The 137,676-nt window shown below is 46.6% G+C and overlaps 14 protein-coding genes across 16 annotated transcripts; 2 read left to right on the forward strand and 12 right to left on the reverse strand.

The window, feature by feature from the left end:
- Nucleotides 1-25,336: 25,336 nt before the first annotated feature.
- On the forward strand, nt 25,337-27,450 carry LOC137305521 (ferritin heavy chain-like). The gene is made up of 4 exons (XM_067974383.1): nt 25,337-25,564; nt 26,087-26,233; nt 26,354-26,479; nt 26,971-27,450. The coding sequence occupies exons 1-4, from the start codon at nt 25,463-25,465 to the stop codon at nt 27,124-27,126; spliced, it is 531 nt and encodes a 176-aa protein (XP_067830484.1). The 5' UTR covers nt 25,337-25,462; the 3' UTR covers nt 27,127-27,450.
- Nucleotides 27,451-30,868: 3,418 nt separating this feature from the next.
- On the reverse strand, nt 30,869-36,267 carry LOC137305544 (ferritin heavy chain-like). Its single transcript, XM_067974405.1, has 4 exons — nt 35,810-36,267; nt 33,110-33,256; nt 32,868-32,993; nt 30,869-31,369 (listed from the first exon to the last, which is right to left on the reverse strand). The coding sequence occupies exons 1-4, from the start codon at nt 36,065-36,067 to the stop codon at nt 31,214-31,216; spliced, it is 687 nt and encodes a 228-aa protein (XP_067830506.1). The 5' UTR covers nt 36,068-36,267; the 3' UTR covers nt 30,869-31,213.
- LOC137305547 (ferritin heavy chain-like) lies at nt 36,147-44,323 on the forward strand. Its single transcript, XM_067974408.1, has 4 exons — nt 36,147-36,552; nt 41,337-41,483; nt 42,106-42,231; nt 42,854-44,323. Exons 1-4 carry the CDS (start codon nt 36,427-36,429, stop codon nt 43,004-43,006), a joined length of 552 nt encoding a protein of 183 aa, XP_067830509.1. The 5' UTR covers nt 36,147-36,426; the 3' UTR covers nt 43,007-44,323.
- A 4,473-nt stretch (nt 44,324-48,796) lies between these two features.
- On the reverse strand, nt 48,797-51,831 carry LOC137305571 (ferritin heavy chain A-like). Its single transcript, XM_067974429.1, has 4 exons — nt 51,620-51,831; nt 50,833-50,979; nt 50,018-50,143; nt 48,797-49,542 (listed from the first exon to the last, which is right to left on the reverse strand). The coding sequence occupies exons 1-4, from the start codon at nt 51,719-51,721 to the stop codon at nt 49,387-49,389; spliced, it is 531 nt and encodes a 176-aa protein (XP_067830530.1). The 5' UTR covers nt 51,722-51,831; the 3' UTR covers nt 48,797-49,386.
- A 2,965-nt stretch (nt 51,832-54,796) lies between these two features.
- On the reverse strand, nt 54,797-58,246 carry LOC137305578 (ferritin heavy chain, oocyte isoform-like). The gene is made up of 4 exons (XM_067974435.1): nt 58,085-58,246; nt 56,700-56,846; nt 55,894-56,019; nt 54,797-55,526 (listed from the first exon to the last, which is right to left on the reverse strand). The coding sequence occupies exons 1-4, from the start codon at nt 58,184-58,186 to the stop codon at nt 55,377-55,379; spliced, it is 525 nt and encodes a 174-aa protein (XP_067830536.1). The 5' UTR covers nt 58,187-58,246; the 3' UTR covers nt 54,797-55,376.
- A 2,475-nt stretch (nt 58,247-60,721) lies between these two features.
- Nucleotides 60,722-63,799, reverse strand: LOC137305561 (ferritin heavy chain, oocyte isoform-like). Its single transcript, XM_067974419.1, has 4 exons — nt 63,637-63,799; nt 62,633-62,779; nt 61,759-61,884; nt 60,722-61,313 (listed from the first exon to the last, which is right to left on the reverse strand). The coding sequence occupies exons 1-4, from the start codon at nt 63,736-63,738 to the stop codon at nt 61,158-61,160; spliced, it is 531 nt and encodes a 176-aa protein (XP_067830520.1). The 5' UTR covers nt 63,739-63,799; the 3' UTR covers nt 60,722-61,157.
- Nucleotides 63,800-66,624: 2,825 nt separating this feature from the next.
- On the reverse strand, nt 66,625-71,205 carry LOC137305583 (ferritin heavy chain, oocyte isoform-like). 2 transcript variants are annotated; one of them, XM_067974441.1, is made up of 4 exons: nt 71,130-71,205; nt 68,523-68,669; nt 67,671-67,796; nt 66,625-66,892 (listed from the first exon to the last, which is right to left on the reverse strand). In XM_067974441.1, exons 1-4 carry the CDS (start codon nt 71,172-71,174, stop codon nt 66,746-66,748), a joined length of 465 nt encoding a protein of 154 aa, XP_067830542.1. In that variant the 5' UTR covers nt 71,175-71,205; the 3' UTR covers nt 66,625-66,745. The 2 variants fall into 2 exon arrangements, with proteins under 2 accessions (XP_067830542.1, XP_067830541.1); XM_067974440.1 differs by lacking the exon at nt 71,130-71,205 and adding an exon at nt 69,708-69,850.
- Nucleotides 71,206-72,914: 1,709 nt separating this feature from the next.
- LOC137305580 (ferritin heavy chain-like) lies at nt 72,915-76,386 on the reverse strand. The gene is made up of 4 exons (XM_067974437.1): nt 76,223-76,386; nt 75,244-75,390; nt 73,934-74,059; nt 72,915-73,171 (listed from the first exon to the last, which is right to left on the reverse strand). Exons 1-4 carry the CDS (start codon nt 76,322-76,324, stop codon nt 73,025-73,027), a joined length of 522 nt encoding a protein of 173 aa, XP_067830538.1. The 5' UTR covers nt 76,325-76,386; the 3' UTR covers nt 72,915-73,024.
- A 1,983-nt stretch (nt 76,387-78,369) lies between these two features.
- On the reverse strand, nt 78,370-81,625 carry LOC137305582 (ferritin heavy chain, oocyte isoform-like). Its single transcript, XM_067974439.1, has 4 exons — nt 81,445-81,625; nt 80,422-80,568; nt 78,995-79,120; nt 78,370-78,626 (listed from the first exon to the last, which is right to left on the reverse strand). Exons 1-4 carry the CDS (start codon nt 81,544-81,546, stop codon nt 78,480-78,482), a joined length of 522 nt encoding a protein of 173 aa, XP_067830540.1. The 5' UTR covers nt 81,547-81,625; the 3' UTR covers nt 78,370-78,479.
- Nucleotides 81,626-83,919: 2,294 nt separating this feature from the next.
- On the reverse strand, nt 83,920-90,358 carry LOC137305581 (ferritin heavy chain, oocyte isoform-like). The gene is made up of 4 exons (XM_067974438.1): nt 90,183-90,358; nt 85,710-85,856; nt 84,525-84,650; nt 83,920-84,191 (listed from the first exon to the last, which is right to left on the reverse strand). The coding sequence occupies exons 1-4, from the start codon at nt 90,282-90,284 to the stop codon at nt 84,045-84,047; spliced, it is 522 nt and encodes a 173-aa protein (XP_067830539.1). The 5' UTR covers nt 90,285-90,358; the 3' UTR covers nt 83,920-84,044.
- Nucleotides 90,359-99,800: 9,442 nt separating this feature from the next.
- LOC137305525 (ferritin heavy chain, oocyte isoform-like) lies at nt 99,801-106,239 on the reverse strand. Its single transcript, XM_067974387.1, has 4 exons — nt 106,064-106,239; nt 101,591-101,737; nt 100,406-100,531; nt 99,801-100,072 (listed from the first exon to the last, which is right to left on the reverse strand). Exons 1-4 carry the CDS (start codon nt 106,163-106,165, stop codon nt 99,926-99,928), a joined length of 522 nt encoding a protein of 173 aa, XP_067830488.1. The 5' UTR covers nt 106,166-106,239; the 3' UTR covers nt 99,801-99,925.
- Nucleotides 106,240-115,192: 8,953 nt separating this feature from the next.
- Nucleotides 115,193-120,589, reverse strand: LOC137305524 (ferritin heavy chain B-like). Of its 2 annotated transcripts, none has more exons than XM_067974386.1 (4): nt 120,522-120,589; nt 117,088-117,234; nt 115,872-115,997; nt 115,193-115,465 (listed from the first exon to the last, which is right to left on the reverse strand). In XM_067974386.1, exons 1-4 carry the CDS (start codon nt 120,555-120,557, stop codon nt 115,319-115,321), a joined length of 456 nt encoding a protein of 151 aa, XP_067830487.1. In that variant the 5' UTR covers nt 120,558-120,589; the 3' UTR covers nt 115,193-115,318. The 2 variants fall into 2 exon arrangements, with proteins under 2 accessions (XP_067830487.1, XP_067830486.1); XM_067974385.1 differs by lacking the exon at nt 120,522-120,589 and adding an exon at nt 118,738-118,902.
- Nucleotides 120,590-122,270: 1,681 nt separating this feature from the next.
- On the reverse strand, nt 122,271-124,594 carry LOC137305522 (ferritin heavy chain, oocyte isoform-like). Its single transcript, XM_067974384.1, has 4 exons — nt 124,441-124,594; nt 123,677-123,823; nt 122,984-123,109; nt 122,271-122,584 (listed from the first exon to the last, which is right to left on the reverse strand). Exons 1-4 carry the CDS (start codon nt 124,543-124,545, stop codon nt 122,429-122,431), a joined length of 534 nt encoding a protein of 177 aa, XP_067830485.1. The 5' UTR covers nt 124,546-124,594; the 3' UTR covers nt 122,271-122,428.
- A 3,927-nt stretch (nt 124,595-128,521) lies between these two features.
- LOC137305551 (ferritin heavy chain B-like) lies at nt 128,522-132,756 on the reverse strand. The gene is made up of 4 exons (XM_067974410.1): nt 132,601-132,756; nt 131,697-131,843; nt 130,767-130,892; nt 128,522-128,845 (listed from the first exon to the last, which is right to left on the reverse strand). The coding sequence occupies exons 1-4, from the start codon at nt 132,706-132,708 to the stop codon at nt 128,690-128,692; spliced, it is 537 nt and encodes a 178-aa protein (XP_067830511.1). The 5' UTR covers nt 132,709-132,756; the 3' UTR covers nt 128,522-128,689.
- Nucleotides 132,757-137,676: the final 4,920 nt, after the last annotated feature.

The raw sequence follows: 137,676 nt of genomic DNA on the forward strand, positions 1-137,676 counted from the left end.
CATAGAGAGCAAACACCCAGGATCGAATGGAGATTGGTCACTGTAAGTAGACAGAGAGCAAACACCCAGGATCAAATGGAGATTGGTCATTGTAAGTAGACAGAGAGCAAACACCCAGGATCGAATGGAGATTGGTCATTGTAAGTAGACAGAGAGCAAACACCCAGGATCGAATGGAGATTGGTCACTGTAAGTGGACAGAGACCGTTGGCTCTTGCTGGGGTACAGTTCCACCAGAACTGACAGTCCACTGGTACCTTTGCCCAGCGGTCATTCTTCATGAGTGAGCCTAGATAGCGAGAGCCAATAGGTGAATCAACCACAGAAGCATCACTGTTGTGTCCAATCCTGTTCTCACCCGAGGTCCCCACACTCTCCCGCAGCTGGTCAGTGATTAGAGCCAGGAGCCCTGGTTGAGTTTTCTACCCCTCCCTACCCTAGGGGTGCTGAGGCAGACTGTAGCACCTCAACTGGCACCTAAGGTTGAGACCAGTTATGACAGCACAGATCAGGAATCAGACCCTAGGGACCCACCGGCCTGTGTGGCTCAATATTACAGCAGGTTGCACATTTACCCACTATGTCGTGAACACATTGGATAGGTTATCATCAAAAGGAGAGATTTGGAGAAAGAGGGACTAATTGGATAGTTCTTTCAAAGAGCTAACCAATTAGGAAACCTGCCGTCCTTACCCAGTCTGGGAGTATATGTGACTCCAGTCCCACCCCAACGTGGTGGACACTTAACTGTCCTCCGAAAGCGGCTTAGCAAGCCATTCAGATGTATCGGACCCCAAGGTTAAATGAGAAGACCCACCACCACCTTCTCAGGGTACCCAGCCTGTCCTAACTTCCAATGGACAATGTCCAAAGAGAAACACTTCTGTGTTTGCCGAAAACTTTTCGATTAGTGGAGAGCAACAGAAATAATGCGTTAGTAACTCACCAGCCACGGAAACAAGTACTGAACACAGAACTCCGACTACGAACGGAACAAAAACATGGCACCCTCACTGACCCCCTCAGGATCCCCCTGAGAGCTCCCCAGGGACTGGGGACTTGTTGTAAAACCAATATTGTGCAGCATTGTGCGACAATGGCTTGTGACTTCACCATCCCCTCCGAGTCACACACCATCCCGACTTGGAAATATATCGGCCGTTCCTTCATCGTCGCTGGGTCAAAATCCTGGAACTCCCTTCCTAACAGCACTGTGGGAGAACCGTCACCACACGGACTGCGGCGGTTCAAGAAGGCGGCTCACCACCGCCTTCTCGAGGGCAATTAGGGATGGGCAATAAATGCCGGCCTCGCCAGCGACGCCCACATCCCATGAACGAATAAAAAAAAAAATCCGATTGATAGTCGTCTGAGGTTACGAGAGAGAGTCTGCCATTCCGGCACCTGACATGGTCCTAAGTGGATGATAAAGGGAGGGGGTGGGAGTCTGTGGTTTTGCTGAACTTAAATATATATGTATAATAATTCGTAAGGCTGCTCAAAACACTAAGTAATCTTTCTGGAACATTGTTATCAGAGAGCAGTTGGTGAACAATGAGAACAGGGAATGAAGCTGGGCAGGTGGAAGGAGTATCAGTGGGAGAGTAAGTATTTTGGTGGCAGTGATCATAATTCAGTTAGATTTAGTATAGTTATGGAAAAGGACAAAGATAGAACAGGAGTAAAAGTTCTAAATTGGGAAAGGCCAATTTTACTAAGCTGAGAAGTGATTTAGCAAAAATGGACTGGAAACAGCTACTAGAAGGTAAATCAGTGTCAGAGTAGTGGGAGTCACTAAAGGGGGAGATTCAAGGGGTTCAGAGTAAACATGTTCCCACAAAGAAAAAGGGTGGGACTGCCAAATCTAGAGCCCCCGGGTGACATGGAGCATACAGGGTAAGATAAGGCAAAAAAGGGAAGCTTATGTCAGACACCAAGAGCTCAATACTGCAGAAAGCCTAGAGGAGTCTAGAAAGTGTAGGGGTGAAATTAAAAAGTAAATTAGGAAAGCAAAGAGAGGGCATGAAAAAATACTGGCAAGTAAAATTAAAGAAAATCCAAAAATGTTTTATAAATACATAAAGAAAGAGTAGGGCCTATTAGAGACCAAAAAGGTAACCTGTGGAGGTGGAAAATATGGGTATGGTTCTTAATGAATACTTTGTGTCTGTTTTCACATAAGAGAGGGACGATGCAGAGATTGTAGTTAAGGAGGAGGAGTGTGAAATAGTGGATGGGATAAACATAGTGAGAGAGGAAGTATTAAGGGGTTGAGCATCTTTGAACGTAGATAAATCGCCAGGTTCGGCTGAAACGTATCCCAGGCTGTTAAGAGAAGTGAGGGAGGAAATAGCAGAGGCTCTGACCATCATTTTCCAATCCTCCCTGGCTACAGGCATAGTGCCGGAGGATTGGAGGACTGCTAACATTGTACCGTTGTTTAAAAAGGGAGAAAGAGCTAGACCGAGTAATTATAGGCCAGTCAGTCTAACCTCGGTAATGGGCAGATTATTGGAATCAATTCTGACGGACAGCATAAACCGTCATTTAGAAAGGCACGGGTTAATCAAGGACAGTCAGCATGGATTTGTTAAGGAAAGGTCGTGTCTGACTAACGTAATTGAATTTTTTGAGGAGGTAACAAGGAGGGTCGATGAGGGTAGCGCGTTTGATGTAGTCTACATGGATTTTTAGCAAGGCTTTTGACAAGGTCCCACATGGTAGACTGGTCAAAAAAGTAAAAGCCCATTGGATCCAAGGGAAAGTGGCAAGTTGGATCCAGAATTGGCTCAGTGGCAGGAAGCAAAGGGTGATGGTCGACGGGTGTTTTTGCAACTGGAAGGATGTTTCCAATGGGGTCCCACAAGGCTCAGTACTGGGTCCCTTGCTTTTTGTAGTATATATTAATCATTTGGACTCGAATGTGGGGGGCTTGATCAAGAAGTTTGCAGATGATACAAAAATTGGCCGTGTGGTTGATAGTGAGGAGGAAAGCTGTGGACTGCAGGAAGATATCAATGGACTGGTCAGGTGGGCAGAAAAGTGGCAAATGGAATTCAATCCAGAGAAGTGTGAGGTAATGCATTTGGGGAGGGCAAACAAGGCAAGGGAATACACAATAATTGGGAGAATACTGAGAGATGTAGAGGAACAAAGGGACCTTGGAGTGCATGTCCACAGATCCCTGAAGGTAGCAGGTGGTTAAAAAGGCATATGGGATACTTTCCTTTATTAACAGAAGCATAGAATATACGAGCAGGGAGGTTATGCTAGAACTGTATAAAACATTGGTTAGGCTGTACTGCGTACAGTTCTGGTCACCACATTACAGGAAAGATGTGATTGTGCTAGAGAGGGTACAGAGGAGATTTACGAGGATGTTGCCAGGGCTGAAGAATTTTAGCGATGAGAAAAGATTGGATAGGCTGGGGTTGTTTCCTTTGGAACAAAGGAGGCTGAGGGGAGATTTAATTGAGGTATATAAAATTATGACGGGACTAGATAGAGTGGATAGGGAGGACCTGTTTCCCTTAGCAGAGGGGTCAGTGACCAGGGGGCATAGATTTAAAGTAATTGGTAGAAGGATTAGATGGGAACTGAGGAGAAATTTTTTCATCCAGAGGGTGGTGGTGGTCTGGAACTCACTGCCTGAAAGGGTGGTAGAGGCAGAAACTCTCAACTCATTTTAAAAAGTACTTGGATGTGCACTTGAAGTGCCGTAACCTACAGGGCTACGGACCAAGTGCTGGAAAGTGGGATTAAGCTGGATAGCTTTTTGTTGGCCGGCACGGACATGATGGGCTGAATGGCCTCCTTCTGTGCCGTAACTTTCTATGATTCTATGATTCTATGAGTTAGCAAGTGCCGTGTTAGAGGGGAGAGAGTGAGACCTGGATTCACAGATAGCGCATGGTGGCAGGGTGTGACTGTATCTCGTTCTCCACATTGTTTTTTTGTGTGGAGGCAGTTGCAAAAGTTACACAAAGATAGAGAGAATTTGTGGTTGTAAAACGCTTAGGGCACAATACAGAGGGAGTTTTACTGTCTATTTAACCCGTGCTGTACCTGCCCTGGGAGTGTTTGATGGGACAGTGTAGAGGGAGCTTTACTCTGTATCTAACCCTGTACCTGCCCTGGGAGTGTTTGATGGGACAGTGTAGAGGGAGCTTTACTCTGTATCTAACCCTGTACCTGCCCTGGGAGTGTTTGATGGGACAGTGTAGAGGGAGCTTTACTCTGTATCTAACCCGTGCTGTACCTGCCCTGGGAGTGTTTGATGGGACAGTGTAGAGGGAGCTTTACTCTGTATCTAACCCGTGCTGTACCTGCCCTGGGAGTGTTTGATGTCAAAGGTGAAAAAAAATCTTTTACTTTCAAAACTAGAAGCACAATTCCCTCCCCAAGGTTTACTTTTAAATTATTAAGAAGACCAGCCCACAGGTCTCTGTCTCCAGCTCGTGAGAATCTTTTCCCGAACAAGCTCAGTGTTACCCTGCTTTGCTGCAATAACCCAGTCCTACCACAGGAGGTCCGTAGTTGTCACTCAGTCCCTCAGGGTTGGAATTTGAAACAGGTTGAGGAATTAATTGAAATTGTACATTTAGCAACGTGGTTTTAATTCTGGCGATGTGGGCGTTGATGCCAAGGCCGGCATTTATTGCCCATCCCTAGCTGCCCCTTGAGAAGGTGGTGGTGGGCCTTCTTCTTGAACTTCCGTGTGGTGAAGGTTCTCCCACAGTGTCGTCAGGCCGAGAGATCCAGGATTTTGTCCTAGCAGCCATGAGGGAACAACAACCACAACTTGCATTTATATAGCGCCTTTAATGTAGTAAAACGTCCCAAGGCGCTTCACAGGAGCGTTAATCGAACAAAACCTGACACCGAGTCACATAAGGAGATATTAGGACAGGTGACCAAAAGCTTGGTCAAAGAGGTAGGTTTTAAGGAGCGTCTTAAAGGGGGAGAGAGAGGCGGAGAGGTTTAGGGAGGGAATTCCAGAGCTTAGGGCCGAGGCAGCTGAAGGCACGGCCGCCAATGGTGGAGCGAAATATGTCCAAGTCGGGATGGTGTGTGTCTCGGATGTTCCTACAATACAGCTGCTCATCCTTCCCAGTGGCGGGGGGAGTGGGGGGGGGGAGATGTGCTGTTGTGGAGGCTGGGGGTTGAGGGGAAAAGTGCTGTCGAGGAGGCTGGGGGTTGAGGGGAAAAGTGCTGTCGAGGAGGCTGGGGGTTGAGGGGGGAGCTGCTGTCGAGGGGGCTGGGGGTTGAGGGGAGAAGTGCTGTCGAGGGGGCTGGGGTTGAGATGAGAGGTGCTGTCGAAGGGGCTGGGGGTTGAGGGGAGAGCTGCTGTCGAGGGGGCTGGGGGTTGAGGGGAGAGCTGCTGTCGAGGGGGCTGGGGTTGAGATGAGAGGTGCTGTCGAGGGGGCTGGGGGTTGAGGGGAGAGCTGCTGTCGAGGGGGCTGGGGTTGAGATGAGAGGTGCTGTCGAGGGGGCTGGGGGTTGAGGGGAGAGGTGCTGTCGAGGGGGCTGGGGGTTGAGGGGAGAGGTGTTGTCGAGGGAGCTGGGGGTTGAGGGGGGAGGTGCTGTCGAGGGGGCTGGGGTTGAGATGAGAGGTGCTGTCGAGGGGGCTGGGGGTTGAGGGGAGAGGTGCTGTCGAGGAGGTTGGGGGTTGAGGGGAGAGGTGCTGTCGAAGGGGCTGGGGGTTGAGGGGAGAGGTGTTGTCGAGGGGGCTGGGGGTTGAGGGGAGAGGTGCTGTCGAGGGGGCTGGGGGTTGAGGGGAGAGGTGTTGTCGAGGGGGCTGGGGGTTGAGGGGAGAGGTGCTGTCGAGGGGGCTGGGGGTTGAGGGGAGAGGTGTTGTCGAGGGAGCTGGGGGTTGAGGGGGGAGGTGCTGTCGAGGGGGCTGGGGGTTGAGGGGAGAGCTGCTGTCGAGGGGGCTGGGGGTTGAGGGGAGAGCTGCTGTCGAGGGGGCTGGGGTTGAGATGAGAGGTGCTGTCGAGGGGGCTGGGGGTTGAGGGGAGAGGTGCTGTCGAGGGGGCTGGGGGTTGAGGGGAGAGGTGTTGTCGAGGGAGCTGGGGGTTGAGGGGGGAGGTGCTGTCGAGGGGGCTGGGGTTGAGATGAGAGGTGCTGTCGAGGGGGCTGGGGGTTGAGGGGAGAGGTGCTGTCGAGGAGGTTGGGGGTTGAGGGGAGAGGTGCTGTCGAAGGGGCTGGGGGTTGAGGGGAGAGGTGTTGTCGAGGGGGCTGGGGGTTGAGGGGAGAGGTGCTGTCGAGGGGGCTGGGGGTTGAGGGGAGAGGTGTTGTCGAGGGGGCTGGGGGTTGAGGGGAGAGGTGCTGTCGAGGGGGCTGGGGGTTGAGGGGAGAGGTGTTGTCGAGGGAGCTGGGGGTTGAGGGGGGAGGTGCTGTCGAGGGGGCTGGGGTTGAGATGAGAGGTGCTGTCGAGGGGGCTGGGGGTTGAGGGGAGAGCTGCTGTCGAGGGGGCTGGGGGTTGAGGGGGGAGGTGCTGTCGAGGGAGCTGGGGGTTGAGGGGGGAGGTGCTGTCGAAGGGGGCTGGGGGTTGAGGAGAGAGGTGCTGTCGAGGAGGTTGGGGGTTGAGGGGAGAGGTGTTGTCGAGGGGGCTGGGGGTTGAGGGGAGAGCTGCTGTCGAGGGGGCTGGGGGTTGAGGGGAGAGGTGCTGTCGAGGGGGCTGGGGGTTGAGGGGAGAGCTGCTGTCGAGGGGGCTGGGGGTTGAGGGGAGAGGTGCTGTCGAGGGGGCTGGGGGTTGAGATGAGAGGTGCTGTCGAGGGGGCTGGGGGTTGAGGGGAGAGGTGCTGTCGAGGGGGCTGGGGGTTGAGGGGAGAGGTGCTGTCGAGGGGGCTGGGGGTTGAGGGGAGAGGTGTTGTCGAGGGGGCTGGGGGTTGAGGGGAGAGCTGCTGTCGAGGGGGCTGGGGGTTGAGGGGAGAGGTGCTGTCGAGGGGGCTGGGGGTTGAGATGAGAGGTGCTGTCGAGGGGGCTGGGGGTTGAGGGGAGAGGTGCTGTCGAGGGGGCTGGGGGTTGAGGGGAGAGGTGCTGTCGAGGGGGCTGGGGGTTGAGGGGAGAGGTGCTGTCGAGGGGGCTGGGGGTTGAGGGGAGAGGTGTTGTCGAGGGGGCTGGGGGTTGAGGGGAGAGCTGCTGTCGAGGGGGCTGGGGGTTGAGGGGAGAGGTGCTGTCGAGGGGGCTGGGGGTTGAGATGAGAGGTGCTGTCGAGGGGGCTGGGGGTTGAGGGGAGAGGTGCTGTCGAGGGGGCTGGGGGTTGAGGGGGGAGGTGCTGTCGAGGGGGCTGGGGGTTGAGGGGAGAGGTGTTGTCGAGGGGGCTGGGGGTTGAGGGGGGAGGTGCTGTCGAGGGGGCTGGGGTTGAGATGAGAGGTGCTGTCGAGGAGGTTGGGGGTTGAGGGGAGAGGTGTTGTCGAGGGGGCTGGGGGTTGAGGGGGGAGGTGCTGTCGAGGGGGCTGGGGGTTGAGGGGAGAGCTGCTGTCGAGGGGGCTGGGGTTGAGGAGAGAGGTGCTGTCGAGGGGGCTGGGGGTTGAGGGGAGAGGTGTTGTCGAGGGGGCTGGGGGTTGAGGGGAGAGGTGCTGTCGAGGGGGCTGGGGGTTGAGGGGAGAGCTGCTGTCGAGGGGGCTGGGGTTGAGGAGAGAGGTGCTGTCGAGGGGGCTGGGGGTTGAGGGGGGAGGTGCTGTCGAGGGGGCTGGGGGTTGAGGGGAGAGCTGCTGTCGAGGAGGTTGGGGGTTGAGGGGAGAGGTGTTGTCGAGGGGGCTGGGGGTTGAGGGGGGAGGTGCTGTCGAGGGGGCTGGGGGTTGAGGGGAGAGGTGTTGTCGAGGAGGTTGGGGGCTGGGCTGTCATGAGGACATGACGGTGTGATTTTTTTTTGGATTTAGTTACTCCGTGTCTGGTCGTTTTGGGGGGGGGGGAGGGGGAGGGGGAGGGGGAGGGGGAGCCTTCATTACAGAGTTGACATAACGCTGATCCTGACACACAGCGTCACATTTCGGGAAATGTTGAAGGAAGAAGTGAAACTGCCCTTTCCTGGCATCAGAATGACTAATCTGCATCTCGTCATCTTTTTGGATAAAATGTGGACACGTGTGCATCGAGCTGAAACGTTATTAATTGCACTGTTCACACTTGCCCTCACCCCCAGCCCAATTCCACAGATCCAATGGACCCAAATGTCCTCATGCTCCAGGAAAGAACGGTTCCGACTGATCCCAATCTGGCACCAGTGATTCACCTCCGCAGCCCATCGATGACACTTGGAAACTGCACTAATTCTCTACACAAGTCTTCACTGGTTGGAAAACTCCAGGTCCCGAACTTCAAATTCTTCAAGGCCAACTGAGGTTCCCATTCTTCAAACTCCCACCCCGGCCTCCTCCACACCCGCAGCTGCCTTCCTGTGATGAAGATTACAAGCACTGTGCAGGGGTTATAAAAAGACCAGCCCCTTTACACCGACCCCTATACACCGACCCCAATACACCGAGCCCAATACACTGGCCCCTATACACTGACCCCTGTACACCAGCCCCAATACACCGACCCCTTTACACCGACCCCAATACACCAGCCCCAATACACCGACCCCTATACACCGACCCCAATACACCGACCCCTATACACCGACCCCAATACACCGACCCCTATACACCGACCCCAATACACCGACCCCTATACACCGACCCCAATACACCGACCCCTGTACACCGACCCCAATACACTGGCCCCTATACACCGACCCCTATACACCGACCCCAATACACCGACCCCTATACACCGACCCCAATACACCGACCCCAATACACCGAGCCCAATACACCAGCCCCAATACACCGACCCCTATACACCGACCCCAATACACCGACCCCTATACACCGACCCCAATACACTGACCCCTGTACACCAGCCCCAATACACCGACCCCTATACACCGACCCCAATACACTGGCCCCTATACACTGACCCCTGTACACCAGCCACAATACACCGACCCCTTTACACCGACCCCAATACACTGGCCCCTATACACTGACCCCTGTACACCAGCCCCAATACACCGACCCCTTTACACCGACCCCAATACACTGGCCCCTATACACTGACCCCTGTACACCAGCCCCAATACACCGACCCCTTTACACCGACCCCAATACACCAGCCCCAATACACCGACCTCTATACACCGACCCCAATACACCGACCCCTATACACCGACCCCAATACACTGGCCCCTATACACCGACCCCAATACACTGGCCCCTTTACACCGACCCCTATACACCGACCCCAATACACTGGCCCCTATACACTGATCCCTGTACACCGACCCCAATACACCGACCCCTATACACCGACCCCAATACACCGACCCCTATACACCGACCCCAATACACTGGCCCCTATACACTGACCCCTGTACACCAGCCCCAATACACCGACCCCTATACACCAGCCCCAATACACTGACCCCTATACACCAACCCCAATACACTGGCCCCTTTACACCGACCCCTATACACCAGCCCCAATACACCAACCCCTATACACCGACCCCTATACACCGACCCCAATACACCGACCCCTATACACCGACCCCTATACACCAGCCCCTATACACCGACCCCTATACACTGGCGCCAATACACCAACCCCTATACACCGGCCCCTATACACTGGCCCCAATACACCGACCCCTATACACCGACCCCAATACACTGGCCCCTATACACTGACCCCTGTACACCAGCCCCAATACACCGACCCCTATACACCAGCCCCAATACACCGACCCCTATACACCGACCCCAATACACTGGCCCCTATACACTGATCCCTGTACACCGACCCCTATACACCGACCCCAATACACCGACCCCTATACACTGACCCCAATCACCAGCCCCTATACACCGACCCCTATACACTGACCCCAATACACCGACCCCAATACACCGACCCCTATACACAGACCCCTGTACACCTACCCCAATACGCCGGCCCCTATACACCGACCCCTATACACTGACCCCAATACACCGACCCCAATACACCGACCCCTATACACAGACCCCTGTACACCTACCCCAATACGCCGGCCTCTATACACCGACCCCTGTACACCAACACCAATACACCGGCCCCTATACACCGGCCCCTATACACTGGCCCCAATACACCGACCCCGATGCACTGACCCCAATACACCGGCCCCTATATACCGACCCCTATACACCGACCCCGATGCACTGACCCCTATGCACTGACCCCAATACACCGACCCCTATACACCGGCCCCAATAAACTGGGCCTTTACACCAGCCTCAATATACCTGTCCCTATACACCGGTCCGAATACACCGGCCCCTGTACACGAGCCCCAATACACCAGCCACAATACATGGACCCCTATATGCCGGCCCCTATACACCGGCCCCAATACACGGCCCCTATACATGGGCCCCTACATACCAGCCCCAATAGTCCAGCCCCTATAAACCGGCCCCCATACACCACCCCTAAACACCAGCCCCAATACATTAGTCCCTGAACCATGGTTATACCAGCCCCTGTACACTGAACCACGGTTACACCAGCCCCTGTACACTGAACCACGGTTACACCAGCCCCTGTACACTGAACCATGGTTATACCAGCCCCTGTACACTGAACCACGGTTACACCAGCCCCTGTACACTGAACCACGGTTACACCAGCCCATGTACACTGAACCACGGTTAACCAGCCCATGTACACTGAACCACGGTTAACCAGCCCATGTACACTGTACCATGGTTACACCAGCCCATGTACACTGAACCACGGTTAACCAGCCCATGTACACTGAACCACGGTTAACCAGCCCATGTACACTGAACCACGGTTAATCAGCCCCTATACACTGTACCATGGTTACACCAGCCCCTATACACTGTACCATGGTTACACCAGCCCCTGTACACTGTACCATGGTTACACCAGCCCATGTACACTGAACCACGGTTAACCAGCCCCTATACACTGAACCACGGTTACACCAGCCCATGTACACTGAACCACGGTTAACCAGCCCCTATACACTGTACCATGGTTACACCAGCCCCTATACACTGTACCATGGTTACACCAGCCCATGTACACTGAACCACGGTTAACCAGCCCATGTACACTGAACCACGGTTAACCAGCCCATGTACACTGAACCACGGTTAACCAGCCCATGTACACTGAACCACGGTTAACCAGCCCATGTACACTGAACCACGGTTACACCAGCCCATGTACACTGAACCACGGTTAACCAGCCCATGTACACTGAACCACGGTTAACCAGCCCATGTACACTGAACCACGGTTAACCAGCCTTGTTTACATGTGGTCATTGTTTTGAAATTCCTGGCACTGGTGCCCACATGAAGTCAGAAACCCAGTGACTGACATCAATAAACAGTCTGTCGCTAATCAGTGTTCTGTCTTCACTGTTTAAACAGAAGGCGCCACTTTGTATTGACAAAGATTTCTGAACAGCCTCCACATTGACCAGCCCCAGATGTCTGTTCAGATGCTGACAGATGACCAATAAACAGATCAACAAACCGCGTCCTGGAGTTTGAATCACCCAAATAAGCAACGTGAGCCCACCCCGGCAATGGACCAATGGGTAAAGACACCACTCAGTAAAATACTTTACCATATGGACCAGCAAATCCCGACATCAATCCCCGGTCTGTGCTCAGCCTGGGCAGCTCTTGGCCTCAGTGCCCCTGGGCCAGCGAGAGGGGAAAACCAGTAGGACCTCCCATTCCCGATCACTGTCCCGCTGGAAAGTCTTGGGGGGTTTTCCTCACACCATCTGTTGTCGACTAATCGATAGCGATTCATTGTCATGATTAGTCAACAACTCGATTATCGTTGTATCATGCGGATGGTAGAAGGTGAACTGGATGGATCGTGGCCTTTTATCATCCAGCAATTCCTACGTTCCTATGGGTGCGGAGATCGGGTGAGGACAAGAATTGGGCTCGGCCGTGATTCCACCCATGATATATCTGGCCGCCACTCACTATCTGGGCTGGCGCGTGTGGAATGGGGTATTGGAGGGGGCCGTCGGTGCTGGTGGGGCCACACTCCGGGGAAAGTCGGGCCCGCTGTGAAGGAAATTTAGAAATTAAAATAAATCACTCTGTTGATTTATCAGCCTATTGTCCGCAGGATTCGCTCGTTAGGTAAATTACAGTCGTCGTTATTTTGTGGATAACCCACCCCCTGGTGGATGATGGAGAGTGGGTCAATATTTGGTCTTGCTCACCTGGTACATCAATACCCCGAGTACAGGGCTGAAGGCAACTAACACAAACTGGATTTGGGGCTTTGCTCAATGATTCTGCTCGCCCTGTGGGAAGTTTGGCTCATTAGGAATGTCAGAGTTACGGGAGAAGGGGAGTGGGGGGCATCAATTTTAATATAACCCACCCGTATGGAAACTGACGAGAACGGGGGTAATGCTGGTTTTACAAACTGCCCGATTTTAGTCTCCGTTGAAGTCAGTGGAGGGTAATATTGGAGAGGGGGGGGGTGAGGAGGGGGGTATAACCGGTGTTCCACCTCATCCCATTGGTTTCCCACTCGTCAAGTTAGGTTAAAATTACTCCCCGCGGTATCTGACCCACGCTCGCAACCCGTGAGGGCCATCACTGGGAGCGCGAGATTGGTGAACGTCCCCCTTAATAATCGTTCTTGGGCCGCGATTCATGTCAGACAGGATGAGGGCGCAGTTAGCGTGAGGGGTGATGGGGGAGCGCCTCATGCAGACTTTAGTCCCGCGAAAATTCTGGTGGATAATTGGGGTGGGAGTCCCATTATACTGTATGACTTGTTTACAGAGTCCCCTCTCACTCTCCCCACCGATTCCTAAGGACCAGCGAACAAAGCATCTGGACAGACTGGATGCAGGGAGGATGTTCCCGATGGCTGGGGAATCCAGAACCAGGGGTCACAGTCTCGGGATACGGGGTATGCCATTTAGAACCGAGATGAGGAGAAATTTCTTCACTCAGAGGGTGGTGAACCTGTGGAATTCTCTACCACAGAAGGCAGTGGAGGCCAAGTCATTAGATGTATTCAAGAAGGAGATAGATATATTTCTTAATGCTAAAGGGATCAAGGGATATGGGGAAAAAGCGGGAACAGGGTACTGAGTTAGACGATCAGCCATGATCATTTTGAATGGCGGAGCAGGCCCGAAGGGCCGAATGGCCTACTCTTGCTCCTGTTTTCTATGGTTCGATGTTAACTGCTGCTTCATTCACTCAAATAAACAAGATAAAAAAAAAACTCAGTGACAGATTTGTTGAGGCAGAATTGTGTCTCCACAGTGACTCTACGTAACGAGTCTCAGTGCAACCGACTGATATCGGCAGGGGAGCAAAGGATCACAAGACATGAACCAGATAACAGGATCGGACTTTGTTACCGCCCTGAACTCTGAACTGGGCAAATGTGAACACTAAGCATTGCGATAGATAATAAAATAACATACTTCTCAGTTTCTGACAATTGAAACAAATGATTGTGGGGGTTATGGAGTTCGAGGCACACTTTATACCGCACACACAGACAGCGTAACACTGCACTTGTGTTCAGTAAGCACACGGTGTGCTTCTCAAGCTGCCCACGGAGAGGCTGACATGTCACTCAAATGCCCTTTGCCACCGTAACACTCCCCTCACCCAGCACGCACACCCATCGCTGCAACAGACAGATAGCGATAACGGAGCTTGGTCAGTACAGACACTGGGTACAGGGAACAATTCACTCCCATCTGTGCTCTGCAGATCTCAGTGTCCACTTCAATGCATCGACAGCACACACCGGGTAAAAGAAATCCAGTCAGTCCCGCCTGGTGCTGTATGGCTCACATTTGTCTCATTGTTAGCTTTTATACATGTAAGAAAGAAAGAACGAACTTGCCTTTATATAGCGTCTGTCACAACCTCAGGACGTCCCAAAGCGCTTTACAGCTAATGAAGTACTTTTGAAGTGTAGTCACTGTTGTAATGTAGGAAACGTGGCAGCCAATTTGCGCACAGCAAGATCCCACAAACAGCAATGTGATAATGGTCAAATAATCTGTTTTAATGATGTTGGTTGAGGGATAAATATTGGCCCAGGACGCCAGGGTGAACTCCCCTGCTCTTTTTCGAAGTAGTGACGTGGGGTCTTTTACGTCCACCTGAGAGGGCCTCAGTTCAATGTCTCATCCAAAAGACACTACTTCCAACAGTGCAGCACACCCTCGGTACTGTACTGGAGAGTCAGCCTAGATTTTGTGCTCAAGTCTCTGGAGGGAGTCTTGAACCCACAACCTTCTAACTCAGAAGCAAGAATGTTACCCACCGAGCTACGGATACTACAGTGTACACTAGGTAAAAGTGAATGATTTACTCCCATCGAGGACTATATGGACCATGTGTCTGTCAGTGTAAGCTCCTGTACGTGTACAGTACACAGTGAGCAATGGGGAAACAATTCACTCATGTTTGTTGTTGTGTAGTTCCTGTTAGTTGCAGTATCTGTACAGATAACAGGGAATGATTCAGTCCTGGCTCAGTCAACAATTAGTGTAGAGGATATCATCAGGGGAACTGGCAGAAGCAGATACTGAGCCTGACTGTGTAAAAAGAGATGAATTAGCACATATATAAACATATAACATGCACTGGTGTATACACATATACAAATATGTGTGGACACACATATGCATGGGCATACACATGTATACATAGACAAACACACATAGACATGGACATACAAGTGTATACATGGACAAACACACATAGACATGGACATACAAGTGTATACATGGGCAAACACACATAGACATGGATATACACATGTATACATGGACACATAGGCATGGATGTGAGGACTCATATTCCTGTTTTAACGACTGTATTTTTTGATGGTTAAACCAATAAGTAGCTGGGAAGGAACGTATGTACTGAGTTGGTTAATCTCAGTGGCAGTAACCATGGGGATGCCACAACTGACCCTCCTGGTTGGTAATCTGATTGAAAACCTGTCATAAATCGTGGTGCAAATAACTAATTACTGCGGATTTACTGCTTAGACTAACCTTTGGTGCTCTATCTTTGAGCCTCCACCCTTGTTGGCCTTGACCATTAAAGTTAACTTTATCCATTGTAGACAACTTAACTTTTTCAATCTTTTGGCAAGCTTCAAGTAAACAATAAGCTACTTGTTGGTACAAGCTTTTGCTGTTGGGTTCATTTTACAAGTTTATCAGATTGGGACTTCTAGTGCCAACCCAGTAGATTACAGCTCAAGGATATATATATTTCTGTTGTGTTTCTACTACATATTTATTGTTTGGCAACAACCTTCCAACAGTGGAAGACATTGCTCTCAATGTTAGGCTGCCACTGAAATTCTTCTGTCCCAGAACTTGCACACTCACAGAGCAAAAAGAGACCCGAGGTAACGAGAGAGAGAGAGAGAGAGGTAATGAGAGGGAGAAGAGAGATAATGACAGAGAGCAGAGTGGCAACGAGAGAAGCAATAAGGTAGGGAGAGGCAATGAGCAAGAGAAGGGAGAGGTGAGGAGAGAGCAAACAAGGGAAAAGCAATGAGAGATCTACGATTATTAACTGTAAAAACCTGCTTCAAGCACCCCATGTTACTGAATTATTTGTCCATTGCTGCCATAGTTGGATGTTATAAATATCTACAGCAGAACATTTTTTAAATCTTGTGACTTTGGTATAAACTCCATGTTTGTGTTGAGTGTCTCTGTCCTTTCAACCGCTGACTGACCGTATGGGGGGTGGGAGGAAGAAGAGATTTATCTCATGGCTGTTCTTTAATCTACACGAATTCAGTAATAACAAATTTTGGCAAACTAGTTCTGCAATCATCAGCATTCAACTGTAACATAATTAAGTGCACCCTTTCTAAAATAGAGCAGACAAAACAGGGTTACAGAATAAGAGGCATGTCACATTCAGGCTATTTTATACCATCTCTAAATTTATACAACAGAGCCATGAGAATGTAGATCAGTTATAGTGAGGGTTGTGGAGCAGATTGATAGGCAGATTGTAGTGTTATAGCGAGGGACATTCAAGATGTTACAGGTCGGGTCGCGAGCTGAATGTTCTGGAGACTAAGGCCCCGATATTTACTCGGAGCCGGGAAAAGAGCTGGGGGGGGGGCGGGGGGATTTTTTCTTTTGGACGCGAAACCCGGAAGGGAAGTTGGCGGGTCGGATTCTGCGATTGCAACTTAATTGAAGGATTACATTTTTCTCTTCCGGTTTTTGTGCCCGGCAGCCAGAAACCTGCTGGTCTTCCAGCTGAAGGAGCTGTCCACGACCGAGGTCCAGGAGTACGTGCTGCGGGACGCACTGAAGCGAGGTGCGGCCTACGCAAAGGCTCGATGGGAAAAGGCCACCGTGTAAGGCCACCTTGTATTGTACAGAATGTATTGGAAAATATGTACTGTGCATTAAAATTATATGCTGTGAATGCTGTGCTGCATTTTGTACCCTCTATTTGAACAGTGTGTAAACCGTGTGTCTCTTTAAATTTTATAGAAATAGAAATCATAGAAAGGTTACAGCACGGAAAGAGGCCATTCAGCCCATCAAGAGCAATCCAGCTAGTCCTACTCCCCCGCCCTGTCCCCGTAGCCCTGCAAATTTTTTCATTTCAAGTACTTATCCAGTTCCCTTTTGAAGGCCGCAATTGAATCTGCCTCCACCACCCCCTCGGGCAGTGCATTCCAGATCCCAACCACTCGCTGTGGAAAAAAAGATTTTCCTCGCGTCACCTTCGGTTCTTTTGCCGATCACCTTAAATCTATGTCCTCTGGTTCTTGTCTCTTCCGCCAATGGGAACAGTTTCTCTCTATCAACCGTGTCTAGACCCTTCACGATTTTAAATACCTCTATCAAATCTCCTCGCAACCGTCTCTGTTCCAAAGTGAAACAAAATATATTTTGAAATATATAAGAAAAGGTTGCGGTCGTGCTGGAAAAAATCATTCATTTTAACATCCCACCCGCCCCCAACCCCCCCCATTCTGGGGCTCCCCTATTCCCATCCAGCACTCTGTGTGACTGATATTATCTCCAATGACGCTAATTCAGTTTCCTCAGTTTGCTGAGTCACTCTTAGTAACATGTCATTCGAATCACAATGTTGTGTTAATATAGTGGGAAGATTTCCTAAGATTTGCCAATTCTGAGGACATCATCAGTGCATTTCTTCTAAAGTGACGTTGCGAAATTTAGAGACGACTTTGCAATTTTTTTTAGACTCCAAACCTTGGGCATTTTTCTGCTGTGTTTACGATGCCAGTAATGCACAGCGACCAGCGGAATATGTCTTCCAGTTGGAGAAGTTGAGTTAACGTCATTAAATAAATTTAAAACAGAAATAGACAGTTTCCTAGAAGTAAAGGGAATTAGGGGTTACGGGGAGCGGGCAGGAAATTGGACATGAATTTAGATTTGAGGTTAGGATCAGATCAGCCATGATCTTATTGAATGGCGGAGCAGGCTCGAGGGGCCGATTGGCCTACTCCTGCTCCTATTTCTTATGTTCTTAACTCACACAGTTGGAGTTTAAGATAATTACAACTGTGTTTCTACTGATATTAAATCCATTCTCTCACACTGTCACGGAAAACAGAACACAAAGCAGCCAATTTTCTTCACTGCCCAGTCCGTACTGTTTTGTCGCCATTAGTGTTTGAAGGTGACATGTGACATTAACCCAAAAGCCACATCGAGTTTTGGTGCTGGGGATATAGGACAGGAGGTCGGCAGAGGGTCAACTGTGAAGAGCCTCTGATAAAACCTTCCACACTTCTATTGCATGATGTGGAGATGCCGGTGATGGACTGGGGTTGACAAATGTAAGGAATCTTGACGAAGAAGAAAGCCTCCGAAAGCTTGTGATTTTCAAATAAAACAGTTGGACTATAACCTGGTGTTGTAAGATTCCTTACATACTTCTATTGCATCAAGTGAATCACCACAGACTGACTGACTGCCTAAAAGCAACGTGAGAGATGAGTCGTTGGAGGTGCTGGCCACTCGTAACTCACTGCCAACAGTGACTGTGCAGTTTTTGTGTGTCTCAGTGTCAGCTCCTGCTGGTGTACAGAACACACAGTGTTAATGGAAACCTTTCACTCCCATCTGATATTGTAGGGCTTTTGTTTCAGTGTCATCTCCCACACATTTACAGTGCATGTCAATTAAAGGGGAACATTTTACTGTACTGTACATCCTCTTTGTGTGTGTGTTTTAGTGTCAACTATTGTACATGTACATTACACACCGGGTAAAAGGCAATTATTCACTGCTGGCTGGTACTGTTACCTTATGGTTCGTGTGTGTCTTCATGTCAGCTACAATATGTGTACAGCACACACGAGGGGAACGAGCACTCCCATCTGCTGCCAGATGTCTCCTGTATGTGTGTCAGCTCCTCTCCATTTAAAGTGCACACCGAGCAAAAGGGAACAATTCATTCGAATTGATCTTGAGGATATTATTAATCATGCTTCCAATGTCTTTTCACACCTCACCTTTAAGTGGTCCATCTCTGATTTGTCCCTTCCTGGATTTTTTCTCTCAATCTTTGGTAAGGGGCCTTCAACTGGCATTTGGTACAGGAGACCTGGTGATATCTGCACCCTTGGTTTCGGCCTGCTTTTTTTTCTCTCTTTCTGGGGCCAGTGGACCCCACCATGTTTTGCCAGCATTGCCTGCTTTAATTTCAGGCCTGCTCCACAGAGCTTCCATTGTCTCTCATCTTATCTTTTCCTTGCTTTGTCTCTTCCTGCCTTAGCTATTCACACATTCTTTGTTTCTCTAATGCCTTTAATTCCTTCACTGTTTCTTTCCATTATGTGAAATAAGCATCATCTCAGTCAATTAACAATCTCCGATTATTATATAGTTCATTCTACCAAAACGGCCTCTCTCTGTTTCTCCCCTCCCCCTCCATCTTGTTATGTGTCAGCTCAACGTCCACTTTTTAAGGTCTGAAGAAAGACATTAGCTTGGCAATTCTCACCGCAGAATTTTCTGGTTTTTTTTGAATAATTCACTCCAGTCTGAACATAAGAACATAGGAAATAGGAGCAGGAGTAGGCCATACGGCCCCTCGAGCCATTCAATAAGATCATGGCTGATCTCCTACCTCAACTCCACTTTCTCCCCATATCCCTTTATTCTCATAGTGCCCAAAGTGTCTGATACTGTACAGCTCACGTGTGTCTCAGTGTCACCTCATGCTCAGGTACGGTGCGCACGAGATAAAAGGGAACGATTCATCCCCATCCGGTACTGTACACACACGTATGTCTGTATCAGTTCCCTGTACCTGTGCACACATCACGTAAAAGGGAACAGTTCACTCCCATTTGACGTGTATGAAACACATTTGATTCATTGTCACCTCTTCCACAGTTACAGTACAGAGGGCAAAAAGGAGCAACAACTTGCATTTATATAGCGCCTTTAACGTAGTAAAACCGTCCCAAGGCGCTTGACAGGAGCGTAATCAAACAAAATTTGTCACCTAGCCACATACGGAGATGTTAGGACAGGTGACCAAAAGCTTGGTCAAAGGGGTAGGTTTTAAGGAGTGACTTTAAGGAGGAGAGAGAGGCGGAGAGGTTTAGGGAGGGAATTCCAGAGCTTAGGGCCCAGGCAACTGAAGGCACGGCCGCCAACAAGTCATGTATGAGAAAGAACTTGCATTTATATAGCATCTTACACATTCTCAGGACATCCCAAAGCGCTTCACAGCCGATTAATTGCTTTTGAAGTGTAGTCACTGTTGTTTTGAAGGCAAATGCAGTGGCCAATTTTGCGCACAGCTCGGTCGCACAAACAGATCAGGTTTGCCAGCACAAATCAGCCCGATAAACAGCGACTTAATGTGACCTATCTCGTTGAGTTAGGTCGAAAAGTTTCAGAGTGCAAGATAAATAATATCAACTCGTGTAAGACAATCAGCATTGAGAAATGAAGGGACGCCAGCATGACTCAGTCAGAAGGTCACGGGTTCAAGCCCCACTCCAGGACTTGAACACATAATCTAAGCTGACGCTCCAGTGCGATACTGGGGGAGAACAAAAAAAAAATCAAAAATACTCCAAAATACTTGCTGGAAATCTGAAATAGAAGCAGAATAATGCTGGAAACACTCAGCGGTTCAGGCACCATCCGTGGAGAGAGGAAGGGAGGATTAACCTTTCACCTCGATGACCTTTGGGTTCTGACAAAAAGTCATCAACCTGAAATGTTAACCCTACCGCCCTCTCTCCACAGATGCTGCCTGACCTGCTGAATATTTCAAAGCACTTCTTGTTTTTATTTCAGCACTGAGGGATTGTCAGAGTTGCTGTCTTTTGGGTGAGATGTTAAACCAAGGTGAGGGTAAACTGTACATATTGAATTAAGGGAATCTGGTCATTACATCTAAATCAAAAGCAAAAGACCGTGGATGCTGGAAATCTGAAATAAAAACAGAAAGTGCTGGAAAAGCTCAGCAAGTGAGGCAGCGTCTGCGGAGAAAGGAACAGAGTTAACGTTCCAGGTTGATGACGAGAGGCCTTCGACCTGAAATGTTAACTCTGTTTCTTTCTCCACAGATGCTGCCTGACTTGCTGGGCTTCTCCGGCATAACTTCTGTTCTGTACGTTCACCTTACCATGAAATAAAAAAATACACAGGGCCTCAGTTTAATATTTTTTTTTGAAATTAGCTGAAGGACCAGTGAATCTGTTTCTGGTGATGCTGGTTAAACGATGAATGTTGGCCAGGGCACCTGAAGAATTCCCTACTCTTTCTTTAATCGTGCCTTGGGCAGAGAGGACCTTGGGTTAGCAACTCACCCAAAAGACGGCACCTCCGACAGTGCAGCACCCCCTCAGTACTGCATGGAGTTTTTTTTCAAAAAATATACTTCATTCATAAAATTTGCAGCAATACGTACAATACAGTTGTCATATCACATTCCAAACGTACACAATACAGATTATACAATTTGCAGGTTACATCAAGAAAAGTTCGATGAACACATTGTACATAATTACAGCTCATGACACTCTAGGGTGCCTCATTGCATCACACTCAATACAGATTATTGATTACAGATTCATTACAGGTACATTACAGATTCATTACAGGTACATTACATCAACTTGAATTTTACATTCTGCCCGAGGGGGTTTTTCCCTGATTGCAGCCCCTCGGTCTACAATGGCGGGAAGGCTCTAAACGGTTGCCTTTCCCCACAGAGCCTTTGTGGCGGCCGCACCCGTCCTCAGTGCGTCCCTGAGCACGTAGTCCTGGACCTTGGAATGTGCCAGTCTGCAACACTCGGTCGAGGACAGCTCCTTGCACTGGAAGACCAGCAAGTTTCGGGCAGACCAAAGGGCGTCTTTCACCGAGTTGATCGTCTTCCAGCAGCAGTTGATGTCCGTCTCGGTGTGTGGCCCTGGGAACAGCCCGTAGAGCACAGAATCCTGTGTTACAGAACTGCTCGGGATAAACCTGGACAGATACCACTGCATCTCTCTCCAGACCTTCTTTGCAAAGGCACATTCCAGAAGAAGGTGGGTGACGGTCTCGTCCCTATCGCAGCCTCCTCGGGGACAGCGCGCGGTGACGCTGAGACTTCGTGAGTGCATGAAGGATCTGACAGGAAGGGCCCTTCTCACCACCAGCCAGGCTAGGTCTTGATGCTTGTTTGAAAGCTCTGGTGGTGAGATGTTCTGACAAATGACATCGACAGTCTGCTCGGGGAACCAACCGACAGGATCCACCATCTCCTTTTCCCGCAGGGTCTCGAGCTCGTTACGTGCGGACCACTTGCTGATCGCCTTGTGGTCAAGGGTGTTTTTTTCATAACCTTTTCGACGAAGGACAGGTGGGGCGGAACGGTCCAACTGGACAGAGCGTTCCGTGGCAGCGTGGCCAGGCCCATCCTTCTCAACACCGGGGACAGGTAGAACCTCAGCACGTAGTGACACTTTGTGTTTGCGTACCGAGGGTCTATGCACAGCTTGATGCAGCCGCACACAAAGGTGGCCATCAGGATGGGGGCCACGTTGGGCACGCCTTTCCCCCCTTTCTCCGGAGATTTGTACATCGTGTCCCTGCAGACACGGTCCATTTTTGATCTCCAGATAAAGTGGAAAATAGCTCGGGGGTGACTGCCATGGAACACTCCGTCCAGTTGGACCGTTCCGCCCCACCTGTCCTTCGTCGAAACGTTTATGAAAAAAACACCTTTGACCACAAGGCGATCAGCAAGTGGTCCGCACGTAACGTCCTCGAGACCCTGAGGGAAAAGGAGATGGTGGATCCTGTTGGTTCGTCCCGAGCAGTTCCGAGGAGCGAGGTATGGGCCAGACCTGCGCCACATACAGCAATACTGAGAGCACTTCGCTCCTGATGGCCAGGTTCTTGCCCGCGATCGAAAGGGATCGTCGATCCCACAGTCCCAGTTTCTGCTTGACCTTGGCAATATGCTCCTCCCAGTTTTTGGTGCACGCCCCGGCCCCCCGAACCAGATCCCCAGCACCTTCAGGTAATCCAACCTGACGGTGAAGGGGACAAAGGATCGGTCGGTCCAGTTCCCAAAGAACATGGCCTCGCTCTTGCTACGATTTACCCTGGCCCCAGAGGCCAGTTCGAACTGGTCGCAGATGCTCATCAATCTGCGGACCGACAGCTGATCCGAGCAAAAGACGGTGACGTCATCCATGTACAGGGAGGCCTTGACCTGAGTGCCTCTGCTGCCTGGGATGGTCACCCCTCTTATGCCCGCATCCCTCCTGATGGACTCGGCAAAGGGTTCGATGCAGCACACGAACAAGACGGAGGAGAGAGGACAGCCCTGCCTGACTCCAGATTTGATCGGAAAGCTTTCTGATTCCTACCCGTTGATTGAAACTGCGCTACTGATGTCTGTGTAGAGCAGTTGGATCCAATTGCGGATTCCCTCCCCAAACCCCATTTTGGAGAGCACGTCCATCATGTACGTGTGGGATATTCCGTCAAAGGCCTTCTCCTGGTCCAGGCTGATCAGGCAGGTGTTCACCCCCCTGTCCTGTACGTAGGCGAACGTATCCCTGAGTAGCGTCAGGCTATCAGAGATCTTCCTGCCGGGTACAGCGCAGGTCTGATCGGGGTGGATCACCACCTCCAGGGCTGACTTGACCCGATTGGCGCCTAGATTAAGTGCTCAAGTCCTGGAGTGGGGTTGGAGCCCGTGACCTTCTGACTCACCAGTAGGAATGCTGTCGCTAAGTCATGCTGACATCCCTTCATTTCTCAATGCTGACCGGGCAGTAGTCTTACATCAGCTGATATTATTTAACTTGAACTCTGAAACTTATAGACTTAAGTCAATAAGTTAGGCCGTATTAAGTAGCTGTTTATTGGGGTAAATCACGCTGGCAGCCATCTACGTGTTAACATGTTTGTAGTCACATATCTAAATCTGTTGTTAATATTTACAACCCATTAATCGGCTTTGCACTCTGCACATCTGTTTGTGCTGCTGACACATCCATATGTCTGTGATGTCACCAGATCTTTGAAGAAAGAACATTTAGTGCCTTTCACACCCTCAGGACATTCCCAAAGTGCTTCACGTCCAATTAATTACTTTTGAAGTGTAGTCACTGTTGTTTTGTAGGAAAATGCAGCACATCAAAGCCCTACATACAGCCATGAGATGGATCACCAGTTAATCTGTTTTGGTGATGTTGGTTGAGGGATGAATGTTTGCCACAACAGTGGGAGATCTCCTTGCTCTTTTTCTAATTGTCACTTTTACATCCAAGTTTGAAATTTCAGATCTGGCGTAGATGCCTTCTTGGGTACAGTGGCCTCACTCACTCCCGGTAGCTGGTCCAGTACCTGCTCTGAGCATCTCACTTTGGTGGGAGTTGACCCACATTGTCCTATATTTACTTGTACAATAGCATGACCCGGAGGTGGAACAATAGTGCCTCCCCATCCTGTGGGTGTTGGCGTTTTTCGATCACTTAGAAAGCTAATGAATTGCTTATTGTTTAGTGTGTACGGGAAACAACTTCCATTTCGCATATTAATCTCCTTTCGTCTAGGTGTCCTTTTTGTGAACTTGTAAACTAATACACTGTGCTTAAGAACCTCAATCTTAAAAGTAACTTTTTCTGTAGAGAAATGGTCAAAAAATCCTGAAACACAACAGTCCACCTGAATACACAGGGACTGAGGAAGGAGAAAGCCTCCGAAAGCTTGTGATTTTCAAATAAAACTGTTGGACTATAACCTGGTGTTGTAAGATTCCTTACATTTGTTAACCCCAGTCCATCACCGGCATCTCCACATCATCACTTGAAAGATGACACAGTTTAACAATGCATAAGTCTCTCAGTATTGCACTGAAGTATCAGTCTAGACTTCTGAGGGGCCCATTTTCAACTGCCGCCTGCCCTGCTTTATAAGGCAGTTGAAAATGGCAGGGAAATGGCGCCAGCCCCTTGGAGGCCTGATGCAACTTTCAGGTGGGCCTGTAATTGGGTGTCCAACATTTCTGCCCGAAACGGGTGTGAGGCTGCTTGGCAAATGCAAATAGGGAACATACGCCATGCAAATAGGGAGCCTACGCCATGCAAATAGGGAACATACGCCATGCAAATAGGGAGCCTACGCCTTGCAAATAGGGAACATACGCCATGCAAATAGGGAACATACGCCATGCAAATAGGGGTCCTACGCCAGTTGTACGACCTTGTTTGCACTTTTCAAGTACAAATGGGCAGAGCTTGTGCCACGCATACCAGATGTTGAGCAGACTAACCAGAATCACTTCTCCTTGACCCACAAAAATACTGTGGCCCTCTTCCAGCCATTGGGTAGCACCCCTCCCCAATTAGTGCCGACTTCCAGCTCGTGGAGCCGCCCCGAATTTTCAGCACCCAGGTCGACGAGCTGACCGCTAGCGTTCAGAGTGCTGGGCAGTGAACCTACCTTGGTTGATGACACCGGGGCAACCCAGTGTCTCCTTATGGGTGATTTTACAAAAGGCATACTCTTGAGGCTTTAGAACTTTTTTAAAAAAAAAAGTGTCTCCTTGAGGGTTTTAAGAAAAGGCATCCTCTGAATCACAAACAAACCCAGCACTCCAAGAGTTAACGAGGCTGCTGAATTTCTGCTGAATCATACCAAGGGGGGCGGAAACAAAGCAGCAGATTGATTGTGGGCGGTAGTTTGTCGGGATAAATAGTGGTGCTGGCGGAGGTGTAGTTCAGAATCCGGGTTGTATTCTTGCTTCAACAGTGTTTGAACGGAATAGAGCCCCAGGCCTCGTACTACTTAACACTTTTCTTTTGTTTGTCAAGTTACCAACTAGAGCAGATCAAGATGAGTTCCCAGGTGCGCCAAAACTACCACCAGGAATGTGAAGCGGGCATCAACCGCCAGATCAACATGGAACTTTACGCCTCCTATGTCTATATGTCCATGGTAAGACTTTAACTCTGCGGGGGAAACAAACCTTTAAAATATAATATTGGGGGGGGGGGGATTTCTACATTTAGCACTGATTGAGTCTCTCTCTCTCTCTCTCGTGTAATAGACTCTACATTTCACTGTGGAATGGGGGTGGTTCTTGTAAGGAAACTCTTTGTTTAGATGAAGGGCGTGTTTGGCTCTTTGTTTGTACAATACCCCGACCTTCAGAGAGGATTTCGCTCCCACTCTTCGACACTGCATGTTAATGATTTGCAGAAAATAGTTGTATCTGACCCTTGAAACACAAGATCTGTGATTTATTCTTTGTGTAATTCCCATTATGGCGTTGGCTGTTTTTAGTAATTTGTAAGCACATCAGCTCTATTGTGAATATAATGACTGACTCTCACTCCCTCGCCTTTCCTGCTAATACTGAGCTCAGGATTGTCTTTGGGAGATGTTTTTTTGGGGGGGTTTCGAATGATTGCTCCAGATCCGTCTGACTTCACTCCCATTTTCCTTTCTCTCTTTCAGTCCGCCTACTTTGACCGAGACGACGTTGCGCTGAAGAACTTTGCCAAATATTTCCAGGATCAATCCCACGAGGAGCGGGAACATGCGGAGAAACTGATGAAATTCCAGAACCGGCGGGGGGGTCGAGTCATTCTCCAGGATGTCGCGGTTAGTGCAAACTATGGCATTCCCGGTCCCAATAGATCTTGCTGACCTTTCTCTTCCCTCCCTACGATTCTCTGTTCAGTGGGATTTTTTTTAAACTTGTGGTCTAATCTCTCTCTCTAGAAACCTGACCGGGATGAGTGGAGCAACGGGCTCGAAGCGATGAGGTGCGCCCTCCATTTGGAAAAGACCGTCAACCAGTCTCTGCTGGAGCTGCACAAACTCGCTTCAGACAAGGTCGACCCTCATGTAAGTATCTGCCCCACCCTTTAAGGCCAATCCTATCTGGCTTTTACTTCTCTTCCCCCCCCCCCCCCCCCCAAGGCGTTTGATTAGCAATGAGACAATTGCCACACTCTGGACTATTATCTCTCGAATCAAAAAGTACAAGCCTTGTGTCCAATCAGTGGAAATACCCTAGCTCTGGTAGTCTCGGAAGCTTTTTTGAGGAGGGGGGAGTAATTTTTTTTATATTGCAATTCATTGCTGCAGCTGAATAAGTGCAATGACTTATTTTGATCTTTAACAAAACTATCATGCATTGAGTCAGTCAACATAATTGACTACCTAAATTCAAATTATCTATTGCAATGGTCTTTTTCTCTTGGCTATCTGAGATTTTTAAGTTTAAATCACTAGGTAGGTTAAAGTTTACAATGCAAATGCTAACATCAGTGCTGTGTTCATGGCTTTTTTAAAAAAAAAATCATAAGGCTAATGGTAACTTTTTTCTATTCCAGCTTTGTGATTTCCTGGAGACTCACTACTTGGATGAGCAAATCCATGCCATAAAGAAGCTTGGGGATATGATTACCAACCTGGTCCGCATGGGGGCACCCCAGAATGGCATGGCCGAGTATCTGTTTGACAAGCACACACTGGGAGAGAGCAGCTAAAGTCCACACTTGGAAATCAGCAGTGTCCCTATACCTCCACCTTCTGTACGATCCATGCTTTTCACTTGTGTCTGCCTGCCATTTTTTTTTGGTACTGTCGAAAGGGGGAATTAAACTTGGTTGTGAATTGAGTATTATAAATGGGGAAAAGTTAAGATGAATGTACTAAAGTGAAACTATTTCTGGCTCTAGTTAATAACTGTTTGCAGTAAAAATTGTGAATTTTCTATTGAAGGGAGGGAAAACCACCAAATTATTGTGAACTGTATATGGTACAGCTGCTGATTTAAGGATCTTTTACCAAATAAAAGGCAGTAAGTGTTATTATGAGTTCCCTTATTGTTGTGCAGTATTAACATTTCACCACTCCTTTCAATACAAGTGCAAACATTGAACACTGCTATATTACAATTGAAATTGCTGGCTAGCCATAGGTGACACTTATAGCAACTTGCACTAATTTTGGTTGAAAATGCCTTAATACAAGTAAAGGTGTATACTCAACCATTCACCACCTTCAGTAACTAAAGTAAAGCATAATGATCATAAACACTTTGTCTTAGTATTTCACCAACAAATGAACTAGAAGTTTAAAGTACACATGCAAAGTGAGTCTGGAGGGTGTTTATTATTTACTAAATAAGAAATGCAATTGGTCATGTGGCTAATATATTGGACAACTGCCCTCCCTTGCTCAATGAGCAAAACTGCTTCAATGTTCAGAAACACATGATTGGCATCACCTAATTGTTCCTGCTTGCCTACCATTTACAAATGACCAGGCAGGAAGAGATAAATGTAAGTAACTGAAACATTAGTAGAGGTTTACGGAGCATAAACTTTAAATATATTCAAAGGTTGGCTCTCCTGGTTTAGGACAAAAGCCATACAGATTCCACAGCACTATAGGATGTTCAGATTAGTTAGAATGTATTAGTGAGAGGGCACCTGTAGAGCATATTTCTTGCTGGTTTTAGGTATACTCCAATGCAATCTTATTGGTCTATTTCAAAAGGACAAAGCCTTACAGACCAGAAAGTCTGAGCTTCAACTCTCTGACTGTTGATTTAACTGATCTTAGCCAGGTCAGCAGCAAAATGCTATAATTAGCATCAACATCCTTGAGATGGGAAGGAGAAAGATAATCAGCTTAGTTTCCTGCTGCTAACTGCTGTTTCCATGAGCGGTGAGCACCGCAGGATATAAAGGGGGTAATCAACACTCTTGTGGTGTTCTAAGGCAGTTACTTCATTTTTTCTATTCCCATCCAGTGACACTGGGGTAACTCTGTGTCACCCTTACAGGTTTCACAAAACAGGCCTAACTGCTTTGAGCAGTTCCTGCTGCAAAGTTCCTGTCACTTGGACAAGGGGTGAGAACAAGTTGAGCTGGGAGGTGTGATGCTTATTATTGTGAAATAGCCTGCTGACGATCGGTATCTAGGTCTGCAGTCAAAGAACGGTCACTTGTGAAAATATGGCTGGTGAAGGCAAAACACGAGTCTGCCTCCTACTTTTTAAAAAAGTAGTGCAACTAAAAATAACTACATACAAAATTATACAATTCTGAAGAAAAAAACTTACCCAGAAATTGGGTCACTCAATGTCAGAAATGCCTGCAAGATTGTCCTGCACAGGCCCACCATTCTGCCTTGAGACGGAGAGATCGATCTAGGTGCCAGCCTTGCTCAGTGGGTAACACTTGCCTCTGAAGGTCTGTAGGTACAAATCCTACTTCAGCGACTTGAGCACAAAATCTAGCTGACACTCCAGTGCAGTACTGTGGGAGTGCTGTACTGTCACAGGTGCCGTCTTTTGGATGAGTTGTTAAACCAAGGCCCCATCTTCCCTCTCAGGTGGATGTAAAAGATTCCATAACAATATTTGAAGAAACATAGCGGAGTTCTCCTGGTGTCCTGGCCAATTATTTATCCCTCAACCAACATCATCAGGTCATTTATCTCATTGTTGTGTGCGGGACCTTGCTGTGTACAAATTGGCTGCTGCATTTCCTACATTATAACAGTGACTATACTTCAAAAGTACTTCATTAGCTGTGAAGTGCTTTGGGGTGTCCTGAGATCATGAAAGGTGCTATATATATATATAAGTTCTTTCTCTCTTTGAGCTGTAATTTTCACTCTGCTCTTGTGCAACCACAATATCCAGACCGTACCATGACAACTCATGTCACAGGAGAAAATTTACAAGTAACTGTGAACCACAAAGTGATGGAAATAGATATCAAAAATAAAGATTTCCTTTAAGAGTTTTAAGCCGTTAAATAGAAATTCAGATAACAATTGTTCTCCTTAAAGCGGAGAAGGTTAAGGAGAGATTTAATAGGTGTTCAAAATTACATCTTTACTGCACTGCTGCATCAACAAAAGTTTCAGTGAGAAGTACAAATCTACATGGTGGGTATAAAAAATTGGAATATGTAAATAAAAGGATCTGAATTAACAGTAACGTCTGTTAATTGGTGTACGTAACCATCAACCAGCACATGAGCAGCAGGATGCTCTACTCTAGTTAGTGGCCAAATGATAGTGGGACTAGCCCTGCTGAGATGACCACTGTCAATGGGGTACTTTAGATGTCCAGTAGCTTAGTTCCCAAGTGCACTGTTTGGGTGGAACAGAGCCATACAGACCAGGGAGGTTTACAGTTCAATCCCAGGTCTGTGGCAAGTTAATTGTCACAGCCAGGGCAGTGAGAGCACAAGCACTTTATGAAGGATGTGAAGGCCTTAGAGAGGATGCAGAAAAGATTTAGTAGAATGGTTCCAGGGATGAGGGACTTCAGTTATGTGGATAGACTGGAAAAACTGGGTTTGTTCTTGCAGCAGAGAAGGTTGAGAGGAGATTTGATAGAGATGTTCAAAATCATGAGGTGTCTAGACAGAGTTTATAAAGAGAAACTGTTCCCATTGGCGGAGGGGTCGAGAATCAGAGGACACAGATTTAAGGTAATTGGCAAAAGAACCAAAGGCGACATGAGGAAAAACCTTTCTACGCAGCGAGTGGTTATGATCTGGAATGCACTGCCTGAAAGGGTGGTGGAGGCGGATTCAATCGTGGCTTTCAAAAAGGAACTGGATAAGTACTTGAAGGGAAAAAATTTGCAGGGCTACGGGGAAAGGGCGGGGGAGTGGGACTAGCTGGATTGCTCTTGCAGAGAGCCGGCACGGACTCGACGGGCCGAATGGCCTCCTTCTGTGCTGTAACCATTCTATGATTCTAAGTGGGTCCAGTGCTCCTTGGTTTAGGGAGAATGGATTAAAAGAGCTGGGATTCCTGTGCCTGATCCCTATATGAACTTATAAAATTGACAGGCAGGAAAAGACCAGCTGGTCCATCAAGCCTGCTCCATGCTCGTGATGGCCGGAGCATCATGACTAAACACATATCCCTCCCTCCCTGTGGCTTTTGCTGGAAAGCGTTCATATGTGGACAGATCAAATTTAGCTGTGATTTCCCTCGTTTCTGCCCCCACCCCTCAAAAAAGTCCCACAATCATTATCTAGGTTCACACATGGAGGCTGGTCACTTGCGCAGTTGGAGGGCAACTGGCTACCCAGCCCAAGCACCTTCAGGAAGGGTTCATCCCGCACCTCTCCCCTTCCTGAGAAAGGCACGACCCTTTGGCCACATTCATACACTGGCCTAGTGCAAGGTTCCCTCTTGTTAAAATGGGTCCGAGTCGTCCCTTGTGGATCCAAGAAAAAGTGAGAGGCAAAAAGGTAAAGGTTTAACAGCTTTTATTTGGGAACAGATTGCAAAGCGTGTTCTTTGCAGAGTGCCTGTCCATTGGATCATTGTCACTGCAAAGGATTCACTTTAATGTCACACTGCATTTACCAGGACCATTTTGGTAATAATAGTGTTATAACTCAACACTTAGGGACAAGGGAGATCTACAGCCCCAATTACTCAGTTGAACAATGGAATCCTTTCTGGAGAGTCGGGATGTTTACAAGCCGGTGAACTTGCAGAAATCACAAAAGGCAGACTCGGGCATCTGACTAAGACACTTAACAGATACAAGCCGTACCCTGATGGGACTGGTTGACCAAATGTCACGTGTCGTTAACTGCTCTCCCCCAGGGTGTGCTTGTCAAACAGGTACTCGCCCATACCATTCTCAGGGGCTCCCAGTCTCTTCAAGTTGGTGATGTGATCTCCAAGTTTCTTAATGGCCTCAACTTGCTCGTTCAAGTAGTTTGTTTCCAGGAATTCGCATAGCTGAAATAGGAAGAGAATGCACTGTAGAAAAGTCTCTTCATATCGCAACTTACTTAACGCAAAAGGGGAAACTCAAGATCTAGTTCCAAAACCACTTACAGGCACTGCTGATAGAATTAGAGTTACCAGACCCAATTCATTTATATTATCTTGTAGATTAGTGAAACAAATTTCAAGTCAGGACATTTCCACACATCAGTCAAATAGATCTTGGTCACCAGATCATGCCGCCTAAATAAAAGACCCTCCGAGATCTCTGCGCTCCTCCAATTCTGGCCTCTTGCGCATCCCCGATTGCTTTTCGCTCCACCATTGGCGGCCGTGCCTTCAGCTGCCTGGGCCCTAAGCTCTGGAATTCCCCCCTAAATCTCATCACCTCTCTCCCACCTTTAAGACACTCCTTAAAACCTGCCTTTCATCCTAATGTCTCCTCATGTGGCTCAGTGTCAAAATTTTGTTTGCTAATCGCTCCTGTGAAGCACCTTGGGTCGTTTTACTACGTTAAAGGTGCTATATAAATGCAAATTGCTGCAGTTTGCTCACATGGGAATCAAATGTCCACATTTTAAGTTTGTTTCTCTTTTGTAGGAGAGCTATAAACATGAATTGATCACTGGTGAAATGCTCCACTGGAGACGTTTCTTGTTGCACTTTAACCAGCAGTAACAAGGGGCAAGACATCATGATCCCGATTTCAGGCCAAGACCAGAGAGGGATTTCCTGATGGCTACAAATCAGTCTGAAGGGTTTGGATTCATGATATTCACTGCCCAGCGTTTAATGCAGGGTCACTAATGTAGCACTGGCTTTTTAAAATTGCAGGGAGGTGGGGTTTCTGCTGGGTCTCTGCCATTTCTGGGTGGAACTTTTGTCTGCCTTTTACAAAGTAAATGATGGGCAGGTTCCATAAGTTCCCCTTCGTGATCCGCCGTCAATCATGGACATTTTAATAATCCTTATCCTCCCAGGATGAGCAAAACCGGATAGAGTCATAAACTTTGCTCCTCGTTAAGATGCTCCCCTTCTAAGTTTAATCATAGAATCATACAGCGCAGAAGGAGGCCATTTGGCCCATTGTGCCTCTTTGAAAGAGCTATCCAAATAGTCCCACTGTCCCTGCGCTTTCCCCATAGCCCTGCAAATTTCTCCTTTTCAAGTATTTATCCAATTCCCTTTTGAAAGTTACTACTGAATCTGCTTCCACCGCCCTTTCAGGCAGTGCATTCCAGATCATAACAACTCGCTGTGTAAAAAAAATTCTCTTAATTCCCCCCCCTGTACTTTTTTTGCCAATTATCTTAAATCTGTGTCCTCTGGTTACCGACCCTCCTGCCACTGGAAACAGTTTCTCCTTATTTACTCTATCAAAATCCCTCATAATTTTGTACACCTCTATTAAATTAACCCTTAACCTTCTCTGCTCTCACGGAAAATAAATTTAAACATCAAGATAAGCCAATTCAGGATGGCCAAGATTTGGTGAGGTTTGCACACTTACATTGGGATCGTTCTTTTCGGTAGCCAGTTTGTGCAGGTCCAGCAGACATTGGTTAACATCCTTCTCCAGCTGCAGAGCACACTCCATAGCCTCCAAACCATTGCCCCATTCGTCCTGGTTAGGTTTCTAAAAATACAGACAGCTGGTTCATTGGAGTTGAAGAAAATTTCTCAACGTTGGGGAGAGGGGAGGGTGGAAAGAGAAAGAAAGGACTACGGAGAGATATTTTCCCTCCCACTAACCTTGATATCCCACAGGATGATGCGGCCTCCGCGACGGTTCTGAAACTTCATCAGCTTCTCAGCGTGTTCTTGTTCCTCAACTGACTGCTCCATATAAAACTTTGCAAAGTTTCTCAGAGCAACATCATCCCGGTCAAAGTAGTATGACTGAAACAGAAAAGAGCAATGTGTGAAGACAGTATCATACAAGTCACACACCATCCTGACATGGACATACATCACCGTTCCTTCATCGTCGCTGTGTCAACAACCTAGAATTCCCTACCTAACACCACTGTGGGCGCACCATCACCACAAGGACGTCAGTGATTCAAGAAGGCCCACCACCATCTTCTCAGCGCAACTAATTATGAACAGGTGTCAGCCTTGGCACAGTAGGTAGCACTTTCCCCTCTGAGTCAGAAGCTTGTGGGTTCAAGTCCCACTCTAGGGAGTTTTGACACCCAAGTGCAGTACTGAGGGAGTGCTGCACTGTCAGAAGTGCCGTCTTTCGAATGAGACATTAAACCGAGGCCCCGTCTGCCCTCTCAAATGGACTTAAAAGATCCCATGGCACAATTTCAAAAAAAGAATAGGGCAGTTCTCCCTGGTGTCCTGACCAATATTTATCCCTCAACCAACAACACTAAAATAAACCCAGATTATCTGGTCATTATCTCATTGATGTTAGTGGGATCTTACTGTGTGCAAATTGGCTGCCACGTTTCCATTACAACAGTGACTACACTTCAAAAAGAACTTCATTGGCTGTGAAGTGCTTTGGGACGTCCTGAGGTTGTGAAAAGAGTTATATAAATGCAAGTTCTTTCTTTAATAAATGGTCCACATTTATAATGGAAACTACCAATGTAAACTTGTCACCCTGCAATTACACCCTCCCACCACTGGAGGCCCTGCAGCACCTCCACTGGCTGGAGGGTGTAATTACAATATGAAAAGTTTACATAGGTAGTTTTCATTACAAACAGGGCATTGAAATTTATAAAGACGAAACTTAACAGGCAGTGTGAGTTGATGTAATGTTTTTAATATAAATTTGTTGAGTTTATATCTATTCGTATAACTTCCAATTCCAATCCCAACTATACTTACGTTCTGTACTTGCTTAAAAACTGTTAATCTCTAGTATCTTCCTGTTCTTATGAAAGGTCATCGAGTTGAAACACTAACTCTGTTTCTCTCTCCACAGATGATGCCTGACCTGCTGAGTGTTATCCAGCATTTCCTGTTTTTATTTCAGATTTCCAGCATCCGCAGTATTTTGCTTTTGTTTTATATTTATTGTTCCCTTTTTCAAAAAGCTGGTGGACTTAGTCTCAACCATTCTTGAGGAGAGTCTGCTCTCTATATTTTTTTAGTGGCTTCTAATCTTCAGCCTCATTTAAAGCTGTTTAATTTAAAACCAATATCCTATTCTGTGCTTATTCTAAATCAATTAACATACATTTTACTTTTGGGTTTGTAAGAGGATATGGTGGGTTGTGGGGGGGAATGCACTAGGACTGTATAAGGGATTGTGCTGGGACTGTGAGGGGTGTGTTGAATTGTGAGGGGATGTGCTGGGATTGTGTAAGGGGATGTGCTGGGATTGTGTGAGATGTGCTGGGATTGTGCGGGGGGGATGTGCTGGGATTGTGCGAGGGGATGTGCTGGGATTATGGGAGGGGACGTGCTGGGATTGTGCGAGGGGACGTGCTGGGATTGTGCGAGGGGACGTGCTGGGATTGTGCGAGGGGACGTGCTGGGATTGTGCGAGGGGACGTGCTGGGATTGTGTGAGGGGATGTGCTGGGACTGTGCGAGGGGATGTGCTGGGATTATGAGGGGATGAGCTGGGATTGTGTGAGGGGATGTGCTGGGATTGTGAGAGAGGATGTGCTGGGATTGTGTGAGGGGATGTGCTGGGATTGTGCGAGGGGATGTGCTGGGATTGTGACGGGGGATGTGCTGGGATTGTGTGAGGGGACGTGCTGGGATTGTGGGAGGGGATGTGCTGGGATTGTGCGAGGGGACGTGCTGGGATTGTGTGAGGGGATGTGCTGGGATTGTGTGAGGGGATGTGCTGGGATTGTGCGAGGGGGATGTGCTGGGATTGTGTGAGGGGATGTGCTGGGATTGTGCGAGGGGATGTGCTGGGATTGTGCGAGGGGATGTGCTGGGATTGTGTGAGGGGATGTGCTGGGATTGTGTGAGGGGATGTGCTGGGATTGTGCGAGGGGGATGTGCTGGGATTGTGTGAGGGGATGTGCTGGGATTGTGTGAGGGGATGTGCTGGGATTGTGTGAGGGGATGTGCTGGGATTGTGTGAGGGGATGTGCTGGGATTGTGTGAGGGGATGTGCTGGGATTGTGCGAGGGGGATGTGCTGGGATTGTGTGAGGGGATGTGCTGGGATTGTGCGAGGGGGATGTGCTGGGATTGTGCGAGGGGGATGTGCTGGGATTGTGCGAGGGGATGTGCTGGGATTGTGCGAGGGGATGTGCTGGGATTGTGCGAGGGGGATGTGCTGGGATTGTGTGGGGGGATGTGCTGGGATTGTGTGAGGGGATGTGCTGGGATTGTGCGAGGGGGATGTGCTGGGATTGTGTGAGGGGATGTGCTGGGATTGTGTGAGGGGGATGTGCTGGGATTGTGTGAGGGGGATGTGCTGGGATTGTGTGAGGGGATGTGCTGGGATTGTGTGAGGCTGCTTCCACTCTCACCATGGACAGGTACACGTAGGAGGCAGTGAGCTCCTGGTTGATCTGGGCGTTGATTGCATCCTCGCATTCATTCGGATAGTTCTGGCGCCCCTGACTCTGGCCTCCTCGCTGGCCCTGCCGTCCTCTCCTGATTTGTAGCTGCCGCCCGGCGGCGGCACACAGCAGCGGGCCGGCCCTGCCCTTCAGGCGGTACAGTTGGCAGCGGCTCGGCTGCAGGCCCAATAACAGACCCGGTAACAGGCCCCACAGGCTCCCCATAGGCCCGCGCACAACCGCGAGAGCGCGCCCGGCCAGCGGCGTGCAGCGCGCCCCCGAGACAGCCGCGTCAACGGTTGGATCGTCGACGACCGATTGGTCAACCTTATTTGTTGGCCGCCATATTGGGTGTGTCGGCACGCGTCCGCCCTATTGGGAGCGGCGGCGCGATGCCGCCATGTTGAGAGTGGCGCTTCGATGGATGGACTGGTTCCCAGCCGCGCTGCGTGTTGTTCGCCATTTTGAGTGTGTCAGCACATGGCCGCATCTGGCCGCCATTTTGGGAGTGGCAGACGGTCGTCCCCTGATGTTCCCGCGCACTGTGGGTGTGATCCGCCATTTTGAAGCATGTGAGGGATTAAATGAACGTGTTTGGGGGCTTTAAAACCCAGAGCCAAAGGAAAACACTGAGCAAAAATAAAACTGTTGATGCTGTAAATCTGAAAAAACATTCAACAAATAAGTCAGCACCTGTGTGGAGAGAACAGGTGAGTGAACGTTTCAGGTGTGGGCCTCTTGGGGATGGGATCTTGAGGAGGCCTCAGGATAGGGGGTTGCCAACCCTCCAGGATTGCCCTGGAGTCTCCAGGAATTGAAGACTAATCTCCTGGACACTGATGCAAGCAGTAGAACAATCATAGGGGTGTTAAAAATGTATTATGAGTTGTTCATTTATTAGTTATAAAAATTATTGGAGATAGGGGAGAAAGGTGTTTTTACCGGGCGGAGCGAATGGAGGCAATAGGCCATGTGATGAAACCTCCAGGAATACATCCGACTAGGTTAGGATCTTGAGGAGGCCTCGGGATTGTCTTGGACCGTGGGTCGGAAGACAGGAGAGAGGATGGATGCATTGGGCAATGGAGGTATCCAGAAGAAGCCAAAGGCAGGGCTCCAGCTCCTGAGTGTGTCAAAGAGACGAGCAAAGTTCAGAGGAGTTACTGCCAATCAAAGTGAGACTTGTACTCACAACCCTGAATCAGAGGTTGTGCTGGAGTTATACCCTAGCAAATTGAATTTCTTCAAGGGAGGAATAAAGAGGGAAATTTGAAAGTAAAGCCTTGTAGGCTTATGGTAAGAAACACCTTGTCAGCAAAAGCAAAGATGAACAAGTTAGAAATTCAAATAAAGAGGATCTCCACACTGGATCATACTGATTTCCTGTCTCTTTTCTGACTCGGTCACACCTCATCTATAAATTCTTAATAAGGCTCACAAATTTTACATGAGAGGTAAACATATGAGGCGTAGAGCTCCATGCTGATCATGCGGTTGACGGCAGTCCTTGTGGTAGTTTTGTCTTACCTACGATTCCATTCCAATACTTTACTGCGTGAAGCTCTCAGAAAATTGCAGACAATATAAGGACCAGCAACAAAGGGCAGCTGAGCTTAGACCATGTTCTGTCCAAATACAATTGAAACAAGAGCACAGCCCAGATTGTGAAAAGCTGCACAAAGGAGCCTTTTTCTTTAGGCTGCTGTGCTTGGGGCATAACCTATCTTTACCTTGTAGGCTGTGTTGGTACAAGTGATGATGCTGACTTTTTTTTAACTAATCAGATTAAGGCTCCGTCTAAAAGCTCCATTCATTATATGACAGGGGGAATGAACAGTCTTGACAGCTCAGAGCCAAGTTCGGTTGACTGCTCACTGATTATATCATTGCTTTTTTCTTTCCCCGACTTAGTTTAGGTTAAAAAAAAATCTTAAAAGATATAACCCAAAGCTCGTGCAGATTAATAGATTTTTTTTAGTTATTATGGTTCCGTAGCCTTTAAGTAATGTTTCAATATTAAAGTTTTGAACTCAATTTTTAAAAAGAAATATTGATTAAAATGGGTTGTATTCTGCTGTGTATTTTTGCTCCTTCCCTGTGCTGATTTTCCCTTTCTGACTCTACAACTTCCGCCAGAGTGGATGTTCCTGAGCTCATGCCAATAGAATGTTGAGTTATACAGCCAAAACAGTAGAATGCAAGTCAGAAGACATGATCAAACGGCAGTGTTCTGGTCATACTGTATCCGGTACTGGTCGTTGAGACACGAGGGAGACATTCAAGCACTGGAGGCAGTTTTAGAGAGGAGCCATGAGGCTGATCCCTAGTATCAGGCCTCTGAGTTTTGAGGAAAGATTGAAGAAACTTGTGTTTTTCAATCTTGAAAGGAAACGCCTGCGAGGTGATCTTGTGGAGGGAAATAAGATGGTTAACAGTGTGGGAAAGGTAAATCCATAAAATTACTTAAATTAATTTAAACTGCAAGAGTAGGACACAGGTTCAAACTAGCAAAAGGCAAATTTAGGACTTCTTCACAGAAGGAGTGATCAACGAATAGAATGGACTCCCAGGTAGGGTAGTAGGGGCAAAACCCCTGAACTCATTTAAGGACCAATTATATGCTGCAATGGGCGGAAGTTAGGGACTTTCTGGATGAGTGAAGTAAGGTGGGCCAAATGGCCTTCCTCATTTGTAATCATCTTGTGATACTGATGGAAGAATGCTTAGCACGCTGGCATGACATTCCTCCGTCTACCATTTTAGTGGAGGTGCTAACCCGTTTAAAATAAACAGGTCGACACCTCTGTTAAGATAGCCAACAGAGGACTGTCACACAAACATGATTTTCTGCTGATATCACCAAAATTCATTCTTAGCCTAATAATTTACTTCAGTCCTGTGATAAGAAGGAAATACTTTGAGATTTTCCACATCGGAGAGCCCCTGATTAATTAAGTAGCAATGACAGTACCAGCAAGGAGCCAAGCAGATTTGTCAATCCTTACAAACCCTGATGCTATTACCCCATCTCTCTCTCCTGATGGCAGCTGAGTCAAAGCAACTGCCCTATTAGTTCAAAGAGCTGTCACTCACAGAGCACGCTGCAACTTGAATTTAAAGCCAGGCTGTGCCTGAGCAATATAAATGCAGGTACATCTGTGATATGTTTTCAGACTGCTGCTTGTGAACGCCTCTCACCAGCAGCCATTCCTTAGCTTTTATATTGTCAGAAGTGTTTTTTTTTAAACAAAAGTTATTTTACTGCACATTAAACGCCCGATCAGAATGGACCAAAATGTGCGTTTGAACTACCACAAGGACAGCGAGACTGCCATCAACCGCATGATCAACTTGGAGCTCTACGCCTCATATGTTTATCTCTCTATGGTGAGTTCTGCACCTGAACCAAACCTCTTTTGGCTTGAAACCAGTCAGAGTGCTAATGAATTCATGTAGGTCTTGTGGAAAGGTCATTTTCTTTCTAAGGAGGTATTGATGTCATGCAGGAAAACATTTTTGTTATTGATTAGATTAAATTTAGGTAAGTATGAAAAATAATTATATTCCATTCCTTTTCATGTGGTGACTGTGGTTATCAATCAGATGGAGTATTGACCAGTTCTGGAATTAATAATATCTGGGTGTAGAACTTCTGATTGTTATAGTTAATGTAAAGATGTTTAATTTGTTTGGACTACATGCTTGTGTGGACTGTTTTACACTCTGCTTAACTTCAGACAATGCCTGTGTAAAAATAGCACATAGGGGATATTGTATGAGTGTGTTAAATGGTCGTACCTGAATTTTACTGGTCAGAAGTTCTACCCTTTGGTGTTTATGTGAAGCCAAAAAACCTGGGGATACATTTTTTCCTGCTTTTTAGCAACAAAAGTAAACGCAAATATAAAGTGCAGCATGCCGATTTATACTTTTATTTTTGCTAAAATAGCACAAAGAGGAAAATGTCTCTGACAACCCATATCTTCCTCAAATCAATTCTGATTACTCCAGCAATCAGTTTCCACATTGTGTAAATTCAAGCCACCATTTGTTATCAACAAATGTTTATAGACTAATTTTCCAATTTTTAAAAATAAATTCCCCAATTTAATGACTGACCAGTGAACAAACTGTCGTCTGTTAACATGTTGTGAAATGGCGTGAGCTAATCGTGTCAATTCATAAACAGGTGGGTGAGGGGGTACAGAATTTCTCTAGTCATTACACTGGAAAAATGGTGCATTAAGATCTCTGCTGGTTGTATTTCTGACCAAAGGGGTTTACGATCTCATTATAAATACTGCTCACGGGATATCTTGGTGAACTTACTTGTGATGTCGCTATGCTTAGCAACCAGAGCACGTTTTCCTCCATGGTGCTCGAAACTGCTGGGGTGATTCATGCTGCAGCAAACATTGTGGTAGTGGAGTCTGTTGTCACCTCCAAGACTTCACATTCCACTTCCCCCCTTGCAATTGATTTGCGTGTATACAGGAATTCAGTGTACTGAGGTGCCAGGGCAGATAGACTGTTAACTATTTGAGTCATGTTCCCATTACATTGACCATCGTTGGAAAGGCCAAATTCATGGGTAGAAATCTTGAATTTTCCAGAGAGTCCTGTGCTTCACCCATACAAAACTCTAGTAAGATGGCAAGTTCTGGGACATATTCTTTCCTCAGAGAGTGGAGTGGTGGGTTGATGAGATATTTCCAACTAATCCAAAAGCTGAGCCGACCTACAATTCCCCAAGAGAACACTGCCTGAAATAATCTTCCCACTTCTTGTTCTGCTTATAGCAACTTTATTTTAGGAACAATATTTTATCCTTTATCACTGGCCCAGTAGCTTACTGCTCAACTCCTAAAGTAGCTGAAATAGTCTCTAAAGTTTCAACTAATTTAAAATGTGCACTTAAGACCATCTCTATACATTTTTTAAATTTCACTAATGATTGTGCTGTCACGTCTGAATGAGAATGTCTTGTGAGTAATGAAATGGATATTGAACTGTTTCGGGTGTGTACTTTTCATATGAATTCCCAGTAAACGAAGTGTTTGCGTGCGTGCATTGGGAACAATTGATTGAATCTGACTAAATGATCATAGACTGTGAGTGTCTCTTATCTGAGGCTCTTCTGCTTCATCACCAGCTCCAAATGCTAGAAAATCGTTGCTATTTTAATATATGTTTTGATCATTAGCTGGCCAAAAAAACAAGACAGGACTGAAATATTCCTGATTCAAAATAGAATTTTTTCTGAGTAATGCATAGTAGCTTTCTGAGGGAATACAAAACAATTTAACTAAGTCACTAGTGCTAAAAATCAGTATTTGATACAAATGTGAAAATCACAAAGATTCTACCTTGGCAAACACCATATGAATCTTTACAGACCCTTTATGTCTTTGCATTCTGGGGAGCAGGTTATCTCACTTAGGGAACTCACTGGATTCATTGCCCATTAATTCCCTTCTACACCCTATTTTTGCAGTCATATTACTTTGACCGAGGTGATGTTGCCCTGGACAACTTTATGAAGTTCTTCAAGAAGCAGTCATACAAGGAGCATGAGCAAGCTGAGAAGCTGATGAAATTCCAAAATCAACGTGGAGGCCACATCATCCTGCAAACTATCAAGGTTAACAGAAACCCAATGTAGAAAATAACCGTTTGGAATGTGCTTTAATTATACGATGAGTGTCGTGCCCAGAGCCTACTTACTTGTTTCAAAGTGTCTAAAGCAATCTAATTATTAGCTCAGGCTGTCTTATACTCAGTTTCTGAAAGAATCCTTGCACAAAGCTGCTCTCTATTCAGTACTCAATATTGAATCTAATTAAAGTATGATAAGGAAACATCACACCAGAGCAAGAAGGAATGCTCTTCCGAGATTGGGGTATAAGCATGTTGGTACAGTGAGAGTCCTGTGCTGTCTCTGTTTTGTCTTTGCGTTATCTGTTGTATGTTTCATTACTGGAGCTCTGCATGATCTCCGATTCCCATTAGACCAGAACTGTGCATGTTGTTCTTGGGATGTAAGTATCAAGTTATAAGCAAAGTGGGAAAGTCTTCATTCCCCAGCATTGCTGCCCATTGTCTCAATCTCTGCACATTTGCCCCCCAAAAAATTAGCTGGAAAAATAGGTAAGAGACCTATCTATTAATATCTTATAGCTAGATCCCACAGAATCCTGTGAAGTTCATGCTTTCTTTGTATGTCAACCTGACCCTAACTAACCAGGCTACACTTTTCTCTTTAGAAACCGGAGCAAGACGAATGGGACAATGGTCTGCAGGCAATGCAATGCGCTCTGCAGTTGGAGAAGAATATTAACCAAAGCCTGCTGGAGCTACACAAACTGTCCAAGGACAGAACTGACCCTCATGTGAGTATTTGGAAAAAAAATCTAATTATGTGGGGTTTTGGCAATTCAACATGAATTATAGACAAATGTCGGTGAAAGGGATTTAGATTTTTCTGATTAATTGCCCAAAGTTGATGTTGTGGATCATCTCTGAATAACTTGTTACCAGGGATTGTCTGGGCTTGAAAATTCTTCAGCTGCTCCAAAGTGGCCCAGTAACATTTGCAACAGAGGATTGGACACTATATCAGAGCTTTCTGTTCTCAAATCTCATCTTAACTCAGCGTTTGAAGCCATTCTAACTCTCTTTGGCAACTGCTTTTTTTGGTTAAGTAAACTGACCTTTTACTCGATGTGGGTGAAGGGAGCTGTAGCCGCTTTGTGAAATGAACGTCTCACTGACCAATTATGGCAACATTAGTCATGGCAATATGGCCTGAAACACTAGGCTTTTCGAAGGAGGAAGTGTATCAGTGGACGCCAGCGGTTAGATCCTACAGTTGGAGCCATGAACAAGATTGTATAATCTGTCCTAAATGGTCACTAAACTGCATCCATGCCCGGTCACCTGGATTATCTTTCAGCTTCAAAGTAGTTAATGCTTTATTCACAATAAACAGCACCTGATTTCATTTTCTTCCAGTTATGTGACTTTCTGGAGACTCACTGTTTGGAAAAGCAAGTCAAGACCATCAAGAAACTTGGGGACCACATTACCAACCTGCATCGTCTGGGTGCTCCCCAGAATGGCTTGGCTGAATACCTATTCAATAAGCACACCTTGGGGGTAGAGTAGGTAACGCAGCACCAGGATTTCACCTCTGACCCTATATACAATGTCTATTTCTCAGTCGCCAAAAATTCTGTAGCCCCTCAACAAATATTGACTAGTTCTAGGATTCTCCAACATTTGGTGTGTGGCAAAATTAGAAAACTTCCCAATGTTTACACAGATTAGTTTAGCAGATGATTTTGCAAGGTTGTCAACACCGTAAATGCTTTCATTGACTCATTTTCAGAATTTGGCACCGGAGTCAACAAATCCCTGGAATCAGGCTGAAAGAATAGTTGAGGCTAGTAATTCCTCAGAAGAAATTTTGCCAAAGGTCACAGACCAGTATAGGTAAAACTGGGAGACACATGCTTCAAGCTGCTCACTCTCAACCTGACCCAACGAAGTAGTCCTGACTGACAACTCCTGCCTCCCAGCTGACTCCCCACCTCACTTCTGGCCTTGTGCTAATCTGTCCATACATAGAATTACATAGAAATTACAACATGGAAACAGACCATCCAATCTATGTTGGTGTTTATCCCACTCACTCTATTGGGACAAGGGGCATTTGGCATCTCCAGCCCCTCCCTGATTTCCTGGGCTCTGGAGCACCTGCAATTCTAAAAAAAAACTTAAGTCGAAAAGCAGCAACATCAGTGCTGAGGAACTCAGTTGATCTGCTGGACCTAATTCTGAGTGAGACCGTGCATCCGTTCTGCAGCCGCAACAGCCCGCTGTGCCCCAGCTCAGAAGTCGGAAACGCTCCTTCCCTCCTGATTTTGCCCAGAAGTAGCATGATTTATTTTTTTAAAAATCAAGGTTGTTAGGGTACTGTGTAAAAACCATGGGACGTCATGCAGTAAGAGGTCACTAGCATTATAAACAGTGAACGAAGCACTCACTGCCATTACAACATGAAATTCAAAGAATCTATCAATAAAACCAACCTACAGAAAATTTGTCACTGCGTGCTGACTTTCTGTAAATAGGGTCAGTGGCTGTAAACGCTTCAGCCTCTTGACATAATCACCTGTTAGAGACTCGATAGGGTAGAACATCTGAGTGACAAAGCTTATCACTCTCGCTGTATTCCAGTGTGCACTATCTTTATGCATTTATTTAAACGCCTGTGTAACAATAGCGGACATAGGAATTCAGTAGGAGTACCTTAAGCATTCATATGTGAACTTCACTGATGATAAGTTCTACCCGCCTGTCTGTAATGGGGACCAAGTGCTTGTGAAGAGAATGGAGCTCAGACGCAAGTGCAGTGCATTGTGCTTTGTGTAAAATTGGGTACTGACATTGTCAGCTGTAGCTAATTATCTTCTACAGCAGTCGTGCAATGTAACTGCTCAAAATAAAAGTTGCTGTGTACTGAATTGGCTTCAGAGATGTTTATTTAAACTGGATCCTGTATAGACTCTGGAATCCCTGCTGACATAGGAATTGGTCCACCTTTTGTTGAATACTTCATGTTTGTGGGTTTTATTTACAGACTGTAGTTCCTTCAGCATTAATTGCACACAATCAGTTTATTTTTCTTTGGTCATTTGTTTTATTTTACTCATCTCTCATTGAGATGCCACGTAACTGCCCAGCTGGAACAGAGAATTGATCCCAAGTCTCCAGTACATAGAATTACATAGACTTTTACAGCACAGGAACAGGCCATTCGGCCCAACAGGTCTATGCTGGTGTTTATGCCCCACACAAACCTCCTCCCATCTTACTTCATCTCACCCTATCAACTATTCCTTTCTCCCTCATGTACTTATCTAGCTACCCCTTAAATGCCACTCTGCAGGTGCCTGTCGGAATATGTGTGATTTTACCTCCCTCCCTGCTCACTGCCTGTGCGGAAATAATTACCAACCTGGAATAATGAGGTGACCCTGAACAAGCTATATACTGCAGCGCTGTGGCTGTACAGGGTTGGGGGGGTTCAACCACATTCTTACAGGCATACAATAGATTATGCTACATCCGTATGGTTGAGATTGGGATTCACTTTGTGGAGTAATGTAGACATGATCCTTTGTCCTACCACTTGAAATGGAATGGTTTTAGGGCTGTGTAAAGCATGGTAATAGGGTCCCTGAAAAGACCTAGAAATTGTAGACCAAAAGAAAATTAAACTAAAATAATTATAGAATTGGACAATATGAGGTTGCTTGTGATGCATAATAGCTTTATAAGTGCACCAGAGCTTCTACTGAACAGTGCACATTAAATCAGCAATTATAGCCCTCAGGTACTCTTGAATACTCGCACTCAACCAAATGTGCATTCTGTTCGCATGGGACTTCTTTACAATCAGGACCAATTTACAAACTAAGATCCAGTAAGTTCTGGTTTACCTTTGATTCTGCAGAAGACCTGGTTCTCAGTAATTGCGCCACATGACATACCCTTACTGTGTGGAGTTAGAAAGGATCTCTCACAGATTGAGAAACAAAAACATTCATGGAAGGCTGCACTAGTGTGTAACATTGTACAAAACTGCCCATAATTTGGCACCATTTAGTCACTTTACTCAGAAAAGTGACAATAACAGCTGCAATAAGACATGGATTCTCTTCTGAAGTTGGGATTAAAGCACTTTGGAGCTGAGTACACTGATCTTTTCGTTGGCTTTAACCTATACTGTACCTGACCTACAGTGCTCAATGGTACAGTGTAAAGGCAGTTATACTCAGCATCTAACCAATGCCATAGGCAATTGCCGGTCCATCAACGCTTCGAATTTAAAATTCTCATCCTTGTGTTTAAATTCCTCCATGGCCTCGCCTTTCCTATCACTGTAACCTCCTCCAGCCCTATAACCCGCAGACCTCTGCTCTCCTCCAATTCTGGCCTCTTGTGCATCCCGACTTCCTTCGCCCCATCATTGGCAGCCGTGCCTATGTCCTAAGTTCTGGAATTCCCTCAGTTAACCTCTCTGCCTCTCCTCCTTTAAGACACTTTTTAAAACCTACCTCTTTGACTAAGTTTTTGGTCACCTATCCTGATGTCTCCTTCTTTGGCTTGGTGGCAGTTTGTTTTGTCTGATAATGCTCGCGTGAAGCCCCTTGGGACATTTTACTACGTTAAAGGCGCTATATAAATGCAAGTAGTTGTTGTTGATGAATCACCTTAAAGGCAGTGTTAAAATTTGGGGATTTTATAGAACTATTTTTTTGTACAGTTTCATGACAGTTAAAGTAAGCAGACTTTGTTCCCCTCACTCCAGAAGCTACACTTGTTAATGTATTTTTCCCTTGCAGAGTTGTATGTCCCAATAGGTTAACAATTATCCTTGATTCCAGTACTCTGCACACTGAATTAATGTAGTTTCAAGCTGAACAATCACATTAGCTTTAGAATGGCCAATATTAAACTCAGAGGGACTGCAATATTTATTTACAATTAAATAGAAATATTAAGCAGAAAACATTTAGAAGAGTATTGATAGCACAGTATATACATAAAGATAATGAGGGACAATGCAGGAGATTGCACAAGGACAAAGATTAGGGGAGTGAACAAGTGTAGGTGGCAAATGCTGTGGCCCATTAAATGTCAAGTCAATCATCACCATGATTCTGATTGTTGAGTTTTCATTTAGGGTTGTTTGTTCTTAATCTACCCTTAAGGTTTGAAGATTAGATTTTCGAGGGTGTAGCCAGTTTTGCTCTAATTAAGCAAGATGTGTGGAACTTATTGCATTGACACCAACATCATGTGACAGATTGATTTTTATCCAATTTGAACATCTTACTAAACTTTTCCCAAGTCCAGTTTCAAACAAGCTATGAAAAGGCTGCCTATTCTGGAAATGTACATGGCACCGACTATCCCAAACTTCGGATTCTTGACTATCCGTACACAGATAATTCTTACCCAGACTCCAGATAGCCCCAAGAAACAAGAATTACATAGAGTCCACAGACCATTCGGCCTAACTGGTCTATGCCGGCGTTTATGCTCCATACAAGCCTCTTCCCACCCCTCTTCATCTAACTCTGTCAGCATATCCTTTTATTCCTTTCTCCCTCATATGGCTATTTAGCTTTCCATTAAATGCATCTATGCTATTCACTTCAACTGGAGACAATTTATTTATTAATTCCTTAATAAACCACTTGATATTCCCAGCCCCACAATTAGGCTTTCTCCCCCTGGTTGTCAAATCAATCATCCTCCAGTTGTGATGGATGGTCTTTTTCTTGTTGTAATTTAGGGTTTGAAGATTGGATCTTGCAGGGTGTAGCCATTTTTGATCCATGTTTGAATGATTAGATATGATATAGCAAACTGATGATGCAGGACTAAATGTAACACCAATATTATGTGACAGGATAATTGGTGTGTGAAGGAACACTTCCAATTGAAAACAAGCTAGAACAAATTACACAATCTCACAAAGTATCTGGTTTGGCAGTACCTCAGAACATCAGTTCAGGTAAACCCATGGACAGAAGATGGAATGTGTATTATTGGTGCCTCCTTGCAGTAGTGCTAGCAGCTCTGTACAGTGTTGCTGGTGTTTTACAATTCCGCCAATGCAAATTTAGTCCAGGCACTGTGGTCACTTGTACACAAGTGAGCTTACCTTGATGAATAATTCAAGACCAGCTCATTGAAAGAGTTTTCTGGCACCCTGGCCATGTTGCTCATTACAAAACAAAAATTAATTCACATCATTGGCTCCTGCCTTCCGATGTCACTCACACCTAATACCCCCTCCTCACACTACAGGAAAAATCACCTCATCAGCAAACATTAAAGGGCTGCCAGAGCCTGAAGGGCCAAGCTTGAATAAAACAGCCTTAGATCTAACCACCCCAACCTTTAAACTCACTAGCCACATGATGCTCCCCTCATCAAGCTGCGTGCAGGAGTGGTCTTTCCAGAGGTAAAATGGCAATTAATGACATATTAAGCTCAATGCACTAGAACGTTATCAATTATACAATAATGAACCAGAGTGAAGCATGAGTTAATGCCTGTCTTTGAGCAGAGCCTTCAAAAAGATTAATCTGACTGATGGGTATAAGTACTCCAGGCATTATTTTATGATTCACTTTGGTTTATTGTTATAAATTAATGAACTTTCTGCTAGCACAGATTTTTCTGAAGTATTTAATAAACCAGCTGCTCCACCCCCACCCACAGATAAGCCTACTCACTGATGAGGTGTGTAGTTGCTGGCTGACTGTCAAATATCTGCCAACTTTAAGGCAATGAATAAAACCAGAAAATGCTAGAACACTCAGTTCAGGCAGCATCTGTGGAGAGAAAAACTTAACGTTTCAGGTCGATGACGATTCATCAGTTCTGAACGACAAAAAGTCATTGACCTGAAACATTAACTCTCTCCACAGACGCTGTCTGACCTGCTGAATGTTTTCCAGCATCCAAAGTATTTTATTTTGTTGTCGCGAGTGATAGTTCCATTTGCCAAGGATCTGTTCTCTTGCCACCTGTTGGGCCTGAACATTAAGATCAAATAGGACATTACTCATTGTTCCCTGCGTTAAACATTTAGTACATAAAGCCATTGTGACATTAACCCACTGAAACAATTTAAGATTAAAAGCTACTCCCATTATGGCATATTGTGTACAAAAGACCAGATATGATCTCATTTTTCAATGAGGAGACTGGTATTACATAGTAAAATATTAGAATGGATTTAACTAAGCCAACTCCAACCTTACCAAAGCAGATAAACCACAGCCCTTGAAACATACAATGTTGCTTGCAAACAGCACTGATCAAAGTTTCACAAAAGCAGGTATGGGTCTAACTTGGACATGTAGCTATTAATATCTCATTAAAAAAAGGTAGTGAAAGAAGAGGTGTCCAGCACACAAAAATACAGGGCCACATTACAGCAATCTCACCCAAATGCAGCTCTTGTGGCATGAAGGCTCAATACAATAAGGAATTCAGGAGAAACTGCTTCACTCAGTGGAACTTACTACCACATGAGAGTAGTTCAGGCAAATAGCATAGATGCATCTACAGGGAAAGCTAGACAAGTACATGAAGGAGAATGGCATAAACCTTCTACTCCTATCAGGTTAGATGAAGTAAGGTCAGAGGAGGCTTATGTGGAACATAGACCTGTTGGGCTGAATGGCCTCTGTGCTGTAAACTCTATTGAACTGCTTGGTTTGCACAAACAATAAAAGCCAATTAAACACTCAACCATTTTTATTTTTCCATTAAGTGACAGTTACAAGCATCCTTTACAAAAAAAGGACCTTTGACCTCAGCTGTTCCATACATAATAGTTCTGCTTCAGAATGGCTTGGAAACCCCAGTCATCATACACCCCAGGAACCTGCTCACACTTCATTACAGATTTAGGAGGCCATTTAAGACATCATAATAAGACTATCCCTGCTGTCAGTTTAATCACTCTCCCCCAGGGTGTGCTTGTCAAACAGGTACACTCCCATGCCATTCTCAGGGGCTCCCAGTCTCTTCAGGTTGGTGATGTGATCCCCAAGCTTCTTGATCATCTTCACTTGTTCATCCAAGTAGTGGGTCTCCAGGAAGTCACACAACTGGAAGAAGAGAAAGAAACTAATGCAAGTGCAAAAAGATGTTGCGAAGGTGCAGAGTGATGACATTGCCAGAAAAAAAAATGGTGGAATTGGTTCTTGCCACCTACATCAGTATATATTGCCAATAAGGAAGTCACAGTGTACTGTACCAAATAAGGACATCACAGATGATGCACTTTGCAAGATGCCTCACACTTGGATAAATGTGTGCCTCATCAGAAGATGCATTAATCTACTGAGGCTGATAAGTAAACACAGCACTTGGTTACAGTTGTACCTAGACAGCAGTGACAAAGCCCCATCTATTATTATATACCAGCCGATCAAAAGGAGACCAGTAACTCAAGTAATGAATTGTCAAACAAAGTTAATGTTGAGTACTTCTGAATAGTGCTATAGGACAAATTTATTGTCCAGCAACTGCCTCAGCTCACCTAGAAAACTCATCATGTCAGTCAAAGCATCAAGAACTTACATGAGAGTCTGTCCTCTCAGTGGACAGTTTGTGCAGATCCAGCAGACTCTGGTTCACATTCTTCTCCATCTGCAGAGCTCTCTGCATCGCCTCCAGACCATTGCTCCACTCATCCTGCTCCGGTTTCTGAAAAAAAGGTCACTTGTTAGTAAATTCCATCACAATGAAGGAAATTCAAGGCCATAACTACCTTAAGGGTCCCTGTCCAAGGCATTAAAGACAATGGAGTATGTGCAAAGCAGTGGATGACCAGGGGGCATGCAACTTTCTGTACCATATTGGCAATTAAATTGGATGCAACAGCATATCACTCATTACATTAAAATTCTTTTTTTTTTTCAAATTCTCTCCATATCTGTGACCTTCAACATCTCTGCACCCCTCCAGTTCTGGCATCTTGCACATCCTTTATTTTAAAGTTATTCCACCGTTGGCAGCCATGCCTTCAGCTGCCTAGGTCCCAAGCTTCTCGTCCTTTAAGACACTCCTTAAAATCTACCTCTTAGACCAAGCTTTTGGTCATCTGTCCTAATCTCATGTGGCTGTCAGATTTTGTTTGATAAATCACCCCTGCAAGGTGCTATGTAAATACAATTTGTTGTTGAATACAATCTATCTCCCACCATCTCAAAGTGCATCAATGAAGACAAAACTTCAGAAACAAACACTGAATGAAAAGTTGATTTGAGAATCAAGTATCCTGGGATGGAAAGAAGGGATTGCTGTCTTAAGCTTGAAACTTTAGAATTTTCTTTTTCTCCCCCTCCCAAAAGTAGTTCACAGGTCAGAAGCTCATCCCTTGTCTGAAAGGGTACCTTGATGTCTGCCAAGATAATACGTCCTCCACGCCGATTCTGGAATTTCAGCAGTTTCTCAGCGTGCTCCCATTCCTCATGTGACTGCTCCTTGAAGAACTCAGCAAAGTGACGCAGGGCAACATCATCCCGGTCAAAGTAATAGGACTGCAGAGAGAAAGGAAATTAGGCCAGACTAATTACCTGTGTGCAATTCAAAATGATCACATGCAGACTGGGTATTGTGCAAATGCCAACCTTAAAGTATGTTTGATTAGTCAATTTTGGCTATTTAAAAGAAATATAATTTTAACTTTAATTGTTGGTTAAGATGGTGAACAGTCTCTCTTTACATTGGAAAGACACAACTAATCTGGCTGATAGGAGGCTCCATCAACAGGAAAGATTGGTTTCCAGCTCAGCCTTTTCACCAGAGGTCAGTGGAACTACTTCTACTCATTCCATATGTTAAGAGGTAGTGGAGGAATGAGTGTAAATCCTACAATTTCTGCTGTAGTTCTGGTCAACACTTTCTCAAGTTACTTCACTTCAACCAAAAAGGACAGACAACCTAGCCAGCACATGATTAATTGCAGTCACTTCATTTAAAAAGGTGCAAGTTTCAAAGGACAGTCATTTGAAAAACCTATAATCAAACCCATACCCCTCACCCTGTGACAAACTCAAGACTAGAAAATGGTTCCTGTATGAAGTTTTAAACCATGCAACTAGGAAACAACTAGACTTCTAACTAGAAGCAAGTTTATTATATAAGTCATTCCAATAGAGAGTGAAGAAGATAGCTCACCATAGAGAGATAAATATAGGAGGAATAGAGCTCCATATTGATCTGCTTGTTGACACCATCCTCACACTCCTTGTGATAGTTCTGACACACTTGGGAGGCCATCTTAATTTCTATAATGTATCTGTTTTTAGCCAGTCCACCAACTAGTCTTAGCTACTCAATCCAACTGCTACAAAAGTAAGAACTAGCACATTTTAAATACATGGACAACACAGTATTTGCATAAGATGATGAGTGACAATTATTGGTAGCTCATCAGATAACTTCCATGCATCAAAAAAATCCACAAAGTCATTAATGAATAAAGTGAGGGGTGGGTGATCCAATCAGAGCTTTGAGAGTAAGTTTAGATGATTACTTACTAATGACCTCATTGTTGTAGGGTCCTTTGACCTCCCTTAAAATTATTTTGTCGAAAATGTCCTGAATTTAAAATACATAACCTGAAAAAAAGAAGAAAAAAAAACTTCACTGAACTGCTAGTCAGTATTGAGCAGGTCAGAGCAAGAACTCTGGGGAGAGAGCAGAGCAGAGGCAAAAGCTATAGCCCTTGCTTGTATACTGACTGAATCTGGGAGAAGGCAGTAGAGGAGAGGAACATCAAACAACACCAAAAAAGAAAAAATAATACATAACCTGAAAAAAAGAAGAAAAAAAAGAAAAAACCCACCCCTGCAAAAAAAAAGAAAAAAAATACATAGTTACACCTTTTCACTTGCAATACAGTGACTTAAGTAATCAACTGGATTTGTGACAAAGCTAGAGATTTTTTTTTCTTGCAGGTGGTTGTGGACTTAATGCAATATCCAGAGATCAGGTAGTCCAGGGTAAGACTGCACTGTCAGTGAGTCAGACAGGTGGAAATTCTATCCTAAATTTGTCTCAAATCTACCCCATGTGTGCAGAGAGTCATGGTTGTTGAGTCCTCTTTTTTTAAATGTTTAGGCCCCCCCCTTTTATAAGAAGGCGGGGGGTTATGGTGTGTTTTATTTAAAACAAATCAAACCAATGACAATGTCAAATTATAATTTTATTGTGATGATCCAGGATGCACTCCAGCCCCTGCGGTGCCCACCGGTCGCGGAAAGGTTGTTGAGTCCTTGTTTTATTCTCATTACGTCCTGTGTGTCGTATAATCCAGTATATATTTGTAACCAGGTAGGGTACACATCCTGCGAATCTGAGGTGCGACCAGCCTAGTTTATGGATTATAACAGGCAGTGTGAAACACACAGGTGCAACTTTTACATCTTCCGGCTTATTTACAGGATTTTATGGTAAACTTGGATCATCTGCCGATGGTTTAATAGCAGGAATGTCTAGCAAAAGGAGTGAGATAAAAAGGGAAGAAAGAATTTGCATTTATATAGCACCTTTCACGACCTTCTAGTTTAGTATCAGCTGCAAACTTGGATATAGTCCCTCATTCTAAATCCAGGTCACTTATCAATCTGGGTAGTGAACAACTGTCTCCAGCTCTAATCCCTGTAGCACACCATATTTCCCTGTTTTCTAACCCAAGAATGTCTCTTTTATCCCAATTCTCTGCCTTATACCTTTTTTAGAAAAATCATTCTGGGGATAAGGGCATCACTAGCACAATCAGCATTTATTGCCCATCTCGAGTTTCTCCTTGAATGTGGTGGTGAGCCTTCTTTTTGAACCGCTACAGTACATGCAGCAAAGGTACTCCCAACAGTGCTGTTCGGTGGGGAGTGCCAGGATTTTAACCCAGCTGCAATGAAGGAGCCACTATTCCTTAGTAATTTGCATGAAGGACAGAATACATAAATGGCACAAGAAAATGCTTCTAAAATGTTTGTTGGCAGAACACAATTTCCCTGTAGTATACACGCAGCTGACACCAGAAGATCTCTATTGACCTAGAGAACAGCAGCCAAGTATAGTGTGTAGAGTAGCAGTTAAATGGAATACATACTCCTTAAAAAAAGTGTAATTAACCAGAAAAGATCAAGATCCAAATCATAAATGCAAGATTCATGCATAGCTTTTTATACCGGTGATTGAGTGAAGTTCTGTCCCACTAGTCCATCTTCAAACATCCTTTTTAACAAATGCTCTCTGCCCAACAGGGTGGATGTCAACTCCAAAATAAAGTTTGCCTCAACTTAGAATGATACCCAGACTTCAAGGGTTAAGTTATGAGGAGAGATTGCACAAATTGGGGTTGTATTCTCTGGAGTTTTGAAGGTTAAGGGGTAATCTGATTGAAGTTTATAACATATTAAGGGGAACAGATAGGGTGGATAGAGAGAAACCATTTCCATTGGTTGGGGATTCTAGGAGTAGGGGGCACAGTCTAAAAATTAGAGCCAGACCTTTTAGGAGCGAGATTAGAAAACATTTCTACACAAAGGGTGGTAGAAGTTTAGAACTCTCTTCTGCAAATGGCAATTGATACTAGCTCAATTGCTAAATTTAAGTCTGAGATAGATAGCATTTTGGCAACCAAAGGTATAAAGGGATATGGGCCAAAGGCAGGTATATGGAGTTAGATCACAGATCAGCCATGATCTTATCAAATGGCAGAGCAGGCATTTTGGGGGGGGGGCAGCAGGGGGTGGGGGGCAGGGGGTGCTGAATGGCCTACTCTTGTTCCAAACTTGAATTCACAACTGACTATTCATCAACTGTGTACTGATTACAGAAAGTGTCTAATCATCCAGTGGCCACTGTGTAAAGAGCTGTTTTCTAGTCTTTGCCCTGGCAGGTATAGGTTGAAGTAGAATGTTGAGCTGTTCTTAGCCCAGAAGATTGGCACTTATTAAAGGAAGCAGTTTCTTTGTTATAATTACATTCTGCTGGTGTTTTTTTTTTGCTTTAAGCTAACATTCTCCTTCGTAACTTTAGCCTAAATAGACTTTGCCAACCTTATGGCTATTGTATGTGAAGAGATGAGAGCAGTTGGGATTATTCATAGAGCAGAGAACATTAAGGGGAAGATGGTCAAAATTATGAGTGGTTTGATGAGTAAATGTTTCCACTGGCTGGTAGGTAACCAGAGATAGAGAAATTCTTTTATAGAGGTGGTTATGATCTGGATTTCAATGCTTGAAAAAGTAGCAGCAGATTTAACTTGGCTATATAGATTTGGAAAGGAAAAAAAATTGCAGGGCTATGGGGAAAGATTGCAGTTAGATAGCTTTCAAAGAGCTAGCAGAGGCATGATGGGCCACATGGCCTCCTGCCCTGTAAGATTCTATAATAGTGGATTAAAAAAGCTACACATGCACACCATGTTGCCAAGAGCACATATGGAAAAATATGGAGTGCAACAACCCTTGGCCAGTAGGAACATTACCTGAATGCCTGTGGTTGTTAGCTGTGTTTTTGTTCACATTAGAAGCTTGATCATAGAAATCTTGCATTTCATAAAATACTTAAGACCATGAAGTCTAGCCAGGCACTAACCAAGGTGGGGAAGAAAAGTTGGAGAAAAATATACAATTAAGTTCCAGCCATAAAAGTGACACACAATCTTGGATATTTCAGATTGGTGACCTGAAAGACACAGATCCACTATTTAATTTGCACAGAGACAAACCACTCCAATGCTGAATAGCTTTTATTTCCATTTACAGTGTCAGCAGTTGAAGGAGAATGTTAGATCAGAGATCTGATCAATAATGAACCATATCCAACACCAGCATTCACTCAAGGCTGGTCACACTTTGTATGAGTTGGTGGTCCCTCAACATCATGTAAAGATTCACATGAATCATGAAGGATAAAGGAATCATTCTCCCAGGGTGTGCTTGTCAAACAGGTACACTCCCATGCCATTCTCAGGCACTCCCAGTCTCTTCAGGTTGGTGATGTGATCCCCAAGCTTCTTGATCATCTTCACTTGTTCATCCAAGTAGTGGGTCTCCAAGAAGTCACACAACTGGAAGAGAGAAACTAGTCAGTACAGACAACAGATCAAGGATAACACTGAAGAAATGTTCACTATCTTCTCCTGGACAGTTGGTACATTAGGGTTAGTAGTTCAGTTAGTCGATTTTGCCCCAGGTTAGATTACTGCACGTGGCAAAGTAATCACTTTAGGATTGGATTCCAGAACTCCTTTACATACCTATTAATTCTTCAGATACTAGAACACCCCAGGACAAAATTAATGATCTAAACCTTTCTAAAGAGCTTGTTGAAATCGCTGCAATTGACAGATCTATTGGATATGGAGACCTTGCCAACAGTTGCATTAAATGGCAGCCATCATCCTCAACACATCTAAAGACTCAGTTAGAACTTACATGAGGGTCTGTCTGCTCAGTGGAGAGTTTGTGCAGATCCAGCAGACTCTGGTTGACATTCTTCTCCATCTGCAGAGCTCTCTGCATCACCTCCAGACCATTGCTCCACTCATCCTGCTCTGGCTTCTGAAAAGGGAAAAAAATTCTCACCTAGTTACAATGGATGTAATTCAGGGATGAATCTGCATCAAGGGCTAAAAAAAACATCCCATTTATGTTATCACACTTGTGATTAGCAATTACTGCTGGAATCAAATTGAAGGCAATTGCTGCACTGTTTTCTTAAAGACCTGATTCATGGCCTCCTTCTGTGCCATGCCCTCAAGCATCAGGCCCCCTTTTGAAGGGGTTGTAAAAGGAATCACATGCACACCTAAAATTTCCCTCAAGCCCACAAATCAACCAAATAAACAAGGTCAAACAAGTTCACTGTCCCCAATCGAGGATGCACTCAAGTCCCTGTGGTGCCCACTGGTCACAGAAAGCCTCAACCACACTAGCAGACACTGCAAGCTCCCTCTCCAGGGACACCTGGGCACAGAGAATGCTGCAGAAGGGAGGCAGTCAGAGCAGCCGCATCTAGCCTGGATCTGTAGATGGCCACTTTGGACTGGATGACGACGACTACTACTACTCCAGCCAAAGAGCAGAAGCTTGGGCCTGAAGTGCAGCCAGAACTCGAGGAGCTGCCCCGACATATGGGCTGTGAGGTTGCAGCCCCTATTAACATGGAACATGGGCTCATCCAGGCCACACTGTAACCATTCTGTGGCCATAGAGAAGGCCACTCATTTACTGAATCTAACCTTTATGTCCTCTAAGATGATTCGGCCTCCACGCTGATTCTGGAATTTCAGCAGTTTCTCAGCGTGCTCCCGTTCCTCATGTGACTGCTCCTTGAAGAACTCAGCAAAGTGACGCAGGGCAACATCATCCCGGTCAAAGTAATAGGACTGTGGAGAGAATTTTTAAAAAGGTAGTCATACTTTGGTCTTTTCTAGTGTAATGGCATTCACATCAGCTTAAACATGGGGTGAACTGAACAGAATCAAGCAGTTCTTTTGCTAGAAAGTTGTGCCAGTTATGAAAACTGGCAGTTTTACTTATTCCATTAAAAAAGCAGGGTAGTCTATTGCTCCTTCTAGCAGTAGTTAAACTGGCTAATTAAAGGCTCATTAAGAAAGATTGTTAAGAGCTTTGACATTTCATTTGAGCACAGTTCCATACTTAGCTTGATGAGTGATACCTAGTACTATTCGATTGTAGATTATAAAATCATGAAACAAGATTAGAATTTTCCATTTCACCATTCAGAGACTGTTTACTGCAGTAAAGACCTCCAGCAGCAGGTCCTGCTCGATCACCATAACTTGGCCAGGTGCCACATCAGCATTTCTGCCACACTTCTGGCAGAGTTACAGCAGTGGAGTGGGAGCAGCTGCAAGGAAATTCCCAGCCAATCCAGCAAGGGTGGCATTAGACAAAGCCACTGTGCAAACCCTAAAGCTTAGGCCTCTACCCTGGAAGTGGTGACATGGTCAGTGACTAAAAATTTGCCAAAAGTGCAGGATTCTCAGTACAGCTGCTCCAATGAAAGTGAAAGATCTGACCAGCTAGCAGTCTACTAGCTAGTCAATCCATTGGGGGTGGGATGGAAAGACACTTCAAGCACAGAAATAGAAACAAGATACCAAGCACTATAGAAAGTTACAAGAGATGACTAGAAACAACTATCTTTTAAGGCAAGGAGGTTTTGGGGAGAACTCCAATATAGGACCAAGACAGTTGAGAAGGGAAGAGTCAGGAGGGCAGGATACAGAGAGTTAGAGAAGGTTGCAGAAGCTGGGGGAAGTCAACAGCATGACCAGATCTGCAGGAGGACAACAAGGATTCTAAGACAATGTATAACCAGCTTTTCCCAGACTAAAACTTCTATTGCAAGTTCATGTAATCTTGTAAAAGTCAATCAGTTTAAGATTCAAACCCGTCAGAAGATGATACTGCAAGGCGAGAATATGCATGAGTTGCACAAAAGAAAATCTTGCAATATAGATTTAAAAACACTTCATAACTCTCATTTTTGCATTGCATAGAAACAATGTACTGAAAAAGAGCAATTCCACCCAACTAGAATTTAGTAACTGCATACTACACAACCTTCATTAATGGGTCAACAAGACACAAAACTCACCATGGAGAGATAAACATAGGAGGAATAAAACTCCATATTGATCTGCTTGTTAATAGCATCCTCACATTCCTTGTGATAGTTCTGGCACACTTGGGAATCCATCCTGATTTCTCTAAGTAGTTGCTCACAAAGTTCCTTCCTCCTATTTATATACACCTGGGCAACAGCTGCCTTTAAAAAAGACCTGTGTGCCCAGATGATGAGTGACAATTTTCAGTAGCCAATCAAGCAGTTGCCTTCGCTCAGAACACCAATCAAGAAAGAGCCAAGGAGATGACACCCAGAACCAATCAAAACTTTGAAGGATAAGCCCCATTGGCTGATAATTTAATAAGCATCCCATTGCTTTGACTTCTTTCAAACTTACATTTTCTTTCCGCGACCAGTGGGCACCACAGGGACTGGAGTGCATCCTGGACCGAGATAATAAAATTATAATTTGACACTTATTTTGGGTTTATTGGTTTACTGCACATGAACACACTCTAACCCCCCCCTTCTTATAAAAGGGAGCCTAAAAAAACACCCTAACCCCCCCTTTTTATAAAAGGGGGGCCTAAAACACAAAAAACCCCAAAAATAACTTAATTTCACAGTGAGGATTAAAATATTCAGAAGCAGGGGTTTGAAATGGAAATTTGATCTTCTGTTTGCAATTTATTGGTTGGTACTACTTCTGAAAAGTTCCACGTGTTTGTTATTTGCTGGTGGCTATGGGGTTGCTGCAATATCCAAATAGATCAGTCCTACACCCAGTGAAGGGGAGGGACCGGCAGGTCGGCAGACGTCCTCGTGGGTCTGCTCCTGGCCCTGTCCAAGGTGGCTGTCCACAGGTCCAGCTTGGTCGCGGTCCGTGGGGGCGGTCGCTCCGACTGTCTGCTTCTCTTCCGCGGCATTCTCTGTGCTCGGGTGGCCCTGGAGAGGGAGCACGCGATGTCTGCCGGTGTGCTTGAGACTTTCCGCGACCGGTGGGCACTGCAGGGACTGGACTGCATCCTGGATCGATATAATAAAACTATAATTTGACACTTATTTTGGGTTTATTGATTTACTGCAGATAAAAACACACCCTAACCCAACACAAAAAAAAAAGGATTTTGGATTTGTTTCGCATTGGGAGCCAAGGGAAGTCAGTGAGGGCAGGGGCAATGGCAAAGAGAGACCAATGGCAGGATTGGATATGCATGGCAAATGTTGAACATGTTGGAGTTTGTAGAGGTAGGCATTTGGGAGGCCAGTAAGGAGGGTGATTGAGAAGTTGAGTCTTGCGGTGACTAAAGCATAAAGGTTTCAGTAGTACAGCAGGTAAGATTGGGTGAAAGTGGGCAATATTACAGAGTAAGAAATATGTTGCCTGCCCAATCTTTAACTGGAGGAAGTTTTGCCTCACCCAAAACATGATGCCAGATCGGCAGTCTGATAATACAGGGTAGGTTGTGGAATTGAGGGTGCTGGTGGCGATGATGGAGAGGTAGTGTTCAGTGTCATCAGCATACATCTGGAAACTGACAGGTCTGTGGATAATGTTTCCAAACGTGAGTGAGGAAAAGTAGGGGGCCAAAAATAGAATGTTGGAGTAACTCCTGCAGTGATTGTGTAGGGGTGGGCAGAGATACTGGCTCCATTGGGCATGGAGAAGTGGAGCCTCTCAAGGGCAGTCCTCCAAAAATGGACAGCGGAGGATGATCAGCTGCATTGGATGATAGAGAGAGAGAGAGAGATTAGGGAAAAGGACTGGTGCACCATGGATGCAGTATTAAAGGTTGTTATTGGAGACTTTGATTAGGGCTGGCTTGGTGCTGTGGGCCAGGCAGAAGCTAGATTGTAGGTGGGAAACCAGCAAGAGCGTACCACTCAAACTAATGTTGAGTACATTGGCACTTGCCCTCCCTGTCCTTTTCTGTATTTAGCAACAGCTTGCTGCAGTGATCAAATCTCTATTTCAGTTTAGATGCAGGAAGGAAGTGCAAATAGAAAGCCTTAGTTAGCAGAATACTAACCCAGTTACACACGTGAGCTTTATTGATGCCTGCCTAAGTGGTCAGGGAAGGATTGTGCTGGGAGCCCACAGACATTTTGAGTAGTGGGAGTATAGACAATAAAAAAAATGGAATAAGCCATATAGAAAAACAGATAAACGATTAAAGAAAAGTGGGACAAATACATACAGCAGGGCGAGAGGCTCGAGAACCAGTAACCACATCTTAAAATGTGGGGGAGGAGACAGATAGAAAGAAATGGGATGTGGTATGACTGTTTAGTAGAGCAAATATCAGCAAGGGAACCTTATTGAATCCATACAGCCTAGAGCAGCTGCTCAAGCAGAGGCTAGAAGCATACACAAATAAACAAGGAACTGGAGGAGAGAGGCTAGAAAACCAGGTAACTACAGGAGACACCATTAACAGTAATTTATGGACTCATTGGCAGCCAGCTGCATGGACAACCCTGTTATGAAATTCCTGTATTTATTTTTTCATTACTCTGGTATTAAGCAGTTTGAGACAGGGAAATTTTCTTACCTACTAAAACCAGCAACAGGGATTCCTAGCCTCAAATTCAGGAGTTATCCTCATAAGTAGGTTTACGTGATCATTGAACAATTAAGAATTTTTTTTCCCCCCCATGGTGGAGGGCTTTATTTAAAAAAAACCAGCAAAAGCTATATTATGTTGTAACATGTCTAAATATAAAGGAACAAAGACATTCCTCAGCCCTGGCAAGAGTAGTGTTGTGAAAAGGAATAGGTCAGGAAATGTCTTACTGTAATCATCTTAACAGCACATGGACCCAAACGATCAGAATTTGACACCATTAGCTACCTAGCAAGGCACTGAAAACTTTAGCCATCCAGTCCCACATCACATGGACCCTTCCCCTCCCAACAAAAGTGTTAGTCATTTTAAGGACACGACATTCAATACTCATTGTTTTTATTTCCAGTCACAGTGAGTTACTACAATACTTCAGAGTGATGCTTTGTACAACTTACAATCAAAACTTCATACACCACAGATCATTCAATGTACAGGTTGGAGTGTCTGCAATTACAGAATATAATCCTGCAGTAAATTCAGTCACTCTCCCCCAGGGTGTGCTTATCAAACAGGTACACTCCCATGCCATTCTCAGGGGCTCCCAGTCTCTTCAGGTTGGTGATGTGATCTCCAAGCTTCTTGATCATCTTCACTTGTTCATCCAAGTAGTGGGTCTCCAGGAAGTCACGCAACTGGAAAAGGGAGATTTTCATTTAAGGCACCTATTTCATTAAGATTGGTTTATTAAACAAATTGCTTCAGGCACCCTGCATTGATTCACTTTCTCCTACTCAAGGAGAAAGCAGTCCTAAAAGTGACTATTGCACAAGAATCAATTCCTACTCCAAACCTTCCCTTCCTGCTTTGTTTTCAGAGGTCGTCTCCACGTCTGCCTCTCACTAAAACTGGTACTAATCGAGGCATCTAGTAAACTGAATAAACAGATGGGCTTTTGAGGGTCTGTTCTCAGTGGACAGTTTGTGCAGATCCAGCGGACTCTGGTAAGGTGGCAGAGGATGCGAACAGTAGTGACCACACTTCAAGAGAAGTTAAATTGGCTGTAAAGTGCTTTGGGACATCCAGGTCACTATACAAGTGCAAGTGCTTCCTTTCATAAAGGAAACATTAGAAACTTACATGAGGGTCTGTCCTCTCAGTGGACAGTTTGTGCAGATCCAGCAGACTCTGGTTCACATTCTTCTCCATCTGCAGAGCTCTCTGCATTGCCTCCAGACCATTGCTCCACTCATCCTGCTCTGGTTTCTGGGGGGGGGGGGGGGGGGGGGAAGAAAGAAACAGAAAGAAAGAAATTGAAAAATTAGTTATTCTTGAGCATGATAAGACTTAGGATCACAAGTCAATGTCCCTTCTTGGTAGGTCACCCCTTCTCCCCACCCCCCCTAGATTTTACTAGTCTGTTCATCCCAGCAGATATCCTAATAAGTGAGTTGTTCTTTATTCACAGCAGTGTATGCTTTAAGGTGGGGTATCCTAAAAGGAAACACAATATGCCAAATGATGTCCAACAAGTACTAATTGCAGTAACATTTCCTTGCCTTTGGACAAACCCCATCAGATTAGTTTTTTTGTACTTGCAAGTTAGCTTCTAATGACCTTCCCAATCCCTTTGCTCATATACTCTTATCCTTACATAGGAGGTGAACTAACTCATTGAACTAAATCAACCATCATACCTACCCCAGAGCTCACTACAGATCCTAGCTTAACATATACCACTATTTGCAAATCCAGATCATACATGCACTAGTGGGCACCAGCTCAAAGATGGTCTATTTTATCCCAACTCTGCCTCCTGCTCCACCCAGTTTTACTGTTGTCACAAGGTTGCATCTAATTCCATGCACTTCAATTTTAGTCAGCAATCTCCTACCTTCTGAAAATCCATGTACACAACATTTATTAAATCCCCCTGGCAAAATTCACTCAATAGAAAATCTATTAACTAGTCTACTTTTCACAAAAGCAAGGCAATTCTTCAAAGCTTGCTGACCTTGATGTCCTCCAAGATGACTCGGCCCCCACGCTGATTCTGGAATTTCAGTAGTTTCTCAGCGTGCTCCCGTTCCTCATGTGACTGCTCCTTGAAGAACTCAGCAAAGTGACGCAGGGCAACATCATCCCGGTCAAAGTAATAGGACTGTTGGTAGAAATAAAATGGAAAGAGAGAGTCAGGTCAGACCTAAATCTCATCCAAGGCCAGCTCAAAAATGGTGGTAACATCATGGTAGATATACCCATTCTCTACCTTTTGAAACTTAGCTATCAATTAAGGGGCTCAGTTTCTACAAAAAAAGGGAAAAAATTCTGGCACGTCAAACTCAATTTGCTTAATTGATCTTTTCTGAGTATGTTGACAGTCCAGCTCTGTGGCATAGCTCAACTAGACAAGAGGTTGCCTAAAAACATTAGGGAGCAAATGCTTTTTGGATTAAAGTTTATTTCAGCATTCAAGCTATACTTACATCAGCTAAACTGTGGTAGCTACTTTTGTTCCCAGGTAGAAGTCTAAAATCAGTGAAGGGAAAGAGCAAAATCTTTCAAATTCAGTAGTTTAACAACTTGAAATCATTGTGAAGATCCAGCCTCAGTGAGGAAAACTTCAACACAACAGGATTCTCAGGACTTCACTCAATTAGAAAGGGGAAATAACTAGCCAGAACCAGCCAATGTTTCACTAACTAGTTACCAATTAAATGTAGTTGTTTGCATTCAAGTTGGAAAAGGTTCACCAGGTTTGTACATCTGCAAGATGAACCCTCTATTACAAACTTCATGGAACCCTTCAGTTAATTTCAGAATAGGACACAGCTATTATAGAGCAGGGAACAATCGGTCAATGAAATCTTCTACAAGTTCACTGGATTGAGACTGGGGAAGAGTCACATAGGTACACTCCAGAGCCAATCCATTAACCTAGAGAAATTCTACCTGCTTGGAGTACAATGACACCACAGCCTTAATTTTGAAACAGAGCCCCAAAAATACAAAACTCACCATAGAAAGATAAACATAAGAAGAATAGAGTTCCATATTGATCTGCTTGTTAACACCATCCTCACACTCCTTGTGATAGTTCTGACATACTTGGGAGGCCATCTTTACTTTCACTATTAACAGAAATCTCACTTCAAACTGCAGGAACAACCTAACCTCTTCCCTCACAAGCTCTTGTATTTATACTACTGGGACAGCCTGCATTTAAACAGGGTATGACATCACCAATGACGATTGACAATCCCTGATAGCCACTCAGGAATCTTCCATGAATCCAGGCACCAATTAACAAAGGACAGGGGGTTATGCTTGAGGCTTTCCGCGACCGGTGGGCACCGCAGGGGCTGGAGTGCATCCTGAACGAGGATAATAAAATTTTGATTTGAACTCTTGGTTTTGGTTTGTTTGGTTTTTAGTTGTTAAGCACACCCCACACCCCCCTTCTTATAAAAGGGGGGCCTAATTGGAAAAAAGAACAAAAAAAAAAAAAAAAAAAAATCTGTAAAAAAAAACAATCCCTGATAGCCACTCAGGAATCTTCCATGAATCCAGGCACCAATTAACAAAGGACAGGGGGTTATGCTTGAGGCTTTCCGCGACCGGTGGGCACCGCAGGGGCTGGAGTGCATCCTGAACGAGGATAATAAAATTTTGATTTGAACTCTTGGTTTTGGTTTTTAGTTGTTAAGCACACCCCACACCCCCCCTTCTTATAAAAGGGGGGCCTAATTAGAGAAGATATAAAAAAAAATAAAAAAAAAAAATCCAGGCACCAATTAACAAAGGACAGGGGGTTATGCTTGAGGCTTTCTGCGACTGGTGAGCACCGCAGGGACTTTTTAATGTGTTTTAGGCCCCCTTTTATAAGTGGGGTTCGCACCACAGGGACTGGAGTGCATCTTTGATCAGTACAATAAAATTATTTGACTTTGTTTATTTTTATTCTGATTAGTGTTTAAAAAAGAAAGTGACACCCTAACCCCCCTTCTTATAAAAGGGGGCCTACCCCCCCCCCCAAAAAAAAAGGGGATGTATGGTGTTAAAGAGGGCTTATATAAAAAAAGATAAAAAGAAGTGGGGGTGGGGTGTGATTCCCAGAGCCAGTCAGAACTTTGGAATACAGGCAGGTTTGGATGATTCTGTGATGTCATTGCTGATGGTCTCTATTCTTTTTGTATTACTATTAATAACTCAAATCAACTAATGAAAGTGCCCTTTTTTAGAGGGGCACAAACAATCAACACCCCAAATCATAAAAACCAAAGGAAACTTATCAAACTAAACAATAATATTACCCACCGGTCGTGGAAGGCCTCAAGCGCACTGGCAGACACCCCGAGTTACCTCTCCAGGGCCACCCGCTGTTAGTTTTTTTGACTTTCCTCAAACTGAATCTGATAACATCTCTGTTCCCAGAATCAGAGCTTCACAACATATCTCAAAGAGATCAATGAGTTTACAAATGGAAATCCCATCCAGTACATGGTATCAAGCACAATCGGTTCTAAGTTAACCCGTCTCTTAGACAATTGATGGGCATGTGGATGGGTCCAGAAAGAGTCCATTATACCAAGATTCACAATGTTGATCAGCACAATAGATTGAAGGAGACTGACCTTCACCAGACAGTCCGCAAACCAACCGACGAGTTGGGGAAATGGAAAGTGGATCAGGTGGGAGCTTCAAACAGAACTCTGTTGCTCCATCACTAAAGTGCGAAGTGGATTTTTATCCCCATGAAATTTAAGAACTGTAAAGTCCAATGTTTAGTTTGCACTGTTTTTTCATCTCTTACAAATCTTGAGTCTGTTGTGAGGAAAAGTTTTATACCTAAAATGTCAACTATCTTGTGTTTTCTTGACCAATGCTGCCTGACCTGCTGAGTATCTCCAGCATTTTCTGTTTGTTTGCAATTTCCAGTATCTTGCTCATACAGGCATCCACCAGCCCCTGCCAGTCAAGATAATATTTAATTTGCAGGCAGGCTAATTATGTAAAACAGTTCCCCTTATCTGCTACCTAGGTCTTGGAGAGAATATTTAATGGGCTTATATGCCTTAGTACTTTCCCTTTAAGGCATCTATTTTTGAACATTAATAGATGTTTAATTTTTGGTGTTTCCAGGGAAACAAAAAAAAAAAATCACACTTTGGATTAGGGCAGTCTTTAATGGGTTGCAGTCATTAGAAAAATACCAAGTGAAGCATTGAAGATAATGTACAATGACTGTGATTACAATTAACTGGTGGCTTTAAGAGAGAGTGGTGTACTAATAGAAAGGGAGTGAAATTAAGTTGTTGAGAGACATAAATACCAAAGCAAATGATTCCTATATATCAGTACTGCTACCACTTTATCCAACACCAAGCTCCAGGTAGGTCATACAGCAGTATGATGTATAGCTTTATACAGATTGGTATTGTACTTAATCCTAGAGCATTGATAATTATTCCCCCCAGGGGAAAGATGTTAACTAATAGCATTGACCACTTTAGTCTTCCTATGAGCAAGCTATACAAACCACAATACTTCAGCAATCCAGTGAGTGATATGTGGTATTACTCTAATACCAAGATTCCATGTTCCTCTCACCCTTTACTTTCCCCCCCACCAAGATTCAAGTCTGAAGCAGGATGCCAAGCAGATGCTTTTCATTCTCCAGACTGAAGAGAATTAATGCAGAAGGGACTAATTCAACACCCTCCCCAAACTCTTCAAAGCTCCACAATATTTTGCTGCTCAAAGGGGGTTTTTATGATTGCAGTTGCAGAAATTCCCTCTAAGCATCAGACAATTGAGATGCAAGCACAACTATCCTGGACAGGCACTAATCATATTTAGGAAGATTGACTGGGAGGCACTCATTTTTAGGCATGTAAAGAGTTAACTTGGGATCATAAGTTACTCAGCTGGGCATCATGCAGATGATATCTTGGTTTTTCTCAATAAAAAGATCAGCTACTTAATTATGCAACAAAGACAAACCAGTTCAATGATGAATAGCTTTTATTTCCATGCAGTGACAGATGAAAAACTGGGAATTAACCACAATCAAAGCATTCACCACCAGAATTTGGTCACTTTCATATGTATGTTTATAGAATCCCAGTCAATTCAGGGTGAGCTTGTCAAACAGGTACACTCCCATGCCATTCTCAGGGGCTCCCAGTCTCTTCAGGTTGGTGATGTGATCTCCAAGCTTCTTGATCATCTTCACTTGTTCATCCAAGTAATGGGTCTCCAGGAAGTCACACAACTGGAAGAAAAATATGAAGTATATTAGCTGAGGAGACAATATCCAGGGTCTGAGCTTCACTGCCCAGGGAGAAAATTGTTGATCTTCTGGATTAGGTAACTGGTACAAGTAGTGTACAGAGATTGATTGATCATAGTTTAGGTTTATTCCAGGAGTAAATTTAGAATTGGAAATCAGAACACCCTTCAGTTAAATCTTAATCCTTGAAATACCAGTGCACCTTAATCCCAATCTCTTATGCACCACCACTTCTCAAATGAGAAGTTTGTGAAAGATCAACACAAACCTACTGGGTATTGTGATATTTCTAAAGATCGTTAAAGATATAAGCTTCCACCATAGTCTTCAACTCAACATGCTAAGTGTCAGCCTTGCTCACTGCCTCAATCAAAAGGCCCTGGGTTGTCCCACTCCAGATCTGAGCACATAATCCAGGCTGACTCTCCAGTGCAGTACTGCTGCACTGTCAGGTGCCATCTTTTAGATGAGACTTTACAGCAAGATTGAGTCTGCCCTCAGGTGGATTGAAGAGAACACATAGCACTATTTTGAATAGCAAGAGAATTTTGCCCAGTGACTTAGCCAATATTTATCCCTAAACAACTTTACTAAAGCAGTTTCTGGTCATTTATCTGTGCTGTTTGTGCAACTTAGCTGCTGTATCTCCTACTTAACAAAAGTGATTACACTTCAAGAGAAGTTAATTGGAACATCCCGAGGTCATGAAAGGTGCTATACAAGTGCAAGTCCTTTCTGTAATGAGAAATTAGGAACTTACATGAGGGTCTGTCCCCTCAGTGGACAGTTTGTGCAGATCCAGCAGACTCTGGTTCACATCCTTCTCCATCTGCAGAGCTCTCTGCATTGCTTCAAGTCCATTGCTCCACTCATCCTGCTCTGGTTTCTGGGGTTTGGGGGCAGGGGTAAGAAGGAAAAGACATCAGCAAATTGAGTCAGTGGGTGAAATTGAAATGAGTTATCCTTGATCATAAGATGAGTTATTAGGAACACAAAGCAATGTCACTTCTGATACCCTAATTCAGGGGACTAGAGCACCCCCACACCAGATTTTACTAGTCTGTTTATCCCAGGCAATATCCTGGTAGTGAGTTGGACTTTCATCATTGCAATATTACTTTTAGAATACTGCTAAGAGGTCTAACAAATTGCAATAACACTTCTATGCTTTAGGATAAAGCCCACCATCCAATTAACATTCTTTGTATTTGGAACAGGTAGTTTCTAATATCATCTGTACTTAGGACCCCCCAATCTCTTCACACTTACATTTGATGTAGACTTCAACAAACTACATCTACCATCACACTCACTACCTTCCCCCAATTTTCATTCTGCAGAGCTCACTATGAACCCAAGCTCAGCATATATCACTATTTGCAAATCCCAATCATACAGGCACAAGTTGGCACCATCAGCTGATCAATTTATCCCAGCTCTGCCTCACCCAGTTTCTGGTGTCACAAGGTGGTTTCTAATTACATGCACTTCAATTTTAGCCAGCAAGCCCCAACTGCTGAAAATACATACTCAACAAAAATTATTAGGTTAGGCCCAACTAGCCTACTTTTCACAAAACCAAGGCAATTCTTCAAAGTTTGCTGAATCTAACCTTGATGTCCTCCAAGATGACTCTGCCTCCACGCTGATTCTGGAATTTCAGCAGTTTCTCAGCGTGCTCCCGTTCCTCATGTGACTGCTCCTCGAAGAACTCAGCAAAGTGACGCAGGGCAACATCATCCCGGTCAAAGTAATAGGACTGTGGAGAGATAAAACAGAAAGGAAGAGTCAGGTCAGACCTAGATCACATCCATGGCTAGCTCAAAAATGGGATAAATTACCCATTCTCTGCTTTCAATTAAAGGGACTCAGTGTCTAAGAAAGTGCTGCTCTTGCAAGTTAAACTTAATTTGCTTCATTGATCTATTCTGAATATGTTGAAAGTCACACCCTATGAAGTAGCTCAAGAAAAGAGGTTGTATTAAGAAAATATTAGTGTTGTATGCTTTTTGGATTAAGATGGGCAACATAATGTGCAATAGAGTGCCTATTTGGCCACAGTTCTGCCAGCATTGTCAGGGAGAAGCTGTGGAGTCCCTATAGGGTGCAGTACTTTCAATGCAGGACTTTGAACTGATTTGCTCATTCAGCAGCAGATAGACAGCAAAGCAGTTAATGATTCCATTTTAAAGTGGTGAAAATGCCCTATAGATAATACCATTTGGCCATTAGCTGCCTACAGTGATTTGATCCACCCTTATCTTCCATACTGATACTTGTCAGCACTTAAGACAACTTATCAATGGCATCCACTTTTGTTCCCAGATGAAAGTCTAAAAGCAATGAAAAAAAATGCAAAATCTTTCAAATTCAGCAGTTTTACACCTTGAATCAGTTAATGCAAGGATCCAGCTTCAGTGGAGGAAAAAAAAATTAAACAGTATTCTGAAGACTTCACTCAGTTAGGAGAAAACAGGCCAGAACCAGCCAATGTTTCATTACCTAGTCAATTAAACAGTTTCCAGCCAAGTTGCAAAAGTTGACTAGTTTATGCATTGTCAAGATAAATCCTGCTACAAACAGAATGGAACTCACAGCTATAACAGAGCAGGGAAGAGTCTGTTATTGAAACCTTCTACAAGATCACTGTTAAGAGTATTCACTGGATTGAGACTGGGGAGGGTCACAGAGGGACACTCTGAAGCCAATTCATTGACCTAGAAAAATTCTACCTGCTTAGAATACAATGACATCACAACCTTCATTTGAAACAGTGCCTCAAAAATACAAAACTCACCATAGAAAGATAAACATAGGAGGAATAGAGCTCCATATTGATCTGCTTGTTGACACCATCCTCACACTCCTTGTGATAGTTCTGACACACTTGGGAGGCCATCTTAACTTTTACTGGTAATACCAATCTCAGTTCAAACACCACTATAGTAACAACCTAACCTCTTTCCTCACAAGCTCTTGTATTTATACTACTGGGACAGCCTGCATTTACACAAAGTATCACCAATGATGATTGACAATCCCTGATAGCCACTCAGGAATCTTCCATGGATCCAGGCACCAATTAACAAAGGACTAGGGGGTGGTGTGTGATTCCCAGAGTCAATCAGAGCTTTGGAATACAGGCAGGATTGGATGATTATTCTATGATGTCGTTGCTCTAGGTTTATTCCTCTTTTAATAGATCCCGTTTGGGAGACACTGTGGTGCTTCATACCCAAAAAAAAAGAAATCTAATAAAAGTGCCCCAAAGGGTACAACTAAGAAACACCTAAAATCATACAAAAAAAGGAAACTTAGCAAATTAAATCAGAATATTATTTTCCGTGCCCACTACACACTCCAGTCCCTGCGATGCCCACCGGTTGCAGAAGGTCTCAACCGTACCAGCAGACATCGCATGCTCCTTCTCCAAGGCCACTCAGGTGTGGACAAGACTGTGGAAGAGAGGCAGGCAGCCAGAGCGACCACCCCCATGGATCACGTCCAACCTGGACCCATAAATGGCCACTGCTGTTGGTTTTTTTGACTTTCGTCAAATTAAATCTGATAACATCTCTGTTCTTAGAATCAGCGCTTCACAAAATATCTCAAAGAGATCGATGAGTTTACAAATGGAAATCCCATCCCGTAGATGGTGTCGAGCTCAATCGGTTCTAAGTTAACCCGTCTCTTGGACAATTGATGGTCATCTTGGTGTGTCCAGAAGGAGTCCGTTATACCAAGATTCACAATGTTGGTCAGCACAATAAATTGAAGGAGACTGACCTTCACCAGACAGTCCGCAGTGAGTCCGCAAACCAACCGACAACGAGTTAGGGAAATGGAATGTGGATCAGTTGGGAGCTTCAAACAGAACTCTGTTGCTCCATCACTGTAAAGTGCGATGTGGAGTTTTATCCCCATGAAAGTTAAGACTGGCAAAGTCCAGTGTTTGGTTTGCACTGTTTTTTCATCGCCTGCAAATCTGGAGTCTGACGTGAGGAAATGATTTAAAACTGAAATGGCAACTCTTGTGTTTTCTTGACTGATGCTGCCTGATCAGCTGCCAGCATTGTCTGTTTTTGTTTGACATTTCCAGTATCTGCAGTATTTTGGTTTTTGTTCCTATTCTGTTGTAACTCTGGTCCAACTACCAGGCATTGAAAAGAAAGACCACAAAGACTCAAGAACAGAGAAGAATGAATTACATTAAACTTACACCAAAATAGGCTGTTTGGCCCAGCCAGTTCATGTTGGTGTTCATTATTCACACAAGCAGTAGTCCTAATCCCATTGGCCTACCCTATTGCCCTACCATGGCATCTAATCTTACTCATGGAGACATCATCCATCCCCTGACAGTCAAGCCAATATTTTATTTGTAGGTAGTGTAACCATGTATAATAGCTCACCTTGTCTGCTACCTCAGATCATGAGAGAATATTTAATGGGCTCATGTACCTGAGTACATTCAAACAGGGTTCATTCATTGCCTTCAGGTGAACTACTTTCAAACACCATTAACAGGTGGGTTTAATTTCTGGTGTCTTCAAGCAAACTCAAAAATCACACTATTTGTGGTTGAAGGGCAGTCTTTTTGAACAAGTTGTGGTAATTAGAAAAATACCATGAAATATGAAAGATAATGTACAGTAACTGATTACAATTAACAGGTGGATCCCTGTAAGAATTAGAGATTCCATATTAGAAAGGCAGTTAGTGTTTGGGAGATGTAGAGGCATGATTTGATTGAGTAATTTAGATCAGCAATGATCATCTCCACTTTACCCAACATATGCCATATAGCACACACTGCAGTTTGACTGCTAGTTTAGGAGATGTACAAGAATCATATGCACTAGCACTGATTACCAATACCAACAAACTCCAAACAGGACATCCTGCAATTTGATGGTTTAATCAATCCCAGCAGATTGTTAAGCATTGCCCCAGAGGAGAGAATGTTAAACAAAAGACAGCCTATCCCATGCAATCGGCGTTTACGCCATTTTACGGACACCCAGGCCGCTTGCATTTTCTGCGGCCTGGAGGAGTCCGTTTTCCACTTGTACACTGGGTGTGCGAGACTGCAGCCCCTGTTCCATTATTTGGAGGGGCTGCTCCTCAAGTTCTGGCTGCATTTCAGTCCCACGCTCCTGATCTTTGGCCGCCCGGTGAGGAGGGGGGCGGGCAGGTCGGCGGACGTCCTCGTGGGCCTGTCCAAGGTGCTCGCGGTCCGTGGGGGCGGTCGCTCGGCCTGTCTGCCTCTCTTTCGTGGGTTGCTCCGGAGATGGAGCACGCGGTGTCTGCCGGTACGCTCGAGGCTTTCCGCGACCGGTGGGCATCGCAGGGGCTGAAATGCATCCTGGACGAGGATAATAAAGTTTTAATTTGAGCACTTGGTTTTGGTTTCTTTGGGTTTTAGTTCTTAAGAAAAAAAAGACAGCCTGCCCACAGGAAAACACTAAGGTGGTTAATGCTATACTGCATAATACAGGCCACACACTTTAGTAATCTAGAATGACTTGTTGCATAAGACTAACACCAAGGCACCTGAATTGCAGGTTCCTCCACCCCCCCCCACCTACTATCCTGACAAAAGTCTGAAGCAAGATGCCACACTGATGCTCTTAATTCTCCAGGCTGACCAGTTATTACTAAAGACACTAATTCAGCCCCCCCACACCTTGCAAATTCCTTTGTTGCACAGCTTCACAACACTTCACAGATGTTACGAAATCCCTTTTTTAGCAGGAATTGTTACTGAGATTACAGTTACAGAAATTGGTGTATTTTAGAAGTTCCCTAAAACTTCAGGAGAGAGAGCTCAGAGATGAGCACAGCCACCATATACAGGAACTGAATGATGTTTAGGAAGCTGGTTCACAAGGGACTTCTATTTTTATGCATGTAAAAAGTTTGAACTTACAATCTAAGTTACACAGTTGGTGGTTATGCAGTGGATACCTTGGTGATTTGAGTAGTCAGACATCAAAGAAACCAGTTCAATAAGGAATAGCCTTTATTTCAATTACAGCAACAGATGAGAAAACTGGGAATTAACCACAACCAAAGCATTCAGTCATTTCATTTTCACCAAGTATAGAACCCCAGTCAATGCAGGCTGTGCTTGTCAAACAGGTACACTCCCATGCCATTCTCAGGGGCTCCCAGTCTCTTCAGGTTGGTGATGTGATCTCCAAGCTTCTTGATCATCTTCACTTGTTCATCCAAGTAGTGGGTCTCCAGGAAGTCACACAACTGGAAGAGAGAAACTAGTGAGTGCAATTAACTCAAACATGTCAAGTGAGGATCATCTCCATCAGAAGTTATTCCTGCTAATTTCCTGGACTGGAATAATGGTAAAATTAGTGCACTTGTGGGATTGGCACATTTAGCTAGACAAGACCAAACCAAGATTATCCCACAAATAGCAAGTCATCAATTCCATTAAACAGGAGAGATCTCATTTGATGCCTCATATCAAGTCCCCTGGGGGTAGGTGAATGAACCAGGTCTGGAGTAAATAGCCTTTTGCAGAATAGCTGAAACACAAACCTATGGACTTCAAGGGTTAAGTTATGAGGAGAGATTACACAAATTGGGGTTGTATTCTCTAGCATTTAGAAGGTTAAGGGGTGATCTGATACGATATTAAGGGGGAACAGATAGGGTGGATAGAGAGAAACTATTTACACTGGTTGGGGATTCTAGGAGTAGGGGTTAGTCTAAAAATTAGAGCCAGACCTTTCAGGAGTGAGATTAGAAAACATTTCTACACACAAAGGGTGGTAGAAGTTTGGAACTCTCTTCTGCAAACAGCAGTTGATACTAGCTCAATTTAAATCTGAGATCGATAGCTTTTTGGCAACCAAAGGTATTAAGGGATATGGGCCAAAGGCAGGTATATGGAGTTAGATCACAGATCAGCCATGATCTTATCAAATGGCAGAGCAGGCACAAGGGGCTGAATGACCTACACCTGTTCCTATGTTCAACTCATCTGAAACATTAGGAACTTACATGAGGGTCTGTCCTCTCCTTGGAGAGTTTGTGCAGATCCAGAAGACTCTGGTTCACATCCTTCTCCATGTGCAGGGCTCTCTGCATTGCCTCCAGACCATTGCTCCACTCATCCTGCTCTGGCTTCTGAAAAGGAAGGTGTTGTCTTGTTAGCACATTCAGCTGAAATGGAAGTTGAAAGTCCAAGGGATGTTATGCGCAGGGACAACAGGATTAGAAGCAACAGAAAAGTTAGTGTGCATGTCAAGGTTAGGAACATGACAAAAGATTGGGGAGTCAATCACTGGGATGACATTAGAGGCCATTGCTGGATACCAGGAGCCAGCAAGTCCATTGACTGCTATTTTACCAGCTGTAGCAGCTCTAAACCCAATTAGCCACCTTTTTTGCCATAACTCTGAATATACTCCATGTAGCTATCTCTCCCTTTTAAATACCTCAATTGACAGCATCTATGGATTTCTACAGTAGACTCCCACATTCTATTTAATAGTCTCCTCCCCAGTCACCAACTTAGCTCAAATGCAAGGATTATCCTCATGTCCTTATTTACAAAGTCAATTCTAAGACAGCTTCATTAGATCATTAACTGCCTTTGTTCTTGAAGATGATAATCAGTGAAGCTTTGATTGAGACCAGGTTTATTGGTTAAGGTCAGTGCACTTGAAGTGGGGCACAAAAAACTGGAACACAGTCTTTGTGCACTGACCAGCACTAATTGCAATGCAATTTCTGGCTCATTCTACATAGGTCAGCATTCCATTTGCCTTGAAGTGCCTTTTGCACTGCCAAACTACTTTTAAAACTAACATGTAGCTGGATCCTCGAGTCACTAAAAATCTACCCACCTCCAAGATTCTTCCATGGTACTGGGAAGAATCTGCCACACCATGGCAGTTAATTATTGAAGATAACAGAAGACTATGTTTGACTTTAGGATTACTGACAAGCTTTGTTCTGCTCTCTGCCAAAATATAGGCAGTTTATCCAAGAGGGGCTAGCACCTCAATGAAAAAGGGAAAGATTCTTTTTTTTTTTAAAAGGGGGCAATCTTGCTGCTTGACAATATTACTTAAACACCAATTCTTCCTCTGATCGCCACACCAGTTTCCTATCTGCTAGAATTTTTCTACCAGTTCCATTTTCCACCTCACTAACTCTCCCCCAACACCAGCAATTTCTCATTAATCTCACTTGCTTTTAACAACTTAAGGGTGTAATGGTAAGAGACCAAACTATTTAAAATAGTGACAATTTTAAGCTACCAAAAGGTGCATGACAGAAGACCCCCTCCTTAGTTTAAATCTAACCTGGACATCCTCCAAGATGATTCGGCCTCCACGCTGATTCTGGAATTTCAGCAGTTTCTCAGCGTGCTCCCGTTCCTCATGTGACTGCTCCTTGAAGAACTCAGCAAAGTGACGCAGGGCAACATCATCCCGGTCAAAGTAATAGGACTGTAGGTAGAGATAAAATGGAAAAGAAGAGACAGGTCAGACCTAGATCTCATACATGCCCAGCTCAAAAATGATGGTAACATCATAGATAAATTACCCAGTCTGCTATCAATTAAAGGGACTCACAGTTTAAGAAAGATTTTCTTGCAAGTCAAACTCAATTTGCTTCATTGATCTTGTCTGAATATCTACCCTCCCTGAAAAGTAGCTCAACTGGACAAGAAGTTTGTATTAGAAGAAAACATTAGGGAACTATAATGCTTTTTAAGATTAAAGCTTCATTTCAGCACTCACCCAACACCAAGGGCAACTTATCAGCAACACCCACTTGTTACATGTTGACAGTCTAAAATCAGTTAAGCAAGAGCAGAATCTTCCAATTTCAAAAATTTAACATCTTGAACCACTGTTAGTGTAACGATCCAGCCTCTGAGGAAAACTTCAGCACAACAGGATTCACTCAATTAGAAAAGGGAAAAAAAAACTGGCTAGAACCAGCCACTGTTCCATTAACTCAGCAAATTTAAATTGATTCCATCCAAGTTGCAAGTTAACCAGGTTTATGCAACTTCAAGATAAATCCTGTATTAGAAATTTCATGGAACCCTTGAGCCAGCTTCAGATTTAAAATTAATCAGAACAGGATAGAAGAATCTGTTAATGAGACCTTCTACAAGATCACGGTTAAGAATATTCACTAGATTGAGGCTGGGGAGGTCACAGAGATACACTCTGAAGCCAATTCATTAGCCTAGAGAAATTCTACCTGCTTAGAATACAATGACATCACAGCCTTAATTTTGAAACAGTACCTCAAAAATACAAAACTCACCATAGAGAGATAAACATAGGAGGAATAGAGCTCCATATTGATCTGCTTGTTGACACCATCCTCACACTCCTTGTGATAGTTCTGACACACTTGGGAGGCCATCTTAACTTTTACTATTAGCAGAAACCACACTTCAAACACCACTACAAAAAATCACCTAACCTCTTCCCTCACAAGCTCTTGTATTTATACTACTGGGACAGCCTGCCTTTGAACAGGGTATGACATCACCAATGATGATTGACAATCCCTGACAACCACTCAGGAATCGTCCATGAATCCAGGCACCAATTAACAAAGGACGGGTGGGGGATGATTCCCAGAACCAATCAGAGCTTTGGAATACAGGCAGGATTGGATGATTATTCTGTGATGTCATTGCTGTTGGTTTCTTTGACTTTCCTCAAAAAAAAAATCTGATAACATCTCTGTTCCCAGAATCAGAGCTTCACAACATATCTCAAAGAGATCGATGAGTTTACAAATGGAAATTCCATCCTGTAGATGGTGTCGAGCACATCAGTTCTAAGTTAACTCATCTCTTGGATAATTGATGGGCATCTTGGTGGGTTCAGAAAAAATCCATTATACCCAGATTCGCAATGTTGATCAGCACAATAGATTGAAGGCGACTGACCTTCACCAGACAGTCCGCAGTGAGTCCGCAAAAAAAAGGACAACGAGTTGGGGAAATGGAAAGTGGATCAGTTGGGAGCTTCAAACAGAACTCTGTTGCTCCATCACTGTAAAGGGCGATGTGGAGTTTTATCCCCATGAAATTTAGAAACTTTAACGTCAAGTGTTTAGTTTGCACTGTTTATTCATCTCCTGCAAATCTCGTGTCTGTTGTGACGAAAGTTTTTATATCTGACATGTCAACTGTCTTGTATTTTCTAGACCAATGTTGTCTGACCTGAGTATCTCCAGTATTTTGTTCCTATCCTGTTGTATCTCTGGTCCAACTATCAGGCATTGAATAGAAGGACCACAAAGCCTCAAGAACAGAGAAGAATGAATTACAGAAAAAATTAACCCCGAAGCAGGCTGGCCGGCCGGCCGAGCCAGTTGTGTTGTTTATCCTCCACATAAGCAGTAGTCCTAATCCCACGGGCCTGTCCTGTTTCCAAACCATGGCATCTAATTTTGCTTATGCAGGCATCCTCTGTCCCCTGCCAGTCAAGCCAATATTTAATTTGTCAGTAATGTAACCATGTATAACAGCTCACCTTAACTGCTACCTAGGTCCTTGAGACTATTTAGTGGCCTTATGAATTTTGGATGTGTTTCATTTCTCATTGCTTCAGGGAAACTCAAAAATCAGCACACACTGTGTGTTAAGAGCAATCTTTTTGCATAAATTGTGATTAGAAAAATACCAAGTGCCATCAAACACATTGTACAGCAACTATTTGATTACAATTAACTGGCGGATCTTTCAGTTAGTGGCCCTCTAATCAAAAGAAACTGAACAATTTGTCAAGAATCATTTGCTTTAGTGTCAGTTATACCAGTTCTGATTACCCAACACCAACAAACTCCAAACAGGACACACTGCAGTTTGATGGTTTACTCAGTCACAAAGAATAGGTCAGTGCTGCCCTCGGAGGAAACTTTAAGACAATCTGCCAAAGGAAGACTGTAGGCTGGTCAATACTATACAGGCCACAACTCTTTAGCAACCCAGTGAGTGACTTGTGGCATCAGATTAATGCCAAGGCACCTCAATTACAGGTATCCCTCACCTGTGCCTTGTCCTGATAGATACAAGTTTGAAGCAAATGATATTCATTCTCCAGCCTGAAGAGTGTTATTACTGAGGACACTAATTCAGCCCCCAGCTTCATTTCAAACCACAACATTTCACTGACATGGTATGAAAAACCCCTTTTGAGCAGGAACTGTTACTGAGATTACAGTTGCAGAAATTGTGTATTTCAGGCATCCCCTATAAGCTTTTCAGTTACAATTTGGAGATGTGAGCACAGCCATCCTGGACAGGCACTGAGTCAAGTTTAGGAAGCTGGACCAGGAGGGACTTAATATCTTCAGGCATGTAACTTGGATCATATGTTACTCAGCTGGGTGTTGTGCAGTGGAGATCAGAAGAATCAGGTCAGCACCTTAATTATACAACAAAGACAAAGCAGTTCAATGATGAATAGCTTTTATTTCCATGTACAATGAGTTAGATCAGAAAACTGGGAATTAACCACAATCAAAGCATTCACCACCATTTTCACCAAGTATAGAATCCCAATCAATTCAGGGTGTGCTTGTCAAACAGGTACACTCCCATGCCATTCTCAGGGGCTCCCAGTCTCTTCAGGTTGGTGATGTGATCTCCAAGCTTCTTGATCATCTTCACTTGTTCATCCAAGTAGTGGGTCTCCAGGAAGTCACACAACTGAGAGAGAAACCAGTGAATGTAGTTAGCTCAAACAGATGTTACATCAGGATCATCTCCAGAAATGACATAATTCTGGCTAATTTCCTGGACTGGAATAATAGTAAAAGTAGTCATTTAACCAGTCAAGACAGATTATCCCACAAGTGGATATTCATCAATTCCATTAAACTGGAGATTGCCTCAAGATCCATTTTGATGCCTCAGATAGAGTGCCTTGGGAGTAGTTTAGTGATTCTGGTCTACAGTTTAGCTGGGCTTTTACAGAGAAAAACACCTAAATTCTCAGCAAGTGAGAAACAAACCTATATGGAAATCTTTCTACCAATGTAGAGTTCAGTGGCAGATTCCAGTACATCAAAACTTACATGAGGGTCTGTCCTCTCAGTGGACAGTTTGTGCAGATCCAGCAGACTCTGGTTCACATTCTTCTCCATCTGCAGAGCTCTCTGCATTGCCTCCAGACCATTGCTCCACTCATCCTGCTCTGGTTTCTGGAGAAGGAAGAGTTGTCTGGTCAGTACATTCAGCGACAATGGAAGTTGAAAGTCCAAGGGATGTTTTGCACAAGGACAACAGGGTTAGAAGCAACAAAAGTTAATCTGTGCACCTCAACAGGAAGGATTGTGGACCCATAAATCACTGGGATGATGGAGGCGATCACTGGACAATAGGAGCAAATCAGTCCATTGACTGACATTTCATTAGTCATAGCAGCTGCAAACCACATTCCCAATATACCACTACTTCATGCCATAATCCTAAATATCCTCCGAGGAGCTCTCCCTTTTGAAAACCCCGATTGACTTTGTATTTATGGCTTTCTACAGCTGACTCCACTTCAACTTCAAGCTTTCACCACCTCTCCCCCAGTTCACATTCTAAAATTATCCTCATGTCCCCATTGACCAAGTCAAACCTCAGACAATTCAATTCGATCACTACTGTCCATCTTCAAGATGGAAGACAAATCAATGATGCTTCAGTAGAGACCTTTATTGGTTAAGGTCAGTGTACTCAAGGTGGGGCACAAAAAACTGGAAAGCAACAGTCTAATTGCACTGACCAGCACTAATTGAAATACAATTTCTGGTATTCTATTCATCACTCAGATCTGTTTGTCACACAAGCAAACTAAACTAATTGAAAAGTTATCACCTGCCTAGATCCTAAAGTCACTAAAAACAATGGTTAATTTCCCCCCCATCTCAATTCTTGAAGGTATTTCCATCTGCCAGTCTTGTATTGTACTGGGAAGTATAAACATCTGCCACCACCCTTTAGCAATGTATTATTGAGGCGAACAGAAGACCATGTCCTACTTTAGGATTACCAATAAGCTTAGATCTACTCTTCTCCCAAATCCAAGTAATTGATACTGGAGGCAATTTCTTTAAAAAAGGGAACTTGCTACTGACAATATTCCTTCAACCTCAATTCTTCTTCTCTCCACACTAGTTCCTGATCTATGCTACAAATGTTATTCGTTCCCCACACCTCATGTTTTAGCTAGCAATGTGATGCAGAAACTCATTCCTTTTGATCATCCACATACAATGATCCTCCTTTATCCTCTAGCTCAGTGACCCAAAGCCATACCAACTCACCCTCATCAGTTTATACCTTTCAGAGTACTCACCTTACTCATCCCCAACACTAGCTACTTCACTTATTAATCGCACTTGCTTTTAAGAACTTGTATGAAATGGTAAGATATCAAACTATTTAAAAGGTAGGAAACTTTTTAAGCTACCCGAGTTACATCACCAAAGACCCCTCCTTAGTTAAATCAAACCTTGATGTCCTCCAAGATGATTCGGCCTCCACGCTGATTCTGGAATTTCAGCAGTTTCTCAGCGTGCTCCCGTTCCTCATGTGACTGCTCCTTGAAGAACTCAGCAAAGTGACGCAGGGCAACATCATCCCGGTCAAAGTAATAGGACTGTGGGGAAAGACAAAAATGGAAAGGGAAGTCAGGTCAGGCCTACATCTCATCCATGGCCAAGTCACAAATGGTGGTTACATCATGTCAGATAAATTACCCATTCTCTGCTTTCAATTAAGGTGCTCAGTGTCTAAGAAAATGTGCCTCCTGTAAATAAAACTTAATTTGCTTCATTGATCTTTCCTGAATACATTGAAAGTCCCTCCCTGTGAAGTAGCTCAATTAGACAAGAGGTTGTATTAATAGAAAACATTAGGGAGCTGTAATCCTTTTTAAATTAAAGCTTCATTTCAGAACTCAACCTACACTTAAAACAACTGATCAGTGGCACCTACTTTAGTTCCCAGTTAGAAGTCTGAAATCAGTTAAGCAACAGAGAAAAATATTTCCAATTCAGCAGTTTCAACACTTGAAGTCAGTTAGTGTAAGGATCCAGCCTCCAAGGAAAACTTCACAACCAGAATCTCAGGACTTAACTCAATTAGAAAAAGAGGGGGGAGAAAACAGGCCAGGACCTAATGTTCCACTAAATAGTCACCCCATTAAATTTAATGGTTTCAGTCCAAGTTGCAACAGCTGACCAGGTTTGTACATCTTTAAGATAACTCCTCTTAAAAACTTGATAGAGCCCTGGAGTTAGTTTCAGATAGAAACACCTCAGAATAGGACACAGCTATTACAGAGCAGGGAACAGTCTGTTAATGAGACCTTCTACCAGATCACTGTAAAGAATAGTCACTAAATTGAGATTGGGGAGGGTCACAGAGGTACACTCTGAAGCCAATTCATGGACCTAGAGAAATTCTACCTGCTTAGAATACAATGATACCACAGCCTTAATTTGACCCAGTGCCTCACAAATACAAAACTCACCATAGAAAGATAAACATAGGAGGAATAGAGCTCCATATTGATCTGCTTATTGACACCATCCTCACACTCCTTGTGATAGTTCTGACACACTTGGGACACCATCTTAACTTTTCCTGTTAACAGAGATTACTCTTCAAACACCACTACAGGAACAACCTAACCTCTTCCCTCACAAGCTCTTGTATTTATACTACTGGGACAGCCTGCAGTTAAACAGGGTATGACATCACCAATGATGATTGACAATCCCTGATAGCCACTCAGGAATCTTCCATGAATCCAGGCACCAATTAACAAAGGAATCACTGTATTTTGGTTTGTTTTGTCTTAAATAAAACACACCCTACTGCCCCCGCCCCCTCTTAAAAGAGGGGGGGGGGCCTAAAACAAAAAAAACTCAATAAAAACAAATTTTAAAAAATTAACAAAGGGCAGGGGGTGGGGGGGTGATTCTCAGAGTCAATCAGAGCTTTGGAATACAGGCAGGATTGGAGGATTATTCTGTGATGTGATTGCTGTTGGTTTCTTTGACTTTCCTCAAACTGAATCTGATAACATCTCTGTTCCCAGAATCAGAGCTTCGCAACATATCTCAAAGAGATCGATGTGTTTACAAATGGAAATCCCATCTCGTAGATGGGGTCCAGCACAATTGGTTCTCAGTTAACCTGTCTCTTGGACAATTGATGGGAATCTTGGTGTGTCCAGAAAGAGTCCGTTATACCCAGATTCACAATGCTGATCACCACAATAGATTGAAGGAGACTGACCTTCACCAGACAGTCCGCAGTGAGTCCGCAAACCAACCGACAACGAGTCGGGGAAATGGAAAGTGGATCAGTTGGGATCGTCAAACAGAATTCTGTTGCTCCATCACTGTAAAATGCGATGTGGAGTTTTATCTTCATGACCTTTAAGAGCTGTTAAGTCTAGAATTTACTTTGCACTGTTCATTCATCTCCTACAAACCTCCAATCTGTTGTGAGGAAAAGTTTTATACCTGAAATGTCAACTATCTCGCATTTTCTCAAGCGATATTGCCTGACCAGATTGTAGTATCATCAGTATTATGTTCCTATCCTGTTGTAACTCTGGTCGAACAACCAGACATTGAATAGAAGGACCACAAAGCCTCAAGAACAGAGAAGAGTGAATTACATAAAACTTACACCAAAACAGGCAGTTAGGTCCAACCAGTTCATGTTGTTTATCCTCCACACAAGTAGTCCTAATCCCATGTGCCTGCCCTGTTACCAAACCATGGTATCTAGTCTTACTCATATAGGCATCCTCCATCCCCTGCCAGTCAAGCCAATATTTAATTTGTAGATAGTGTAATCATGTATAACAGCTCACCTTGTCTGCTACCTTCGCCCATGAAAGAATATTTATTGGGCTTATGTGCCTCAGTACTTCATTCACTCAAGGTGAACTATTTTTAAACACCATTACTAGGTGTATTTAATTTCTCATGACTTCAGGAAAACTCAAAAATCACTACTATTTGTAGGTTAAGGGCAGTCTTTTTTGTACAAGTTGTGGTAATTAGAAAAATACTAAGTGAAGTATAGATTATAATGTACATCAAATATTGAATTTCAATTAACTTGTGAATTCCTATAACAGTTAGTGGTGCTATAAGGGCCTGTTTCCATGTTGTAACTTCTATGATTCTATTGCAGGCAATTGGGACTAGCTTAGTGGTATAAACTGGGCGACATGGACATGTTGGGCCGAAGGGCCTGTTTCCATGTTGTAACTTCTATGATTCTATAATCAAAAGTGATTAAGTCATTGGGAGATATACAGGAATCAATCAATCATTTATACCAGTCCTGATTACCCACCACCAACAAACTCCAAACCAGACAGACAGCAGTTTGATGTTTCTGCAGACTGGTGGGTTACTTAATTCCAGAACATTGCTAAGTATTGCCCTAGAGGAGAGAATGTTAAACAAAAGACTGCCTGCTCAAAGGAAGACACTAAGGTGGTTAATACTGTACAACACTTCAGTAATCCAGAGTGATGTGTGGCATGAGACTAATGCTAAAGTACCTCAATTGTAATTTCCCCCACTGACAGAAACAAGTCTGAAGCAGGTTGTAAAGCTGATGCACTTCCTTCTCCAGACTGGACAGTTATTACTGAAGACACTACAATGGGGAACAGGGGCCCTGAATTATTGTTTCAAAGCTTTGCAACATGCTGACATATGTAATGAAAACTGGAATTGTTACTGAGATCACAGTTGCAGAAATTGTGTATTTCCAAAATCCCCAATAAGCCTCTCAGTGAGGAGATGTGAGCACAGCCATCCTGGGCAGTACAGAATCAATTTTAGGAAGCTGGACCAGGAGGGGCTTATGTATTTGAAAAGTTCTAACTTGATCACTAGTTACTCAGCTGGGTGTCATGCAATGGGGATCTTGGTGATCAGATCAGCCACTCAATTATACAAAACAGACAAAGCAGTATAAAGATAAAGTTTTTATTTCTATGTACAGCAACAATGAGATGAGAAAAGTGGAAATTCACCACCAGAATTTAGTCACACTTCATTTTCACCAAGTATAGAATGAATGGTTATAGAACCCCAGTCAATGCAGGCTGTGCTTGTCAAACAGGTACACTCCCATGCCATTCTCAGGGGCTCCCAGTCTCTTCAGGTTGGTGATGTGATCTCCAAGCTTCTTGATCATCTTCACTTGTTCATCCAAGTAGTGGGTCTCCAGGAAGTCACACAACTGGAAGAGAGAAACTAGTGAGTGTAGTTTGCTCAAACATGTCAAGGTGAGGATCATCTCCAGAAGTGACATTATTCTTGCTAATTTCCTGGACTAGAATAATGGTAAAAGTAGTGCACTTGGGGGGGATTCATACATTTAGCCAGACAAGACCAAGATTACCCCACAAATGGAAAGTCTGCTATTGTATTAAACTAGAAATCACCTTCAGTTCCATTTTGGTACCTTAGATATCAAGAGCCCTGGGAGTAGTTTAGTGAAACAAACCTATGAAAAACCACCAATTTATAAGTGGCAGATTCCAATTCCACCCTCAACTAATTTGAAACTTACATGAGGGTCAGTGCTCTCCTTGGACAGTCTGTGCAGATCCAGCAGACTCTGGTTCACATGCTTCTCCATCTGCAGAGCTCTCTGCATCACCTCCAGACCATTGCTCCACTCATCCTGCTCTGGCTTCTGAAAAAAAGGGAAGAGTTGTCTTGTCAGCACACCTACAATGGAAGCTGAAAGTCCAAGCACTGTTATTCTCAAGAACAGCAGGGTTAGAAGCAATGGACATTAATCGTGCACCTGAAGAATAGGAATACAAGGAAGGATTGTGGAGTCAATAACTGGGATGACATTGGAGGCCATTGCTGGATACTAGGAGCCGATCAGTCCATTGACTGCCATTTTAAACTTGCAGCTCTAATCCCAATTCCCACCTTTTTCCCATAACCCTAAACACCCTCCAAGTAGTTATGCATCCCTTTTGAAATAGGGAATTGGCTTTGCATCTATGGCTTTCTAGATTAGAAAGCACTGTCAACTTGAAGCTTGTAACTATTTTTGCACTTGCAAACTAGTTTAAAAGTTGCATGTACTTGGATCCTCAAGTTGCTTTTTAAATATGTTCACACCTCCCCTCAAAAATCCTTCCTTTAGAAGGTTCTGCAATCTGCCATTCTTGTATTGTACTGGGAAGCAGTACAAACATCTACCAATGCCATTTAGTGGTGAATTGGAGGAAAACAAGACTATGTCTTACTTTAGAGTTACTGACCAGCCTTGATCAACTCTTCCAAATATAAAAAAGTGTTTCTCCTGGAGTGGTTAGGGCCTGAACAAAAGGGCATGAGGGTGGTTACAAGGAGTGTGAACTTACTAGTTGACAATATTCCTTTAACCCCATTTCTTCCTCTGATCTCCACACCAGTTTCCTATTAATGTTACAATTTTTCTTCCAGTTCCTTGCCCCACAAAGATTTAGTTAGCAATTTGTGCAGAAACTCATCTTTCTGAACATCCACATACATTGATCCTCCTATATCCACTAGCTCAGTGACCCAAAGAACATCAACTCACCCTAATCACTTATACCTTTCCAAGTCCTCACTTATTCTTGCCCAATACTAACTATTTTACTCAATCTCACTTGCTTTTAAGAACTTTTGGGTGTAATGGCAAGATATCAAACTATTTAAAATAATGAGGAAACTTTTTAAGCTACCCAAGATTCATGACATTAAATCTAACCTTGACGTCCTCCAAGATGATTCGGCCCCCACGCTGATTCTGGAATTTCAGCAGTTTCTCAGCGTGCTCCCGTTCCTCATGTGACTGCTCCTTGAAGAACTCAGCAAAGTGACGCAGGGCAACATCATCCCGGTCAAAGTAATAGGACTGTGGGGAAAGACAAAAATGGGAAGAGTCAGGTCAGGCCTAAATCTCATCCATGGCCAGCTCAAAATGATAGTAACATCATGGTAGATAAATTACCCATTTGCTGACTCAATACTTCGTTTTCAATTAAGGGGCACAGTTTCTAAACAAAAAGTGTTTTCCTTGCAAGTCAAACTCAATTTGATTCATTGATCTTCTAAAAATGTTGAAAATCCCTCCATGAAGTAACCAAGAGTTCATTAGAAGAAGGACACATTATGGAGCAATAGGGCTTTTTGGATTAAAGTTTCATTTCAGCAATCAAACTACACTTTAGCTCAACTTATCAGTGGCATCTACTTCAGTTCCCAGATAGAAGTCTAAAATTAGTGCAGGGAAGAGAGCAAAAGGTTTCAAATTCAGTAGTTTAACAACTTCAAACACTTGGGGCTCGATTTTAGCGTCAGGTTTCCTGCGGGTTTCCAGCAGGGGGGGGCCCCGAAAATCCCGATATTCAGTCACGTGACCGGATCACGCCGAGATCCCAGCCACTTCCGGGTGCCGCGCAGGCCCCGCTGGTGGGAATCCCGCAGGCAATTAAAGCCAGCGGGGTTCCACTTGAGTGTACTTACCTTGCTTGTTGAGGTCATTAAATGAGCTGAAGCAGCTGTCAAAACAGGAAGTGTGGGATTTTAGCTTCAACGCAGTGTGTTTCACACACTGGTAGAAGCAGTCTCCCTTCAACCGGTCGTGTTCCAGCCAGCAGCCTGTGGCAGCTGCCAAAGGTGCACTCCACAGCGGGTGGGAGAGCCCTCACCCACGCAGGAGGCCACCGCGTCACGTAGGGCAACCCCTGCCCTCCACCACCCCCGCCAAGCCAGAGGACAGACCGACGTGAAACCGCAGCCCCAGTGCGAGGAACCACCTACCTAGCCTGCACAACCCCTCAGACCAACACCTGCCAGATGGGTGGTGCGTTGACATCCTCGGAGGACGAACAGCATGACCAGCCCCAGCAGCCTCGCAGTCCACCTCGGAGACGTGGAGCCCCCCAACACGGTGCTGCGGCACACCCACCTGCACAGCAGGAGGGAGGGCAACCGCAGAGAGAGATGCGTCGCAGGAGGCACTACCCTCCGCACAGGGTGTACAGACCGAGGCTCCCCTACACACGTGGCTCATGACGCCTCTGAGGAACCCCATCACCGAGCCGGAGCGTCGGTACAATGACAGCCACACTGCTACCAGGTCTACAATTGAGCAGACCATAGGGCTGCTCAAGATGCGCTTCGGGTGCCTTGATCGTTCTGGGGGAGCGCTCCAATACACACCATTCAGAGTGGGACGAATCATAGTTGTCTGCTGTGCCCTGCATAACATGGCACTACAGAGAGGGGTGCCGCTGGAGGAGGCCCAATCCACACCCGCCACCCACGTTGAGGACGGCGATGAGGAGGAGGAGGACGCGGATGCGCCAGAGGATGGTGGACGACCCATGCGCCGAACCACGACTCACCGGGATGCTCGCCGGGCCAGGGAGGCACTCATACGTCAACGGTTCTCCTAGAGTCAGACAGTGCAAGGCGCCCACATCTCCACACCTGCGAGGGGCCATACCAGCCCCCTCCACTGAAGACTGTTGCCAGTACTCCTGCACCCACAGCAGTGTGCCCAATGGGTGGCAGCAGGTGTTCGCCGTCATGATGGCCTGCACGGAACGCACCTATTGCACAGGCCGCGGAAGAATGGACGAGAGGTGGCAGGAGTGGTGAGAATATAGTATTTAATATGTACAATGTGAGATAATATAAACAAAAAGTGTACAAATTAATAGACACCCTGGTGCATTCCCTTTGTGCTTATAACGCCTTTGGATTTATTTTGCGGGTACCCCTACGTGGTGCTACCCCTGTGGCTCCAGCAGAGGTAGTGGCAGGTTGCTCCTGTTCTCGCCCTGACCGGGTAGATGCTTTGGGCGGACGGCCCCTGGGTTTCGGTGCCCGTGAGGGCACCTCCACAGACTGCTCCTCCTGCACCGGGGCAGGGGCAGACTCGGCCACCTGGAGAGGAGGCACCATTGCGGGTACTGGTTGAGGGGGGGCAACGGGTGGGACGTGGGGGCGCCTTGAGAAGCGTCCCCGCTTCCATGTCCCCGGTCACCATCATCCCTCTCGTGGCCTCGGCCCACATCACCCCGTCCACCCTGCTGGACGGCAGTTTGGATGGCATGTGTGAGGCCTTGCAAGGCCACCTAGTGTATCCGTCAGCCTGTTTATGGCGGCGGAATGTTGCTCACCCTGAATCCGTACAGCCGTTGTCAGGGCCTGCACGGACTCGATGTGGAGCTGTGCGTGACGCTCGAGGGAGGCCAGCCTGTCCTCCACCGCAGACATTCCTGCGACACTGTCGCTGGTACCCTCCTGTACCTGCGCCACCAATGCCCTCATGCAGGAGTTGGACTCCTCCATCGCCTGCGCAATTGTGGACAATGCACGCGGCACCTCTCCCAGTACCTCAGCAATTAGCTGGTGCCCCTCGACAACTCTCCTTTTCACTGGTGGCCCCCTGGGTTCAGCATCTGGGTCCGGCTGAGCAGAGCCTGGAGATGAGTGCTCCCACCGACGCAGACCCTCCGCGGCTGCCCCTGCCACCAGGGTCTGCTCATGCTCACTCGTGCGCGGTGAATCACCAAGTGCTACCCCAACTAGTTGGCGAGGGGGACCCACCGAGGTGCGTGTCTCTGCGCTGGTGGATGGTTGGCTCAGATGTGACGATGCACCCTCAGAGACCGGCATATCCTCTGAGGAATCGCCCTCCTCAATCGCAGCGCTCGCAGACGGCCCTGCAAGAGAACAGAGGGCACTATGAGGCATGTGCACCAACGTTACGGTGCGCCTGATGGCAGGTGATGATACGGTCACTCGCGATCATGGGTGTTGAGTGTCAGCTTTCCCTTACCGGCCGTTTCTGCAGCGACAGACTCGCCATCTGCGACCGACAGGCAATGTGGTGTGCGGGCGAGGTCGAGCGCCTCCACCTCTGCGTCTGCGTCGGTGAGGTCTACCAGGTGCGGCGGGCCACCTCCGGTGCGTGCCCTTTCCCTGTGGCTCTTGCTCCTCTTCTCCCGTCAAGGCAAAACACAGATGCGTGAGTGGGTGCGTATTGCATAGTGAGACGCATCGAGCATCGGTGTGGGTGGGTTGAGCGTGGGGCAGATGGATGGGAGGATGCGTGTGCCACATGCTCATCCCATTGCATAGGGATTGGGGTGTGTGGTAGTGTTCGGGTGGGGACAGGGACGGTGGGTACTTGCGGGCACGGCGAGGATGGTGAGTGAGTGGCTGTGAGGATTGCTGCGGGAGCGCTGTGTTGGCTCTGCAGGAGGGGTTGTGATCTGTTTGGCGTGATGGTGGGGACGGGTTGTGGGAGGGTGCGTTAGTGTACTCACCTTGCCGGACCTAGTGAGGTAATTGAACCGCTTGCGGCACTGCTCCCATGTCCTTGGGGTGTTGGCCCTGCTGCTGACCTCCGCCGCCACCTCTGCCCATGCCTTCCTGGTGGCGGCAGCAGGGCACTTGCGTCCATCCGCAGGGAAGAGCGTGTCCCTCCTCCTCCTCACGCCCTCCAGCGTCAGCTGAGGCGCAAGGTCTGAAAAACGTGGCGCAGCCTTTCCCCTCGGGTGAGCCATCATCTGTAGCCTACTGATTGCAGCAGGAGGGGCTTTGGGAGACTGCCCCTTTAAGTGGAGCTCCTACATCGCGTCGACGCAGCTGGGGAGCGGAGAACCCGGAAGCAGGGCTTAACCAGGTCAATTATCCCACGATCGCACGGGGGACGCACGCAATTAGCCGTCCGCGTTTTCCACGCTCCCGGAGGACCACCTGCTGGGAACCCGCAGGCCTGCTAAAATCAAGCCCTTAGTGTCACCTCAGTGAGGAAAACTTCAGCACAACAGGAGTATAAGTATGTCAGTCAATTAGAAAGGGGAGGGGAAGAAAGCCAGAACCAGCCAATGTTCCACTAACTAGTCACCCAAATCTAATTTCCCCCCACCAAGTTGCAAAAGTCAAACAGGTTTATGAATCCTCAAGATGAATTCTCTATTACAAACTTAATGGAACCCTTGAGTTAACATCAGGATAGGACACAGCTATTAGAGCAGGGAACAATCTGTTAATAAGACCTTCAATGAAATCATTGTGGTAAGAGTATTCACTAGATTGAGACTGGGGAGGTCACAGAGGTACACTCTGAAGCCAATTCATTGACAAGAAACTCTATCTGCTTAGAATACAATGACATCACAGCCTTAATTTTGAAACTGTGCCCCAAAAATACAAAACTCACCATAGAGAGATAAACATAGGAGGAATAGAGCTCCATATTGATCTGCTTGTTGACACCATCCTCACACTCCTTGTGATAGTTCTGCCACACTTGGGAGGCCATCTTAACTTTTACTATTAGCAAAACTCTCACTTTAAACACCACTGCAGAAACAATGTCACCTCTTCCCTCACAAGCTTTTGTATTTATATTACTGGGACAGCCTGCATTTGAACAGGTTATGACATCACCAATGATGATTGACAATCCCTGATAGCCACTCAGGAATCGTCCATGAATCCAGGCACCAATTAACAAAGGACAGGGGGTGGGGTGTGATTCCCAGAACCAATCAGAACTTTGGAATACAGGCAGGATTGGAGGATTATTGTGTGATGTCATTGCTGTTGGTTTCTTTGACTTTCCTCAAACGAAATCTGATCACATCTCTGTTGGGTTGTCTTTCAGACACACCAGCTCGGCATTGGAGCTGATTCTGGCTGAACTGCCACTGAGTGGAGAGCAGAGAGAGCAGAGGGAGCAGGCCCTTGCCCGGGTCCCTCTGAGTCAAGGAGAAGGAGAAGGAGAAACCACCATCAACAAGGAGGGAGGGAGGGAGAAGAATACTACCAAACAGCAGCCGGGAGGGGTTGTGCTGCTGCTGCTGCTGCTGGTTTGCGACACCGAACAGAGGGAGGAAGAGGAGGTCGGTGCAGTGAGGTGCGTCGGCTGAAGGTAGGGGGAGGAAGAAGACTTCAGAGGACAGGGGTCCCCCCCAAGTGTCTGGCCCAGGACAGCTGGAGCTGCCTGGGTGAAGTTACTTTTTCAATCTTTGGAGGACTGAGCCTCGGCAGCTCCAGCTGTCTAGGGGAAGACATCTCCTCCCCCTGCCCACTGGAAGACAGACAGAAGAAGATCCACCTTTTAAGGTGCAACCCCGCCCCTCTTCCACCCACTTCTGCAGCAGCCTACCCCTGCAGACTCCCTCCTTCCCATTCCACCATTAATCCCTCCCACCTTCTCTTGCTCTCCCGGATATTCTGGGGGAAAGTAAAACCAGCAAAGGGGCCCCTCTCCCAACCAAGCTCTGGGATTCGGGGAGAGAGGTTTCCTCAGGGCTTCTTTTAAAAAGGCCTAATTTCATCAGTGGGCCCGAGACTTGGGGTGGGTGTGGCTCCTGAAGTCATGGCGTCACCATCTTCGCCGGTGCCGGGACCCAGCAGGACGTATGCGGCGGTTACCTCGGGGGCCGCTCCTACAGTTCGTGCCGCTCCTGCTGGGCCGGCGCCTTTCCGCCTCATTACCAGGAAGCATGGGGTGAAGAGCTACGCCCACCCCAACATGACCATTGAGGCCTGCGTTAAGGCCATGGCCGAGGTTGTCGGCCCCTCGGCCATCGTCGCGGCCTCAAAAATGTACGGGAGGGCGGTGTTCTTCCTGAGGTCCGAGCGGGCGGTGTCCCTGGCCCTTAGTAAGGGGCTCACGGTGGGCGGGACCTTCCTGCCGGTGGACCCGCTGGAGGCCACCGCGCAGCGGGTCATTCTATCTAACGTCCCGCCTTTCCTGTCGGACGAGCTCCTCCTCCCCCACCTACGTCAACTGGGGGAGGTGAGGTCGGGGGTAACGCCGCTGCCGCTCGGACTCAGGGAGAACAGCCTCCGGCATGTTTACTCCTTCCGTCGCCAGGCATTCGTCAAGCTGGCACGGGAGGAGGTTACGGAGGGGGGCTTTAACGCCCTCCACGAGGGGACCCCTTACCGCGTCTTTTGGACGGCAGAGGGTGGGCGGTGCCATGCCTGTAAGGAGGTGGGGCACCTGAAGAGGAACTGCCCTGCCTCTCAGGCCGCCAAAACAGCTACGGCGGCCGGGGCTGGCGCCGCCACCGCTCCTCCCCCCCAACCCCGCCCCCGCGTCGGGAGAGTCAACTGCGCGGGTGGAGGTTGTCGGCGAGGCCTCCGCCGGTGGGGGGGGGGGGGAGCGGGGGGAAGGGAACCCTCGCCCGAAAAAAGCGCGGAGAAAGAGAAAGAATCTCGAGGCTGGTCCCCAGGACATGAATAATCTTAGTCAGCCCGAGGCCGTGACCGCGGCCAGTCAACACCTCGCGGTCGCGACAGAGCCCGGGCTGGCGGGTGATCAGGAGGGAGCGGAGGTGGGGGCCCCAGCAGACATGGAGATCCCCCTCCCTCCGCGACCCTCCGGGAAGAAGAAAAGGCGCCACTCCCTGGAAGCGGAGGAGGTCCCTGGTAAGGGACGGCCCCCCGTGGAAGGGGAGGTGGCGCCAGCCACGGATCCTGTGGCCCCGCCCATTATTTCTAACCAGCGGCAGGGGTCGTCTGCCTCTCGGGGGGAGGTGACCGAGCCCGTGCCTCCCGGGGGGGATGGGGAGACCCTGCTGATGGGGGGGGTCGCGGATCCGTGTACTGACGCCAGTATCCCGTTCACCGGGTCGGGAGTCCTGGGTGCCGGGTTGGGCGAGGCCGTTGCGGCCGAATTCGTCTGCCCCCGGCTTGACCTCTCCCAGGACCTGCTCGACCTGGTGGTTGGTTTTAATCGAAACATCTCACCGGCCGGGTCGGTCGGTGGCGGTGTGGGTGGGGAGACCCCCTCCTCTCAGTCTCTGGGCACGGTGCCGGGTGAGGTGGGAGAACACGTTCTCCCCGGTTTCCCCCTATATCCGGGTGCCAGTTTTTCACCGCTCGGAGGCTGGGGAGGGTCCCCGCCCGGCGCCGCCCTCTGACCCGGACCCCCCGGTGGAGCCCGGGGAGGACTCCTCTGCCGACGATCCTGGGGGTGGGATCGTGACAGAGGCGGGGCCGGCCGGCGCGGCCGTCCCGTTCTCCGCACCCTGTGCGGGGAGTGGGTTGGCCGCGGGCGACGATGACCCGGAGGAGGACGGAGACTCGGTGGTGGGCACTTGGGAGGATTTAGAGTTCGCCGCCAGTGAGGTGGTGGACGCCCTCGTGCCCTGCACCGAGTCTCCCCTCATCCCCGTTGAGGAACTCCGGAATTTTGCGTCCGGTTGGAGCCATCGTCGCGATGGCGTCCGGCGGGCCCTCGACCGTTGGTCGGAGCCGGCGCAACTAATCTGCTCGGTCCGGGCTGCCGTCGCGTCCGTGGCCGCGGAAGAGTACGGCGGCGGGGACGGGCTGCGCCGGCTCAGTTCCCTCCTCGCCGGGCTCTTGGGGGAGTGGCGGTCGACTAGCGGCCCCGCTCCCTCTGCGCTTTAGGTTTAAGTAGGTTGCGCTGTGCTCTTGTCATGGAGATCACCATAGCCAGCCTCAACATCAACGGCGGCAGAGACGCCCGCCGTAGATTTGACAAGTTCTCGGTCCTTCGGGACGGGAAGTATGCGGTGTGCTTTCTGCAGGAAACCCACACCGTTCCGGGAGACGAGGCCACGTGGATCCTGGAATGGGGAGGGGGGGTCTACTTGAGTCACCTCGCCAGCGTTTCGAGCGGGGTGGCCATCTTGTTGGCCCCGACTTTTCAGCCGGAGATCTTGGGGGTCAAGGAGCCGGTGCCGGGCCGCTTGCTCCACGTAGCCCTTCGCCACGGGGACGTGCCGCTTCACCTGGTGAACGTGTACGCCCCCTGGTCCGAGGGCGAGCAAGTGAGCTTCTTTGAGGAAGTGTCCACTTACCTGAACTCCGTCGACGCCGGCGAGTGCATTATCCTCGGGGGGGATTTTAACCGTACCCTCGAGGCGAGGGACCGCTCCGGTCCCGTGCGTGCCCGAACGGCGACGGGGAAGTTGAGGGACCTGGTCGGGTCCTTCGACTTGGTGGACGTCTGGCGGAATCTCCATCCCGACTCCGGCCAGTTCACCTTTGTGAGGGCCGGAGGAGGGAGCTCCAGAATCGACCGCCTGTACGTTTCGCGGGCGTACGCCTCCTGCGTCCCGTCGGCCTCCATCCGGCCGGTGTCGTGCTCGGACCACCACCTGGTGTGGATGGAGCTCGCTCTGCTCCGCGCCCGGTCGGGGTCCGCGTACTGGCACTTTAACAACCGGCTGCTGGAGGACGCGCGGTTCCGGGACTCGTTCCGTCTGTTCTGGAGCGACTGGAGAGGGAAGCGGGGAGGCTTCTCCTCCTTGAGGCTATGGTGGGACGTGGGCAAGGCTCACGTCCGCCTCTTCTGTCAAGAGTACGCGAGGGGGTCGACCAAGAGGCGGGAGTCCGAGGTCAGGCGGTTGGAGCAGGAGGTGCTTGGCCTGGAGTCCCGTCTCGGTCAGGCTGCCGAGGATCCGGCCCTGCGGCAGGTGTACGAGGAGAGGAAGGACGCTCTGAGGGACCTGCAACTGGTCGGGTCCCGAGGAGCGTACGTGAGGTCGCGGCTCCAGCTCCTTCAGGACCTGGACTGCGGCTCTCCCTTCTTCTACTCGCTGGAAAAGCGGCGGGGGGCTCGTAAGCAGCTCCTTACGCTGCTGGCCGACGACGGGACCCTCGTCTCGGACCCGGAGGGAGTCAGGGTCCGTGCTCGATCTTACTACGAGGCTCTGTTCTCTCCGGATCCGTCCAGCGAGGAGGCGCGCAGAGTTTTGTGGGAGGACCTGCCGAAGGTTGGCCCGGAGGACGCCGACAGTATGGATGCTCCGCTGAGTTTGGCGGAGCTGACCGGCGCCCTCCACCAGCTCTCTAGGGGCAAGTCCCCGGGGCTGGACGGGCTGACCGTGGAGTTCCTCAGGGCCTTCTGGGACGTCCTGGAGGGCGACTACGCGCGGGTCCTGGGGGAATGTCTGGCGACCGGGGAGATGCCCCTTTCGTGGCGCAGAGCGGTCGTGGTCCTGCTGCCTAAGAAGGGGGATCTCCGTCACCTTAAAAACTGGCGCCCGGTCTCCCTCCTCAGCACGGATTATAAGGTCTTTGCCAAGGCGATGTCTGCTCGCCTGGGCACCGTGCTGGCCCACATGATCCACTCCGACCAGTCCTACACGGTCCCGGGCCGGAAGATCCACGATAACATCCATCTGGTCTGGGACCTGATCCACCATTCCCAGAGGGCTGGTCTGTCGGTCGCCTTCCTTTCCTTAGATCAGGAGAAGGCGTTCGACAGGGTGGATCACGAGTATCTATTCGGGACACTGCGCGCTTTCGGGTTCGGGTCGCATTTCGTCGCCCGGATCCGACTTCTGTTCGCCGCCGCGGAGTGTCTGATTAAGGTTAACGGATCCTTGACGGCGCCCCTTCGCTTCGGGAGAGGAGTGCGTCAGGGGTGCCCCATGTCCGGCCAATTATACGCCGTCTGCGTGGAGCCTTTCCTGCGCCTCTTGCGCAAGAGGTTGTCGGGACTGGCTCTGCGCGAGCCGGACGTGGAGGTCGTCCTTTCGGCTTACGCCGACGACGTGCTCCTCGTGGTCACGGATCCCCTTGACTTGCGGAGGATGCGCGAGTGCCAAGAGGTCTACTCTGCGGCGTCTTCCGCAAGGTTCAACTGGGAGAAATGTTCCGGACTCCTGGTGGGTCAGTGGCGGGTGGACTCCCTGCCGGAGGAGCTCAGGCCTTTCGCCTGGAGTACCACGCACCTCCGGTACCTGGGAGTCTACCTCGGCCCTGCCGAGGAAGCCTGGCCGGCGAACTGGGAAGAGCTGGAGGCCAAGGTCGCCGCTCGCCTGGCGCGCTGGACAGGACTGCTCCGAGTGTTATCCTACAGGGGTCGAGTGCTGGTCATAAACCAGCTGGTGGCCGCCATGTTGTGGTACAGATTGGTCACTTTGACCCCACCCCCCGAGTTTGTCGCCAAAATTCAGAAGAAGTTTGTCGACTTCTTCTGGGCCAGAGGGATACACTGGGTCGCTGCCGCGGTCCTGAGTCTCCCGCTTAGGGAGGGCGGTCAGGGGCTGGTGTGCGTCCGCACCCAGGTGGCAACTTTCCGCCTTCGGACGCTGCGGCGATACCTGTACGTTGAGCGTCCTCTTAGATGGCGTGCGCTGGCGACGTATTTTTTCCGCCAGCTGCACGGCCTGAACTACGACACGCAGCTCCTGTTCATCTCGCTGGTGGGCGGCCGCACGTCTTTGCAGGAGCTGCCTGTCTTTTACCAGGATCTGCTCAGGGTCTGGAACATGGTCGCCTCTGGTCGGAGCTCTCGCCCGTCAGGGGTAGCGGCCGTCCTGCAGGAGCCGCTGCTCGGGAATCCGTTCCTCCGCGATATCGGCTTCGGCCACTCGCGGCTGTCGGTGCGGAGGGCCGTGGCCGGTCGGGTGACCAGAGTCAGGGACGTCCTGGATGGCGGTGGGTCGGGTTGGTTGGAGCCGTGGGCGCTCGCCGCACGGATGTCCTCGTGGCGTGCCGGGGACGCGGCCATCGCCATCCGGGCGTTGAAATCGGCGCTCGGCCCTGACTCCACTCGGGATGTGGAGGCGGCTCAGGCGTGCGGAGCCATCCCGTCCGACCTGACCCCCGTTCGGACGGAGTTCCTCCTCGGCGCCAAACCCCGGAACCTCCCTCGGGGGGCCGCGCCTCACAACTTGAGCCGTCTCTCGGAAATTCCCTCCGTGCCGTTTCACACCGCGCGGAGGGATTTCCTGTACGGGCTGCTCCTGCACACCATCCACTTCCTCGCCCTCGTCTCTCGGCCGGACACGCCCTGGCGTACCATCCTGCCGTCCGGCGGAGACGGGGGTCCCCATTGGGAGGCTCTCTATACAGGGGTCCTCCCGTGTTACTTTGGGGATCTGGGGTGGAGGGTGGCGCACGGAGCAGTCGCGTGCAACCGGCGGTTACGCCATTTCACGGACACCCAGGCCGCTTGTGATTTCTGCGGCCTGGAGGAGTCCGTGTTCCATCTGTACACTGGGTGTGCGAGACTGCAGCCCCTGTTCCATTATTTGAAGGGGCTGCTCCTCAAGTTCTGGCTGCACTTCAGTCCCACGCTCCTGATCTTTGGCCGCCCTGTGAGGAGGGGGGCGGGCAGGTCGGTGGACGTTCTCGTGGGCCTGCTCCTGGGCCTGTCCAAGGTGGCCATCCACAGGTCTAGGATGATCGTGGTCCGTGGGGGCGGTCGCTCGGCCTGTCTGCCTCTCTTCCGCGGAATGCTCCGCGCCCGGGTGGCCCTGGAGATGGAGCACGCGGTGTCTGCCGGTACGCTCGAGGCTTTCCGCGGCCGGTGGGCACCGCAGGGGCTGGAGTGCATCCTGGACGAGGAAAATAACATTTTAATTTGAACACTTGGTTTTGGTTTATTTGGTTTTTAGTATTTAAGCACACCCCACACCCCCCCTTCTTATAAAAGGGGGGCCTATTAACAAAAAAAAAAAAAAAAAAAATCCAGGCACCAATTAACAAAGGACAGAAGGTGGGGTGTGATTCCCAGAACCAATCAGAGCTTTGGAATACAGGTGGGATTGGAGAATTATTCTGTGATGCCATTGCTGTTGGTTTCTTTGACTTTCCTCAAACGAAATCTGATCACATCAAAAAAAAAAAGAAAAAAAAAAAAAAAAATCCAGGCACCAATTAACAAAGGAATCACTGTATTTTGGTTTGTTTTGTCTTAAATAAAACACACCCTACTGCCCCCGCCCCCTCTTAAAAGAGGGGGGGGGGCCTAAAACAAAAAAAACTCAATAAAAACAAATTTTAAAAAATTAACAAAGGGCAGGGGGTGGGGGGGTGATTCTCAGAGTCAATCAGAGCTTTGGAATACAGGCAGGATTGGAGGATTATTCTGTGATGTGATTGCTGTTGGTTTCTTTGACTTTCCTCAAACTGAATCTGATAACATCTCTGTTCCCAGAATCAGAGCTTCGCAACATATCTCAAAGAGATCGATGTGTTTACAAATGGAAATCCCATCTCGTAGATGGGGTCCAGCACAATTGGTTCTCAGTTAACCTGTCTCTTGGACAATTGATGGGAATCTTGGTGTGTCCAGAAAGAGTCCGTTATACCCAGATTCACAATGCTGATCACCACAATAGATTGAAGGAGACTGACCTTCACCAGACAGTCCGCAGTGAGTCCGCAAACCAACCGACAACGAGTCGGGGAAATGGAAAGTGGATCAGTTGGGATCGTCAAACAGAATTCTGTTGCTCCATCACTGTAAAATGCGATGTGGAGTTTTATCTTCATGACCTTTAAGAGCTGTTAAGTCTAGAATTTACTTTGCACTGTTCATTCATCTCCTACAAACCTCCAATCTGTTGTGAGGAAAAGTTTTATACCTGAAATGTCAACTATCTCGCATTTTCTCAAGCGATATTGCCTGACCAGATTGTAGTATCATCAGTATTATGTTCCTATCCTGTTGTAACTCTGGTCGAACAACCAGACATTGAATAGAAGGACCACAAAGCCTCAAGAACAGAGAAGAGTGAATTACATAAAACTTACACCAAAACAGGCAGTTAGGTCCAACCAGTTCATGTTGTTTATCCTCCACACAAGTAGTCCTAATCCCATGTGCCTGCCCTGTTACCAAACCATGGTATCTAGTCTTACTCATATAGGCATCCTCCATCCCCTGCCAGTCAAGCCAATATTTAATTTGTAGATAGTGTAATCATGTATAACAGCTCACCTTGTCTGCTACCTTCGCCCATGAAAGAATATTTATTGGGCTTATGTGCCTCAGTACTTCATTCACTCAAGGTGAACTATTTTTAAACACCATTACTAGGTGTATTTAATTTCTCATGACTTCAGGAAAACTCAAAAATCACTACTATTTGTAGGTTAAGGGCAGTCTTTTTTGTACAAGTTGTGGTAATTAGAAAAATACTAAGTGAAGTATAGATTATAATGTACATCAAATATTGAATTTCAATTAACTTGTGAATTCCTATAACAGTTAGTGGTGCTATAAGGGCCTGTTTCCATGTTGTAACTTCTATGATTCTATTGCAGGCAATTGGGACTAGCTTAGTGGTATAAACTGGGCGACATGGACATGTTGGGCCGAAGGGCCTGTTTCCATGTTGTAACTTCTATGATTCTATAATCAAAAGTGATTAAGTCATTGGGAGATATACAGGAATCAATCAATCATTTATACCAGTCCTGATTACCCACCACCAACAAACTCCAAACCAGACAGACAGCAGTTTGATGTTTCTGCAGACTGGTGGGTTACTTAATTCCAGAACATTGCTAAGTATTGCCCTAGAGGAGAGAATGTTAAACAAAAGACTGCCTGCTCAAAGGAAGACACTAAGGTGGTTAATACTGTACAACACTTCAGTAATCCAGAGTGATGTGTGGCATGAGACTAATGCTAAAGTACCTCAATTGTAATTTCCCCCACTGACAGAAACAAGTCTGAAGCAGGTTGTAAAGCTGATGCACTTCCTTCTCCAGACTGGACAGTTATTACTGAAGACACTACAATGGGGAACAGGGGCCCTGAATTATTGTTTCAAAGCTTTGCAACATGCTGACATATGTAATGAAAACTGGAATTGTTACTGAGATCACAGTTGCAGAAATTGTGTATTTCCAAAATCCCCAATAAGCCTCTCAGTGAGGAGATGTGAGCACAGCCATCCTGGGCAGTACAGAATCAATTTTAGGAAGCTGGACCAGGAGGGGCTTATGTATTTGAAAAGTTCTAACTTGATCACTAGTTACTCAGCTGGGTGTCATGCAATGGGGATCTTGGTGATCAGATCAGCCACTCAATTATACAAAACAGACAAAGCAGTATAAAGATAAAGTTTTTATTTCTATGTACAGCAACAATGAGATGAGAAAAGTGGAAATTCACCACCAGAATTTAGTCACACTTCATTTTCACCAAGTATAGAATGAATGGTTATAGAACCCCAGTCAATGCAGGCTGTGCTTGTCAAACAGGTACACTCCCATGCCATTCTCAGGGGCTCCCAGTCTCTTCAGGTTGGTGATGTGATCTCCAAGCTTCTTGATCATCTTCACTTGTTCATCCAAGTAGTGGGTCTCCAGGAAGTCACACAACTGGAAGAGAGAAACTAGTGAGTGTAGTTTGCTCAAACATGTCAAGGTGAGGATCATCTCCAGAAGTGACATTATTCTTGCTAATTTCCTGGACTAGAATAATGGTAAAAGTAGTGCACTTGGGGGGGATTCATACATTTAGCCAGACAAGACCAAGATTACCCCACAAATGGAAAGTCTGCTATTGTATTAAACTAGAAATCACCTTCAGTTCCATTTTGGTACCTTAGATATCAAGAGCCCTGGGAGTAGTTTAGTGAAACAAACCTATGAAAAACCACCAATTTATAAGTGGCAGATTCCAATTCCACCCTCAACTAATTTGAAACTTACATGAGGGTCAGTGCTCTCCTTGGACAGTCTGTGCAGATCCAGCAGACTCTGGTTCACATGCTTCTCCATCTGCAGAGCTCTCTGCATCACCTCCAGACCATTGCTCCACTCATCCTGCTCTGGCTTCTGAAAAAAAGGGAAGAGTTGTCTTGTCAGCACACCTACAATGGAAGCTGAAAGTCCAAGCACTGTTATTCTCAAGAACAGCAGGGTTAGAAGCAATGGACATTAATCGTGCACCTGAAGAATAGGAATACAAGGAAGGATTGTGGAGTCAATAACTGGGATGACATTGGAGGCCATTGCTGGATACTAGGAGCCGATCAGTCCATTGACTGCCATTTTAAACTTGCAGCTCTAATCCCAATTCCCACCTTTTTCCCATAACCCTAAACACCCTCCAAGTAGTTATGCATCCCTTTTGAAATAGGGAATTGGCTTTGCATCTATGGCTTTCTAGATTAGAAAGCACTGTCAACTTGAAGCTTGTAACTATTTTTGCACTTGCAAACTAGTTTAAAAGTTGCATGTACTTGGATCCTCAAGTTGCTTTTTAAATATGTTCACACCTCCCCTCAAAAATCCTTCCTTTAGAAGGTTCTGCAATCTGCCATTCTTGTATTGTACTGGGAAGCAGTACAAACATCTACCAATGCCATTTAGTGGTGAATTGGAGGAAAACAAGACTATGTCTTACTTTAGAGTTACTGACCAGCCTTGATCAACTCTTCCAAATATAAAAAAGTGTTTCTCCTGGAGTGGTTAGGGCCTGAACAAAAGGGCATGAGGGTGGTTACAAGGAGTGTGAACTTACTAGTTGACAATATTCCTTTAACCCCATTTCTTCCTCTGATCTCCACACCAGTTTCCTATTAATGTTACAATTTTTCTTCCAGTTCCTTGCCCCACAAAGATTTAGTTAGCAATTTGTGCAGAAACTCATCTTTCTGAACATCCACATACATTGATCCTCCTATATCCACTAGCTCAGTGACCCAAAGAACATCAACTCACCCTAATCACTTATACCTTTCCAAGTCCTCACTTATTCTTGCCCAATACTAACTATTTTACTCAATCTCACTTGCTTTTAAGAACTTTTGGGTGTAATGGCAAGATATCAAACTATTTAAAATAATGAGGAAACTTTTTAAGCTACCCAAGATTCATGACATTAAATCTAACCTTGACGTCCTCCAAGATGATTCGGCCCCCACGCTGATTCTGGAATTTCAGCAGTTTCTCAGCGTGCTCCCGTTCCTCATGTGACTGCTCCTTGAAGAACTCAGCAAAGTGACGCAGGGCAACATCATCCCGGTCAAAGTAATAGGACTGTGGGGAAAGACAAAAATGGGAAGAGTCAGGTCAGGCCTAAATCTCATCCATGGCCAGCTCAAAATGATAGTAACATCATGGTAGATAAATTACCCATTTGCTGACTCAATACTTCGTTTTCAATTAAGGGGCACAGTTTCTAAACAAAAAGTGTTTTCCTTGCAAGTCAAACTCAATTTGATTCATTGATCTTCTAAAAATGTTGAAAATCCCTCCATGAAGTAACCAAGAGTTCATTAGAAGAAGGACACATTATGGAGCAATAGGGCTTTTTGGATTAAAGTTTCATTTCAGCAATCAAACTACACTTCAGCTCAACTTATCAGTGGCATCTACTTCAGTTCCCAGATAGAAGTCTAAAATTAGTGCAGGGAAGAGAGCAAAAGGTTTCAAATTCAGTAGTTTAACAACTTCAAACACTTGGGGCTCGATTTTAGCGTCAGGTTTCCTGCGGGTTTCCAGCAGGGGGGGGCCCCGAAAATCCCGATATTCAGTCACGTGACCGGATCACGCCGAGATCCCAGCCACTTCCGGGTGCCGCGCAGGCCCCGCTGGTGGGAATCCCGCAGGCAATTAAAGCCAGCGGGGTTCCACTTGAGTGTACTTACCTTGCTTGTTGAGGTCATTAAATGAGCTGAAGCAGCTGTCAAAACAGGAAGTGTGGGATTTTAGCTTCAACGCAGTGTGTTTCACACACTGGTAGAAGCAGTCTCCCTTCAACCGGTCGTGTTCCAGCCAGCAGCCTGTGGCAGCTGCCAAAGGTGCACTCCACAGCGGGTGGGAGAGCCCTCACCCACGCAGGAGGCCACCGCGTCACGTAGGGCAACCCCTGCCCTCCACCACCCCCGCCAAGCCAGAGGACAGACCGACGTGAAACCGCAGCCCCAGTGCGAGGAACCACCTACCTAGCCTGCACAACCCCTCAGACCAACACCTGCCAGATGGGTGGTGCGTTGACATCCTCGGAGGACGAACAGCATGACCAGCCCCAGCAGCCTCGCAGTCCACCTCGGAGACGTGGAGCCCCCCAACACGGTGCTGCGGCACACCCACCTGCACAGCAGGAGGGAGGGCAACCGCAGAGAGAGATGCGTCGCAGGAGGCACTACCCTCCGCACAGGGTGTACAGACCGAGGCTCCCCTACACACGTGGCTCATGACGCCTCTGAGGAACCCCATCACCGAGCCGGAGCGTCGGTACAATGACAGCCACACTGCTACCAGGTCTACAATTGAGCAGACCATAGGGCTGCTCAAGATGCGCTTCGGGTGCCTTGATCGTTCTGGGGGAGCGCTCCAATACACACCATTCAGAGTGGGACGAATCATAGTTGTCTGCTGTGCCCTGCATAACATGGCACTACAGAGAGGGGTGCCGCTGGAGGAGGCCCAATCCACACCCGCCACCCACGTTGAGGACGGCGATGAGGAGGAGGAGGACGCGGATGCGCCAGAGGATGGTGGACGACCCATGCGCCGAACCACGACTCACCGGGATGCTCGCCGGGCCAGGGAGGCACTCATACGTCAACGGTTCTCCTAGAGTCAGACAGTGCAAGGCGCCCACATCTCCACACCTGCGAGGGGCCATACCAGCCCCCTCCACTGAAGACTGTTGCCAGTACTCCTGCACCCACAGCAGTGTGCCCAATGGGTGGCAGCAGGTGTTCGCCGTCATGATGGCCTGCACGGAACGCACCTATTGCACAGGCCGCGGAAGAATGGACGAGAGGTGGCAGGAGTGGTGAGAATATAGTATTTAATATGTACAATGTGAGATAATATAAACAAAAAGTGTACAAATTAATAGACACCCTGGTGCATTCCCTTTGTGCTTATAACGCCTTTGGATTTATTTTGCGGGTACCCCTACGTGGTGCTACCCCTGTGGCTCCAGCAGAGGTAGTGGCAGGTTGCTCCTGTTCTCGCCCTGACCGGGTAGATGCTTTGGGCGGACGGCCCCTGGGTTTCGGTGCCCGTGAGGGCACCTCCACAGACTGCTCCTCCTGCACCGGGGCAGGGGCAGACTCGGCCACCTGGAGAGGAGGCACCATTGCGGGTACTGGTTGAGGGGGGGCAACGGGTGGGACGTGGGGGCGCCTTGAGAAGCGTCCCCGCTTCCATGTCCCCGGTCACCATCATCCCTCTCGTGGCCTCGGCCCACATCACCCCGTCCACCCTGCTGGACGGCAGTTTGGATGGCATGTGTGAGGCCTTGCAAGGCCACCTAGTGTATCCGTCAGCCTGTTTATGGCGGCGGAATGTTGCTCACCCTGAATCCGTACAGCCGTTGTCAGGGCCTGCACGGACTCGATGTGGAGCTGTGCGTGACGCTCGAGGGAGGCCAGCCTGTCCTCCACCGCAGACATTCCTGCGACACTGTCGCTGGTACCCTCCTGTACCTGCGCCACCAATGCCCTCATGCAGGAGTTGGACTCCTCCATCGCCTGCGCAATTGTGGACAATGCACGCGGCACCTCTCCCAGTACCTCAGCAATTAGCTGGTGCCCCTCGACAACTCTCCTTTTCACTGGTGGCCCCCTGGGTTCAGCATCTGGGTCCGGCTGAGCAGAGCCTGGAGATGAGTGCTCCCACCGACGCAGACCCTCCGCGGCTGCCCCTGCCACCAGGGTCTGCTCATGCTCACTCGTGCGCGGTGAATCACCAAGTGCTACCCCAACTAGTTGGCGAGGGGGACCCACCGAGGTGCGTGTCTCTGCGCTGGTGGATGGTTGGCTCAGATGTGACGATGCACCCTCAGAGACCGGCATATCCTCTGAGGAATCGCCCTCCTCAATCGCAGCGCTCGCAGACGGCCCTGCAAGAGAACAGAGGGCACTATGAGGCATGTGCACCAACGTTACGGTGCGCCTGATGGCAGGTGATGATACGGTCACTCGCGATCATGGGTGTTGAGTGTCAGCTTTCCCTTACCGGCCGTTTCTGCAGCGACAGACTCGCCATCTGCGACCGACAGGCAATGTGGTGTGCGGGCGAGGTCGAGCGCCTCCACCTCTGCGTCTGCGTCGGTGAGGTCTACCAGGTGCGGCGGGCCACCTCCGGTGCGTGCCCTTTCCCTGTGGCTCTTGCTCCTCTTCTCCCGTCAAGGCAAAACACAGATGCGTGAGTGGGTGCGTATTGCATAGTGAGACGCATCGAGCATCGGTGTGGGTGGGTTGAGCGTGGGGCAGATGGATGGGAGGATGCGTGTGCCACATGCTCATCCCATTGCATAGGGATTGGGGTGTGTGGTAGTGTTCGGGTGGGGACAGGGACGGTGGGTACTTGCGGGCACGGCGAGGATGGTGAGTGAGTGGCTGTGAGGATTGCTGCGGGAGCGCTGTGTTGGCTCTGCAGGAGGGGTTGTGATCTGTTTGGCGTGATGGTGGGGACGGGTTGTGGGAGGGTGCGTTAGTGTACTCACCTTGCCGGACCTAGTGAGGTAATTGAACCGCTTGCGGCACTGCTCCCATGTCCTTGGGGTGTTGGCCCTGCTGCTGACCTCCGCCGCCACCTCTGCCCATGCCTTCCTGGTGGCGGCAGCAGGGCACTTGCGTCCATCCGCAGGGAAGAGCGTGTCCCTCCTCCTCCTCACGCCCTCCAGCGTCAGCTGAGGCGCAAGGTCTGAAAAACGTGGCGCAGCCTTTCCCCTCGGGTGAGCCATCATCTGTAGCCTACTGATTGCAGCAGGAGGGGCTTTGGGAGACTGCCCCTTTAAGTGGAGCTCCTACATCGCGTCGACGCAGCTGGGGAGCGGAGAACCCGGAAGCAGGGCTTAACCAGGTCAATTATCCCACGATCGCACGGGGGACGCACGCAATTAGCCGTCCGCGTTTTCCACGCTCCCGGAGGACCACCTGCTGGGAACCCGCAGGCCTGCTAAAATCAAGCCCTTAGTGTCACCTCAGTGAGGAAAACTTCAGCACAACAGGAGTATAAGTATGTCAGTCAATTAGAAAGGGGAGGGGAAGAAAGCCAGAACCAGCCAATGTTCCACTAACTAGTCACCCAAATCTAATTTCCCCCCACCAAGTTGCAAAAGTCAAACAGGTTTATGAATCCTCAAGATGAATTCTCTATTACAAACTTAATGGAACCCTTGAGTTAACATCAGGATAGGACACAGCTATTAGAGCAGGGAACAATCTGTTAATAAGACCTTCAATGAAATCATTGTGGTAAGAGTATTCACTAGATTGAGACTGGGGAGGTCACAGAGGTACACTCTGAAGCCAATTCATTGACAAGAAACTCTATCTGCTTAGAATACAATGACATCACAGCCTTAATTTTGAAACTGTGCCCCAAAAATACAAAACTCACCATAGAGAGATAAACATAGGAGGAATAGAGCTCCATATTGATCTGCTTGTTGACACCATCCTCACACTCCTTGTGATAGTTCTGCCACACTTGGGAGGCCATCTTAACTTTTACTATTAGCAAAACTCTCACTTTAAACACCACTGCAGAAACAATGTCACCTCTTCCCTCACAAGCTTTTGTATTTATATTACTGGGACAGCCTGCATTTGAACAGGTTATGACATCACCAATGATGATTGACAATCCCTGATAGCCACTCAGGAATCGTCCATGAATCCAGGCACCAATTAACAAAGGACAGGGGGTGGGGTGTGATTCCCAGAACCAATCAGAACTTTGGAATACAGGCAGGATTGGAGGATTATTGTGTGATGTCATTGCTGTTGGTTTCTTTGACTTTCCTCAAACGAAATCTGATCACATCTCTGTTGGGTTGTCTTTCAGACACACCAGCTCGGCATTGGAGCTGATTCTGGCTGAACTGCCACTGAGTGGAGAGCAGAGAGAGCAGAGGGAGCAGGCCCTTGCCCGGGTCCCTCTGAGTCAAGGAGAAGGAGAAGGAGAAACCACCATCAACAAGGAGGGAGGGAGGGAGGGAGGGAGAAGAATACTACCAAACAGCAGCCGGGAGGGGTTGTGCTGCTGCTGCTGCTGCTGGTTTGCGACACCGAACAGAGGGAGGAAGAGGAGGTCGGTGCAGTGAGGTGCGTCGGCTGAAGGTAGGGGGAGGAAGAAGACTTCAGAGGACAGGGGTCCCCCCCAAGTGTCTGGCCCAGGACAGCTGGAGCTGCCTGGGTGAAGTTACTTTTTCAATCTTTGGAGGACTGAGCCTCGGCAGCTCCAGCTGTCTAGGGGAAGACATCTCCTCCCCCTGCCCACTGGAAGACAGACAGAAGAAGATCCACCTTTTAAGGTGCAACCCCGCCCCTCTTCCACCCACTTCTGCAGCAGCCTACCCCTGCAGACTCCCTCCTTCCCATTCCACCATTAATCCCTCCCACCTTCTCTTGCTCTCCCGGATATTCTGGGGGAAAGTAAAACCAGCAAAGGGGCCCCTCTCCCAACCAAGCTCTGGGATTCGGGGAGAGAGGTTTCCTCAGGGCTTCTTTTAAAAAGGCCTAATTTCATCAGTGGGCCCGAGACTTGGGGTGGGTGTGGCTCCTGAAGTCATGGCGTCACCATCTTCGCCGGTGCCAGGACCCAGCAGGACGTATGCGGCGGTTACCTCGGGGGCCGCTCCTACAGTTCGTGCCGCTCCTGCTGGGCCGGCGCCTTTCCGCCTCATTACCAGGAAGCATGGGGTGAAGAGCTACGCCCACCCCAACATGACCATTGAGGCCTGCGTTAAGGCCATGGCCGAGGTTGTCGGCCCCTCGGCCATCGTCGCGGCCTCAAAAATGTACGGGAGGGCGGTGTTCTTCCTGAGGTCCGAGCGGGCGGTGTCCCTGGCCCTTAGTAAGGGGCTCACGGTGGGCGGGACCTTCCTGCCGGTGGACCCGCTGGAGGCCACCGCGCAGCGGGTCATTCTATCTAACGTCCCGCCTTTCCTGTCGGACGAGCTCCTCCTCCCCCACCTACGTCAACTGGGGGAGGTGAGGTCGGGGGTAACGCCGCTGCCGCTCGGACTCAGGGAGAACAGCCTCCGGCATGTTTACTCCTTCCGTCGCCAGGCATTCGTCAAGCTGGCACGGGAGGAGGTTACGGAGGGGGGCTTTAACGCCCTCCACGAGGGGACCCCTTACCGCGTCTTTTGGACGGCAGAGGGTGGGCGGTGCCATGCCTGTAAGGAGGTGGGGCACCTGAAGAGGAACTGCCCTGCCTCTCAGGCCGCCAAAACAGCTACGGCGGCCGGGGCTGGCGCCGCCACCGCTCCTCCCCCCCAACCCCGCCCCCGCGTCGGGAGAGTCAACTGCGCGGGTGGAGGTTGTCGGCGAGGCCTCCGCCGGGGGGGGGGGGGGGAGCGGGGGGAAGGGAACCCTCGCCCGAAAAAAGCGCGGAGAAAGAGAAAGAATCTCGAGGCTGGTCCCCAGGACATGAATAATCTTAGTCAGCCCGAGGCCGTGACCGCGGCCAGTCAACACCTCGCGGTCGCGACAGAGCCCGGGCTGGCGGGTGATCAGGAGGGAGCGGAGGTGGGGGCCCCAGCAGACATGGAGCTCCCCCTCCCTCCGCGACCCTCCGGGAAGGAAAGGCCCCACTCCCTGGAAGCGGAGGGGGGTTCCTGGTAAGGGACGGCCCCCCGTGGAAGGGGAGGTGGTGCCAGCCACGGATCCTGTGGCCCCGCCCATTATTTCTAACCAGCGGCGGGGGTCGTCTGCCTCTCGGGGGGAGGTGACCGAGCCCGTGCCTCCCGGGGGGGATGGGGAGACCCTGCTGATGGGGGGGGTCGCGGATCCGTGTACTGACGCCAGTATCCCGTTCACCGGGTCGGGCGTCCTGGGTGCCGGGTTGGGCGAGGCCGTTGCGGCCGAATTCGTCTGCCCCCGGCTTGACCTCTCCCAGGACCTGCTCGACCTGGTGGTTGGTTTTAATCGAAACATCTCACCGGCCGGGTCGGTCGGTGGCGGTGTGGGTGGGGAGACCCCCTCCTCTCAGTCTCTGGGCACGGTGCCGGGTGAGGTGGGAGAACACGTTCTCCCCGGTTTCCCCCTATATCCGGGTGCCAGTTTTTCACCGCTCGGAGGCTGGGGAGGGTCCCCGCCCGGCGCCGCCCTCTGACCCGGACCCCCCGGTGGAGCCCGGGGAGGACTCCTCTGCCGACGATCCTGGGGGTGGGATCGTGACAGAGGCGGGGCCGGCCGGCGCGGCCGTCCCGTTCTCCGCACCCTGTGCGGGGAGTGGGTCGGCCGCGGGCGACGATGACCCGGAGGAGGACGGAGACTCGGTGGTGGGCACTTGGGAGGATTTAGAGTTCGCCGCCAGTGAGGTGGTGGACGCCCTCGTGCCCGACACCGAGTCTCCCCTCATCCCCGTTGAGGAACTCCGGAATTTTGCGTCCGGTTGGAGCCATCGTCGCGATGGCGTCCGGCGGGCCCTCGACCGTTGGTCGGAGCCGGCGCAACTAATCTGCTCGGTCCGGGCTGCCGTCGCGTCCGTGGCCGCGGAAGGGGACGGCGGCGGGGTCGGGCTGCGCCGGCTCAGTTCCCTCCTCGCCGGGCTCTTGGGGGAGTGGCGGTCGACTAGCGGCCCCGCTCCCTCTGCGCTTTAGGTTTAAGTAGGTTGCGCTGTGCTCTTGTCATGGAGATCACCATAGCCAGCCTCAACATCAACGGCGGCAGAGACGCCCGCCGTAGATTTGACAAGTTCTCGGTCCTGCGGGACGGGAAGTATGCGGTGTGCTTTCTGCAGGAAACCCACACCGTTCCGGGAGACGAGGCCACGTGGATCCTGGAATGGGGAGGGGGGGTCTACTTGAGTCACCTCGCCAGCGTTTCGAGCGGGGTGGCCATCTTGTTGGCCCCGACTTTTCAGCCGGAGATCTTGGGGGTCAAGGAGCCGGTGCCGGGCCGCTTGCTCCACGTGGCCCTTCGCCACGGGGACGTGCCGCTTCACCTGGTGAACGTGTACGCCCCCTGGTCCGGAGCCGAGCAAGTGAGCTTCTTTGAGGAAGTGTCCACTTACCTAAACTCCGTCGACGCCGGCGAGTGCATTATCCTCGGGGGGGATTTTAACCGTACCCTCGAGGCGAGGGACCGCTCCGGTCCCGCGCGTGCCCGAACGGCGACGGAGAAGTTGAGGGACCTGGTCGGGTCCTTCAACTTGGTGGACGTCTGGCGGAATCTCCATCCCGACTCCGGCCAGTTCACCTTTGTGAGGGCCGGAGGAGGGAGCTCCAGAATCGACCTCCTGTACGTTTCGCGGGCGTACGCCTCCTGCGTCCCGTCGGCCTCCATCCGGCCGGTGTCGTGCTCGGACCACTACCTGGTGTGGATGGAGCTCGCTCTGCTCCGCGCCCGGTCGGGGTCCGCGCACTGGCACTTTAACAACCGGCTGCTGGAGGACGCGCGGTTCCGGGACTCGTTCCGTCTGTTCTGGAGCGACTGGAGAGGGAAGCGGGGAGGCTTCTCCTCCTTGAGGCTATGGTGGGACGTGGGCAAGGCTCACGTCCGCCTCTTCTGTCAAGAGTACGCGAGGGGGTCGACTAAGAGGCGGGAGTCCGAGGTCAGGCGGTTGGAGCAGGAGGTGCTTGGCCTGGAGTCCCGTCTCGGTCAGGCCGCCGAGGATCCGGCCCTGCGGCAGGTGTACGAAGAGAGGAAGGACGCTCTGAGGGACCTGCAACTGGTCGGGTCCCGAGGAGCGTACGTGAGGTCGCGGCTCCAGCTCCTTCAGGACCTGGACTGCGGCTCTCCCTTCTTCTACTCGCTGGAAAAGCGGCGGGGGGCTCGTAAGCAGCTCCTTACGCTGCTGGCCGACGACGGGTCCCTCGTCTCGGACCCGGAGGGAGTCAGGGCCCGTGCTCGATCTTACTACGAGGCTCTGTTCTCTCCGGATCCGTCCAGCGAGGAGGCGCGCAGAGTTTTGTGGGAGGACCTGCCGAAGGTTGGCCCGGAGGACGCCGACAGTATGGATGCTCCGCTGAGTTTGGCGGAGCTGACCGGCGCCCTCCACCAGCTCTCCAGGGGCAAGTCCCCGGGGCTGGACGGGCTGACCGTGGAGTTCCTCAGGGCCTTCTGGGACGTCCTGGAGGGCGACTACGCGCGGGTCCTGGGGGAATGTCTGGCGACCGGGCGGTCGTGGCGCAGAGCGGTCGTGGTCCTGCTGCCTAAGAAGGGGGATCTCCGTCACCTTAAAAACTGGCGCCCGGTCTCCCTCCTCAGCACGGATTATAAGGTCTTTGCCAAGGCGATGTCTGCTCGCCTGGGCACCGTGCTGGCCCACATGATCCACCCCGACCAGTCCTACACGGTCCCGGGCCGGAAGATCCACGATAACATCCATCTGGTCTGGGACCTGATCCACCATTCCCAGAGGGCTGGTCTGTCGGTCGCCTTCCTTTCCTTAGATCAGGAGAAGGCGTTCGACAGGATGGATCACGAGTATCTATTCGGGACACTGCGCGCTTTCGGGTTCGGGTCGCATTTCGTCGCTCGGATCCGACTTCTGTACGCCGCCGCGGAGTGTCTGATTAAGGTTAACGGATCCTTGACTGCGCCCCTTCGCTTCGGGAGAGGAGTGCGTCAGGGGTGCCCCATGTCCGGCCAATTATACGCCGTCTGCGTGGAGCCTTTCCTGCGCCTCTTGCGCAAGAGGTTGTCGGGACTGGCTCTGCGCGAGCCGGACGTGGAGGTCGTCCTTTCGGCTTACGCCGACGACGTGCTCCTCGTGGTCACGGATCCCCTTGACTTGCAGAGGATGCGCGAGTGCCAAGAGGTCTACTCTGCGGCGTCTTCCGCAAGGATCAACTGGGAGAAATGTTCCGGACTCCTGGTGGGTCAGTGGCGGGTGGACTCCCTGCCGGAGGAGCTCAGGCCTTTCGCCTGGAGTACCACGCACCTCCGGTACCTGGGAGTCTACCTCGGCCCTGCCGAGGAAGCCTGGCCGGCGAACTGGGAAGAGCTGGAGGCCAAGGTCGCCGCTCGCCTGGCGCGCTGGACAGGACTGCTCCGAGTGTTATCCTACAGGGGTCGAGTGCTGGTCATAAACCAGCTGGTGGCCGCCATGTTGTGGTACAGATTGGTCACTTTGACCCCACCCCCCGAGTTTGTCGCCAAGATTCAGAGGAAGTTCGTCGACTTCTTCTGGGCCAAAGGGATACACTGGGTCGCTGCCGCGGTCCTGAGTCTCCCGCTTAGGGAGGGCGGTCAGGGGCTGGTGTGCGTCCGCACCCAGGTGGCAACTTTCCGCCTTCGGACGCTGCGGCGATACCTGTACGTTGAGCGTCCTCTTAGATGGCGTGCGCTGGCGACGTATTTTTTCCGCCAGCTGCACGGCCTGAACTACGACACGCAGCTCCTGTTCCTCTCGCTGGTGGGCGGCCGCACGTCTTTGCAGGAGCTGCCTGTCTTTTACCAGGATCTGCTCAGGGTCTGGAACATGGTCGCCTCCGGTCGGTGCTCTCGCCCGTCAGGGGTAGCGGCCGTCCTGCAGGAGCCGCTGCTCGGGAATCCGTTCCTCCGCGATATCGGCTTCGGCCACTCGCGGCTGTCGGTGCGGAGGGCCGTGGCCGGTCGGGTGACCAGAGTCAGGGACGTCCTGGATGGCGGTGGGTCGGGTTAGTTGGAGCCGTGGGCGCTCGCCGCACGGATGTCCTCGTGGCGTGCCGGGGACGCAGCCGCCGCCATCCAGGCGTTGAAATCGGCGCACGGACCTGACTCCACTCGGGATGTGGAGGCGGCTCAGGCGTGCGGAGCCATCCCGTCCGACCTGACCCCCGTTCGGACGGAATTCCTCCTCGGCGCCAAACCCCGGAACCTCCCTCGGAGGGCTGTGCCTCACAACTTGAGCCGTCTCTCGGAAATTCCCTCCGTGCCGTTTCACACCGCGCGGAGGGATTTCCTGTACGGGCTGCTCCTGCACACCATCCACTTCCTCGCCCTCGTCTCTCGCCCGGACACGCCCTGGCGTACCGTCCTGCCGTCCGGCGGAGGCCCCCAGTGGAGGGCTCTCTACTCGGGGTTCCTCCCGTGTTACATCGGGGATCTGGGGTGGAGGGTGGCGCACGGAGCAGTCGCGTGCAACCGGCGGTTACGCCATTTTACGGACTCCCAGGCCGCCTGCAATTTTTGCGGCCTGGATGAGTCCGTGTTTCATTTTTTCGCTGGGTGTGGGAGACTGCAGCCCCTGTTTGATTATTTGGAGGGGCTGCTCCTCAAGTTCTGGCTGCACTTCAGTCCCACGCTCCTGATCTTTGGGCGCCCGGTGAGGAGGGGGGCGGGCAGGTCGGTGGACGTCCTCGTGGGCTTCCTCCTGGGCCTGTCCAAGGTGGCCATCCACAGGTCCAGGTTGCTCGCGGTCCGTGGGGGCGGTCGCTCGGCCTGTCTGCTTCTCTTCCGCGGAATGCTCCGCGCCCGGGTGGCCCTGGAGATGGAGCATGCGGTGTCTGCCGGTACACTCGAGGCTTTCCGCGACCGATGGGCACCGCAGGGGCTGGAGTGTATCCTGAACAAGGAAAATAAAATTTTAATTTGATGCCTGGTTTTGGTTTATTTTGTTTTTAGTATTTAAGAAAGAAAAAAGAAAAAAAAAAATCTGATGACATCTCTGTTCCCAGAATCAGAGCTTCACAACATATCTCAAAGAGATCGATGAGTTTACAAATGGAAATCCCATCCCGTAGATGGTGTCGAGCACAATCGGTTCTAAGTTATCCCGTCTCTTGGACAATTGATGGGAATCTAGGTGTGTCCAGAACGAGTCCGTTATACCCAGATTCACAATGTTGATCAGCACAATAGATTGAAGGAGACTGACCTTCACCAGACGGTCCGCAGTGAGTCCGCAAACCAACCGACAACGAGTCGGGGAAATGGAAAGTGGATCAGTCGGGAGCTTCAAACAGAACTCTGTTGCTCCATCACTGTAAAGGGTGATATGGAGTTTTATCCCCATGAAATTTAAGAACTGCAAAGTCCAGTAATTAGTTTGCACTGTTTCTTCATTGCCTGAAAATCTCAAGGCCGTTTGAGGAAAGTTTTTACCCTGAAGCGTCAACCGTCTTGTGTTTTCTCCACCGACACTGCCTTATCGTTTATAGAGACATCCCCTGCCAGTTAAGCCAATATTTAGTTTGTAGATAGTTTAATCATGTTTAACAGCTCACCTTGTCTGCCAGCTTAGTCTTTGAGAATATTTAATGAGCTCATGTGCATAAGTACTTTCAAATGAAGTTAATTCATTCCCTTTAGGTTAACTATTTTTGAACATTAGAGGTATTTCATCATCTAAACTCATCCCCACACACTTTGTGGGTTCAGGGCAGTCTTTTTGAACAAGTTGTGGTAATTAGAAATATACAAAGTGAAGTATGGAAGATAATGTACAGCAACTGTTTGATTAAAATTAACCGGTGGATTCCTGTAACAGGTAGTGATGCTGTAATAGAAATTGTGTTTAACTTGTTGGGAGACACAAATTGTACAAAAGCAAATGATTCTTCCAGTATATCAGTACAGATCTCTCCACTTTACCCAACACCAAGTACGATATTCTGCAGTTTGATGTATGGTTGTAATGTATTGAAGTTTGTTAACAATACAAAGCTAGGGGGGAAAGTAAGCTGTGAGGAGAACACAAAGTGTCTGCAAAGGGATCTTGACAGGTTAGGTGAGTGGGCAGGGTGGTGGCAGATGAAATATGAGGTTATTCACTTTGGTAGGAAGAATAGAAAAACAATATGTTTTAAATGGTGAGAATCTAGTCAACGTTGGTGTTGAGAGATTTAGGTGTTCTCATACAAGAAACACAGTTAGTATGCAGGAAATTAGGAAAGCAAATGGCATATTGGCCTTTAGTGCAAGGGGGTTGGAGTGCAAGAGTAATTAGTCTTACGACAGTTCTACAGGACTTTGGTGAAACCTTACCTGGAGTACTGCGTACAGTATTGGTCTCCTGATGTAAGGATATACTTACCTTAGAGGCAGTGCAACGAAGGCTCATTCGATTAATTCCTGGGATGAGAGGGTTGTCTTAAGGAGAGGTTGTGTAGAATAGGCCTACATCACTGGAGTTTAGAAAAATGACCTCATTAAAAGATGAGGGGATTTGATAGGATAGATGCTGAGAGATTGTTGGCCCTGGCTAGAGAGTCTAGAAATAGGAGGTATAGGCACAGAATAGGTGGGGTCACTGATTCAAGATTGAGAGCAGGAGGAATTTCTTCATGCAGAGGGTTGTGAATTGTTAGAATTCTCTACCTTAGAGGGCGAGGGATGCTGAGTCATTAAATATATTCAAAGCAGAAAAGGATAGATTCTTCTTCTCTAGGGAAAAATCAAGGGATAATAGGGAAATCAGGCAGGAAAGTAGAGTTGAGGGCACAGATCAGCCATAATCTAATCCAGCCTGCTCTGCCATTCAAGGGCATGTATGGCCTACTCCTATTTGTGTATAGACTGGTGGTTTATCCTGTACTAGTGCATTGATAAGTATTATACAGCCACTTAATTATACAATAAAAAGACAAACCAGTTCAATGATGAATTGCTTTTATTTCCATGTGCAGATGAGAAGTGGGAATTAACCACTAAGCATTCACCACGAGAATTTGGTCATTTAATTTTCACCAAATATAGAACTAATGGTTTAGAACCCCAGTCAATTCAGGGTGAGCTTGTCAAACAGGTACACTCCCATGCCATTCTCAGGGGCTCCCAGTCTCTTCAGGTTGGTGATGTGATCTCCAAGCTTCTTGATCATCTTCACTTGTTCATCCAAGTAATGGGTCTCCAGGAAGTCACACAACTGGAAGAGAGAAACTAGTGAGTGCATTAGCTCAAACAGATGTTAAGTGAGGATCATCTGAAGAGAAATTGTTCTTGATCCTTTCCTGGAACAGTAAATGTAGTGCACGTGGGATTGGCACATTTAGCGAGACTTTGATTACCCCACAAGTAGCAAGCAATCAATTCCTTTAAACTGGAGAGAACTCCAAGATCCATTTTGATGCCTCAGATATCAAGTGCCCTGGGAGTAGTTTAATGATCCAGGTCTAGAGTAGACAGAATTGCCAAAAAAAACTTGAATTCAAAGTGAGAAACAAACCTCTATGGAAATATTTCTACCAATGTGGAGTTAAGCGAGTATGATTCCAATACCACCCTCAACTCATCTGGGAAAAAAAAAATCATTGAAAACATTAGGAACTTACATGAGGGTCTGTCCTCTCAGTGGACAGTTTGTGCAGATCCAGCAGACTCTGGTTCACATTCTTCTCCATCTGCAGAGCTCTCTGCATCGCCTCCAGAACATTGCTCCACTCATCCTGCTCTGGCTTCTGAAAAAGGGAAGAGTTGTCTTGTCAGCACATTCAGCTACAATGGAAGTTGAAAGTCCAAGGGATGTTATTCTCAAGGTCAACATGGTCACAAGCAACAGAAGTTAATCAGTGCACCTCAAGAGGGAAGGATTGTGGATTCAATTATTGGGATGAGATTGGAGACCATTGCTGGACACTAGGAGCAGATCAGTCCATTAATTGCTGTTTTAGCAGCCAAAAAAAAAAAGTCTAATTCTAATTCCCCACCATTTGCCATAACCCTAAGTGCCCTCCACGTAACACTCCCTTTTAAAAACCTCAACTTGACTTTGCATCTATGGCTTTCTACAAGAATGCAACAGTCTAAGTTCTGGTTTTATATTCTTTGCTCTTAAATGGCCAGCACCCTATTTGCCTTTGACTTGTTTTTTACACTTACAAACTAGTTTAAAATTTGGCATGTACCTAGATCTTCAAGTCACTTAAAAAAAATTGTATTCACCTCCTTCCTCTAGAAGGAGGTACTTCCATCTGCCATTCTTGTATTGTACTGGGAAGCTGTACAAATATCAACTACCACCACCACCACCCTTCAGCTGTGAATTACTGAGAGGACAACTATGTCCAACTTTAGGATTACCAACAAGCTTTCAATTATTCCTCCCAAATAAAAAACGATAGTTTATCCTAGAGGCCTCAAAAAAAGGGTGGTTTAAACATTTTTTAAAGAAACCTTACTACATGACAATATTCCTTCAATCCCAATTCTGCCTCCTATCTCCACACCAGCTTCCCATCTCAAGTGGGATTTTTCCTCCAGTTCCATGCACCTCAATTTTAACCACCAATTTGTGCAGAAACTCATTCCTTTTGAACATCCAAATACATTGATCCTCCTATATCCACTAGCTCAGTGACCCAAAGCTATACAAACTCACCAAATCAGCTTATATCTTTCCAAGTACTTGCATACTCTCCCCAACACTAGCAATTTTACTCATCACTTGCTTTTAAGAACTTATGGGTGTGATGGTCAGATAACTATTTAAAATCAGGACAAAAAAAAACTACCCAAGTTGCAGAGAACCCCTCATTAGTTAAATCTAACCTTGATGTCCTCCAAGATGATTTGGCCTCCACGCTGATTCTGGAATTTCAGCAGTTTCTCAGCGTGCTCCCGTTTCTCATGCGACTGCTCCTTGAAGAACTCAGCAAAGTGACACAGGGCAACATCATCCCGGTCAAAGTAATAGGACTGTGGAGAGAATTTTTAAAACAGCATATCAGTCCACATACAACTCAATTATCCAATATTCTTTCCCCAGCCAGTTTTTCATAGAAACCATTTGTTAGCTAGCAAAATTCAATTTATTTCACTTATCGGAAAATGTTAGTCAGCTTCCCCTCCCTATAAAGACAATGAAAGATTCAACTACCAAAAAGCAATACATGACAACTAAAGTTTGGGACTACATTTCATGCCACATTCAACGGCATTACCATCGCCAAATCCCCCACCATCAACATCCTGGGGGTCACCATTGACCAGAAACTTAACTGGACCAGCCATATTAATACTGTGGCTACGAGAGCAGGTCAGAGGCTGGGTATTCTACGGCGAGTGACTCACCTGCTGACTCCCCAAAGCCTTTCCACCATCTACAAGGCACAAGTCAGGAGTGTGATGGAATACTCTCCACTTGCCTGGATGAGTGCAGCTCCAACAACACTCAAGAAGCTCGACACCATCCAAGATAAAGCAGCCCGCTTGATTGGCACCCCATCCACCACACTAAACATTCACTCCCTTCACCACCGGCGCACTGTGGCTGCAGTGTGCACCATCCACAGGATGCACTGCAGCAACTCGCCAAGGCTTCTTCGACAGCACCTCCCAAACCCGCGACCTCTACCACCTAGAAGGACAAGAGCAGCAGGCGCATGGGAACACCACCACCTGCACGTTCCCCTCCAAGTCACACACCATCCCGACTTGGAAATAGATCGCTGTTCCTTCATTGTCGCTGGGTCAAAATCCTGGAACTCCCTTCCTAACAGCACTGTGGGAGAACCGTCACCACACGGACTGCGGCGGTTCAAGAAGGCGACTCACCACCACCTTCTCGAGGGCAATTAGGGATGGGCAATAAATGCCAGCCTTGCCAGCGACGCCCACATCCCGTGAACGAATAAAAAAAACTAAACTACTCCTGGGTAAATAGTACCTCCTTCCTCTTCCCATTCTAATCTGAAATTGGTGGGGAAAACAAGAAAAAAAACCTCTTCATTCCAGTAGTTGTACACTCACTAGTCATTTAGTGTTAGAAAGAGCTAGGCACAGTGAAAGCAGCTTCACTAGGATTCACATAGTACTTCAACTCCAGTTATAAAAAGCAAGAAAGGCAGTGGGTATCTGCCAACATTTCACTGGCTACAGTCACCCCATTGAAGCTGAACTTTGATGTCAAATGTTGACAAGCACTTGACCAGGTTTCTGCTCTTCTCTTCCAAACTCAGGCAGCAGCTGAGCCAGGTTCATATATTAAACCCCTCAATAGAGTGCAGCTGCTTGTAAGGAGCAATCTTTTAACTCAACAAAAGATCACCCTGTATTACATACTGGAAGTACTCACTGCCCAAAGAAATCCCCCCCAGGGAGGAAGGAGAAAAGGAAGGCAAGAGAAATATAATTTAAAGCCAGTTCTGAACTGGAAAAATTCTAGCTTCTTCAAATGCACTGTCAAATAATAAGACTCACCATGGAGAGGTAAACATAGGAGGAATAGAGCTCCATATTGATCTCCTTGTTGACACCATCCTCACACTCCTTGTGGTAGTTCTGACACACTTGAGAATCCACCTTCATTGTTTCTATATTAGTATTTTTTTAAACTATGCCCAGAAAATTCTAGAATTACCCACTTCCCCCACAAGCTCTTGTATTTATACTACTGGGACAGCCTGCATTTAAGCAAGGAATGACATCACCAATGATGATTGGCTGTCAGGGATTGTCAATCAGGAATCTCCATGAATTCAGGCACCAATTAATAATGGGGGGTGGGAGGGTGTGATAACCAGAGCCAATCAGAGGTTTGGAATACCGGCCGGTTTGGATGATCAGTCTCGGTGATGTCATTGCTTTTGGGATCTTTGACCTCCCTCAAATCTGAAAGTGTCTCTTTGTTGAAATCTCACGGAATCATAACGTTGAATTATTTGATAATAATTTGCTATTTTCACTGAGTTGGCTTTTCATAATCTGGTCAAGTTTGTTACTTGTTAGTAATTGTGACACGGACAATATTCAAAGGAATCAAGTAGTCTTGAGTGAATTTGCAAACCAAACCTTGGACAGAGAAATGGAAATTCCATCCCATGGATGGTGTGAATCGTCCCCAGTTCTAATATAGAGAATGGGTGTGTCTGAGGATTGGCAGCATGGGGGCATCAACTGGGCAAAGCATTGTGGGATGTGTCATGTTTGGTTATTTTTTTCATGAATACTGAATACAATGTCACAGACAGACGCATCCCCATTTACTCCAGCGTGTTAGATGAGTCTTTTTATGGTCAGCTTTCCATGAGGCTAAAGAATATTTGGAGCTAATTGAAATGATGAGATTCAGATGTTCTAACAGTCTAGCTCATCACAGTGTTTTTCTGAGATCCAAAGTCTTGACATCTGGTTTCATTGCAGAAGTAGTTCAGTCTTGGTGATGATATGTGTTCCCTTGGATTAAAACTCTGTTTTAGAGGGGGTGGCAGTGATTCACATCCAGATCCACCAATCATTGTATAAGACACTAGCTTATTTGGGAGATGCTACCAATGAGCACAGTTGACCCACCTAAACTGGAAATATATCTGGGTATTTATAACTGTATTGGCCAGAAAGGATCCAAGATGCAGTGAATATTCTGCGGTCACAAAGAGGTTCAACCAGACTGATGGACATCCCTATGTTCATACTCAATGACCACCCAGAAACTTTGATTAAGGTCTGTTGTTACTGTTTCTGAGAGAGTGTTTGATTGATTCTTTCCACAGAAGCCCTTAGAATTCAGTATCACTACCTGTAGGGAGTGGGGATGTTGACAGGTACAAAAAACCTCAAAAAAAAACTGCTCTTCCCGGAGCAGATACTTTTCTTAAATAGAATGGTTCATTGGACTGAAATGGTTTAACCCATTTATTGCCTTCATCTTTTAGCAGAAGAAAATGTTACAGCAGCTGTATTGAGTGGTTAAAGAGTCACCATTTATGGAAAGAGCATATCAATCAGCAGTGGGAACAGTAACTTGTCTTTACTTCTGGTTTCAACACAATCATTGAAATGTACAAATACAACTTGCACTCCAGGTATATACAGGATTGGAATTAGACTTTCAACAGGTGGCCCTGAACACTGGAAGTGCTCACTGCTCAAAGATTTTTTTCCCCCAGGGAGGTGGAAGGAAGTCATGAGAAATAGAGTTTAAAGCCAGCCCAGAAATGGAAAAATTTCAATTTCTAAGAATGCAGTGATAATACAAGACTAACCATGGAGAGGTAAACATAGGAGGAATAGAGCTCCATATTGATCTGCTTGTTGACACCATCCTCACACTCCTTCTGATAGTTCTGACACACTTTGGAATTCATCATCACAATGTTTGAGAACTAACCTCTTCCCTCACAAGCTCTTGTATTTATACTACTGGGACAGCCTGCATTTAAACAGGGTATGACATCACCAATGATGATTGACAATCCCTGATAGCCACTCAGGAATCTTCCATGAATCCAGGCACCAATTAACAAAGGACGGGGGGTGTAGGGGCTGGAGGGATGAGACCCTGAGCCAATCAGAGCTTTGGAATACAGGCAGGTTTGGGTGATGAATATCAGTGATGTCACTGCTTTTGGGTTCTTTGATCTCCCTCAAATCTGAAAGTGCTTCTTTTGAGCTTTCTCCACGCCCAGGTGTCTGCCGGTATGCTTGAGATCTTCCATGACCAGTGGGCACCACAGGGATTGCAGTGTATAGCAGACACTGATAATATTATGATCTAGTTTGAAGAAAAAGAAAGTAAAACATTGGCTTTAGTGGTTGCTGGTGCAATTGTGAGCACTTTTGGAGGATTCCTATAGATTAAGTAAGATCTCTAAAGGGAGTGGTCCTGGAGAGGAGGGTGCCTCTTTGTTTAAAACCCTCAGGGACGCAACTTTGAATTATTTGATAATTCACTGAAGTGGCTTTTCATAATCTGGGTAAGTTTATTACTTGCAAGTAATTGTGGTGAGGATACAATATTCATAGCAATCAAATCATTTAAGGGAATTTGTAAACCAATCATTGGACAGAGAAATGGAAATTTCATCCCATGGATGGTGTGAATCGTCCCCAGTTCTAATATAGAGAATGGGTGTGTCTGAGGATTGGCAGCATGGGGGCATCAACTGTGCAAAGGATTACATTGTGCTGGTGTTCAGGACCACAGTATTTCTTTCTCCAGTACCTTACCTAAATTCTTATTCATGTGAAGGTATAGGCAGTGTTGGTAGGTTATTCAACTACTCAGGGAGATGGGTGCAGATAGAGAAGAGTTCTTTCTTAAATAGGATTGCTCATTGGACCCAAATGGTTTAACAGTTGCTCATTTCCTTGTTTTAACATATTACAGCTGATATTTTGTTGTACAGGGTTTAAAAGAGTTGCCATTTATGCAAACAATATTCATCAGCAGTAGGAACAGAAACTTGCAGTATACATTACTGCTAGTCAACACAATGATTGAAATTAGACCTTCAACATATGGCCCCAAACATCAAAGTCAATAAATTGGAATTACCTTAGAAGGCAGGGGAAAACAAAATTAACAGGACTGAATCCCATGTTCAAGTTGAGATTGAAGAGGGCCACATCTCTGGAGTTAGACTGGTGAGAGGGGATTTTTTGAAACAGACAAGATTCTGAGGGGGCTTGATGGGGAAGATGCTGTTTCCCCTGACTGGAGAAATTCAGGATAAAGGACCAGCCATTTCAGACAGATGAAGAGGAATTTTTTCACTCCAAGGGTTGTGAACCTTTGGAATTCTCTACCCCAGAGGGCTATGGATGATGAGTCTGTTCAAGGTTGAGTTATTCATGGACTCCAGGGGAATCAGGCAGGAAAATGAGGTCAAAGATCAGCTATGATCTTGTTGAATGGCAGAGCAAGCTCAAGGGGCCATATGATCAACTCCTTATATAATTCAAATTAGGTTACATCAGGAAAAATAAGCAACCAGTTTAAGAGATAACAAAAATCCAATTCAACATTATAGTTTATTTACTGTTACATTTCACAACCAGAGCCCAGTTCTTTGTACAAAGTCACAAAAGCCATCATTCTTATAGGAGTGGGGTCTGGCACAAGACTATATAAACAAGAGTACAAAAAACAGGCTTTATCCCTGCAGTCAGTTTAATCACTCTCCCCCAGGGTGAGCTTGTCAAACAGGTACACTCCCATGCCATTCTCAGGGGCTCCCAGTCTCTTCAGGTTGGTGATGTGATCTCCAAGCTTCTTGATCATCTTCGCTTGTTCATCCAAGTAGTGGGTCTCCAGGAAGTCACACAACTGGAAAAAGGGAGATATTTTCATTAAGGCAGCTATTTGAGCATATTGCTTTTCAGGTAGTCTTGATCTAATTCACTCTTTGCCACTTCAGGAGATCTGTCCTAAGAGTGACTGTTACAAGAGTGAACTCTCCTGCTTTGTTTTCAGAGATCTGCTCCTCACCAAAATTGGTGCTAATTAATGTGTCCATTAAGCTGAACAAACAGATGGACTTGAGAATTTCATGGGTGAAAATCTTCACCAGAATCTCCCCAGTACACCAGGCTTAGTAGTGAAAAGCAATCAGACAGAACCTGGTCTGATATTTGAAGAATGGCAGCAACTTCAATGACCTGAAGTTAACATTCCTTTCACCCAAAATCAACAAATATTAAATGCTACAAGGCCTTAGGGACTTACATGAGGGTCTGTCCTCTCAGTGGACAGTTTGTGCAGATCCAACAGACTCTGGTTCACATTCTTCTCCATCTGCAGAGCTCTCTGCATCACCTCCAGACCATTGCTCCACTCATCCTGCTCTGGCTTCTGAAAGAGCAGAACATGGAAAATTCCATGAACATCTGATGCTCTCATGACTAACTTCAAGTGAGAATTGGAGACATATCATTTATAACCCAGAGAACTGAACTAAGTACTGTGACTATGCAAATAAAAACATGCCTCAGTTAAAGATTACAGCCAAATACACTGTCTGCTGTGAAACTATTCCTCATGCTCCATCCTCAGTCTGGAAAGAGAATTGTGAACTAATTACCTAAACAAGTTAATGATATGACAAATCACTCCCAATATTAGTTACATTTATAGCACAAAGCAGGCCATTCAGCCCATCATGTGTTCTGGATCTTGGATAGCTCAATCTAAATCCTCCTCCTCATTGACTCATCCCTTGAAGCAGCATAGTCTTTGGTTCAACTATTCCCTCATCACAGTAATCTGGTTTGCTTTTATATCCCACATCACTATTCATTTTAGCAAACTGCACTCAATCAAGGAATTAGATTTCCACCCCTGGTTTGTTTCTTCACACCCTTTCAGCATCTTAGCATTTCTGGTTTCCAATTGTGGTCCAGTCACTAATTCACAGCTAACCTTGATGTCCTCCAAGATGATTCGGCCCCCACGCTGATTCTGGAATTTCAGCAGTTTCTCAGCGTGCTCCCGTTCCTCATGTGACTGCTCCTTGAAGAACTCAGCAAAGTGACGCAGGGCAACATCATCCCGGTCAAAGTAATAGGACTGGAATTTTAACAGAATCATGTCAGACCTAGATCTCACCAACATACAATTATCTTTTTCTCCCTTCAGTTAATAAGTGCTGAAAGTTTCCTTAGAAAATAGATACTATTTGTTAACTCATAAATCAAACTAAACTGTACTTCTGAGTAAGTAGCCCCTCCTACTTGCCATTCTAATCTAAAATTGGGCAAGGAACAGGACAATTCTTACATTCCAGTAGTTTTAAACACAATCTGTTTTAGGATCAAAGCAGTGACAAAAGCCTAGGACTCGCATAGTACTTCACCTCCAAATAAAAATGCAAGAAAACTAGTGAGGACCTGTCAACATTTCACTGGCTACAGTCACCCCATTGAAACTGAACTTTTTCTGTCAAATGTTGACAAGCACTTGACCAGGTTTCTGCTGTTACAAACTCAGGCAGCAGCCTCAATAGAGCACAGCTGCTGCAAGGAGCAGTCCATTAACACAAGATCACCCAAAATTACACAAAGTACTCACTGCCCAAAGATATTCCCCAAGGAGGAAAAGGAAGTCAAGAGAAATGTAATTTGAAGCCAGTTCTGAACAGGAAAAAATTCCAAGTTCTCAGAATGCAGAGACAGTACAAGACTCACCATGGAGAGGTAAACATAGGAGGAATAGAGCTCCATATTGATCTGCTTGTTGACACCAGCCTCACACTCCTTGTGATAGTTCTGACACACTTGGGAAGCCATCATCACTGTTTAAATATTAGGACTATTCTCTATTGCTTAGAATGGTCTAGAACTATCTTCTTCCAACCCAAGCTCTTGTATTTATACTACTGGGACAGCCTGCATTTGAACCAGGAATGGACAGCACCAATGATGATTGACAATCCCTGATAGCCAATCAGGAACCTTCCATGAATCCAGGCACCAATTAACAAAGGACAGGGCTCTGGGGGAGAGATTGATATCCAGAGCCAATCAGAGCTTTGCAATACAGGCAGGTTTGGGTGATTGGTCTCGGTGATGTCACCACTTTTGCCTCTTTTAATATGCCCGTTTCTGCAAGGACTGGAGAGCAGAGTTGATCAGGAAAATTAAAATTCTTCTTTGACTCTGGTTATTGATTTGTATTAAAAATAAAGTTGACATCCTAAACCCACCCCCAGCCAAAGGGGCTTAAATAAAATCAAAAGCAAAAAAATATATAAATAAACCCGTTTAGGAGACACTGGGTTTGCCCTCGTGTCATCAACCCAAAATAAAGGATATCTAACAAAGGGGCACAACTAATAAACACCAAAATCAAACAAAAGACAAAGAAAACTTGGCAAATTAACTCAATATTATTAGCAGTGTCAACCATACACTCCAGTCCCTGCTGTGACCATCGGTCGTGGAAGGCCTCAAGCGTACCTGCAGACAACGCGTGCTCCTTCTCCAGGGCCACCCAGGCATGGAGAAAGCCGCGGCAGAGAGGTACGCAGCCAGAGCGACAGCCCCCATGGGCCATATCCAACCTGGACCCGTGGCTGGTCACCTTGGCCAGGCCCAGGAGCAGACTCATGAGGAGGTCCTCCGACTTGCCTCCCCCACTCCGCACCGGGCAGCTAAAGATCAGGAGCGCAGGACTGAAGTGCAAAATTTGTTACTTTCAATTAACTGTGATGCTGAGACAATATTCAAAGCAATCAAGTTGTCTTGAGTGAATTTGCAAACCAACCATTGGACAGAGAAATGGAAATTCCATCCCATGGATGGTGTGAATCGTCCCCAGTTCTAATACAGAGAATGGGTGTGTCTGAGGATTGGCAGCATGGGGGCATCAACTGGGCAAAGCATTGTGGGATGTGTCATTTTTAGTTTTGATTCTCATGAAATGTTGTTTGGTTAAATTCAGGATATTCAGCGAGAATGAGAGGGAGTGAAGATTACTGAATGCAATGTCACCCACACAAACATCTCCATTTGTGTCAGCTGTGGCTCAGTGGTAGCACTCTCACCTCAGAGTCAGAAGGTTGTGGGTTCAAGTCCCAATCCAGAGATTTGAGCACAAAATCTAGCACAAACTGAGGGAGTGCTGCAATGTCAGACATAAGAACGTAAGAAATAGGAGCAGGAGTCGGCCATACGACCCCTCGGGCCTGCTCCACCATTCAATCAGATCATGGCTAATCTTCAACCGCAACTCCACTTTCCTGCCCGATCCCCATATCCCTTGATTTCCCCTTGAGTTCAAAAATCTCTCTGTCTCAGCCTTAAATATACTCAACGACTCAGCATCCACAGCTCTCTGGGGTAGAGAATTCCAAAGATTCACAACTCTCTGAGTGAAGAAATTCCTCCTTGTCTCACTCTAAACGGCCGACCCCTTATCATGTAACTATGCTCCCTCGTTCTAGACTCTCCAACCAGGGAAAACAACCTCTCAGCCTCTATCCTGTCAAGCCCCCTCAGAATGTTATATGTTTCAATGAGGTCATCTCTCATTCTTCCAAACTCCAGAGAGTATGGGCCCATTCTACTCACCCTCTCCTCAGAGGACAACCCTCTCATCCCAGGAAATAATTGAGTGAACCTTCGCCTCTAAGGCAAGTATATCCTTCCTTCGATACGGAGACCAGAACTGTACGTAGTCCTCCAGGTGAGGTCTCACCAAAGCCCTGTATAACTGTAGTAAGACTTCCTTAGTCTTGCACTCCAACCCCCTTGCAATAAAGGCCAACATGCCATTTGCTTTCCAAATTGCTTGCTGTACCTGCATACTAACTTTTTGTGTTTCTTTGTACCAGGACACCCAACATTTCTCTGAACACCAACATTGACTAGTTTCTCACCATTTAAAAAATATTCTGTTTCTCTATTCTTCCTACCAAAGTGAATAACCTCATATTTCCCCACATTAGATGTGCCATCTTTCAGATGAGACATTATACTGAGGCCCTCTCTGCTCTCTCAGTTGCCTGTAAAAGATCCCATGGCACTAATTTGAGGAAGAGCAGGGGAATTCTCTCCAGTGGCCAATATTTATCCCTCAACCAACATCACTAAAGCTTTCCGCGACTGGTGGGCACTGCAGGGGCTGGAGTGTATCCTGAACGAGGAAAATAAAATTTTAATTTGATTCTTCGTTTTGGTTCTTTTGGTTTCTTGTATTTAAGCACACCCTACACCCCCCTTCTAATAAAAGGGGGGCCTAAAGAAAAAAAAGAGAAAAAAAAAGAAAAGAAAAAAAAATCACTCAAGCAGATTATCTGGTCATTATCACATTGCTGTTTGTGGAACGTTGCTGTGCACAACTTGGCTGCCCCGTTCCCAACATTACAACAGTGACTTGACTTCAAAAGTACTTCATTGGCTGTGAAGCGCTTTGGGGTGTCCTGAGGTTGTTCAAGGTGCTATAGAAATGGGAGTCTGTCTTTCTTTCTATTTTCTCCAGCGTGTTCCTTTTATGATCAGCTTTCACGGAGGCTAAAGAATATTTAAATCTGATTGAAATGAGACTCTGATGTTCTCTAACAGTCTGGCGCATCACATTGGTGTTTCTCTGGGATCCAAAGTCTTGACAGCGAGTTTCATTGCAAAATGGTTGAGGTTTTCAGTCCTGGATTATGTGATGAGATATGTTGCCTTGGATTAAAACTTTTTTTTTTAAGATGGACCAGAGGGGATGGTAGTGATTCACATCTGGAGCCACCAATCATTGTACAGACACTAGTCTTTTGGGAGATGCTACCCATGAGCATTGTTGACCCACATGAACTGGAAATATAGCTGGTATTTATACCTGTATTGGCCAGAAAGGATCCAAGATGCAGTGAGTGACCTGCAGGCACGAAGGGCTTTGACCAAACTGAAGGACACCACAAGTTCATACTCAATAGTCACCCAGATGCACACCAGAGACTTCAATTAAGTCCTGCGATTACTTGATTCATGCTTTGCACAGGACCTTTGAATTATGTATATAGAGTACCTGTAGAGAGTTTGCCTACAAAGAAGCAGGGTGAATATTAACCTAATAGTGTGTGGTATATACAGTTAACCAGCATTAGCCCAGTTGAGATCATATAGGGAATACTTACATTAAAAGATTGGTTTGTCTGACCACTAAAGCCATCAAACCCACCAGCAAATCCAACCCAAGTCAGAGTTGTAGCTCAATAACATATGAAATGTTGTGATATTACATCACACACTTCTAAGCTATCAAGATAGTTAAAAAGTTTGTTCTGGGTTCACAAAACTGCAATTCTCCACTCCAGTTGTAAATTCTAGATAATTACAGCTGCTCCATCCAGAGTCTTTGAATCCATTCCTAAGAGTGGAAGGAAACAAAGGGAGAGCTGGTGGGATTTGGGAAGGATAATAGATTTATGGAGGAGCTGATTGTATTGAGTTTATGAATTGATGGTTGAGTGGTGTAGAAGAACCAAAAAAATTACAATATTTTGTTGTATCAAAGACAACATGCAGCACCAGTGACAACAGTAACTTCTATTACAGCATTGCTCTTTACTTCTGGTTTCAACACAATCATGCAAATGTATGAATGAAATTTGCATTCAAGGTATACACAGAATTGAAATTTGACCTTCAACACATGGCTCTGAACATCTAATTCTTCAGAATTACTCCAAAAGTGAAGAAAAACAATTCACTGGAGCTGTTAAATGTCATTAATCTGAAAAAGCAACTACTCAATTTAAAAAAAGACAAAACCCAGTGCAATGTTAGAAACAGTTTATTGCCAGTTAATGACAGTTACACATCAAGAGTCCAGATCTCACCTCTTTGTAGAAAGTCAAAAGCTATCAATCCTACAGGATGGGGGTCTGACTAGACTATATAAACAGGAGTACTAAACACAATAGGCTTTATCCCTGCTGTCAGTTTAATCACTCTCCCCCAGGCTGTGCTTGTCAAACAGGTACACTCCCATGCCATTCTCAGGGGCTCCCAGTCTCTTCAGGTTGGTGATGTGATCTCCAAGCTTCTTGATCATCTTCACTTGTTCATCCAAGTAGTGGGTCTCCAGGAAGTCACACAACTGGAAGAAGAGAGATTGCCATTAAGGCAGCTGTTTCATTCAACTGGATTATGGAACAAATTGCCTTTTGGGCATAGAATCCTTACTGCACAGGTGGTCATTTGGCTGGTTGTGCCCATGCCAGCTTTGAAAGCTGTCCAATTTTGTCACATACCCCAGCTTTTCCACTCCCTCCCCCCATAACACTGCAAATTAAGAGCCCAGTACTCCAAGTAAATGTCCAATTGCCTTTTGAAAGTTCCAATGAAATCTGCTTCCACCACCCTCAGTGCAATCCAGATGTTAACCCTGCAAAAAAATTCAGTTCTTTTGCCAATTATTTTAAATTTATGACCTTCGGTTACTTGATAGAGGTAACTGTTTCTCTATTTTCTGATCAAAACCTAATTGTTTTGAATACCTCTACAAAGTCTCCCCTTAACCTTCTCTGCTCTGCTCTAGAGAACAATCCCAGTTTCTCCAATCTTCACATAACTGAAGTTACTCATCCCTGGTATCATCCTGGGCAATCTCCTCTGTACCTGCTCCAAAGCCTTGACATTTAAAAAACCATGTATGGGATGTGGGCATCACTGGCAAGGCCAGCATTTATTGCCCATCCCCAATTGCCCAAAAGGTGGTGGTGAGCCACCTTCTTGAACTGCTGCAGTCTGTGTGGTGAAGGTTCTCCCACAGCACTGTTAGGGAGGGAGTTCCAGGATTTTGACCCGCAACGATGAAGGAACGGCTGATATATTTCCAAGTTGGGATGGTGTGTGTGACTTGGAGGGGGAACGTGCAGGTGGTGGTGTTCCCATGTGCCTGCTGCCCTTGAGGGTGGTAGAGGTCTGGGAGTTGCTGCAGTGCATCCTGTGGATGGTACACACTGCAGCCACTGTGCGTGGTGAAGGGAGTGAATGGGGTACTAATCAAGCAAGCAGCTTGTCCTTTATCCTTTCTAAAGTGTGGTGCCCAGAATTGTAGACGACAATACTCCAGATGAGGCCTCTCTTGTAAAGGTTTAGCATGACTTCCTTGTTTTGTATTCAAGGCCCTTATTTACAAAGCCAAGTATCCCATACACTTGCGTAACTTGTCCTTCAAATTTCAAAGATGTGACTATGCACCTTCAGGTCCCTCTGCTCTTGCGCACACCTCCCCCCCCAGTACCATTTAGATTATACTGGCATCATGTTGTTCCTCCCAAAGTGCATCACTTCACTCATCTACAATAAATTGCATCTGCCTGGTGTCTGTCCATTTCACCAGTCTGTCTACATCCTTCTGAAGTCTGTGACTATCCTCCTCACTATACACTATGTTGCCAAGTTTTGTATAATCCACAAACTTAAAAATTGTTTCCCCTATGTTCAAGTCCAGGTCATTTATAGACAAGATAAGCCGTGGTCCTAAGTGATTGCTGTGGACCCCACTGCATACTCCTCCAGTCAGAAAAACATCCATTCACCATCATTTAAACAGTTATGTACCCAAGTTACCACCATCCCTTTGTGCTTTTCCACCCCCACCCCCCAATTAAGTCTGTTCTGTGGTTCTTGATCAAATGCCTTTTCAAAGTCTATATAAACAAAATATCTCAGTCCTAAAATATAATGTCTATTGCACAAGAATCAACACCCCAAAGCCAAACCTTCCCTCCCTGCTTTTTAATCCCCCACCCAACCCAGAGGTCTTCATATCTGCCCCTCACCAAAACTGGTACTTGATGCAAGGTGTCCATCAAACTGAATAAACAGATGGGCTTAAGTATTTCATTGGTGGAAATCTTCCAATAGAATTTACCCAGTACACCAGGCTTAGACATGAAAAGCTATTTAGACCTCAGTCTGATGTTTGAAGAATGGCACTGGCTTAGACAATGAAGTTACCATTCCTTTCACCCAAACAAAATATTAAATACCTCAAGGCATTAGGAACTTACATGAGGGTCTGTCCTCTCAGTGGACAGTTTGTGCAGATCCAGCAGACTCTGGTTCACATTCTTCTCCATCTGCAGAGCTCTCTGCATCGCCTCCAGACCATTGCTCCACTCATCCTGCTCTGGCTTCTGAAAGAGCAGAACATGCAAAATTCCATTAACACCTGATGCTCTCATTGCTAACCGAGTGAGAATTGGAGACAGATAGTTCAGTTATTTGGGGTATAAACAATAAGTACTATGCAAATAAAGCCATGCCTCAGTTAAAGATTACATCTCAATATATATGTTCCACTGTGAAACAATTCCTCATGCTCCATCCTCAGTCTGAAGGCAGAAACTGTACGGTGAACTAATGACTAAAACAAGTTTGAAATATGAAAAACACATTAGTGAGCAATCACACCAAGATTACTTACATTTACAGCACAAAGCAGGCCATTCAGCCCATGTGTCCTTGGTCTTGCCTGAAAAAATCCTAAACTAATTCCACTGCCCTGCCTGTAGGTGTAGGCATGCAGGTATTATGGGCAACTATCTCACTGCATGTTTTATTATCTGACTTGATTTAATGGGGTCAGACATTTCAGTGTTTCCCTGCTCCTCTAACTTGTATTAGGGGGTAAAGAATGTATGACTATCCTATAATAACACCTCCACACAAGGGCAAGAGAGATATAGGACAATATTCTACATAAACCCAACACTGTCTCTTCCATTTCATGTTTATCCACTCCCCCCTTGAGGAATGGTCTTGGGTTAACCATTCCCTCATCACAGCAATCTCATTTGCTTTTGCACCTCTTATCCCTATTGGTTTCAGAAACTGTGTTTACAGTCAAGGAATTACATTTTCACAGTTTGTTCCTCCAACATTTTGTCATTTGTAGTTTTCATCTATAGTCCAGTCACTAATATTTCTCCACAGCTAACCTTGATGTCCTCCAGGACAATACGGCCTCCACGTCGATTCTGGAATTTCATCAATTTCTCAGCATGCTCCCGTTTCTCATGCAACTGCTCCTTGAAAAACTTGGTAAAGTGACGCAGGGCAACATCATCCCGGTCAAAGTAATAGGACTGTGGAGAGAATATTGAAAACATCATATAGGACCTCAATCTCACCTTCAATTATGCATTTCCCACCCCCCCCCCAAATTAGTGCAGTCAACAGTTCCTTTATAAAATAGATACCATTTGTTAAATAGCAAAATTCAAATTTACTTCACTTAGATGTTCAATAGCTTCCCCCTCCCCAATAGGATAATGAATGGATCAGAGAAAAGGAGCAATTAAGGTTTGTTGTGATTATGAAGACTAGACTGTACTGCTGCATCAGTAGTACCTCCTTTTACTCTCCATTCAAACCTAAAATTCATGGAGGAACAAGAGACAATTCCATCATGCCTGTAGTTTTATATTATACAATCATTTAGTGTGATGGGCAGTGAAGGCTGCTTCACTTCAAGGTTAAAAAAAAAGAAAACTAGTGAGGACCTGTCAACATTTCACTGGCTACAATCACCCCATTGAAACTGAACTTTGTCAAATGTTGACAAGCACTTGACCAGGTTTCTGCTCATCTCTTCCAAACTCAGGCAGCAGCTGAGCCAGGTTCATATATTAAACCCCTCAATAGAGTGCAGCTGCTGCAAGGAGCAGTCCATTAACTCACCAAGATCACCTTGTATTACACACTGGAAGTACTCACTGGCCAAAAGATTTGTCTTCCCCCCCACAAAGGAAAAAATTCAAGAGAAATGTAATTTAAAGCCAGTTCTTTGAACTGGAGAAATTCCAACTACTTAGAATGCAGTGACAATTAATAAAGTCTCACCATGGAAAGATAGACATAGGAGGAATAGAGCTCCATATTGATCTGCTTGTTGACACCATCCTCACACTCCTTGTGGTAGTTCTGACACACTTGGGACACCATGGTCATTATTTTATTATACTAAAATTTTTCACTATTACTCAGAAAGCTCCAGAACTACCCACTTCCCTCACAAATTCTTGTATTTATACTACTGGGACAGCCTGCATTTAAACTAGGTGTGACATCACCAATGATGATTGACAATCCCTGATAGCCAATCAGGAATCTTACATGAATCCAGGCACCAATTAACAAAGGACAGGGGGTGGGCTGTGATTCCCAGAGCCAATGAAAGCTTTGGAATACAGGCAGATGCGAGTGATAAGTCTCGGTGATGTCACTGCTTTTAGGTTTTTTATTCAATGAAGGTTTGCCCGCAGGTCACAGAAAGCCTCAAGTGTGCCGGCAGACACTGTGTGCTCCCTCTCCAGGGCCATCCAGGCGTCGAGAATGCTGCAGAAGAAAGGCAGACAGTCGGAGTGACCGTCCCCGCGGGCCACGTCTAGCCTAGACATGTAAATGACCACTTTGGCCAGGCCCAGGAGCAGACCCACGAGGAGGTCCTCCAACTTAAGAACATAAGAAACAGGAGCAGGAGTAGGCCATACAGCCTCTTTGAACCTGCTCTGCCATTCAATAAGATCATGGCTGATCTTTTACTGCAACTCCACTTTCCCGCCCTATCCCCATGTCCCTTGATTCCCTTGGTGTCCAAATATCTATCGATCTCAGTCTTGAATATACACAATGACTGAGCATCCACAGCCCTCGGGGGTAGAGAATTCCAAACAATCACAACCCTGTGAGTGACGTCCCCCCGACACCCTCCGCTCCGCACCGGGCGGCCAGAAATCAGGAGCGTGGGACTGAAGTGCAGCCAGAAGTTGAGGAGCAGCCCCTTCAAATAGTGGAAGAGGGGCTACAACCTCTCCCATTCTATGTAGCTATGAGGCACGGACTCATCTCGGCAGCAATTATCACAGGCAGCTTGAGAGTTCTTGAAGTGACTTAAAAACCTATTGGTCGGCACTGCTTCATGCAACACTCTGCACCCCAGATCCTCACTGGTGCAGGGGAGGACTCCCGCATCGAGCAGCTTTTGGGATCTTGGACTTCCCTCAAACCTGAAAGTGTCTCTTTGTTTAAGACTCACGGAATCACAATGTTGAAATAGATGATAATTTGCTATTTTCACTGAAGTGGTATTTCATAATCTGGTCAAGTTTATTACTTGTAATTGTGATGCTGAGACAATATTCAAAGCAATCAAGTAGTCTTGAGTGAATTTGCAAACCAACCATTGGACAGAGAAATGGAAATTCCATCCCATGGATGGTGTGAATCGTCCCCAGTTCTAATATAGAGAATGGGTGTGTCTGAGGATTGGCAGCATGGGGGCATCAACTGGGCAAAGCATTGTGGGATGTGTCATTTTTAGTTTTGATTCTCATGAAATGTTGTTTGGTAAAATTCAGGATATTCAGCGAGAATGAGAGGGAGTGAAGATTACTGAATGCAATGTCACCCACACAAACATCCCCATTTGTGACAGCTACTATAACTTTTTTGCTCTTTTGAAACACAAAGGAAAGTGATTTTGTGTTACACCTCAGAGTCAGAATGTTATGGGTTCAAGTCCCAATCCAGATACTTGACCACACAATCCAGGCTGGCACTTCAGTGCAGCAAATCCAGACCAACTCATACAATTGTGGCAACATTGATCCCCCAAAAGTGCTTTTAAGAGAAGCAAAGACATTAACGTGGAATGACTGAAGACTGCAATTCCATCACAGCCAGTGCAGTTCACAACTAAGTTCCTAAACTTCATTTGTAAACACTGGATAATTACAGCATCAACATTTGAATCCATTCATAGAGGTGAAGACCAGTAGGAGTTGGAAAGGATGCTTGTTATGAAACACAATAGGACTAAAGGTTCTCATAAGCAAACCCAAGCCACAACTCCTTTCCCAGGCAATGGATAACAAGCAATGTAGTAATTCTGGTTGATTTCCCCTTGTACCTGAACTGCTCGTCCCAGGACAGATACCATTCATAAATAGGATTGTTCATTGGGCCGAAATGGTTTAACACAAATTCACTTTCCTTTGTGTGTTTCAACAGAGCAAAAAGTTACAGTAGCTGATATGATGTATGGTGGGGTTGAGGAGAATTGCTATTCATGCAAAGGGCCAAGAGACAATGCAGCACAGTGGGAACAGTAACTTCAATAACAGTATTGCTCTTTAAAACGATTGTGCTGAAACTAGATGTGACAAATGAATACAATTTGCACCCAAGGTATAGTCAGAATTGAAATTAGACCTTCAATGTGGCCCTAAACATCCAAGTCAATAAATCGGAATTACCCCAGAAGAGGAAAATGCAAACAAGTCCCAGGACTAAATCCCACAATGAAGCCATTACGCAGCCCAGTGTAGTTTGTTGGAAATAAACCAAAATTACATTAATCTGAAAAATAAGCAACCACTCAAATTTACAAAGGAGACTAAACCTAGTTCATAGTAACTGGAAATAAACTGCTTAATATTACATTTCACATCAAGAGCCCACATCTCTCAGCTCTTTGTACAACATCACAAAAGTTATCATTGCTACAGGGTAGGGGGGGGGGTCTTAAGACTATATAAACAGGAGTACTAAACAATATAGACTTTATCCCTGCAGTCAGTTCAATCACTCTCCCCCAGGGTGTGCTTGTCAAACAGGTACACTCCCATGCCATTCTCAGGGGCTCCCAGTCTCTTCAGGTTGGTGATGTGATCTCCAAGCTTCTTGATCATCTTCACTTCATCCAAGTAGTGGGTCTCCAGGAAGTCACACAACTGAAAGAAAAAAAAAGAGAAACTAGTTACATCCAGCAGGAGATATCAAGGAACATCTGAGCTTCCCCTCGAGCATTTGGATTTTAATCCTCTTGGTCTGGAGGATTGGCAAGTGTTGCACTTCAGATTGATGCATTTTTTGCATCATTGGAGCAAACTTACTGTACAGTAAGTGCTCAGATCCTGGGGTCACTGGGACACACGTACTGCTAATGTACACAATAGGCCAACTTGCCTGTGTCACCCCTCCCCAAAAAATTCCAAGAAAGACACAAACAAAGCTATTAGGAATGAAGGTCTTTTGAATAGGCTCAAGGACAGCAAGGTTCCTCCATCTCCAACTTACCCAAAAGCCCACATTAACAGCATTAGGAATTTACATCAGGGTCTGGCCTGAGTGGAGAGTTTGTGCAGATCCAGCAGACTCTGGTTCACATCCTTCTCCATCTGCAGAGCTCTCTGCATTGCTTCAAGTCCATTGCTCCACTCATCCTGCTCTGGCTTCTGAAAAAGAAGTCTCAGCCAGTTCACTTAATGGATTAAACAAACAATACACCAGAAAGCACTGAAGGAAAATAGGGTGGAAAAAGTAAAAGTTCATGTTACCATGAACCAATTGTGTTAAGAATATAGAATTACTGAATTAAGCCATCACAACTACAAGAGTCAAATTAATGACAATTTGTATAGATGCATTTAAAGGGGAGCTAGACATATACATGAGTGCAAAAGAAATAGAAAGATAAAAAAAAGAAAGATATGCTGATCACATTCGATCAAGTAAGGTGGGAGGAGGCTTTTCTGAAGCATGAACATAAACGTAGACCAGTTGGACCAAATGACCTGTTTGTGTGCAGAAAATTCCATGTAAATTGGAACAAATTGCTGCAGAAATTTGAAACAAGCAAAGGGGTGCCATGCAGAAGACTGAACCCAACCTTGATGTCCTCCAAGATGATTCTCCCCACGCTGATTCTGGAATTTCAGCAATTTCTCAGCATCCTCATGTTTCTCCTGTGACTGCTCCTTGAAGAACTTGACAAAGTGACGCAGGGCAACATCATCCCGGTCAAAGTAATAGGACTGTGGAGAGATCAAAAGTAGTTGGATATCTCAGGGCAGACTAATGATGGGTATTGTACATGAAGCCAACCTCAATATTTTGCTTTCTGGCTCACTCAACTGGTCTGCAGATTGTTATGAAAACAAGCTAGCCAATGGAAAATAATCACTAATTCAGCTTTAATTGAAAGTTTACTTGAACATGCTCACAAATCAATACTTGCTTAACTTGAAATCATAGCACTCAATAGTATATCTGGAAATTAGTGAAGGACCAATAATAAGATTCCTTTCACCAGGATCATGCCCCCATTGAATGCAGTGTATTCCAGAACTAAATTTGAAGAAGCTCAGAGCCCAGGAACGTGAGTCAGAGATTGAAGAAACTCAGCCTATAGTGCAATTACTGCAAGGAACAGGGAGACAGTTTGTTTATGACAGTTCAATTTAACTTGTACAATTACAGGTTTAAAAAATACACCCACTGTACACAGATTGAATAGGATATAGTGAAAGGGTCAAAACAAACTCACCATGGAGAGATAAACATAGGAGGAATAGAGCTCCATATTGATCTGCTTGTTGACACCATCCTCACACTCCTTGTGATAGTTCTAACACACCTGGGAATCCATTCTAACTGTCTAAGAAGGTACTTCAATTAGCTGAACCAGGCTAACGTCTTCCCAAACTCTTCTATTTATATGTCTGGGGACAGCCTGCCTGTAATACAAGGCGTGGCATTCCCGATGATGAGTGAAAACTCACACTAGCCATTCAGAGCTCTACGCCCACTGAGGACACCAATCAAGGGAGAGGCGTAGTCAAGATTGTACTTAAAGCCAATCAGAACTTTTTTTTCCTTCTTTTTCAATTAAGTAGATTTTTTTTTGTGTTTCGGTCCCCTTTTATGAGATTGAGGGAGGGGGGGTTCAGGGTGCAACTTTTTTAGAAAAAAAATCAAAAAACCAAATGATAACAGAGTCAAATAATAATTTTGTTGTATTTTTTTTGGGCAGTCAGCTTTTCTTTGGTGTTTTAGGCCCCCCTTTTATAAGAAGGGGGGGTTAGGGTGTGTTCATGTGCAGTAAATCCCCCAAAAAAGTGTCAAATTATAATTTTA

This window comes from Heptranchias perlo, chromosome 40, assembly GCF_035084215.1.
Source record: "Heptranchias perlo isolate sHepPer1 chromosome 40, sHepPer1.hap1, whole genome shotgun sequence".
Classification (NCBI taxonomy): Eukaryota; Metazoa; Chordata; class Chondrichthyes; order Hexanchiformes; family Hexanchidae; genus Heptranchias; species Heptranchias perlo.

Excerpts from the sequence above, each read along its gene's own strand:
- LOC137305521 (XM_067974383.1), top strand. The coding sequence starts at position 25,463 with ATGAGTTCCCAGGTGCGCCAAAACTACCACCAGGAATGTGAAGCGGGC. Across the intron at positions 25,565-26,086 it reads CCTATGTCTATATGTCCATG|TCCGCCTACTTTGACCGAGA; the intron begins GTAAGACTTTAA and ends TCTCTCTTTCAG. Across the intron at positions 26,480-26,970 it reads CAGACAAGGTCGACCCTCAT|CTTTGTGATTTCCTGGAGAC; the intron begins GTAAGTATCTGC and ends TTTCTATTCCAG.
- LOC137305544 (XM_067974405.1), bottom strand. The coding sequence starts at position 36,067 with ATGGGGAGCCTGTGGGGCCTGTTACCGGGTCTGTTATTGGGCCTGCAG. Across the intron at positions 33,257-35,809 it reads CCTACGTGTACCTGTCCATG|TCATACTACTTTGACCGGGA; the intron begins GTGAGAGTGGAA and ends TTTCTGTTTCAG. Across the intron at positions 31,370-32,867 it reads CCGAAAAGAACGATCCCAAT|CTATGCGAATTCCTGGAAAC; the intron begins GTAAGTGTGCAA and ends TTCCTATTTCAG.
- LOC137305547 (XM_067974408.1), top strand. The coding sequence starts at position 36,427 with ATGAACGTGTTTGGGGGCTTTAAAACCCAGAGCCAAAGGAAAACACTG. Across the intron at positions 36,553-41,336 it reads CACCTGTGTGGAGAGAACAG|TCATATTACTTTGACCGAGG; the intron begins GTGAGTGAACGT and ends CTATTTTTGCAG. Across the intron at positions 42,232-42,853 it reads AGGACAGAACTGACCCTCAT|TTATGTGACTTTCTGGAGAC; the intron begins GTGAGTATTTGG and ends ATTTTCTTCCAG.
- LOC137305571 (XM_067974429.1), bottom strand. The coding sequence starts at position 51,721 with ATGGCCTCCCAAGTGTGTCAGAACTATCACAAGGAGTGTGAGGATGGT. Across the intron at positions 50,980-51,619 it reads CCTATATTTATCTCTCTATG|TCCTATTACTTTGACCGGGA; the intron begins GTGAGCTATCTT and ends TTCTCTCTGCAG. Across the intron at positions 50,144-50,832 it reads TTATCTTGGCAGACATCAAG|AAACCGGAGCAGGATGAGTG; the intron begins GTACCCTTTCAG and ends CCTTTTTTTCAG.
- LOC137305578 (XM_067974435.1), bottom strand. The coding sequence starts at position 58,186 with ATGGATTCCCAAGTGTGCCAGAACTATCACAAGGAATGTGAGGATGCT. Across the intron at positions 56,020-56,699 it reads TCATCTTAGAGGACATAAAG|AAGCCAGAGCAGGATGAGTG; the intron begins GTTAGATTCAGT and ends TTCCCTTTTCAG. Across the intron at positions 55,527-55,893 it reads CTGAGCAGACAGACCCTCAT|TTGTGTGACTTCTTGGAGAC; the intron begins GTAAGTTCTAAC and ends TCTCTCTTCCAG.
- LOC137305561 (XM_067974419.1), bottom strand. The coding sequence starts at position 63,738 with ATGGCCTCCCAAGTATGTCAGAACTATCACAAGGAGTGTGAGGATGGT. Across the intron at positions 61,885-62,632 it reads TCATCTTGGAGGACATCAAG|AAACCAGAGCAGGATGAGTG; the intron begins GTCAGCAAGCTT and ends CCCCCCCCCCAG. Across the intron at positions 61,314-61,758 it reads CTGAGAGGACAGACCCTCAT|TTGCGTGACTTCCTGGAGAC; the intron begins GTAAGTTTCTAA and ends TCCCTTTTCCAG.
- LOC137305583 (XM_067974440.1), bottom strand. The coding sequence starts at position 69,809 with ATGGCCTCCCAAGTGTGTCAGAACTATCACAAGGAGTGTGAGGATGGT. Across the intron at positions 68,670-69,707 it reads CCTATGTTTATCTTTCTATG|TCCTATTACTTTGACCGGGA; the intron begins GTGAGTTTTGTA and ends ATCTCTCCACAG. Across the intron at positions 66,893-67,670 it reads CTGAGGGGACAGACCCTCAT|TTGTGTGACTTCCTGGAGAC; the intron begins GTAAGTTCCTAA and ends TTTTTCTTCCAG.
- LOC137305580 (XM_067974437.1), bottom strand. The coding sequence starts at position 76,324 with ATGGCCTCCCAAGTGTGTCAGAACTATCACAAGGAGTGTGAGGATGGT. Across the intron at positions 75,391-76,222 it reads CCTATGTTTATCTCTCTATG|TCCTATTACTTTGACCGGGA; the intron begins GTGAGTTTTGTA and ends CTCTACCTACAG. Across the intron at positions 74,060-75,243 it reads TCATCTTGGAGGATGTCCAG|AAGCCAGAGCAGGATGAGTG; the intron begins GTTAGATTTAAA and ends CTTCCTTTTCAG.
- LOC137305582 (XM_067974439.1), bottom strand. The coding sequence starts at position 81,546 with ATGGTGTCCCAAGTGTGTCAGAACTATCACAAGGAGTGTGAGGATGGT. Across the intron at positions 80,569-81,444 it reads CCTATGTTTATCTTTCTATG|TCCTATTACTTTGACCGGGA; the intron begins GTGAGTTTTGTA and ends CTTTCCCCACAG. Across the intron at positions 78,627-78,994 it reads CTGAGAGGACAGACCCTCAT|TTGTGTGACTTCCTGGAGAC; the intron begins GTAAGTTTTGAT and ends TTTCTCTCTCAG.
- LOC137305581 (XM_067974438.1), bottom strand. The coding sequence starts at position 90,284 with ATGGCCTCCCAAGTGTGGCAGAACTATCACAAGGAGTGTGAGGATGGT. Across the intron at positions 84,651-85,709 it reads TCATCTTGGAGGACGTCAAG|AAGCCAGAGCAGGATGAGTG; the intron begins GTTAGATTTAAT and ends CCTTTTTTTCAG. Across the intron at positions 84,192-84,524 it reads AGGAGAGCACTGACCCTCAT|TTGTGTGACTTCCTGGAGAC; the intron begins GTAAGTTTCAAA and ends TCTCTCTTCCAG.
- LOC137305525 (XM_067974387.1), bottom strand. The coding sequence starts at position 106,165 with ATGGCCTCCCAAGTGTGGCAGAACTATCACAAGGAGTGTGAGGATGGT. Across the intron at positions 101,738-106,063 it reads CCTATGTTTATCTCTCTATG|TCCTATTACTTTGACCGGGA; the intron begins GTGAGTTTTGTA and ends CTTTCCCCACAG. Across the intron at positions 100,532-101,590 it reads TCATCTTGGAGGACGTCAAG|AAGCCAGAGCAGGATGAGTG; the intron begins GTTAGATTTAAT and ends CCTTTTTTTCAG.
- LOC137305524 (XM_067974385.1), bottom strand. The coding sequence starts at position 118,845 with ATGAAGGTGGATTCTCAAGTGTGTCAGAACTACCACAAGGAGTGTGAG. Across the intron at positions 117,235-118,737 it reads CCTATGTTTACCTCTCCATG|TCCTATTACTTTGACCGGGA; the intron begins GTGAGTCTTATT and ends TTCTCTCCACAG. Across the intron at positions 115,466-115,871 it reads CTGAGAGGACAGACCCTCAT|TTGTGTGACTTCCTGGAGAC; the intron begins GTAAGTTCCTAA and ends TCTCTCTTCCAG.
- LOC137305522 (XM_067974384.1), bottom strand. The coding sequence starts at position 124,545 with ATGATGGCTTCCCAAGTGTGTCAGAACTATCACAAGGAGTGTGAGGCT. Across the intron at positions 123,824-124,440 it reads CCTATGTTTACCTCTCCATG|TCCTATTACTTTGACCGGGA; the intron begins GTGAGTCTTGTA and ends TTAAAATTCCAG. Across the intron at positions 123,110-123,676 it reads TCATCTTGGAGGACATCAAG|AAGCCAGAGCAGGATGAGTG; the intron begins GTTAGCTGTGAA and ends CTGCTCTTTCAG.
- LOC137305551 (XM_067974410.1), bottom strand. The coding sequence starts at position 132,708 with ATGACCATGGTGTCCCAAGTGTGTCAGAACTACCACAAGGAGTGTGAG. Across the intron at positions 130,893-131,696 it reads TTGTCCTGGAGGACATCAAG|AAGCCAGAGCAGGATGAGTG; the intron begins GTTAGCTGTGGA and ends CTGCTCTTTCAG. Across the intron at positions 128,846-130,766 it reads CTGAGAGGACAGACCCTCAT|TTGTGTGACTTCCTGGAGAC; the intron begins GTAAGTTCCTAA and ends CTCTTCTTCCAG.